This window comes from Myotis lucifugus, unplaced genomic scaffold (assembly GCF_000147115.1).
Source record: "Myotis lucifugus unplaced genomic scaffold, Myoluc2.0 scaffold_80, whole genome shotgun sequence".
Classification (NCBI taxonomy): Eukaryota; Metazoa; Chordata; class Mammalia; order Chiroptera; family Vespertilionidae; genus Myotis; species Myotis lucifugus.
Window position 1 is genome coordinate 1,341,849 of NW_005871128.1, and position 144,179 is coordinate 1,486,027.

General features: G+C 37.3%; 2 protein-coding genes across 4 annotated transcripts in view; one reads left to right on the forward strand and one right to left on the reverse strand.

Annotated features, from left to right (window-relative positions):
* Positions 1 to 14,185: 14,185 nt before the first annotated feature.
* Positions 14,186 to 66,548, forward strand: GFRAL (GDNF family receptor alpha like). The gene is given in 9 exon segments (XM_023755585.1): positions 14,186 to 14,207; positions 18,594 to 18,728; positions 21,224 to 21,382; positions 27,775 to 27,831; positions 28,913 to 29,243; positions 34,394 to 34,644; positions 63,880 to 63,975; positions 64,062 to 64,134; positions 66,476 to 66,548. Coding segments are annotated over 9 exon segments (1,197 nt in total).
* Positions 66,549 to 98,105: 31,557 nt separating this feature from the next.
* Positions 98,106 to 144,179, reverse strand: part of HMGCLL1 (3-hydroxymethyl-3-methylglutaryl-CoA lyase like 1) — a 155,352-nt gene continuing 109,278 nt past the window's right edge. The window contains exons 8-10 of one of the 3 annotated variants that reach the window (XR_002829776.1): positions 101,845 to 101,970; positions 99,161 to 99,451; positions 98,106 to 98,324 (exon numbers count right to left, since the gene is read on the reverse strand). Coding sequence is in view for 2 of the 3 variants with exons in the window: in XM_023755567.1 (XP_023611335.1) it covers positions 99,350 to 99,451; positions 101,845 to 101,970 (228 nt within the window). In the remaining variant the exon portion in view is untranslated. Of the gene's footprint in view, positions 99,452 to 101,844; positions 101,971 to 144,179 lie in introns of all 3 variants that reach the window. The other 2 variants (XM_023755567.1, XM_006090708.3) reach the window with 2 other exon arrangements.

A 144,179-nucleotide genomic window follows, 5' to 3' on the forward strand; every position in this document is an offset into this window, starting at 1 on the left:
TAAAATAGTAATTCTTTTGCCCACAACTCAGGCATTTCACTTTTTTTAACCTTTCCTTATTTTTCTTCTTAGACTTACAGATATCTGGTATAGATGGTATTTATTTTTTATTTTGTTTATGCCTGTATATTTCAAGTAGAATATATGAAAGCAAGAGCTATGTCTCTTTTATTACCTATCTCCAAAACAAGAGCTGTGCCTGGAATATAGTAGGTGCTCAATAAATATCTTTTGAATAAATAAATGAATATTATACTTAATAATGTTTAAAATATCCCCATAATAGAATACAAGGCAGACATAAATATGATAATTTTGATATTGACATATGTACATGGAAACGTGTTTGTGGTACATTGTTAAGGGGACAAATCAAATTATAAAACAGTATGTGGAGTATAATGTTAAAATATATATATAAAATAGGGGCCCGGTGCACGAAGATTCATGCATGGTGGGGGGGGTGTCCCTCAGCCCGACCTGCCCTCTCCAATCTGGGAGCCCTCAGGGGAGCCCTCTCCAATCCAGAAGTTTCTGTCTGTCTTTGCAATCATATGAGCGAATTGTCTGAGACCCCAACCCAGTTTGGTTTGTTACTCACAGAATAATAGAGGCATTTTTTTTTCCTTTGCTTCATTGTGGAGATTTCCTGGAAGTTTTAGGATATCTTCCCTTTAATTTTTCCTAGACACTTATGTCTCTCATCTTTGCTTTCCCTCCATCCCCCACTGCAACAGTAACTTGCTCCAGGCTCACTTTGCTCTAGTGTCTAGGAGATCTGTCTGCCACCAGAACTATGATTCCCAGCATTCCTGGTGCTCCCCGCACTCTGGGCTTCCACTTCCAGTCCTAGGGCTGCCATCAGAACTACTATTCCCAGAATTCCTGGTGCTGGGCTTCCACTTCCAGTCCTAGGGCTGCCATCAGAACTACTATTCCCAGAATTCCTGGTGCTCCCCATGCTGGGAGCAACCAAGGGGGCCATGGCCCCCCAAGGGAGTGACTGAGGGAGCCACGCCCCCCAATCTGCTGGCTCTCCCGCTTCTGCTCTCTGCCTGGCACCTGTGTATGCAAATTAACCCACCATCTTTGTCATGTTAATTTGCATATTCACCCTGATTGGCTGGTGAGAGTAGCAAAGGGATGGTCAATTTACATGTTTCTCTTTTATTATATAGGATATATATATGCCTAGAAACATTTTGAAAGTTGTGCATTGAATCTTAACATCATTTATCTCAGGGAGTAAAATAACGTAGTATTTTTTTTTTAGATTCTTTATTGTTTAAAGTATTACATATAGTATTACATATGTCTCCTTTTCCCCCCATTGACTTCTCCCCGGTCACCCCACCCCCAGCACATGCCCTCACTCCCCCTATTGTCTGTGTCCATTGGTTATGCTTATATGCATGCATACAAGTCCTTTGGTTGACCTCTTACTCTCCCCTGCCTTCCCTCTGAAGTTTGACGATCTGTTCAATAATTCTCTGTCTCTGGATCTATTTTGTTCATCAGTTTATGTTGTTCATTTTATTCCACAAATTGGTGAGATCATGTGATATTTATCTTTCTCCGATTGGCTTATTTAGCTTAGCATAATGCTCTCCATGTCCATTCATGCTGTTGCGAATGTAAGAGTTCTTTCTATTTTACAGCAGTGTAGTATTCCATTGTGTAGATGTACCATCATTTTTTAAAAATATATTTTTATTGATTAAGTGAGGAAGGAAGAAGTAGAGAGAGAGATAAACATCAATGATGAGAGAGAATCCTTGATCGGCTGCCTCCTGCACACCCTCACTGGGAATCGAGCCCCAAACCCAGGCATGTTCCCTTGGCCAGAATCAAACCTGGGACCCTTCAGTCCACAGGCTGATGCTCTATCCATTGAGGCAAACCAGCTAGGGCAATAGATGTACCACCATTCCATTTTTTAATCCACTTACCTGATGACAGGCACTTAGGCTGTTTCCAAATCTTAGCTATTGTAAATTGTGCTGTTATGAGCATAGGGATGCATATGTCCTTTCTGATTAGTGTTTCTGTTTTTTGGGGATGTATTCCTAGAAATGGGATTACTGGGTCAAATGGGAGTTCCAATTTTAATTTTTTGAGGAAAATCCATACTGTTTTCCACAGTGGCTGTACCAGTCTGCATTCCCACCAGCAGTGCACGAGGGTTCCTTTTTCTCCACATCCTGCATATAAAATTTGCATATTATATGCCAGAGCCTTTGCAAACATCACATGTAATCTGCATCAGAATGGCTTACACAAAATGGATGCACTCCCACAGATCAGCAAACATTATCTTCTGATCCAAAGTGGGTAATGAAGTGACAAAGCCTGATAGGGAGGAACAGCAGGGCTGGGCTTGTGACAGGGCTTCTGGGCCTGTCAGTGGTTAGAGAAGGTTCACAGGCAGTTGAGGCACATACACGATCACAGGGAAAGGCACACTCTAGGGGCCGCCCTGTGCTGGCTCTAAGACCAGGGAACTAGAAGCTTAAGGAAGAGAACACATCACAGGGGGCTACTTCTTACCTTTCACCTTCGTCCCTGTCCCGACTACCTCTGCATTGTAGCTAGAAGGGAAGGAAACTATTGACTTGCACTTGGCTAAATTTCCTCTAAGTGGAGGACTTTGTAGTTGCTCCAAGTAAACTTCTTCCCAAAGAGCCTTTCCTGTCGGTGTTGTATGGCAAGAGAAGGCCCATGACCGTTTGTTATGAAGGAGACCTGGCATTTCTGCAGGGACATAACCAACCCGAATCGCCTAACTTCACTCCCCTAAAGAAGCTGTGGGAGCAGGAGAGGCAGGCAGACACCCTGGTTCTCAGTGGCTCTTATCCTCGCCACAGTTGGTCACCAAGGAAGACCCCAAGGCCCTGGCTGTTGCTTTGCACTGGGACATAAAGAAGATGGAAACTGTTCAACAGGCCTGTGGTCAGGAGCTGAGCCTGCGCCTCCAGCAGATACAGAGTTTGCACTTCCTCAGGAACATTTCAGCAAGGAGGGGCTCACTGCCCGGAGAACTGCAGAATCTCAAAGAAGCCAAGCAAGACCCCACATAGCTGTAGCTGCAGATACGCCAAAGAAAGCCCCATGACCTTGGTTTTGTTAATCAGTAAATCCCTTCAGCCTTTTCAGCTACCTGTGTACTACTCTGCCCCTGCCTTGGAGCACGATCTCCCGGGAGAGGCTGGAAGACAGCTCCAGATCTCAGCATCTGCCCTTCTGCCATTTTGAATGCTGTAGCTGCACCAATATACCCAGCTCCTCTACGTGTTCTTACTTCCTGTTTTCAGTTGCGAAGGGCAGTGAAAAGATATTGTCATACTTCAGACTGACCATCCTGTTCTAAAGATAGAAATGCAGAATTTAAACAAGTAATGGTAAAGAAGGTGGCACAATAGTGTTGATTATGGCCACACACTTGTTTCTCAAATCAATGAACTTTTTTTGTTTATCTGTTCAAAGGCACATCTTAAGTTTGCAGACCTTAGGGACATACGGAGAGTCTCATGATTTCTAATATCCAATTCGGTATTGTGAAATTGTATCTGAAACTCTTTTCAGTTTTCTAATATGTTTTATCAGCAGGGGTATAAGAGGTCATTAAATCGATTTCCATGTGATATGACTGAGTCTCTCTGGGTGCAAAGCAGAGACTTCTGGTTTACATGCCTTCTGTTTCTGTGCAAACTTACTCTTCAGGTTTTGTAATCTACAGTACCTCTCCTTGCAGGGAAAAGGTAATGGGTTATCATTGACTGATTTTTTTTTAGAAGGAAGTAGAGTGCTATTGAGATACATTGGCTAATTATTATTTTAAGTGAATTATTAAGTGAAAAAATATAACAGTGTGTCCTGGGGCTGGGTAACACACAGAATAGGAAAACTGTTTCCTTCTGTGATCTTTAAGGAGGGCTCAGCTGTATTCAGCATCCTTTCACTAATGCCTTACACCCTTGGTTCTCACTTATTAGCCGTTTCCTTTTTGATAGCATACTTTGTTATGCCTCCTTAATTATCCTTAAATGAAAGCCAGGACTGATAACCTGCCTACATATGTATTTTCGAAAGCACTGAAATAATACCCCAAATGTAATATTTCAGAAGAAACAAAAGGAAAATTTCCAATAAAATGGCATGTATATCTAAAAAGAAAAAGAAAAAAGATATTGCTACAACATATGGCTGATATTTTGCTGCCTGTGGATTCCTCTAAGATTTTTATGCTTTCCCATCTTACATATAAGTCCTTTATCCATTTTGAGTTTATTTTTGTGTATGGTGTAAGTTGGTGGTCTAGTTTTATTTTTGCATGTATCTGCCCAATTTTCCCTTCACCATTTATTGAAGCGACTGTCTTGACTCCATTGTACGCTCTTGCCTCTTTTGTCAAATATTAATTGAGCACAATGGCTTGGATCGATTTCTGGGTTCTCTGTTCTGTTCCATTGGGCTATATGTCTGTTCTTGTGCCAGTACATTGAGAACAGTGGCTTTGTAATACAGCTTGATATCTGGTATTGTGGTCCTTCCAACTTTGTTCCTCTTTCTCAGGATTGCTGCAGCTATTCAGGGTCTTTTTTTTTTTTTTATCCCATATGAATATTTGGAGAGTTTGTTCTAGGTCTGTGAAATATGCCATTGGTATTTTAATGGGGAGTGCATTGAATCTATAGATTGCTTTGGGTAGTATGGGCATTTTAATGATGTTGATCCTACCAACCCATGAACACGGTATGTTCTTCCATCTGTTTATGTCTTCCTCTATCTCTTTTTTCCATGTCCCGTAGTTTTCCGAGTACAGGTCTCTTACCTCCTTAGTTAAGTTTATTCCTAGGTAGCTTAATTTTCTTGATGCAATGGTAAATGGGATTATTATTTTTTTTATTTCTCTTCCTGTGAGTTTATTATTGGTGTATAAAAAAGCCATAGATTTCTGGGTGTTAATTTTGTATCCTGTTATATTGCCAAATTCATTTATTAAGTCTAGTAGGTTATTTTTGAGAGTCTTTAGGGTTTTCTATGTACAATATCATGTCATCTGCAAATAATGACAGTTTTACTTCTTCTTTTCCAATTTGGATGCCTTTTATTTGTTCTTATTGTCTGATTGCTATGGCTAGCACTTCCAGTACAATGTCGTACAGGAATGGTGAAAGTGGGCATCCCTGTCTTTTCCTGAATAAATAGTATCTTTATTTTCTGATTTATAATTTTCTGAATTTTCCAAAATTTTAACAATATTGTAAGTTTACTGGTACATTTACAAAATGCATATGAGTAATTTTCACATCAGGAAAAAAAAGACGCTGTCTGGACAAATGTTATTTTATGAAATTTGCATTTCTATTTTAACATTTAGGATTAGAAAACCTGGTTTAAAAAATTAATATCTTAAATCCAAGAGTTAAATGTAGAATTTTAATGGAAATATCTGAAAAGTCAGTATATATACTAACTTTCAACCCTTTTTTCACATTATTTTAATCTACAATTTGAGTAATACTGTGCTATCTATGCTTTGAAAAATGGTGTATAGAGTACATATCTATGTAGATATGTAACAAGAACTAGAAGAAAACCAAACAAACATGTACATTAGTTGCCCATAAGTCATAGGATTATTGTGATTTTTCCTTCACATTTGTAATCAGAAGAAAAGATGGTTTTATCATTTAAAAAAAATATTTTTATTGATTTCAGAGAGGAAGGGAGAAGAAGAGAGAGATAGACACATCAATGATGAGAGAGAATCATTGATGGGCTGCCTCCTGTATGCCCCACACTGGGGATCGAGCCTGCAACCCAGGTATGTGCTCAGACTGGGAATTGAACCGTGACCTCTGGTTCCTAGGTCGATGCTCAACCACTGAGCCATGACGGCTGGGCGGTTTTATCATTTTAATGAACAAATGTGTATATGAATATGATAATGATCTTTTAAAAGTAATAAAAAATATAAGTAAAACAATTTAAAGAAAATAAATCAAAAGGTAAATTGCCGGGGCTGACCAGCAGACCCTGAGCAATGGATGAATGATTACTCTTAACACACATTTCTGTGAAAGAGAGGGCTAAGGGACTACTTGGCTATCATTGTCAAGTAGTCCTGTTCGCCTGCCTCCTTTGGCTTTTAATGTCATAACAGCTTGAACTAAAATTAACTATTAGATACTCTTAGCAGGGTAAGCATCCTTGAGTAAGTATATGCTTCTACAAGGTCGGGTCTAAATGACTAAACATAGAGATTCAGGCAAAACACCCCAGGGGATCGGACTTGTTTGGAAAAGTCAAGGGCGGGGCTGCCGCCTTCGGCAAGGTCCCCTCAGAGGCCCCTGACCTTTCAGACATTCCAACCAAGTCCTGTGCTTCCCCACAGTAAATCTGGGATATCTCTTATAATCTAAATGTAAATATTTTCATTTGTTGTTTTTTCCAATGCTATACTTAAGTACCAAATATTTTACAAGGGAAACAAAATTTACTTTGAAAAGAATAAGAAGGTAATTTAAACAGTATAATCTGCTTCCAGTAGCTTTGACAACATATTAATAATAGCACGTTCCTGTATGTTATTGTCAGACATCTCTTCCATGGGATGTACAAATCCTTTCTCCAATACTCCCTTGGGAGAATTGATCTTATAAAAACAGTTCAGTCTGTAATTCAGCAGCAAACTTTCCCTACCGCTAATCATTTATTTCTCTGGAGGACAATGCACCATGCGTGGATGGCCTCATTTCAAAGGCTGCTATATCTTATAATAAAGGGAAGAAAGTATGTTAAAATTAAAAATAAATATATGATACTTTGAGGTTATCTGGTAATAAGTGGCCCCGCCTCCATTTATTAATAAATTTACCAAAACAGCAGACACATAAAATCTTCCTGCCATGATGATTAGAATGTCCACTAGACCTTAGCATTAACATGAAATGAGAAGCAGAGAGCACAACAGAGTAAGGAAAGCACAATTTAAAGGAATTAAACATTTTTCAAAAGTTGGTTTTGATTCTGTTTTTAGAGATGTCACAAATTCCTAAAAATTAGACCCAACTAATAGAAATTCCGAAGAAAGTCAAAGCCAGTATATAGAACTGCTGTTTCAGATATGAATATTAGCTATTTTATAGACAAAACTTTCTGTCATACATTTGACTCTTACAATTAGCCCAATTGTAAATGATGTTCTACTATATAAATATTTCAATTATGTGTCAACACAAAGGACATGAGCACATTAGAGTTGCAATATTTCTCAAGAGCTTGGAAGAAAATTTACCAAAATTTAAACTATAAAATCAATAAACCACAATATGGAGAGAGATGTCTAATTTTAGCTGAAATATTGTCTTGGGCTGCTCTGATTGAGTACATTAATTTACCCAAAGAAAGCAACAGTGAGTCCTATACCCATTGTCACAAAGAGTGATATCTGGGGACTATTCTAACCTGAAGCCAAAAAGTATTCAGGACTAATCCTCCTTAATGTAAATCTTTCAGCTATCTCCCCTGTTGGCATGCTTACATGAAGTAAATATACTAGCTAGGAATTAGATTTCTTCTTATGAATAAATAAATTGGCAATATCATTAATATTTCCATTTCCATGATCTTTCTTAATGTTAGCGAGGTCCTTAAGGACAAATCCATTCTTGATCCTATTAGATAGCAAGCAGTCCTTGTACAACAATAATCACCCACAGCAGTGCTATCTCCTGGAGCTGTTTGATCCTCTTGGAGATAGCCAACCTGTCTTCCCCAGTGACAGATGGCCCATAGAAACTGCTGTTTCATTCTAATTTTTAAGTTCTTCAATGGATAATATTATATTGTATATAGAGCATTGGACTGTGAGCCAAGTGACTCAATAAGTAACAGCAATCAACACCACATTACACAAACCACAAGTAAGGATGCATCCTGGACTCCTCCTTCTCCCCATCCTGTCTGTATCTCAAATGGTCACCAGATCCTGTATACATCTTGGATCTACCAACCTCTCCATTGTCACTACTTCTTAGTTCAGCCATTGCCACGTCTCTCCTCAACTACTGAAATAGACTCAGAACTGGTAATTATCTTTGTTTCCAAACCATCTTCCACAGCATTGCTCAAGCAGTTTCTCAGAACACCAATCTGATTATTTTCTCTTAAAACTCACTAATATCCTCCTTTTTCTCTATGGATAAACACTAGTCTCCTTGGTGAGGTATAAAATGCTTCCCATAGTATGGTTATTTATCTTTTTTCCCACCCACCATGAGTTTCAGTGATATTAGTCCTTCTGAAGTCCCCAGAACATGCCGCAGGGTCATGTCTCTATGCTGTTTCTTGTTTCCTTCCAATCCTGGCTGCCCTGTCTCTCACTCAAAGCCATCTCCCATCAGTTTGTTAGTGAGGAGACCAGTAGGCAACTCATGATGAGGTGATTACATGCACCATCACATTGGCCTAATTTTTTTTTCTAGTGCAGCCCTCCAGTGAAAGACAGTGAGAAGCTCTTATTTCCCTCCAAAATACTGCATGTATTCCTTTACTACTGTCCTAGAACTTTTAGAGACCTCATAGTCAAGGTATATAAATATATATCTATATATAATTATCCTATATAATAAAGAGGTAATATGTAAATTAACCCTCATGCCCTCACAAGATGGCTGCCTATGACTAGGCCGGCAGGGGGTTTAGTAACGGAAGACCAAACGATTGAACAAGCAGGCTGTGTGGGGCGACCAGGCCAGCAAGGGGGTTAGTGAGGGACAACCAAACGACTGAACAGCAGGCTGCGTGGGCCAACCAGATTGGCAGGGGGGTTAGTGAGGGACAACCAAATGACTGAACAGCAGGCTGTGTGGAGCAACCAGGTCAGCAGGGGGGTTAGTGAGGGATGACCAAATGACTGAACAGCAGGCTGTGTGGAGCAACCAGGTCGGCAGGGGGGTTAGTGAGGGATGACCAAATGACTGAACAGCAGGCTGTGTGGAGCAACCAGGTCGGCAGGGGGGCCGTGAGGGGAGACCAAGTCACAGGAAGTCAGTTGGGGGCGACCAGGCTGGCAGGGGGGCAGTTGGGGACAACCAGGCAGGCAGGGGGGGCAATAAGAGGCCACCAGGCACGGCAGGGGGGGGACAGTAAGGGGAGACTAGGCTGGTGGGGGGGGGGAGGAGTTGGGGGCTACCAGGTCAGTGGGGGGGGCAGTTAGGGGCAATCAGGCAGGCAGGCAGGTGAGCGATTAGGAGCCAGTGGTCCAGGATTGTGAGAGGGATGTCTGACTGCCTGTTTAGGCCCGATCCCGGACATACCCCGAGGGGTCCCAGATTGGAGAGGGTGCAGGCTGGGCTGCACAGGCCCTCTAGTATATATATTTTTTCTTCTTAGAGCTGTCAATTTTAGTTTGACTCTAAATTTGAGGCTGATTATATTTTATTTCTCTCCTCCAGATGAGTGAGTGTCTTATCCATAAGTAGTTGGATACAGAATATAGTATCAATGCAGGGATAGTTGGAGAGGAATTGCTGTTGTTGTCACCAAAGTAGTTTCCTTGTGTTCATTCCAAAAGAAAATGTCTTCTAGGAATAGGTGTTTTACTGATTGGCTATTGCTTTCATTTTTCAACAATTTTTTTTCTTTCTTATGTGTAGTTTCATCTGATCTGTGAAACAAGGGACCATTCCTCATTTTTACACAGAGGCTTGGGTATAGCAGGCTTTTAGTAAACATTTGTTGAATAAAAACCCTAGTGTCTTTTGCCCAGTGACAAGGTATAAGGTCTTGTGCATTTCACTTATCTGCTATGAGAATGGATTCTTTATGTGAAAAAATTAGATCAAATGAGATCAGTGAATTTTGAATAGGAGTTCTGGAAACCGTGGATGCCTCAGAGGTATCTGTGGATGATGATGGCAAAGCCAATGAACAGAGGTTGGGCTTCTCACATAGATTTCAGCCAAATCAACTCTGTTTTTCTCTTTTATTCATTAATTAGTTGCATGCTATTCAAAACATAGATATATTTTAAAAATCTTACACTGATGATCATTGTAAACTATTGGAACACAAGATTTTATCATTTCCTCTCACCTCTAAAATGTTCTATTTCAATGGCTGGTTTTCATTTGAGTAAGTAATCGAGTTGAAATTGCTTTTTTGTTAATATTAGAATAAGGTTTATTAATTTGGGGTTTCTGTACATTTGCCTGGAGAAAAATTGTATTCTATTTTTACTAAATTCCAATTGAAATTCAGTATATCTTGTGCTGTCATTGTCACCAATAGAAATTACAGATATTTTTATGACACTGAATTTGTGGAAATTATCCCAAATTAGCATTTATGGTCATCAATCACTACAGTGAAATTACAGTATTATTTAGTCCCACCTGGATCTTGATATTTACTCCTGTGATAAAGTACCATATATATTTCTTTCCTGGAAATTTATTTGATAAATATATTTTAATATGGTTAATCTTTTTCATAATCCTCTTAAAAATTGTATGTTAAAAATAGTCATAAAAATATAGAGAAAGGATTTAGAGAGCATTATGCTAAGAGAAATAGGCCAGTTAGAGAAAGATAGTATCACATGATCTCACTCATTTGTGGAATCTAATGAACAAAATAAACTGATGAACAAAAATAGATCCAGAGACATGGAAGCAACAAACAGTGTTGAACCTCAGTGGGAAAGCAGGGGAGGGTTTGTGGGTGGAGAGAGATCAACCAATGAACTTATGTGCATATATACATAACCCATGGATACAGACAATATGGTGGTGAAGGCCTGGGATGGGGAGGTGGAAGTGGGCTGGACAAGGTCAATGGGGTAAAAGAGGGGACATATGTAACACTTTCAGCAATAAAGAAAAAAATTAAAAGTTAAAACAAAAATGAAATTTAAGGAAAAACATGTTCTGGAATATGTATATGGATAATTTGAATAAAATAAAAAGGATACTAGCAAAAATATAGAGAGAGAAAGGGTGCAGATGGCACACTGAAATGCTAAAAATTTCCTGATTTAGATGGTGACACAGCTAATAATTATTGTTTTGGGATAAGCAGCTATAAGAGCACAGATACTTTCTACATCTGTCAGTGATAGACCTCAGCAGCTGTACCTATTTGAAATGATTAGCCTCTTTCACCCAGTGTCATAAGTTCAGGTTCTGCGTATCACTGTACTCAAGAAAGTCATAACTATATCACCTCCTTGAACAGGAAACTGTGTTTTAATATTCTTTTCTTTTGTTCATCAGCTTATTTTGCTTGTGGTAGCCCTACATGAATTCACCCTTTTTTAGATGCTTTACTGAATATGTTTTTTTCTCCTCCCAGGATCCGTTGACATGCTTCTTTGAATACAATAATTTTCCTTGGTGATGCACTGTTCTCCCACCATGGGCACCTGTGGATTGAGCAGGGTCAAACTCTACCTAAGTCTGTGATGCTGGGCACCAACTGGGGTCAGTTTCAATGGATGGGCATGGGGCACATTCTGGAATTTTAATAGGAAAAGAGTCACGTTTCTTACTCTGGCTTCCAAGAGAGAAAGGTGCATACCCAGTGCTTGACAACTACCTTCCAAAGGAAGAAAAGAAACTGCCTGAGAATGAAGCTGACACAGAAGAAAGTGCTCAGAGACAGGAGGGGGAAAACCCTCAGGCCCAAAAGACAAGGTTTAAAACATGCCTGAAGTCCATTCTACACCTGGACTCTTCAGCTATGGAGCCTGTTGGAGGAGGTCAAGAAGAGGACGTGACTGCCTGTTGACCCTCAAGCTGGACTCAGCAATTGGAGGCTCCTCACCCCCTTCCCTGTCCTTGGAGTGTTCATTCTGTTCACAGTTCCCACAGTGGAAGCTGTTTTAAGGACACAACCATGAAAGAATAATGTATTGTTGAGCCCATGTGGGCTGAATATGTGACTGAACCCAGTAAGGCTTCTATATAAACTTTGAAGAATCTGGCAGATGGGTGCAGAGATCTACTAATCTTTCCATCACCTAAGACAACCCACATCACAGGTCAGTTTCCTTGCATAGTAACCCTGTCACCTACCAGTCTGGAGTGGCCTGCTTCTTTTGGGTCTCTCCTTGCCCCCATGTATGGGAGCCACCAAAGCCCTCTCTAGCTTAAGGCATTTTTAGTTGGCTTCTATATAAAAGAACAATTATCTTGGTAAAATGATAATACAAGCTTAGTGACTCGGTACCTTTACAAAGGAAACATTTGATTAATTTTATGACAGTATAATTATTGTATTAAATAATGATTAAATCCGTGGGTGAAATATAACTGGCATTTGTTGATCTCTGTGGTATACAGTAAATCTGATCTATATACTTAATATTTATAGCACCATGAATACAATTAGCCCATTATTACAGAGGAATAAATATATATAACTTCCTACATTTATAGAGGAAAAGCAGTGTTACTATTTTGTTTTTTTTGACTCCAGAGACTTGTTTTTTCATTATGCATTCTTAAAACAAAATATAGCTTCTTCTCTCTTAGTATAAAATAAACATGGACAATTGCAATCAACAACTCTCTCATTTTATAACTGTGTACACACAAATGCTTCTTTCCTATATCAATAGTTGATTATCTAAACCTATCTTTTTCTAATTCAAAGTGACATTTATATTTCTAAGCATCCATTACAGAAAGGTCTTGGGGTGTGTGTGTGGGGGGAGGGTTAAAAGTGGAAGCCCCATGATGCCCCAAGGGAGATGATGTGTTCTGGGTTCCTGTGAGGAAGAACACAAAGTACAATGAGCCTGACAGACATGGCTCAGTGATTGAGTGTCAACCTATGAACCAAGAGGTCATGGTTTGATTCCCAATCAGAGCACATGGCCAGGTTTTGGGCTTGATTCTCAGTATGGGGCTTGCAGGAGGCGGCCAATCAATGATTCTCTCTCATTATTGATGTTTCTAGCTCTCTCTCTCCCTCTCCCTTCCTCTCTGAAATCAATTTTTTAAAAATACAATGAGGTAAATAATGCTTTCTAGTCCAGACCTTGCATTTTTGCTATAACAAAATATTACAAACTAGGAGGCTTATAAAACAATGGAAATTTATTTCTCACGGTTCTGGAAACTGAAGTCCAATGTCAAGGCACCTCCGTAGTCACATTCTCATGAGGGTGTTCTTCCTGGTTCATAGCTGGCACTTCTTGCTATGTCCCCACAAGGTGGAAGGAACAAGGGATCTCTCTTGAGCCTCCTTCTTAAGGCAATAATTCAATTCACGGGGGTTTCGCACTCACAAGCATCTGCAACCTCTCTGCCTCCTCACCCCTCCTCACCTTTGGGGTTTAGGATTTCAACATATGAAATTTAGGGGGGGCACGTATTTATTTAGACAATAGCAATGCCTCCCATTGATGCCAGGAGGAAAATAGTTGTCAAGTGATGAGCACATGTGGAGGAATAGCACATAGAATAGCACATATCTATTTCCATTTCCATTGAAGGAGGATTTCTGCACTGTGGTGAGAAGTCGTTTCTTACTCTGTCACTGCATTGGAGGCTTTGAGGAACTGTAGCTGAAGCACACTGAACCTTTAAGCATACGGGGGTTGTGGCACATGGAGAGAGCATTTCCTATTTGGGAGGATGAAGTACACCAGTTTGATACTAGTGGATCTTGAATTCCCCAGGCATTTTTTCTGAGCTGCTTTGAAGCCTTTTTTCCTTTTAATCTTCTCAAATAACATAAAATTGCCTTAATGAGACTAATTAAGCAAGTGGAAACTGAGCATGCTCAAGTGTTTAGGAAAATGTTGGGTTATAGTTGGCAGTCTTTTACACAATTTCATATTCTAGTTGTAGGAAAAAAACACACACTTTCCATGAATGTGCAGAGTATGTATCATTTCTTAGTATCTGGCTTGTGGGCTTTCTTGGAAGAGTAATATCTGAGATCAGTACACTCAAAACAAAATAATTGAATTTGGACGTAATAAGGAAAGTTCACAGCTCAGAAAAGATCGGTGAGGAAGTGGTGACCTAGGTACATGACTTGTCTGAATCTGTAATGCTTTTAGGAAGCAAGAGCAGGGGCTGAGGGCTTATTCTGGACAGTTGTTGTTAAGAAGATGGTTGGAGAAGGTACATCTGCCTTTCTTCCAGGTGAACAGCCCAAGTCGTCCAGCATGCTAGTCTTCATTTTCCTGGGTAAGTGAATTATGCTCTGGTTTATCTGACTTCACAACACCAATTCTTTGGGCACCAAATGCTTTCCTATGTAATTTAACTATTGATTAAGCTAATAGGGGCTTATAATATAAAGTACAAATTATAAATTTTTATTGTAGCATGGTTTATGACTTTTGCAAAAATTTACACTTCCTTTTGCTCATTTATAATTACAGAAGATACATAATGTGAGAATTGCATTAATTACTCGGGTTGCTTCTGTTTTAGTGTATAGGATAATCCAGTTACTTTGAGTTATTTATTAGGACTTATGGAACTCACATATATACTAGAACCTTTTAGAAATAAAACCTTCCAGTATCTATTTACAAGTTATAAGATGACAAATTTCAAATTATTATCTATTTTTCTTTAAAATTAAATAAAAATGAAATTAATTTAAACCATACAGTTCTCCTACTTTTAAGGTGTCTATATTTAAAAGGTGGGAGTCATTTATAGTATAAAATAACACTGAAGCAAATGCTTAGTCTTTCAGTCAGTTTCTGGGGATGAGAGATAAAGTATGGCTATATCGCTCTTATATTGGCTAGTGTAGATCTATTGTAAGATGTTGGTGAGAAAAGAATTCTACTTAAAGTAGAATTCATGAACTCTATTTGACATATGTGTTATTGAAGAAGTTATGTTTATATCATTTAGTAGAATATATAAAATGAATTTAGAATAAAAGGGATATTTAAGATTATAGCTGAATAGTAATAGTCCACTCATTAAACCAAAGCCAGTATATTTTCCGCTTATTCTACACTAATAAATTTTGATAAATAAAGACATAATTGTGGGCAAGAAAACAGAAAAGTCTATTTCAAATTATGTTAAGCACAAAAAGATAGTTAAAATAAACCAAGTCAAAGAAATTAAGGCAAGAAGGGAAAGCATTTTTAACGTTTTTAGTTTTTCTTTGGTTTAAGTAATAGTTATTCAGTGTTCCAAAAATTTGCTTCTTGTATTTATTTCTAACAATAGTAATTTCTTATTTCTATCCTTTATTATAAAGATAATCTAGGAGAGTTTAACTTTTGTAGATCAGGTAGCCATATAACAAAACACAAAACATATTACAACCTCATTATGGCCCCAGTTGAGAAGGCAATGGTGGTCTCCTATTTTCAACTTTTACTCCTAGATAACCTTGACACTAGGTTGCATGAAGGAGAGAAATAATTTCTAATACTCACAGGGTTAAAATAGTACTATTTGATAGTTTTTGTTTGTTTGTTTGTTTTTAAATATACTTTTATTGATTTTCAGAGAGGAAGGGAAAGGAAGAGAGAGATAGAAACATCAATGATGAGAGAGAATCATTGATCGGCTGCCTCCTGCACACCCCCTACTTGGGGACAGAACCTGCAACCTGGGCATGTGCCCTTGACTGGAATCGAACCTGGGACCCTTGAGTCTGCAGGCCAATGCTCTATCCATTAAGCCAAACCGGCCAGGGCAATAGTTTTAACCAGTATTTACCACAGTTCATTCTTCAAAATGCTTGTTTAACATTATCTAAATAGGTCTTGTGATGTGGGAAAGTCCAAAGACATGTGGGACATAGTGAATTATTAAAAGAGTATTTAATATCCTCATGAGCCTTTTACATCTTTAAAGGGTAAATATAATCTTCAACATTCTTCATCATATTAATTTTAAAATATACCTTGTTTAGGTTGAATATACCTTGTTTTTCACTGAGCACTTCAAGAGAACCCTTGAAAACTGGGTTAAATACACAGTCACAAACAAATCCCAGTTAGAAATGAATAAGATTTTGGAAAGTTGAAGATATTTGGTGTTGTGTGGGCCAAATCATTGAGATGGCTTTTCTAGTTGATTAAAAAGCATGTAAAATAACCAATCAGTGAATTGTTCAACCTAAACATTTAAATATGAAAGAAAATGAAAGGGTTTATGGAAAGACCATAAATAGAATTCATTAATGATTATTGCATTGAGATACTGGTGAGGTTTCAATGATATATCCAGGAGGCCATCACCTATTATAAGTTGGTGGAGGGAGATAATTATAAGATATAATGACCAATGGAAAATAAAATTCCATTGTTTTGTAAATAGAATTTCTGACATAAAATCCCTACTTCAGGCTGTTCGGCAAACTGGATTTAAACAAGTAACCTTGGGCCAGAATCCAAGGAGCTCACTTTATCTTTCTCTCAGTTTGCAAACCTAGGGCTGGGGCTTGGCTAAATGAGGTTATCCATGAGCACATAAACAACAAACAAACAAACGAAACTGAAAACGGTTACGTTAATTTTTTCTCCAGTCATCAATTAAAAAAAATGTGACCAAATTACAGCCATGGCCCTAACCTTCAAACGTGGTGGCCCAGAAAGCAGCACATACGATCTCATCAGTTGTCTTGGATTCTCCTTATGAGAAGAGATTGGAAAAGATGTAAGATAAATATGTTAAGCCTATAATTTTATATTGTCACAGATGATTAATAATTAACATCACCCTTTTAAAAATTCAAGTGATTTGGCTCTGGTTAAGATATAGCTAAATGTCTCTTGATTCTAGTTAATATTCTATCTCTGTAATTCATCTGCAATTTTCATATTTTTCTATGGATTGATTAAGCAAGTTTCAGTTTGCATGCTTACAGAATCAATTTGAGTAATTTGTACAATATGCTAAATTAACATTGCTCCTTTCTTGATGTTTTTAGAAAACTTGCTGGAACCTTTACTCTTCTATTCAAAATAACTTTTAAATATCTGGAAAGTATTATTGTTATAGAATATTATAAGTTTTTTATATGTAACTCATCTATAAACAACTATTCAGGTTGATGTAAGTTAACACTCATTTATTAGATATCTATAATGCATCATTGTGTTTGATGAGGAGGATACAATTATGAATCACCTCTAATGCCAGTAAAGCCCTAAAATCCAATTGTGAAGACAAGCACAAAAATACACACTTTTATTACAGAGTAATAAATGCTTTAGATGAGGAATTCCCAAAATTGTAGTGAAACAAATGAAGGGTATTAAATTCAATTTGGATGTAGGAAAAGGGGGTATTGAATTAAGGGACAATTTCTATAAAATAGGCAATTATCACGTTGAGCCTTAAAGGACAAAAAAAAATTATTTCAGAAGAAAAAGAAAACGAGTGCCTACTAGTGACTTTACAGCAAATGCTCAGAGGTATAAGACGTTATGGAACATTTGGGAAACCATAAAGATGAAGAATATAAGTCATGCTATGAGGGACCATTCAAAGGATAAAGCAGAGAAATGACAGCACTAGAATATTGCATTAGGCAATTTAGGGCATGTAAAGAATCAATGGGGGGAAAAAGGAGACATATGTACTACTATTTGTAATACTGTAAACAATAAAATAAAATTTAAAAAAATAAATAAATATTTAAAAAATCTATCTGAATAGATGAAACTGGAGTCAGACTGATTAACTAATGAACTGGTGAAATATCCTAAATGATAGTCAATGAATTATACATGAATGGATATGGGAGAGTGAAGATCAGGATAGAAAAGGAATCTATGACAAATTCAAGGTTTCTAGTTGGGTGCCTATGTGAATGGTGGAATTGCTGATGAAGTAGGGTAGTCCATCAGGAAATGTAACTATGAGGTCAATATTAAAGATACTATAGTCTGGAGATGTGTTTGGAACATTAGGTCGGATTAACAGCATCTATAACTGGAATTCTAGAAAATGATGGGATTTAATTGTACATTTGAGAATCCCGTCTGGAGATGTTAGTTAAAATGATGAGAGTACATGGAGTTATCCACAGAGAATGTATAAAATGAGAATGGAAAACCTGTGAGGAAAGAACATAAACTAAAACTATATGTTAACAGAAGAGTAAGAGGATCCTGGGAAGAATTCTGAGTGATCCGAAAATATCAAATGAGTAAGTATCAAGAGAACTAGAAGAGAAGGAAGGGAGAGTTTGAAGAACAAAATGACAACAAAATGCCCAATGATAAAAGTAGGCAAGGTAAAGTCTTAAAACTATTAAAATTTGATGTTATAAAAATGATTAGGACATGTTAAATACCAGTGTCAATAGAGTAATAGTCATAACAATAAATTATAAGTTGAGAAATAAATAGGCAGTAAGAAAGAGAGAGAGAGCAAATGCAGATTATTCATTGAAGAATCTTATGTAGGAGAAATATAGACCTAAAGCTAGAGGGGAGGTAAAGATCCATTCCAATCTTGAATGATCTCATCACATTTCCACAATTATGCTCTTTATCATTAATGACGTAGATTTGAGGTAAATTACTGTCATACTGTAATATCTCAAACTTGTTTTGTTTTGTCCTGTGATTGTTGTTATTCAAGCCATGGGGCTGTGCTCAGAAAATGAATCCACTTCCCAAACCACTGACTGCACATATTTGAGAGACCAATGCCTAAGTGATGTGAATGGATGCAAACATGCCTGGAGAATAATGGAAGATGCCTGCAGTGTTTCAGGTAAAACAAATTGTTTGAAATACATTCAAATGATTTTCTTGTACTGACATAAGACTGGGATTTGATATTTTCTTTCACTATCTGATGAACTAAGTTAGTCTTGCTCTAAATACTTTACTCAAATGTGGTATTCAAGTGATTCACCTGCAATTGCTTATTAGTGAATTATAACTATAAAATTATATTCTTAAATTACTCAAGGGTTCTAAATGTATTGACACCATGGGCAGCATTATGCAGTATTTCAGCCTATCTTTTTTTTTTTTACTTATCTCATTATGTATAATGTCACAATTATATGAATGCTTCTCAGAAGCGTAACAACTAATTTTCAAATCAAATTTCTTCTGCTTTATATGTTAATATATCAATGACAAAATAGGGAAATAATAATATTGGTAATAATCAAAGGCATTATTATTTATTTGTAAGTGTATAACATGCATTCTATAGTCTCACAACATATACACTATTTTGCATTCCAACTGTATCAAGAGCGTGCTAAAATGTATTATTTATAACTTGTTCTACATTCCAAATATCTGAGGACAGGCCCAAAGGGTAGAGCATGTAAAGATTAGAGGATCACTGTTACTTATTTAAAACAAAAACAAAAAACCACGTTTTAAATATATCAAGTACTGAATAAATATTGAGTGAGAGCATTATAGGAAGACTCAATTTTTAGATAATCTGGTTATATAGTAGGACATTGCCCTAATAGTATTATGACAAAACTTTTCAAAATATCATATTCTAACATAATGATAATTGTATCATCCTGTATAGCGAATATGTAATACAATAAAACCTGTTCAGCTTTCTGGAATATTCAATAAAAGAAATCTGAAAGGGAAAATAAAAATATATCCTCCCTGACTCACTTTATTTCTCCATCTATTTCAGAAAGAGTAAATTCTGTAAAGCTCATAACTCCTGCCTATTGGCATCTACTTCTTCTACCTCCCAAAAGATGTCAGGTGGAGTGTGTTGGGTTAAGAGGCAGCGACCTGTAGCTCTGACAAAGTCAAAGTGTTCCATCCCCACCAGCAGAGCTGCAGGAATTACATGGCATGCAGCAGAAGGGAGAGAGATTTCCTTCTCTTCCTTGCACTTGAAGGGAGGTCATGGGCTATTCATACTCCAAAGAAAGATATAGCTCTCTAATCCAAACATTCTTATTACTATTTAGGAAAAGATTTTCAAAGGCATAATTTGCTCAAAGTGACACAATATTTTTAAGTGAGAATAGAGGATGATGACAAAAAACCATCTGTTATTTGTTTTGATGATGAAGCTCCTTGTTACATTTTATATGGCAATTTAAAATATCACATTCAGTGTGGTACGTATTTCAGTGTACAAATAGCAGCAAATTGCAATGTTTGCATAATTATCCCATGCATGAAGCTGAAATAGAAATATTCTCAAATCCACAAATGAAATGATATCAAGATGTTAATTCAGAAAGATGAAAAAAAGAGAAAATGGTTGGGTATATGAATATGGCTTTTTAAATTAAAGCAGAAAATGAATTATTGGTCATTATGAAGGACTCATTATTTAATGATATTTATTGAGTGCTTTCTAAGTGTCAGGACCACTTCATTTCCCATGATAACTTTAGAGCCACCTACACATTTCTTGTTATAATCTTAGAATGATGTAAAATAAAATTGCAGATTAATACTAATTAACTCCTGAAATAGCTAAACTGACAAAAGAGCATTCTGGTCACCTCATACAAGGGCAGTTGTGATTATTATTGGAGCAAAAATTGGCATTCTAAGTGGAGAAAAGCTATTTAAAAATGTGGAAAATTTTAAGCTATTTAAAAATGTGGAAAATTTTAATTTACAAAAACAGTAATATATATATTTTTTGCTTAAAAAGTAACTTATGAACATTATGTAGCAAACTCAGAAAATCTTAATATAATAATGAATTATTCAGCCCTGGACAGGTGGCTCAGTTTGTTGGAGCATTGTTCCACGCACCAAAGGATTTCAGGTTGGATTCCTGGTTAGAGCACATATCTGGGTTATGGGTTTGATCCCCGGTCAAGGTATATATGGAAAGCAACTTGTCAATGTCTCTCTCTCTTTCTCTTCCTCTCTAAAATCAATAAAACATATCCATGGGTGAGAACTATCTACATATATAATAGAGAATATGCTAATTAACCAGGATGCTGTAATGGGTCGACTGGGTAGGAGGAGGTTGCACGGGCAGCATCGGGGGTGGGGCAGCAGGGGCCTCTGCTCACCTGCTCTGGGGGAGGGCCTGATTAGCAGCGGCCCCAGCTGCTTCAAGGGCTGGAGAGGGAGGCAGGGCTGGACCAGAGGGTGGGCGGCTCTGTGCAATTTCGAATCGTGCACTGGGCTCCTAGTATAAAATAATAATAACAATAATAATAAATTATTCAGATTAATGTTAAAAGCACTTTGGATAAAATTATATTCAAAATAATATCTGGAGTGCTATATGTTTGTGAAATCCAGGTGACCCCTGCAGGATGAAGAATTCATTGAGCTGTAACCTGGGCATCCAATCCTTAGTGGAAACCAGTTTACAATTTAAAGATTGTCTCTGTACTGATGACTTCTATTGCACTGTTAACAAACTGCTTGGAAAAAAATGCATCAATGAATCAGGTAATATATTGTTATATGGAATATCTAAAGTCATGAAAAAGAAAAGTACAATTTTAAAATCAATTGTATATAATACATTTTATGAACTTTTAAATAATTGTCTTCAAGCAACTTAAGAGTCTATGAGTTGTACATCTCAATATCTACATAACATATTTCTGTAATTACACTAAAGTCCTCACCCCTTCTTTCACAAGCAACCTTCTCCCACCCTATAAACAATAGGCTTTCTTCTCCTCTATCTTGAATGGTCCCACTGTCCAACTCCTCCAATCATGCATGGTGACCTCACTCAACACTTTTCTTATCTATAATTTGCTTTTTCCAGAATTTCATATGAAGGGAATTATATAACATGCAACCTTTTCAGCCCGATTTCTTCTACTTAACATGATGCATTTGAGATTCATCATTATTTCATGTATAAGTTTGTTCCCTTTTTTGAGGAGTAGTATTCCAGTCTATGTTAGACCACAGATTGGTTCACCATTAAGAGTCACTTGCATTTTTAGGGATATAAATAAAGCTGCTATACATATTCACAGATAAGATTTGTACAAATGTAAGTTTTTATTTCTCTTGGGTAAGAAATTATTGGGTCATATGATAAAGTTTATGTTTAACTTTTATAAAAAGTTTCCAAACAACATTTCAAATTTGGTTTAACCATCAATATATAAAGTTCTAGTTGCTCCACATTCTCAGATCATTTCACATTTTCCCATCTCAATACATATTTAGTGGTCCCACACTATGGATTTGATTTGCATTTAAAAAATAATGACATTGAGCATATTTTCAAGTGCTTATATGCCTCTCTATATATAATTTGTAAGTATCTCTTCAAAATTTTGCCCATTAAAATTTATTATGCTTAAAGTATATCTATATATATAAAAGCCCAATGACCGTTATGGCAGAAAAACCAGAACAACTGGTCACTATGATGTGCACTGACCACCAGGGAGCAGACACTCAATGCAGGAGCTGCCCCCTGGTGGTCAGTGCACTCCCACAGCAGGAGCACCACTCAGCCAGAAGCCGGGCTCATGGCTGGCAAGTGCAGCAGTGGTGGCGGGACCCTCTTCTGCCTCTGCGGCAGCGCTAAGGAGTGGCGAGCCAAGTGGTAAGAAGTGAGCAGGTGGTCTGTTAGGAGCAAGCAGGTGAGCAGTTAGGAGTGAGGGGTTCCAGACTGCAAGAGGGATGTCAGCCTGCAGGTGGACATCCCCCGAGGGCTCCTGGACTGCAAGAGGGTGCAGGCTGGACTGAGGGAGCCCCCTCCACCAGTGCAAGAATTTTGTGCACTGAGCCTCTAATATATATATTTCCCCCCCTAAACAGATATGTAGTATATCTATGGAATTAAATTTTCAAGAGAAAGTAGAGGAATTATTTTAAAAAAAACTCTCTAAAAAGGCTTAAGGGGGAAATAATGAAAAAGTTTGAGAAACACTTTAGTATAGGTACCAATTATTGTCAAAATATAATGAAAAGACAAAAGTATATGAGGAGGACAAATATTTTAAAAATCCCCATTATTTGGTTACAGAAACTAGTGTTTCATATCTCAATTTTTAACAGTTCAAGATTATTTGTCATAGCACTGTGGAAATAACTTTAATTATTTTTCAAAGACTGTAGATAATGAAATATTTATTAAGGATATGTCTATATTCCTGTTAGAAAACATTAAAATGTCATAGGCTAATTAATTTTTTTTCAATTTTACTTTATACATAGAAGAATCAGCACTACCCTCAGATTTGGCATCACAATTAAATATCACAAAATGGTTCCATCAGAAAGATACATTGTTAATGGTTGAAAAAATGAGTGACTGTGCCATAGCAGCAAAAATCTGCCAGGAATCTGAGCATTGCACTTTTTTGTATGAGAATTTTAAGAAAATCTGTGGGAGGGAATCAGAACAATGTAAGACCCTTGATGGAAGCCACCTGTGTGCAGCATTAACAGAAAGCCTGAAAGAAACAATCTTATGGACTTGTCAATGTAATGACCCTTCAAGAGTAGAGTGCATTGAAATTTGGAAGAGTTTGTTTGAAGACAAATGTATGCAGGATGCTCAAATTAATCAAGTTCCAGCCTCCAGTGAAGACGATGAAGATGGATTCAGCCAGGCCACTGTTTCCGGTTGGTATTCAAAAGAATTTAGAAACATTAAGTAAAATCACAAATATGAGTGAGCTAAAGAATATTTAATTTCTGATTCCAGCTCTGTCATTTCTGCCTGTGTTTCTCCTAGGAAATTATTCTAAGATGGGATACAACAGCAAACAAAACAAAAATCCCTAGAATCAGACTCTGATACAGAGGTTTGCACACAGATAATGGGCTTCGAGCCCAGTAACAAAAGCAATAATGAAGAGAGGAAAACAGGATTAGGTAGAGGAAGAAGTTGAAATGCAACACAATGGCCATAGACAATTTAGTTGATTCCACAAGAAACATGGGTCTGGAATAGCTTTTCAGAGATATCATACCCATTGAGGCAAGGGAGCCTCCTTATCCCTGATCCTTGAACCCATCAAATGGACTAGTCCTGAGATATGAGCTGTAATCTGAGTAAGTTGTAACCTTGGGTGTGGCAGCTTTCTTTAGACCAGGGCAATGTCAGGAAAAGGACTATTGTGACCCAGCACCCAAAATACTCCCAGCAGCTGGGGAAACTTGTACCTGGATCATCAAAGAGGAGATCTAAGTAGTGATCCACACCATCCGGTATGGGAACAAAGAGGAAATTAACAAGATAAATGACTTTAATATATATATATACACACATTTTATTTATTTATTTTTTGTTTTCAGAGAGGAAGGGAGAGGGAGAGAGATAGAAACATCAATGATGAGAGAGAATCATCAATTAGCTGCTTCCTGCATGCCCCACACTGGGGATTGAGCCTGCAACCTGGCATGTGCTCTGACCCCAGGAATTGAACCATGACCTCCTGGTTCATAGGTTGATGCTCAACCACTGAGCCACGCCAGCCAGGCTTGAGATATATATTTCAAACACTATAAGTGTTAAAGAGAAAACTAATACAGGTAGAAGAAATAAACTGGTCTGAGTAAGTGGTTTGTATTTTTTATAGAATGGCCAGAAAGTTGTTGTGAAAAAAAAGCAAATGTTTGAGTAAAGATTGGAAGTGGCAAGGGACTGAGTCCTGTGGATATCTTGGGAAAGGGCATTTAAGGCAGAAGAAAGAGCTAGTTAAAGGTCCTGAGCTGGAAATATTGTAACAGTGGGAAATTGTAACCCACCCCACCATTCTTTTGACATTGTTTCTGTAAATGCTGACTCTGTCAAATATGTAGCTTATATGTTTGTATAAAAAAGTCCTAGGAACTTACTTCAGAATCTATAGACCCTGACCTTTAGTCATCCTAGTTCCAGGAGATTTGCTGACCTTTAACCATAGAACCAAAATGACAAAGACCAGGATGATGCACACCAGACCATCACTTGAAAGGTTTTGAGGTACTTATCAGAATGGACTGTGATGGCCTTTACATGGAGAACTTTTTGTTTATTTCTTTGTTCTGCTTTGCCTCTCCCTCCTTATAAAAACCTTGCCTACAATGAGATGTTGAGATGGGCTTTGGACAAGAGTTCCTCATCTTCTTGAGATGCAAGTACTTGAATAAATCTCTTTCCTTTTTAACCAACATCTGTCTTCACAAATTTGGCTTTTGTGGTGTCAGGAAGTTGAACCTTGGTTTCATTATGCCTGGAGATTTGAAGAAAAGCAAAGAGAACATGAGCTAGAGCTGAGAGAACAAGCGCAAAAGGTGTAGGAGATGAGATCTGATATAAAAACAGGGGACAAGATCATGAAGGGCATTTTAGGTCATTTCAAAATGGTTGGCTCTACTCTAAGTGATATAGAAAACCACTGAAGGATTTTGATCAAGGGAGTGACAGGGTCTGATTTATATCCTTAGCAGAATAATCCTCTTTATTTTATTTTATTTTTTATGTTGACAACTCACTGAAGAGAAGGAAAGGCCCAAGTGGGAAGACCATGTAAGAGCTTTTATAATGATGCAGGGAAAAAAAGATGATGGATTCATGTAGGAACTTGTCAGATTCTGAATATGTTTTGATAGTAGTGAGTCATGTGGGAATGCAAGGGGGAAAAACGGATTAAAGTTGACCCCAAAGTTTTTGTGCTGAGTAATTAGAAGGACGTGGTCACCATTAATTTTTTAACTACAGGAAAAAGAGTCTTCGGTGGGGAGCAGAGGAAAGGTGAGAAGTGAGTTTTGGATGTGTTAAGTGTGAAATGTTTATTAGGTATTCAAGTGAAGATATGAATAGGCAGTTTTATATATAGAATTGATATCTAAATTCTATGCATGATATAAGAAGTGAGATCTATTCAGTACATATGAATTGGAGGGTCATTTACTTACAGATAATAAGACCATAGGACTAGATGAGGTCAATCGAAAAAATGCTTGGTGTCTTAAACCAGAGTGAGAAGATATCTAATTCTGGATATATTTTACTGTTAGTGGATCAATAAGAAAAAACTGTGTGTATTTTTTATATATATGATCTTGTAACTGATTTAACCTAGCTGTTTCATGATTCTATTTATTTCCATGTAGCCCACATTTTCCTATTTCATATTGACCTTCAGCTCCTCTGCAGTAATTAAGCTAGAGTTTAAAATGTCCTCTGGGGAAAAATGTGTATGTATCATATGAAATTAGAATTTAATGTACTGATAATTTACATAATATATTCCTCATAGCATATAAAATTGTATACATCCAAGATAGATTTATTTCCCCATGCTAAAATAACTGTTCTGCTGTATTTGTAATAATTATACATATAGTGAATATGTTACTCTGCTAGGGTTGCCATAACAAAATACCATCGGCTGGTGGCTTAAACAACAAAAATTTATTTTCTCAAAGTTCTGAAGGCTGAAAGTTTCTGATCAAGGTCCATCAGGGTTGGTTTCTGGTGAGAGCTTTCTTGCCGACTTATAAACTTCCTGGTTTCTTGTTATGTCCTAATATGAAATCGCATGTTGTGTGTGCATGGATGGGGAAAAGGGAATTTTACTTAATTACTTCCTTAGCGATATCATCTCCAAAGGCAGCCACACTAGGTGTTAGGACTTCAACACATGACATTTGGAGGGCCACAGACATTCAGTCCATAACAGTCAGTAAATTCAATATTTACTTATGTTTCAATGATAGTTTCCTGAGTATGTTTTAGTCAGTGGCAATAAATTCCAAAGCAGATGTATTAATCTATAATAGAAGGATTTGTCTAGGCTTTTGTGTCTTTACAAAAGCTCTATGACTCTCTGAGGTTTGCTTTTCGGGATTTATTCAATATGGGATGCTAGCAGAGAAGAAGAAACATTCCAGGCTTCCTCGGAGACACAGGAGAGTGGAGTCTAGAAGAGATTAAGTCTCAGCTCAGTGGTCCTCAAGCTTCAACTTAATCAGTGGAAAAATGAAAAACTGTGTAGTGAGAACAGACAGAGTAAAACAAGGAATCTGGAAAGGCTGTGACACATGGGGGTAAAAATTTTCTCGTGACTATACCATCATGTATATGCAATAGATGGGCAGGCAGAAAGTTTGGACAGACAACTCAAGTAGGGACAAAACAGCATCATGAAATGACATTTATGCCATAACAGAAGTCAATATATCAGCAACCAATGGGAAAATTGAACTTTTATTTTATATAAAAATCAAATCATACTATTTCCCTGTCACTTTGTTTTTTTGTCATTTTGTGTTTATATGTCTGTGTTTCCTCCCAGGCTGGGGAGGCCTGGGACAGGGACTGCAGAAGTGTGTCTTTGATGTGGCACCTGATACATCGTAGGAACCCAACCAATGCTTCTTGAAGATTTTAGAATTAAAGGCTACTCAGTTTATTTCCATCAATAAGATCCTCCGATTCTATAATTTTAATTCCTAAGAACTCTATGAAACTAAAATAATGAGAGGTGGAAATAGTCTTCAAATTGCATTTCAATCTAATTAAGACCCTACTGGGAAGAAGTTTTGTTTTTTTTTTTTGTTCAGACAATATTCCCTCTGTTTTTTCTCCCCAGACAGATTCTTTGTTTACTTCAGTGCACATGGCCTAGTCGTTAGCATTTGTTTAAACCTTCAAGTAACTGAATCCTCACAGCAGAGCTGTTTAACTCACTTGAATTATATTTCTGGGGTTTATTTTTCTTCATCTGTTCCTCACTAATTTTGAGTATTAAGGGTTAAGCAAGTGTTACATGAGCTTGCATGTATTTTTGTTTAATTACTCATAAATGTAGCCCACATCTTCCTATTAAATTTAGAAAATTGTTCACGAATAAAAGTCTTTGTTTTCCTTCTAGATAACATGAAAGAGGGTAATAAATTCGAGTAGAATCTAACCACTCTTTTCTATCATGGTAATGTTTATAATTTGTAATTTTGATTAGCATTCTAAAATCAGGACAATATAATTTAAAAAGTAGTTACAAGGCTCCTTAAAGATATTTCAATACAAAATAAATGGTGCTGCTCTTTGATAGTTTAAATATTACAAAATTCTCAAAATCATTGCATTTCTTACACTAATGTATCAAAGCAACTGCTTTGCCTATTTATCACCTATTTCCGGTTATGCTGAGGAATATTTTACAATTAAAACCAAAGACTAGATCTTGGTTACATTTTATGGATATTTTTATCACCTACATTAAATTGTTTTAGGCCAACCATTTATGTGTATGTTCGTTTGTGTTTGGAGCGAGAGTTTACATGTTCCTGTGTTTTCTAGAATGTGAGCATCTTTATATGTTGGGATAACTACGTGGAGCCTTAGTCAAGATTTCCCTCCAGAATAAAAAGTGTGACAGAATAAGAATCATTTTCACTTGAGCCAATGAATTCATCATAAGCTATACAGCTCAAATGAAATTTCTGATTTATTGTTTACATTCGAGAAACTTGGACTCAAGGGTTTTTCCTTCAGCTCAGTCTTGGCCCTACACACTCCCCATCTCTTCTGGATCACAATACGTATCCAGTGGAGATGAAAGATGATTCAAACAGTCCACTACTCAGGTCTCAGTAAATTCAGATGACCTCTATAAAGAAATGAAATGTTTGCTCAAAGTAGAACATTGGTACAAAGTTGTATTTTGCTCCTAGACGTCTCACAGTGTTTTGCAGATTCTGTAAAGACAGCGGTCAAGGGCATGTGCCTGGGTTGCGGGCACATCCCCGGTAGGAGATGTGCAGGAGGCGGCTGATCAATGTTTCTCTCTCATCGATGTTTCTGACTCTCTATCTCTCTCCCTTCCTCTCTGTGGGAAAATAAAATATATTAAAAAAAAAAACAACAACAAAAAAACTTACATTCAAAGTAGAACATTGGTACAAAGTTGTATTTTGCTCCTAGACGTCTCACAGTGTTTTGCAGATTCTGTAAAGACAGCTTGATGTTTACATTTTCGCGACCTGACTTGGGTATGTCATTGCTTTCAGGAACGAAAGGGATCCGGTCCTGTTTGGAAGTGGCAGAGATGTGTGTAGGGGATGCGGTCTGTAATGCACAGTTGGCCCTGTACCTTAAAGCTTGCTCAGCAAATGGAAATCTGTGTGATGTGAAACACTGCCAAGCAGCCATACGGTTCTTCTATCAAAATATGCCTTTTAATATTGCCCAGATGTTGGCTTTCTGTGACTGTGCTCCATCTGATATACCTTGTCAGCAGTCCAAAGAAGCTCTTCACAGCAAGCCATGTGCAGTGAACATAGTTCCACCCCCTACTTGCCTCAATGTAATTCGCAGCTGCCGAAATGATGAATTATGCAGGTGAGTAAAAACACGCATACCTTACTTTCTTATTTCGGCACCTTATTTGTTACAGTCCAGTCCTAACACTTGATCTCATTACATTAGCTAGAGTTCCCACCATTACCCAACATGATGTAAACAAAGCCAGACAATTCATATTTCTGAATCTGTAGTACATGTGTAGTATCCTCTTTGAAATTCAAATGTGGAACATGTTTGGAATAAAAAAAATCAATTTAAGTCAGGTTTTGATCGCCATGAAATAGCATTATTGAAATTATATATTCAAATTAGACTAATGGATAATGAACCTATCTTGTATGTCAGTTTTTAATTTTCTTTTTGGCATAATCATAGAGGGCTGTTAAATGTCATACAATTTTGACAAACTGACTCATCAAACTTCAAAATAAATCCTTTCTGTCTTAGTCTGAAGATCAGAGAGGAGAAGTAGCTATATCCCCAGCACATATCCATGCCACGATGTCAGAAACACCTATTCTCTTCCCAACTTTATACCTTTGAGTCTAAAGGGGATAATGTTAGTCATTTATTTGTCTATTCAAACAAGTCATGTCAAGCACCTTGGCATCAGTGTACAAGAGACAAAAATGCCTGCCTTGTGGAGTTTATATTCTAGTGGGGGAGACAGATAATGCACAAGAAAAATGTATATTATATTGTAAGATAATGAGTGCTCTGGATATTAACAACAGCATCACAACAAAATAAGAGGGGTTCTGTATGGATGGAAAGAGTAGCAACGTAAATGGGGTGGTCCCAGGAGAGAGCATTTACCAGAGAAAAAGTGACGGAGGTAATGAGCCTCTCTCAGTAAATAACCGAAGAAGAGATACTAAACAGACCAGCCAGTGCTGAGAAAGAAATGTGTGTGGCCTGTTACAAAGGTAATGAGGGCAGAGAGTTCAGGGGGAGAGCAATGGAGAAATGGTTAGAGCTTTAACTGCAGAGGAAGTGGGGTTAGATCACATAGGGCCTGGAGGGATACAGCAACTTGGGTTTTTACAACAAGTCAAATGGAGAAGTACTGGAGGATTTTGAATGGAGGTATGAATGATCTGGCTCACTTGTTAAAACTTCAACTCTTGCTATTAGTTGAGACTAGATTATACTTTTACAGATAACTGCTCCTGGGAACCACAACTCTAATCCAACACCGTGACTATTTATTTTCCTTACTATAGTCATTAACACATTTCCTTGTATATTCAAGATGAATTTTATCTTTTGTGTGGTTAAAAATCAAAAGTCAAATTGGCCTCTTTAGACAAGAGTAAGAAGATGGAGGGAAATATGAAAATACTAAATAAATTTGATGGGTCAAAACAAATAGTTTGCAACAACCAGCACTAAACTATATAATTTTTGAATTCTACTTTTGCTTCTCTTTTGAGTAAGACTTTATATTACTTTGTTTGCCTGGGGCATTTATCAGGGGCTATTATAATTAATTTTATTCAAATGGATAAAACTTCATATATAGCAAACTCGTTTAAATGTCAAGATAAATATTTAGTATGGAGGATTAGCTCAGAGCAAGATCTATCCCATTTGTCACCTTGCTTCAACCACTGGCAAATGAACTAAAAGATTTAATGATAACTTTCTCAAGGGCTTGGTTCTTGGTAAACTGTTTTCTTTTGGCCTTGTCAAACGATAACTGTCAACTATCTTAATTCCTTTTCTCTCAGTCATTCTAACTTGAAAAAGTAGCTCCAGATCTTGTAAACATTTGTCAAAAAAGACAACTGCTTCCCTATAATACACATTCAGTAAGATAAAGGGTAAAGATCTAAACAGAATGCTAGGACATTCACATATTTTTTGCTTCAACTTGTATAGAATGCCAAAGTTCTTCAGAAAATTTTATTTAAGAATTTTGTCATGTAATTGTTTTATCAGTTATTTTAAGGTATATTAATAACTTCTCTTGGGTTACAAATAATATTAATGATAAAAATATTTTATAATGCAATTTAGATCTTTCAAATTCATTTATATCTCCCAAATTCTTTTTTAGTAACATATTGTATTTTATTGATTCTAAGATGTAAATTTTTTAAAAATATATTTCTTTATTTATTTCAGAGAGGAAGGGAGAGTGAGCGAGAGATAGAAACATCAATGATGAGAGAGAATCATTGATTGGCTGCCTCCTGCATGCCCTCCACTGGGGATCAAGCCTGCAACCCAGGCATGTGCCCTTGCCTGGGACCTTTCAGTCCACAGGCCGATGCTCTATCCACGGAGCCAAACCAGCTAAGATGATGTAAATTTTTTATGCATTTTCATATCCTTAACCTTTTGGGATGAGTCTTAAGCTCAATGACCAGAAAACATTTATTAAGTTATAACAAGAATTTAATTGCCAACAAGTGATTTCAGTTATAATAAAACAATGATATCTCCTCCATTCAATGAAATATGATTAAAATGTTTGATTATACTATGTTTCTCATATTTTACAAATAGAATATTACCATCTATCTATCAATTATCTGTCATCCATGTACACTAAAAATGAAACCTAATAACATTTTAAGCAGCCAGGGGATATGTTATTATCATGTTTTAATCAATCCCTATAAGAGTACCAGATGTCTGCATGGATGGGCACCCAGTTTTACCTGATACCACTGCAAGGGCTCTAGATATGCTACCTCATTATCCTAAAATACTTGCATTCAACCTTCAAAGAATGATATATCTAAGCTTCCCTATCAAATTAAATATTTTAGCCCTGACTGGTTTGGCTCAGTGGATGAAACCTAATAACATTTTAAGCAGCCAGGGGATATGTTATTATCATGTTTTAATCAATCCCTATAAGAGTACCAGATGTCTGCATGGATGGGCACCCAGTTTTACCTGATACCACTGCAAGGGCTCTAGATATGCTACCTCATTATCCTAAAATACTTGCATTCAACCTTCAAAGAATGATATATCTAAGTTTCCCTATCAAATTAAATATTTTAATGGCAAGTGATGGGGTCTGCTGTTATAGTCCTTGAGAAGTCCCGTGATGGATTCTGAGGCACACACTGTTGAAATAAACTCACCTTGGCATCAGATTGACTGGCACATTTTTTGTGAAATTTCCTCCACAAATAATCCTGGGTTTCACCACCTCTCCAAAGTGCTTGGTTCAGGGTCCAGGACACAAAAGACACAGAAGTTGTCATATGTTTTCCTCTATTTTTTAATATCTTGCACTTTATTTTTATAATTTATTGATATGCATGTCTCCTTTTATGTAATTTCTATCTTTCATAGATTAGTTTAGAGTAAGGCTGTGTGTTATCAATGTCTTTTCACCATGTGGAATAATCCCTTAATGAATACTTTATAGAAGTGATGGAAATATTACACAATATTAGTAGTCAAGGTGAAAAGACAAATCTTGTCATTTTCTCAAGCAAATTTTGCCTTAGAGAGATTTCTAGCATTTATATTAAATTTGTGTTAATGTAATTCAGATGGAAAAAATCTCCAAGAGATAAACTATTTCTTCAGTGAAGATATTAGCCCTTTATCACTTCCTTCATTGGCTGAAGAGGCTGTATATGGGGCAAAGGAGAGCACTTGGGTTTGAAAATAGTACTTCTGTCCTTGTTCCAGATTCTTCAATACATAAAAGATTTGAAACTCCTTTATTTATTTAAATGAGCCAAAGGAGTCAATATAAAGACTATTTTTCAATTAATTTTGTCCAACACAAATATATACTGGGAGTTGAGATTATGTTTTGCCAATTATATACATTTGGGAACATACAGAAAATTATAATGCATTACAGATTTGTATTTATGAACTCAATAAAATAGTAGGGAAAAAGGAATTTGCTTAGAAAAAATAACAACTTTTTAAACAAATTTTTAAAAATATATTTTTATTGATTTCAGAGAGGAAAGGAGAGTGAGAGAGAGAGATAGAAACATCAATGATGAAAGAGAACCATTGATTGGCTGCCTCCTGCACGCACCCTACTGGGGATCAAGCCCGCAACCCGGGGATGTGCCCTTGACTGGAATCAAACCTGGGACCCTTCAGTCCGCAGGCCAACACTCTATCCACTGAGCCAAACCAGCCAGGGCAATACTTACATTTAGATAACATCTTATGAATAACCCATAATTGCATTAAAGGAATATATTTGTTCTTCTGGCATCAAAATTATATACTCAAACTTTCTATTGTATTTATTTGTGTATAAATTAATTTTGCCAATGTATTGAAAAGCTGATTCTTTTAAGATGACTTAAAATATGAGATTATTGAAAATAATGTGGCTTATGGTTTTAGCAGAGTAGGACCATGTGGACAAATAAGCTCATGACAAGTATGTATTCAGAGGGTTTTCATGGAGATTTAATGGTGACCTATTCAATAAAGGGTAAAAAGTAATTTTAGGTGATAAATATTAAGTAGGAAGATTAATATCCTTGGTTCCACTGAGAGGAATATCCTGTTACTGTGAAAATTTCAAATATGAAATTATTGTACATTAGTGAGATTTTTATTCACTGCTAGTACAGCACGAATGCATGGTCAGGAAAGTTATGAATGGATGTGGTTCTAATGGATTATGTTGGCAATTAAATAAACTCATAAATTTTTTGCTTTAAATTAGCTTTTGCAGCCAGAGAAGCTCAAAGCATTTTAAAAATTCTAATTGGTCTGCTTAGAAATGTTAAGAAAGAATATATTACCTCCCATCCTGTGGGAAAACAGGCTGGAAAGGTGAAGAGCCTTATCTAAAACCACTTGGTGTGAAACAGTGGCCAACTGCTAGTCAACCAAAACCACATTCTGCTTCAAAAAACACTGCTAATAAATCTCCCATGTAGTTCAGACTGCAAATCATCAGCCATTGAAAGAAAATTAGTAATGAAGGAAAATTCATCCAGGGAATCGTAAACTCAGCCTCTGTCTTTCATCACGCGAGGAAATTCACAAGGTTTCTCCACTTTTTCTTCCACACTCTCTATGGGGATGTTTAAATGTACAAACTTAGTTTTCAGCCATGTACTGGCATCCAGGAGGCATTGTGTTTTATGTCAGTCTTTCATTAGCTGAGGAAGCACCGCATGCTAATGTGAAAGAATATTATTCAGAGATGAAGTCCATTTCTTGACTCTTTATAGGAGGCGCTACAGGACATTTCAGTCAAAATGCTGGCAGCCTGTGACTAGAAAGTGCCACGAAGATGAGGCTTGCATCAGTACCTTGGGCAAGCAGGACCTCACTTGCTCAGGAAGCGATGACTGCAAAGCAGCTTACATGGGCACCCTTGGGACGGTGCTTCAAGTGCAGTGCACCTGTAGGACCATGTCACAAAGTGAAGAATCTCTGTGCAAGATTTTCCAGCATATGCTTCACAGAAGATCATGTTTCAGTAAGTTATACATATTCAGTGAATTACATATAATATATATTTCTTGAACAGCACAAAGTAGTAATCCAGCACAGAAAATCTGTTCACAAAGACAACTTAGTCTGCTATTCCATTTTTTAAAATCTATTTTCTGATTATGCTTTGTGCATTTGGAAGTTTTACTCATTTGTCTACATGTGTTATTTGTTTTTAACTTACATGATTGGTCATTCCTAGATATTATTTATTGATTTCAATATTAACTGCATAAAATAGTTATCCTACCAGATAGCTGAATGTATTAGGTATTTATTGTGAGTAGCAAACCACCCCAAAATGTAGGGACTAGAAATAACCATATATTTACTCACAATTCTGCACACTGGGCTTGGCTCAGTTGGATGGTTCTTCTGATGATCTAGGGTCACTCATATAACTATGGTCATCCGGTGGCTCAACTGAGGCTGGGCAATGCAAGATGGTATTTAGCAAGCATCTTTGGCATGGCTCTTCTCCCTGGGACCTCTTCAGCAGTAGATCCTGGGATTCTGACAGTGAAGATAGCATTCCCAGCAGCTAAGCCCTAATGGGCAAGAACTTATCAAGCCTTTACTTCTTTCACATTTGCTCATGTCTCATTGGATAAGCAAGTCACATGGCCAAGTTCAGCGTCACTATGAGAGGAGGCTTTACAAGGATGTATATATCAAGGTTGGATTCATTAGGGGACCATTAGTTTTTTAATCTACTTTCTGGTTGCCAAACTATGTAAAACATACTGACTCTTGGATTTGTTTTGTCTCCCCTTGTTTTTATTTTATTTATTTATATATTTTTATTGATTTTAGAGAGGAGGGGAGAGAGAGAGAGAGAGAGAGAGAGAGAGAGAGAGAGAGAGAGAGAATCATCAATGGTGAGAGAAAATTACACTGGAGACTGAGCTGCAACCCAGGCATGTGTCCTGAATGGGAATCACCCCGTGACCTCCTAGTTCATAGGTCGATGCTCAACCACTGAGCAATACCAGCCAGGCTCCCCTTGGTTTTAATATGTCTGTTGACCTGGCTGTAATGATGAGATGGAAAACATATTTTCTAAAGTTATTATTTATTCAATTTTGGAAAGAAGAAAACTGATATTTAGGAATTTAAATAATTTTCCCAGCATCTTAAAGTAAGCAAGTGGTTGAGAGGGATTTGTCTATGAGTCTTATAGAAAGAACCGCAGGAAATGATCATATACTAATTCAAGGCCTCTCCACTGTCCATATTCAGGGTTAGTCCATGCAACCATCCAAATTTCAAAACACCCCTAAAACCTCTAGGCCTCTAGTTGAAACCACCAAACCTGCAAACAGCATTCATGGGAGGAAATAACAGATGTTTCATGGCAAACCAAACTTTTATATTTATGAAAAATATTTGAGAGAAACAACCACATATGTATCATTATCTGTACCTATACATTGACATGGTTAACTATATACAGGTACACACACACATTTTAAATTTTTCTATATTTCTTTACAGATACTAATGTGATTACAATTATGATTTGTTGTGTATTAGGTAATAGACATACAATTCAGTGTATGGTTTTGATTCCAATAGAGTCCTCTGTGGAATTTCTACAATTTTTATAATTATTACTAGAGACATATTTCAATTGAAACATGATACAAAGAGGAAAATGCATCATGGTATATGTTGAATCTTAGTTTCTAACTAATCATGCTCTTTGATTAATATTAGGTGGCTAATTCTGTTGGAAGTAAATGTATTTATAATGAATGGCTCATAACATTACAGAAGGAAATAGCAAGTAAAATAATTGAGACTGATAATATATAGTTACATTATCATGGTTATTTTTACTTGGTTTCTCCATATTAAATGATAGTCAGGAAAAAAAGGTAGGTTCTACAGGTTAGAGATAACTCTATTCCTGGGCATAAGTTCCCTCAAAATGTCAGTCCAGCAACCTAATTCTAGTTCTAAGCCTGGTTTCCTTCCATGTATTTTTAATGATTGTCATATTTTACTTCCATGTGTTTAGCTACTATAACCTGTACAGAGCAAAAATTATTTTTAGAGCAACAGTAGAAATAGAATTTAAAAATCCATCAACATTGAAGTAGTAGTAACAATGAAAAAAATCTAAAACTACTTCACTTTCTTCACTCACTAAACTTTATGAGCTTTGCTCCTCAAACATTACCTACTAAAAGCAGGAATTTTAAGTGACAGGTTTATAGACTTAAAAGAACCTTGCAGGCCTTCCGTCACAGTCTCCATACTTGAATTAAGAGGAAAAGTTTCAAACAAAAACAAGAACCAAATCCTGAGGCCTGGCTAGTTCTAAACGTCTTTATCCCTGCCCCATATGCTTGGGAAGTAGCAACAGCACATGTTTGAATGAACTGGCTCTCTCACCATCACCTCCTGATTTCTCACATCACCCCAGCATGCTCCTGCATTATCAAAAAGATCTATCACTACAGCATGTTTCCAAAGCCTCGAGCTTTTGCTCACTTTACTTGAAAGAGGCAGAAATGAGTAGAGTTGAGAAGACAATTGGGGAAGAGTTTCTGTTTTGCACATTTGTTTGGCTTAAAGCATTGTTTTTCAAACTCACTTAACCTGAGACCACAGTAAGCAATGAATTTTCCATTAGCTTTTTATATGCAATGTCTTCTGTGTGTGTGTTTTTGATTATTGTTTTTCTATTCCATTAATTATTTTCAATGTTGACTACTACCCACTAAATGGATTTTATAACTCACTAATGTGTTTCTCTCTGAAGTTTGAAGAATACTTGCTTGGAGCCTGAATTCAGCTGGAAGTAATCTACATGAATGTGACCAAGTCCATCTTTTAATATTATAATTATAAAGTTTATCGAGTGCTTAATTCTGGTCACATTTTTTTTTTACTTAATCCTAATAATTTCGTGAGCTAGAAGCTCTTATTTTCTTCGTTTCACACACAAGATAAAGGAAGCTATGAGATTAAATGTCTTGCTCAGGGTTCTATACCCAGAGTGCAGTAGACTCGGGATCCTAACTGGCAGCCTCCTGTGTCCTCCTGTCTGTGAAAAGGTAGACAGCAAGCTGTGTCCCTTCAGTGTGCCACAAAGCCCTCGCAGGCAGAACCTCTTAGTTCTGGTCACAGAATTAAGCTTGGAAAATGTGCCAGAGAGCCCACCTCCCCTGCAGGACCAGACTTAGGCAAAGGAGCATCCTGAACAAAGTGTATGTATTCAGCCACCAACTTCCCCTTAACCATTAACCGCTGGATCCGCACAGACTGACTTCCTCCTGAGGTCTTGAGCACAGAGCAAGTCTGTGGCAGGTAGAGCTGATAGAAAGATGAAAGAAATGGAACAGAGGCACATTGGTTAGTACAGAGAGGACCACAGAGATAGAAAAGTTAAAGGATGACTATTGTGTAGCTCGGCTACACTGAGGGATTCGGTCACTGACAGGAACGTGCTCTTGTCACATTACTTAAATTGTCTTTTTTCTTGCCAACTCTAAAAGAAATTTGGGAATATCCCCACTCTGCCCATAAAGATTCAGTTCCTTTTTTTGAGGAATTATTTTTAAAAATGAAAAGAGACTACCTACTTATTAAATCCTACAGAGAATGGAAGGCATAGCAATACATGTATGATAAATATAAGCTGAGACTTAATTTAAAGGAGTACAGAAATAAAAATAAATCTCCCCCCTGTTCCATTCTCTAGAAAGTCAACGTTCAAAAGCTTGATGTACATTCTTTCAACCCCCCCTTTTTTTTACTTTGAACCTTTTAAATACATATAAAGCTTGAATACCTTGTATCCATCCAAATAGGAGCCTTCCTCATCCTGACACACACATACACACATATTTTTAATGTAATAATACTATACATTCTGCATTAGAGCTTGCTTCTTAACTTAAAAATATGTGATAGACACATTTGCAAGTATATACATATGTGATGGCTTAATTCTTTGTAAAGTTTGCATAGTATTCTATAGTATTTGTGTGTATATATGTATATACATACATACATACATACCATTACTCTATGAATAGAATATGATTGTTTATCAATATAGACAATTTTAGCTGGCATTTCAATAGAATAGGTTTTGAACAGTGTTGAACAGTGAGATTACTAGACCACAGGATTTTTGCATTTTTAAATTTGGTAGAAACTAGAAAAACGTTTGTTTCAATTATATTCTTAGTAAAAAAAAGTATTGTTTTAATTTTCATTTTAAATATATTGAAGCAGTAGTAACAATGAAAAAAAATTTTTACTTAGTCATATGCCTTGCCTAAAATATCTTCTTCTTTGAGTACCAGTAATGTCACTTTTGTAGCCTACATCAGATGTCTGTACTGATATATGTGACAACTCACTGACCTGCATGTCTCTTACAATGATCCTGAATCTATGGTCCCTTACAGCAAAGTGATGACCTGGTATAGCCTTGGGCTCATATTCTGACCCTGCATGTGTTTTCTGGGCTATGTAAAGGGGAAATTTTTTTCACTGCTTCTTGAATAGCCCACCATTCTTCCTCAATTAGATACTTTCCGTTGACATTTAAAAATATATTTTACATGATTTACCAAAGAAAATATTTAATATAAAAAAACTATGAAGAATAATGGTATCTACCATTCAGTTTAAGATACAGAACATTGCCTTTGTTTTTTTATTTGTTAAGTGCCCCGTCATTTTACATCTTTTTCTCCCCCCACTTCAGAAGTAACCATCATATACTGAAACCCACACACATGATACATAAGTGATACACATATGCATGATATTGTCTAGGGTAGTGGTTCTCAACCACTACTGAAGAATCACTGAGAGAATAAAAACTCTGATGTACAATAAGCTAACACAATTATGTAATAGAGAGGCAGGACCTAGGCATCAGAGGGGCCAATTTCATGGCCATGTGGCCAGTGCAGTCACACAGGTACTCAGAAGGGCCTGCACTTGGGGCTTCATATTCTGCAGCCATCATCTCTGACTTCTTAATGATTTTCTCTTTCCATTTGTGTGTTGGAAATGAAGCCCAGTGGGGCATATGTGAGGAGCCTGGAGCCTTAGTCCTATATTCCTGCCTCTTGCCACCTTCCTGGGACAGGCAGGTTCTCAGCTGCCTACCCTGCTTTTTGGTACCCAGGCCCCATTCAGGACCCTTCCATTCCCTTGCCCTTCATCTGCCACCAGACATTTGCCTTTTTAAAAAAATGATATTGAGCTTTATGATACATGGCTGTAATTTTTTTAGTCTTTTAATTGGTCTTCATTTTATTAATAAAAATTATGATAACAATTTTCTTAAATAGCTTTGACTATAATTATTTGTAGATGTTGTTACATATTACAGTTGTTACTATAAGTCATCATTTTAAGATTATATTTTAGACTCTTTGTAGTTGACCTCTATATATTTAATTGATTTTTATACATTATTTTATATACAGTAAGATTGTCCTTAGGTTGATTTACAGTCTTTACGGAAGACCTCTTTTCTATGCTTCTGAAAATTATCTGCCTACTTATTTTTTTTTTAAATTTAAGATTGGAGTAGATCTTGGATGATGTGCAATCCAGATTTTATGGTGTGTTGTAGGAGACAGGCAACCTATAAACTATAGAGATTAGTTATTATTCCCTGCAATCTCCCCCAATACAAACACCAACACTTCCTCCCCCAACACACACATACATTATATACTGTAACAGAGACCTCATAACTTCAATAAAAACTCTCATTCAAAATAAGGAAATGTGGGAAAGTTAGTAATGGGATCCTTCTTGACAGGCCTTAGGAAGCTTCCCTGGCATTGTGGATATTTTTGGCCACCTGGGAAGGACCACTTTTTGTGGCTGTGATTTTTGCCCTCTGGGAGTTCTTCCCTGTCCATCTTCCTTTATAGCCATATTCAAATTAGGTCTGGGGGAGTGTGCCCTCCCTAGGAATATGGTGCTCTCATAGACCATATCCTGGTCATACAGTTTGAGGGACTGAAAGCTATTTTGGAGTCACACACTTTTTACAAGCAGACTGGTGGTTTGTTTGGCAATATAATCTCTTTAAAATGTGTTAGAGTTCTCATCTATTTGCTTTTAGTCAGTTACATTGGCCAGTGCCCATAATAAAAAAAGAGTTTTCTTGACTTAGTTCCCAAATCTGCCTTATTTCCCAAGTCTGCCTTATTTCCTTGCTTCCTTACTCCAACTTAATAATTTAAATTAATTTAATGATTTAAACTAATCTAAACAATGGACTTGGGTGAAAATGTAAGACCCTTAATCTGTTTTTTGCTGCCTAGTTGAATCAATTTGTTTAACTCAGAAATAACTGGAAATCTTTTTCAGTCTTGGGCCTTTTATAATTGGAAATCTTTTTCAGTCTTTTCTCTTGCTATTTGGGTTGTAGAAGCAGTCAGCTTTCAATGTTATAGAATCCTCATTTTAATCTCTCTGATTTCTACTTGAAAACCAGCCAGTTTCTACCCGAGCTCACATCCTTATTGTAAAACTCTACACAATGAAGTCAAGAATAATCAACTCAAACTATCACTTTAACTCTTTTTGGGTTGTCTTGCTCTTTTAGGTCCTTCCAAAGTGCTTTGAGAAATGCATTGTAGAACTGTCTTCATGCCAGAAAAAAAGGGGCAAGCATTTATCCTTTGGAACCTGTCCCACACCTCTCATGAGCCTTGATTCTCTAGAAATTGAATATACTATATTTATGACTGCTGAGTGGAGCCACAGTGGCAGAAAGGCACTGGATAGGAAAGAAGGAGGTATGGCCTAAGGGGAAGGACTGTCATGTTGCACTTGCACAAAGATTAGGCATTTGAGGAAGCATTTTGATGATAACGAACAAAGGCATATTCATATCCAGAGTAGGGATAAATTCCAGTAGGGATGCATCACTGCCTTCTTCAGGGTGGAAGGATTATGAAATCATCAATCTGCCACCAAACTGCCAAATTGAGGGTTTAGTATTGGTCTCTGCTACTGCTGGGAGGTGTGTCATTCGGGATTGCTAAAACTTTGATGGATTAGCTCTAGGCCCAGACACTGCACCATCCTTTCACCATAGTTACACTCTTCATGCTCACTGCACAGGCCTGGTTGGCCTCCACGGGGTAGGTCACAAATTTACCTAATTGCTAAGGGCCTACTCTTTGGTGAGTACTCTCAGCGAGACATTAACTTGAATATAAAGATGACTTGAATATAAAGATGTGCCTAGTTTGTGCCACTATTATGGGTCCTTCCACATGCCTCTACAGTCTTTTAAGTTTGCTCTTTTCATTTCTCTAATCAAGCAATTTACCGCTGTCCATCAGTCTTAACTTCTGCCCACTTCTTTCTCTACAAAGTGACAATTAAGAGCAGTACTTAACCCTGGCTGGGCTGCTCACTTAGTTGGAGTGTCATCCCGTACACCAAAAGTTTTCAGGTTCAATTATTAGTTAAGGCACCTAGGTTGTGGGTTCCATCCCTTCAATATTTCTCTCTCAAAAGTAATTTAAAAATATCCTTAGGTGAGGATTAAAAAAGAGAAGGAGTACTGTTCAAGCACTGCCTCTGGGGAGGATTTCCCTTCACCACTGTCCTCTAAAGCCACCTCTCATGGGTTTGTGCTGTGGCAGCTGCCCTTGTACAGTTAGCACTGATAGTCTCTATTCACCTTTCTGGGAACCAATGACTTAATGGATCTGATGATACCCAGTTAGGAGCATGTTAGGAGCTATATTTCAAATGGCAAATAGTCCTCCACTGCAGGTGGCATAGCCTTGCTCCAGAACTCGGGGGTGGGGGGTCTCTGCTATAACTCTCCTATAAGGGCATGACAGAGGCTCCACATTCATCAGAGACTGTGAATGAGATTGTTTATAAAGTGCCTGTTACATAGCAAATGTTCTATACATTTTACTTGCTTGTCACGCTAAGCAATTGTTTGGGGTTCTGGGTTGAGAACTGGACCATTGGGTGTCTTTTTCTAATGTTTCACTAAAGCCAACTGGTTCCATAACTCTATTAGGAAAAATCTTTCCATTATTAGTTAAGAACCTGATGATCACAGAGACAACCACAAAGTATTGAGAAAGATGGACATTAAATTTTTGATTCTCAAACCTGTTAACACTCTGAAATATCCAGATGATGATTAGTTTAAAATATAGATAGCTCAGAACTCATTATTAAGACACACACAGACACAGACACACACACACACACACACACACACACACACACCCCAGGTGGTTCTGATTTTCAATCAAGTGTGGGAAGTTTGGGAACCATTGCTCTAATCCACATGTGGGAAACACCCAGTCACCGGCCATAGGTCCCAGAGCCTCTTTTCACTCACACCTCCCAGGGAATGAGAAACGTCTGTGCACAGAAAGGCAAGGCTAATACTGTGCAGCGCTCAAGGTGGCCTGCTTCACCCCATTGCCTAAAAACAGTTGGTACACATTAGCCACTCAATACATAGTGAATGAATGAATGAACAAAATGAACCAATGTCTACTATATCTCTATAGCAGAACTGTCTTCTGAACACCATTGTTTTTCTTTCTTTTATTGGAACTCTCCTAATAATTCAGCTTCCCTATTAAGAGCCTCCACTCATTTGTGTTTCTACTTACACTGGAATTTTCAATTCAAATATTTGAGCAAAGGAATCAGGAATTAACAAGACCAAGCTGCTGCTGCCCACTTTAATAAAAACATTTCAAGTTCCTTATAATTTCTAACAATTTTCCTCTTTATAGATCAACTTTCAAAAAATTTGAGTAGTAGGCAACTATTTTACAGTTGATCCTTGGAAGGTATCAACACATAAATAAGTAATTGACCCGAACATATATTTGCTCTTAAATGATTTTATATCCTTAACAAACTATAAAATATGGGTCGCTCTGTCTGTTAATAATAAGGGCGAAAAAAGAGTATCCCCCAAAGATTTGCAAAACGAATTGGCTTTTGTGAAATTTTAATATAAAAATTCCTAAAAATGTATATAGTCCTTTAAGAAGCTTAAGAAAAGAGCCCTTGGTATTAGTACCTGTTTCTATCATTAATTTCTTTTTTTTTGTAGTCCTATTTCTTCCCCATCTGTTTATTAAAGCCTCATCTTAGAAATCAAGATTGCTAGTAAGACTGTTTTATTTATCTTACTTGTCTGCATTCAATGGATAGATTATTGGCTGCATTTCATATTGCCTTTCAACATTTCATCTGTCTATTCCCTGTGAAGGTCTTGATCTAAAAATAACATTCCATTAGTGAACATTTTTATATAAAGTTCTTTAAACATGCCCATATATATGGAGGTGCATAATGCATACTTTTATACATTTTTTTCTAACCTACATAAAATTTTACACTTATTTTTAGTACAATACTTTAAAGATTGCACAGAAAATGATTAATGAAAGCTCAAACTCATTTTGTAAATTATTGTTTGAATTTTTATTGTCGGCTGATCACTAGCTGTCTGAGAAGGAAGATTATAGACTACAAATAAAACAGCTAAGTGAATTGTGAAAGACATTTCCATTGCAAAAATTTCTCTCTCTCCCTCTCCCTCTCCCTCTCCCTCTCTCTCTCCTGAACACACACACACATGCCACCTTCCCTTATAGCCAATTCATATAGGTTAGTATTCCAGGAGTTTGTGTTAAATTCTGGCTTTAAATAAATCACTTCATCTAGCCAAAACCACTGACCTTTTCTTGGTTTCTACACAAAACTTTAATTCAATTCCAGTATCCTTCAAATTCAGTCCAGGTGCTAAAAAAAGTCTCTTGGTTTTCCAAGGAACAGTCAACAGAATTTCCCTGCTCTGTATTCATATTTATAACATAGCCTGTAAATAGCCCAGTATTTTGTATTTTCTGAATTAAAGTGGCTCCATGGTGAATTTGTAGTTCATCAAATTCATAGACACTCACTTATAAATGTATGTTTTTCCTCTTAGAAATTAGTGATTATTCCTTTAGGATCTTGTTTTTTATTATATGAAAACTCTTCAGATTCTTTAAAGAATAGGCATGTGTGTTATAAGTTACCAATAAAGAGAATAGTAAAAAATAAGCCATTTCTTTAGTATGACTTTAGTTACCACCCAATGTAAAAATTCTGATCCATATGATCCATATTTTTTGCTTTTATGCTATTTAATTTATAGACTTAGAGATCAGGACATTTCTTTGGGTTTGGTCCTCATGAATAAATTAATATATTTAACCTTTATTAGCTTTCAAACCTAAAATATAAACAGGGCCCCTTCCTCCTCCCTTCTTCCTCAGCTCAACTCCTGAATTTTGGTAAAAACCATGATCAGTAGCAATTACTCTAGTAATCAGATGCCATGTTTGAAAGTGTTAATAGATTTTATTTGAGATCATAGCCCTAGGAATGCAATATGGCACTAGCATGTCTGGATTCAAATGTTTTGCCTTCTATAAGATAAATAACTGTAAACAAGAGACTCATTCTCTTTGCCTCAATTTTGTGTCTGTGAAGTGAAAAATATAATATCAATCCTAAACCAGAATGCTGGTACAAAGGTTATAGCAGTTAATTTATGTAAAGAAATAGCTAGAACATAGTAAAATTCAGTAAAAGAAATTCTTACTACAGATTTTGAGGAAATGGAAAATCATGCAAATAAATAATTTTTGCATAGTATTATGATGTCATACAGATGGTGCTGGAAACAGACTAATTTCTGGAAGATCTAAGGCAGTGGTTCTCAACCTGTGGGTCGTGACCCCTTTGGGGTCAAACGACCCTTTCACAGGGGTCGCCTAAGACCATCCTGCATATCAGATATTTACATTACGATTCATAAGAGTAGCAAAATTACAGATATGAAGTAGCAATGAAAATAATTTTATGGTTGGGGGTCACAACATGAGGAACTGTATTAAAGGGCCAGAAGGTTGAGAACCACTGATCTAAGGTGTCATATTTTCTCAGGATGAGTGACTTCTTAAATATATCTTTGAGTGATGTTAGGTAGATGATGAACTTGGACAACTGGCCTTAGACTTTAATGTGTTTAAGAATAAAGTGGTTTTCAGTAAGAATGCAGATTCTGATATAGTAGTTATGGAATGGAGACTGAGATTTGCATTTCTAATGAGCTCCCAGGTGATGCTGTTGGTCCAGGAATCACCCTTTGAATAGTGTGGACCTAGATTACCTCTTAAGGACCATTTAAGATACATTAAATAATTTATATATCTGTCTACTGCTGAGAAATTGATTAACTAATCAACTGGATACATGGTGTTAATCTAATAATCCATTTTTATGGACACCAGGTGTCTTGGTGTCCTTGTAATTTCCTATAATAGTGGCTTAGAGCAGGTCTGAGATGAACTTGGGCATTTGCATTTCTAACAAGTTCCCAGGTGTTGCAAATACTGTTTGTCCAGGTACCACACTTTGGGAACTACTGGCTTAGAGAAATTATTGTTTCTTTCCTGGAATCAATTGATTCTTTTCCTGAATTCTTTACTTGAATCATCAATACAAGCACATACTTCTGTGCCTCCATTGAAGAAATTTCAGCACTGGTTGTTTTGAGATATTGTGATCTATACTAAGAAAAAGACATGTGGTTTTCCACTCTATTCCTGGCATAGAGTTCCTATTATTTCTTGTGGTTAGAGCAATAAGGGTGTCTTTTGTTATGTTAATGAGGTGACCTTTGGAATCTCTTAGGTAACGGAAGGATGTAGGTTGGTTGCCAGGGGAACCCACTAAATGATTAGAGGAAACTTTTAGTACCCACCCCTCAACCTCCAGAGAGAAGGAGGGGCTGGTCAATGATTTAATAAACCATCTCTATGTAATAAGCCTCCATAAAAACCCAAAATGAATGGGTTCAGAGAACTTTCTGGTCCATGAACATGTGGAGGTGCTGGGGGAGGGCGTGCCTGGAGAGAGCACAGAAGCTCCTTGCCCTTTATATCTCTTCGGTCTGGCTGTCCCTGAGTTATATCCTTTCATAATAAGCTGGTGATCTGGTAAGTAAAATGTTTCTCTGAGTTCTGTGTGCCATTCTAGCAAATTAATCAAACCTGAGGAGAAGGTCATGAAAACCTCTCATGGATAGCCAGTCAGTCTGAAGTACAGATAACTTGGACAAGCAGTTGGCATCCTGAGTTGGAGGGGTTGTTGGAAACTAATTTATAGCCAGTTGGTCAGAAGTATAAGTAAAAACCTGAAATTGCAACTGGCGTCTTTCGGGGGATGGTGGGGAGGGAACTGTCTTGAAGAACTGTGGGATATGGCGTTACCTCTGGGTAGGTAGTGTCAGAATTGGATTGAATTGTAGGACACAGGTGGTATCTCTAAAATTGCTTGTTGTGGGGGAAACCCCCTTCCACACACACACGTTGGAATTGGTCTCAGAACTCAAAAAGAGACACCATCCCTAGAACCATGATTCTTAAATATGTTTCAATTTGCTTACCAAGTCAGTGGAGCAACAGATCTCATCACCTCCCATTTATCCCAGGCAATAAAACAACCCCAGAGTCAACAGAAAGAGAAGCACTGGTTTTCATTAAAGAATAGTGAGGTGATGTCTGCTTTTTGTTATGTATAAATAAATTATTAATATAGCCCAGATGCATTAGTACCAAGATTGTTATGTTATAAACATGAAAAAGTAAACATGGATCACCGGGAGAACTTTCATTGTCCCCACTATTTTACTGTCCACATGGATAACCAATGATGTGACGGATAAAAGTCATGCGTCAGAAAACAAAACAGTATCCTCACTGGAGCTTCATCATGCAACACAAGGTATTCAGCTAGAAATGCAGAATTTGAGCTCCACACCAAGGCTCCAAGGTAAAGAACAACCAAAGGGTGAGGAGGAAATTCACTTAGATCAAGTTACTTATTTGAACCTCCAAAATGAAACCTAAATGTATTGGGGTAAATCCTATTTTTCATGCTAACTTTTGCAATTTTAAGGAACACTTTGTCTTGGCATCTCATTAGAACTTCACACATAGAAAAATCACAGAACCCTTAAATATCCCCGAGGTTTGCCTAACCTCCCAAGGATAGCAGTCAGATTCAGTAACCAGGCTAGACCATGAGGAATGGTGTAACCTCTATGATGGTGTAGGTGGGGCTGTCTTGGAAGGTGCCAGGCTTTAAAATAGAGAGGTAGAGCCTATAGATCAGGGGTCCTCAAACTTTTTAAACAGGGGGCCAGTTCACTGTCCCTCAGATCGTTGGAGGGCTGGACTATAGTTTAAAAAAAATGAACAAATTTCTATGCACACTGCACATATCTTATTTTGAAGTAAAAAAACAAAACGGGAACAAATACAATATTTGTATTTGCATGTGGCCCACGGGCCATAGTTTGAGGACCCCTGCTATAGATGTTCTTTGGTGCAGTTAGCTTTCCTTTGAAATCACTTCTTTTGGAAAGCAGTGACTATCAGGTGTTGGTACTCTTTGAGCATGTTGTCACCTCAAAGAAACTTCAAATAGATTGAATGACTAATAGCCAGAAACAGCTCTTTAAAACACTGCATTAATATTAATGGTAGCAAGCTCTGGACACATGCTTGAAAATAATCCCACCGTTTGAAAAACGGCAAGGAACATTTTAAAAGATCTTGCAAACTCATCTCAGCATTGCAAAATAACATGGAAGAAACTGAAGCTATATAAGATATAATTCCTTCAAATTAAGGTTTAATAAACATATAAAGATGTTGCTTGCCAGTTTAAAGCTATACCCTGGCTATGAAGGCTAGCTTACTTGTCTTTTGTTGACTCAGAGTCCTGTAACCTACTTGAGTGCTACGTGTATGTGTTTAACACTATTCTATTCATTTTATGTTTTGATTAATTTTCACAAGCAATATATGAAGTAGGTGCTCTTTTTTTTTAATCCAAGAGGAAACTGTAATACTTAGAAGTTAGTAATTTATCTAAGATCACACTGAAGGCAATAGAGGCAGAATTTAAACAAGGCATGTTGGAGCACTGGAAACTGATTTTAACAACAATAATATACTCTTCTCATCTAATGATTTGAAATTAACAATTATCAGTTTATTATAAACTAGAGGCCCAGTGCACGAAATTCATGTACTGGGGGGGGGTGTCCCTCAGTCCAGCCTGCACCCTCTCCAATTTGGGACCCTTCATCGGATTTCCGACTGATCCCTCTCATAATCCAGAATGGTGGCTCCCAACCGCTCGCCTGCCTGCCTGCCTGATTGCCCCTAACCGCTTCTGCCTGCCAGCCTGATCACCCCCTAACCACTCCCCTGCCAGCCTGATCGATGCCTAACTGCTCCCTTGCCAGCCGAACGCCCCTAACTGCCCTCCTCTGCTGGCCTGGTCACCCCTAACTGCCCTCCCCTGCCAGCCTGCTTGCCCTAACTGCCCTCCCCTGCTGGCCTGGTCACCCCTAACTTCTCTCCCTTGCCTGTCTGGTCACCCCTAACTGCCCTCCCCTGCCAGCCTGGTCACCCCTAACTGCCCTCCCCTGCGGGTCTGGTTGCCCCCAACTGCCCTCCCCTGTAGGCCTTGTCCCTCCCAACTGCCCTCCCCTGCAGGCCTGGTCACTCCTAACTGCCCTCCCCTGCTGGCCTGGTCCTCCCCCAAATTCCCTCCCCTGCAGGCCTGATTGCCCACAACTGCCCTCCCCTGCTGGCCATCTTGTGTTCACATGGGGACGGCCATCTTGTGTGTTGGAGTGATGGTCAATTTGCATATCATCTCTCTATTATATAGGATGCTATATCTTCCAGGGAACATGTGTGTGTATAAGAAAAGAATCCTTGAAAATGTGTTTGATGGAAGACAGTATGTTGTAATATAAAGAACAAAACAAAACGAAGAGCCTGCCCTGACCAGGTGGCTCAGTTGGTTGGGGCATCTTCCTGTACAGGAAGGTTTCAGGTTAGATCGCTGGGTGGGGCAAGTATGTGAGGTAAGCAATAGATGTTTATCTCTCACATCGATGGTTTTTCTCTCTCTCTCTTTTCCTCTCTCTCTAAAAAAATAATAATAATAATAAAAAGCATATCCTCAGGTGAAGATTTTTTTAAAAAGCAAGAGTCTAGGAAATATGTTTGATCTCTAAATATACCAGGTGGTACAGAGGAAATCAGCTACCCTTACCCTAGAACACAGGTTTCTTACATGTTAAATTTTAAATTTTAGTAAAAGTTTATCAAAAATAGGTGATCTCTGATGTTAGTCGTGCCCTAATATTCTTGGATTAGGTGGCTGAAGATATATTTGAGGCCAGTACATTTTCAACAAACATCCACACTGCCTGTGTACAGGGCCAGCTCTGGAGTTTTTTGTTTTTGTTTTTGTTTTTTTGTTTTTTATGCCAAAAGACCATTAGTCTGCCAAGAACTTTTCCTTCCTGTGATTATACCAAAAATTTAAGAGAGGCTTTTCAGTTCTTTCTTTGCCCTTGAAAAAATACTCATTCTTTCAGAAATCTAAATTGAGATTTGGAGTAAAAGGTTTTTCCTCTCGCTGTTTTCCAAACTCCAAATAGCTTTATAAATAATGTGTCTGAGGCTCACTAAATAGTCACAGTAGGGCATGTTTCTTTGCTTCTGCTACTTATATGTTTAAATCTATAAAATGGCATATTTCTAAGCAAGGAACATGAAAATTTTCACGTAATTGATACTCAAAATATGGTATGGAACTTCTGCTGTATACAAAACCAATAAGTTGGCCATTATTTGGCACTTTGACCAAGCACTCTTCTGTGTGGGTGTGAAAGAGATTCAGTGAATATGTATGTGTGGGTGTTGGCTTTTGTTTTTATAAGTACATGTATATGAGGAATCATTAGCTGTTTTAACTGGGGTCATTTAAAATCAGATTTCAGGGGGAGACCCAGCTTCCTCTTACCCTCTCTGAAGAGCGGCACCTGATCTGGTTGCACCATCCACCTTCCCTGGCTAATATTCCAATCAGACCCTCTAAGAAATCACCTGGCAGGTTTCTCCAGGACATTTCAAAATGCAACACTCCCTCAAGGGAAGAGACATGGGGGTGGGGGTATCCCCTAAAGACACAGCCCATTCCAATGGAGACAAACGCTGGCTTCAGTTTCACCATGAGGTTTACTTGTGCACAACAGTTCCCAATAAAATCCAGCTGGTTTAAATTTTGTCTGCAGACCTGAAACCCAGCAAATTTGGCTTGGCTTCCTATTTTGCAGAAAATGCTTCACACGACTGTAATCTGGAAATACTGCAGCGTACGAACCCTCAATAGAAACAACAGGAGAACAGCTGTCTCCTACCTTCACTTTCTCCCAACTCCATCTTAAAGGCTTAGGTGTTGTTAAGGGAGGGGAAAGAGTCTGCCACTGAGCATGAAAGATGGTATGAATCATCCGTGACTACCTTTGTTGTTTGTTCTGAGCCAAAAGAAAAAGATTAAAGAGTTGCCATTGATGAGTGAGACAACTCACATTTTGGAATCACTAGAGAAGGAAGGAGCATTTAAGATCATGGAAGGAAATAAAACAACAAAACAATACTGTTACAATCCAAACAATAAAAGGCTTCAGTCTGTGAAAGCATAGTGTTATCTTTTCCATTTTTCCACCCTTATGCTTTCACTGGCTTCATACAATCCCCTTGTTGCCTATAATTGGGGCTGGAGTTGGTGCCAAAGCTGCATAAAACAAGCAGCCTTTCCTTTATACTTTCTGTGCATCATGATTGTGTATGTGAAGTCATAAAATCATTTATTATGAGCATGTGTATTCCTGGCTTAAAGAGCCAAGTATTCTTGTGACAACAATATAATGGCATCAGATGTATTCCCATAAAACACCATATGTGGGCACTTAATAGTTATTGCTCTGGCACCTACATGCTGGGATATCATCTTAAAGGGGGACTCCTTAGAAAAAAAGAACATTTGGTACTTAGACAAATAAAATGAGATAGGTGAGCAAGGAGTCCAGATTTATTAAGAACCCGTTGATAATGACAGTTACCTTCCATAAGTATCAGATTGTCTCAAAGCATCTTCTAGAGTCCTTTGCATGGGTTCAAGGAAACCCTTTACAGCAGGGATCCTCAAACTTTTTAAACAGGGGGCCCAACTTATAAGAATGCTCTCACATCATGTTGATATCTAGTAAACTGTAAGTGTGGGAACAAAATAATTTTTATTCTTCTTATCTATTATTTTGAAGTAAAAAAACAAAACGGGAACAAATACAATATTTGTATTTGCATGTGGCCCGCGGGCCGTAGTTTGAGGACCCCTGCTTTACATTACAGCATTGCAAACATCAGTAAATAGTCTCTCAAACTCCAAGTTATAAGAATGCTCTCACATCATGTTGATATCTAGTAAACTGTAAGTGTGGGAACAAAATAATTTTTATTCTTCTTATCTATTACTCTTTGGAAAGCATTTATTTGGCTCCTGTGGTACCAATTACAGTAAACAAGTTGGTTTTCAAACTAGATAAAAGAATGCAGAGTGAATGCTGTGTGAGGTAGAGGGAGTGCCTGATGATGTTCTGAGAGTATGTCTCTGAGACAGACACGATTCCTCATTGTCTCCTTCTCGTCTGCCAGCTTCCAGTTTAGGGTGGAATGGCTTCCTTTGTTTGCCAGTGAGGCTGGAGTCTGAGAATTCCCAATTCCTAATATGCTTTGAGTTTGCCAGAACTATGGGACTGATCTGTCATTATGATGTTAGCCCCTGCATTGGGTGGCCAGACACTCATTGTCAGTATAAGAGGGGATTTCAAAACAATCCAACGGCAAGAAGAGGCCAGAGCTCACTGGTTCCTGGTTGAATGTCCATTTCAGTTGGGGGTCAAGGCAATCTGAAAAGTGGGAAACCATATACATCAGATTTTAGGGCTGTTTTCAAAGGGCAGGTTAATGACATACTGCTGTGTGCCACCGGGGTCTGTGTAGGAAGATGCTGCTGCTGATGTTTTAAGTTTCCATGCCAGCCATGAGTCACTACCTGCATCTCTATTCACTCACTCTTCCTCGGGTAACAGACAGGCTGCAACATACAATGGCATTTTGTTTAAAGTACATATGGTAGTTATTACATTGAAAATGTACACTGAGCATATGTCTACAACCCTAATTGTGCCTTCCAACACTTCTACACGGCTGCTCCGACCCAGTCCACTTCTCTCACTGTTCTTTGGCCCTAACTTCCATTCCAGCACCACTCCTCTACAATGGAAATATTGTTGCTTTTAATTGTTTTTGTTCTTTTAATACTGCCAGGTAGCTGAAAGGGGAATTTTGAGGTGGAAAGATCTCTTCCTGAACCAAATAAATTTTTCTCTAATTGGTAAAACTGGCTTAAGAGTTACTATCCCTACATCTGGTTATTCTCTACCAGTTGCTGATTTTTTTCAAAAGCCTTTATCTATTAAACAGAAATCCCTGACCTTTTCTTCTCTCTCTCATTAAGAACTTGTATGCCATTATCCTACCACAATGTGGTTGGAAATCTGGTTTCTCTCTCTTTCACCTCCAACATCATGAATTTTCCATTCTCTACCAATGGTTCTCTATCCCAACCATGCATCGAAAGGGTATAGGCAACTTTTTGAAATTATGAATGTCCAGAACTTTATTCCCACTTATCCTTTGACCTATTAAATTAAAAATTATAGTGATAAGTCCTAGGAATCTTTCATTTTTAATGCCGCATAGTTAATACTGATATGCAGCCATGATGAAATATACCTTTCTACCTTAAGTAATAACTTCATTGTATGTCTATCATCTACAAGACATTTTATGTTTGTGTCATTTAATCCTTACAATGAGCTAATAAATATTATTTTCTTCATTTAATTTAACAGGAAACTAGGGCACAGAAAGTCATTTTAAAAAATATACTTTTCGCCCTAACCGGTTTGGCTAGTGGATAGAGCGTCAGCCTGCGGACTCAAGGGTCCCAGGTTCGATTCCGGTCAAGGGCATGTACCTTGGTTGTGGGCACATCCCCAGTAGGAGGTGTGCAGGAGGCGGCTGATCGATGTTTCTCTCTCATCGATGTTTCTAACTCTCTATCCCTCTCCCTTCCTCTCTGTAAGAAATCAATAAAATATATTTAAAAAAAAAATATATATATATACTTTTATGATCTCAGAGAGTGAAGGGGAAAGGGGAGAGAGAGATAGAAACATCAATGATGAGAGAGAGTCATTGATCGGCTTCCCTCCCTACCATCCCCCCTCCTGGGGATGGAGGGGCACAACCCTGGAATGTTTCCCTTGACCAGAATCAAACACAGGACCCTTTAGTCTTTAGGCCAAGGCCAACGCTCTATCCACTGAGCCAAACCAACTAGGATCAGAGAGTCTTTTGTTGAGGGTTTTTGGTTGCTGTTGTTTTTTTGTTTGTTTTTAAATACTTCAGGTAATATAGTTAGCAAATTTTAGAGTGAGGACTTGAATCTGTGGCTTGAAGCCAAAGTTTGGCCTCTCTTGACTATACTTACTATATTCACTCATTCATGCTATTTACTAGAAAATTCTTTTGTTTCTAATTCTCATTATGCCTTTGGGGATTTACTTAAAGTGACAAAACACCTGGAAAATTCATATTTACAATGGCCTATTATTTTGTATTGCAACCTAAAGGTGTGTATGAGTAAAAATCATGTGGCCCTAGTTGATTAGGCTGCTGTTGCTGGGTTATGCAGTTCCATACACTCCCCAAACTTCAGCAGCTTGATTTCTAGGTCATGGTACCTGCAGGCAGCTGTGGGTTGACAGCTGAGGTTCTGTGACCCATTTCTAGACTCAGGCAAAAGGTGTCACCACTATTTGGAATATGCCATTTTTATGGCAGAGTTTAAAAAATGGCAAGCAATAGAATTGTTCTTAAGCTTCTGCTTGAACATAACATACATCATTGCTGATCACATTTTTTTAATGATTCAAGTCAAGTTCAAGCCCAATGTCAGTGAGGGCAGTAAATGTACTCCTCCCACAAAAATTGATGCTTTAAGTCATGTGGCATCAGGCAGTGGGTATGTAATCCATTACAGTGAAAGAGGAGTGAATCCTTGTGCAAAATAATATAATCAATCTCAATTCCCTTTCCACATATGAGAAGCATGAGACTCAGAGGTTGAATTAGCTTGTCCAAGGCTAATGAATGACACAACTAAGAGAATGATGGAGTCTTTCTGACTCTAAAAGTCAGTGTTCTCTCTGAGCAGTCAGTTTGAAAAATGGGGAGAAGGACATTGTAGCTCTCTCCTCTATTATTCTTTCATCTTCATGCCAAAGCTATTCTAAAACATCATGTCCCTCCAAGAACCTGAGTCATCTTTGATTTTCCTCTGCATATTCAATATCAAATAAAAGTCAATATAATATTTATTAATGATATTTATTGAGCAGGTATTTTGTTCCAAACACAGGTCCAGAATCTCTTTATATATTGTCATATTTGACTTTTAGCAATACATTTTGTGGTAGGCATTATCCCATTTTAAAGATAGGAGGACAGGGTCTCAATACATGGCTTAAAACGATAGAGCTGGAGTGAGGCAGAGCTGGTTTTAATCCATCTCTACTCACATGCTTGTGCTACGATGTTCTGTTACGCTTTCCAACAAAAAATTCTCTGTTTTAAATGTACACTTACATTTGTTTTGTTCTCTGCTCTGGCTTCCACCACCTATTTTTAGTTTTCATTTTCTTATATCTAAACTGCTACTGTAGCTTCCTAGTTAGATCTCCCCACCAAACCAGTCTGTCTACCCTGAGCAGACTCATTCTCAAATGGTGCCTTGACCAAGTTATGTCTGTGTGCAAAAAGACAGCTCTTGCTCTCCTTGGATCCTTTTTTCACATCTAAACTCCCTCATCTGATTTCCAAGGACACCCAGAACACACACCAGTCTTACTTCCCCGCCATATCTCAAATGTGTACCAAATGTGACTAGGTATAAATGATCCATGAAAAGGTACACATTTGAGGAATGGTAGGAAATAAGGCTGGTATGTGTTCTGGTGTACTTAGTTGCCCCTCATTTATTCCCACCTCACTTTATTCATATTAGTCCCTTTACCTGAAACTAAATCGAGAACTTCATGAGGGCAGGGTCTTGTATTACCCTACAAATGTGCCCCATATTGATTACCATAGTGCTACCTTTGAAGTGGGAAGTGATTACTTAACTGGAACATCTGTACTTGGGTACAAATAGGGTGGTTTCTGCCACATAGTCCTATAGACATTTATAGGTGACTAGGAATAAATGATCCATGAATTCCTTCTAGTTCGGCTGGAATAGGTCACCAAAGTAGAGGGAAAATGCTAAATTTGCCATATCCCCTGAGGACAAGTTAAGACATTGAAGAATGAAAGATTAACTGTCAGCAAGCATGGAATTAATGTTGCATCACACCAGCCTCTCCAAGGGGCAATAGGAGTAGCATTTGGGAAGTCAGGAATCTCCCAAACCACAGGGTAAAAAATTTGTTTAACTCCTAGGAATGGAGAATAAGAAAAATTGTGGTGTCAGGTCCTTGTGAATGTGTGTGCTTAGTAAAGTATTATACCTACATGTATTGTGTTTTCTGACTTTCTGTGATTAAGATAAAAATCCTCAAAAAATTCCTTATGCCCACCCAAAATATATAAATATCTGTCTATCAACCACATATACCCATGTTTTCCAAGATTTTTTAGTAGATTCCAAGATATATCCCACGGGGAAAATAAATTTAGGTAAAGTATGCCCATATACCATAGTAAAAAAAACACATAAAAACTAGAAACACTTGCAGCAAGTAAATGTTTGCAATTTATTGTGTTTAATCTAGAATTTTCAAAATCATTTACTTATGTTTACTCATGGCATCTTTTATTTGTCTAATGCATAAAAGTATAAAGGTATTCTACAGAACCAACTAGTATTTTACAGTATACAGTTTATTTTGCCTCTTCTAACAAATTTTGAATTTACTGTGTCCACTTAGACATCTAATCCAATGAAGAAGATGCTTACTCTTTGGTCATTAGTAAAGTTTGTTTACTAATGGGCAAAGAGTAAACAAACTATATTCTTAGAATCAATGCCCAGGAAAAAATAGTTTAGCACATTTTAATGGTTAGGAAACCCTATGCATTGCAGTTGGGACATTGGATTCATATTTTAAGAAATGGTAATAATATGTGAAAAGTATTGGGAATTAAATGTGATGACTCTTGGCTGATGGCATTTAAGTTGAGAAAGACTGGTATGTAATAATATACTACACAGTGTATGTCACCATACAGTGACAGATGTGCTATTCCAAATGTGAAAGTTGCTAATATATACTTTTCTGGCCATTAGATAATCACATGGGAATGGCATTGCAGTAGCCATATTATACTGTAAATTAGGTAGATGTGGTGTCAATTCTCAAGAAGGTTGTTGTCTAAGGAGAATTAACAACATATATCATACTTTCAGCTTTTTTCCTAAAAATTTGCAAATTTATGTACAGGAAAGAGAGTTTCTGAGTTATTTTATCATTCCAAATGACTATAAAGGCTTTCCGAAATGTTTCCCTTTTATTTATTTTATTTCTCTCTCTTTTCTCTGGTGTTTTTAATCAACCTTGAAAAAATTTCATAAGTCAATCAGGTAAAGTCTTATACATTTCCAAAAGGGTACACTTTAGTAAATGATTCAATTCCAAATGGAGACATCAGAAAACTATCTAGACAATTAATGTTATTGTCATATATACTTTTTTCATAAAAATTTTATGTTACAAAACCTCCACATATAAAAACATAAACTTAGCCGAAACCGGTTTGGCTCAGTGGATAGAGCGTCAGCCTGCGGACTGAAAGGTCCCAGGTTCGATTCCGGTCAAGGGCATGTACCTGGGTTGTGGGCACATCCCCAGTGGGAGATGTGCAGGAGGCAGCTGGTCGATGTTTCTCTCTCATCGATGTTTCTAACTCTCTATCTCTCTCCCTTCCTCTCTGTAAAAAAAAATCAATAAAATATATTTTAAAAAAAACAAAAACAAAAACAAAAAAAAACACATAAACTTATTAAATCATTAAAATATAGTGTAAAATAGTCCAATTTTTATCTTACATTTGTCTTATTCCAAGCTCTCCTAGTGCTTACATAATATAATTTAAAGTAAAAATGACTTCAGTTTTGGGAATACATTTTTTTTCTATTAAACTTATTCTAAACATAGATAGTTTTAAACAGGGGAGTTATTTTTATGTAATACTCAAGTTGTATCAATGTAGACATAGATTATAGTAAGCAAAGATATAGCCAAGTCTGTTTTTAAGCAGTTACACTGATCTTTTGTGAATTATTCTTTGTATGTCCTTTGTCTGATGAATACTCTGGAAAGATTTATCTGGTCCTAACTCTACATCTGTAAAAAGAGAAAATGCTCATTTTGAAATCAGTCTTTTTTCTGCCAAGAGCCATTTGGATATTTATAACATCATTCATGGGCCATACAAAATTATCAACTTAAAAATTATCCTGCTATATTTCATCAGTCATTTAATTAACTCACCCTAATGCCAGACCAAATGATTTCACAGGCCTTATATGGCCCGCAAGCTGAACATTCCCCACCCCGGTCTAAGATAACCCATGTTAAGAATTGCAGCATTAATTTTTACATTTCTGTTAAATCCTAAAATCAAAGTGTTTGAGTTGTCTGCTTACATTGAAAATGATGTAATGTCAGGGATGTGCGCAGGTTAAAATGTACTACAGGTGTATGTGAGGCATTTCAGATGCTTTAGTTATATTTGTAATGTTACTTCTTCTATTGTGAATTTCAGCAACAGAAACATATATAATCATGAACATTTGTAATCAGATAGTACTATTAAGTGCTGTTTATTATACAACACTATCAAATACAACTTGTCCCTATTATTTTTTCAAGTGTATTTCCTAATCCAATTGTCTGCCATGTTGAAAAAGCTAAAAGTATTTTACTTTTTTCTGGTTTCTAGGATGTATATTATATATCATTGGTAGGAGATTTTGCTGTAAGTCACATCTCCCCTACTTACCAAGTTTGTGATCTTGAACAAGACAACTATTCTGAGTCTGAAATTCTTTTTTAAGTTGAACTAATAATTCCTCTTATATGACTAGCTCTAAAATTATACAGTGTTTGTCAAAGTGCCTTGTAAAGCATTAAGTACCATATGTATAGAAGTAAAGCATTGTGTGTTGTGTGTGTATATACATGCATTTTTCTCTTCCATTGTATGGATATATATACAAATATATAATTATAAAAATCTACATATATACTGGGGGGAGCAGGCCTAAGCCACAGTCTGGCCTCCCTCTGCAGGAGGTGACCAGCGGGCTGATTGCCACACCACCAGTGGCCTCCCTCTGCAGGAGGTGACCTGTGGGCCGATCAGGGGGATGGCACTGGCAGGTGAGCAGTCAGCACCACCCCCCATCACCCTGCCCACCCTCCCCCCCATCGCCATCCCCTCCCTCTGCCCTCTGGTACCTCCCTTAGCTGGCCTGGCCCTCACCAGCCCACCCCCTGCCCACTGGTTGTTCCACTGTTCAGTCGATTAGCATATTAGGCTTTTATTATATAGGATGCTCTAACCAGAAATCTTCTATTACTACTTTCTATCAATATTTCTTTTTAAAAAAATATATGTTTTTAGTTATTTCACAGAGAGGAAGGGAGAGGGAGAGAGAGATAGAAACATCAATGATGAGAGAAAATCATCAATCAGCTGCCTCCTGCAAGCTCCCTACTGGGGATCAAGTCTGCAACTGGGGCATTGCCTGGAGTCAAACTGTGACCTCCTTATTCATAGGTCAGTGCTCAACTACAGAGCCACATTGGCTAGGCTCTATCAGTATCTTTAGGTCTGTTTTGTATGAGCCCAAAGCTATAGGTGACAGGTGTGGGGTTTTTTAATTCTAAGATGTAAAATTATTTCCTTCTAAAACCATAATACTTTATTGATCTAATCTAGTGTTAGTTATTAGAAATACCATAATTTGCATTCCCATTGCTACTTCAGCAACTATTTCATTATTTGCAGCAACTATTAAGAAGAATGCAGAACATTTGGGAGATCTTATTATATGTATATTATATACTATATTCTATTATATGTTATATTGTTACATGTTACCTGTTACATGTTATATATTTTATATATATAATCTAATCAACAGACAAATCTACAAGACGTGTGAACAAAACTGTCATTCAACCAAGGATCAAAGAGCCAGGCTTGTCAATAGATGCGCCTAGACTTAGGATGGGGTTATGTCCTGACAAACCCATCATAAATTGAAAATATAAGTTGAACATACATTTAATATACCACAGCCTAGTCTACCTTAGGTGTGATCAGAATACTTATTAACCTACAATTGGGCAAATTCATCTTGCTACCACTGCCCAGTTCATGAGAGTATCATACCACAAATCACTAGCCCAGGATATTGAAAGCAGAGTTTCTACTAAACGTGTATCACTTTTGCACATTCACAAAGTCAAAAAAGCTTAAGTCAAACCTTCAGAAGTCAGGACCATCAGGATAGTCATTTACTAACTCTGAGCTTTTTGGCTCAGGTCAAAACGCAAGACCAATGTTCTGGAGTGCATACTTACTCATTTATGTGGGTTTTGTTTTGTTTTTGTTGATATATGAAAAGCTGTCCATATTTGATGTATGCAGCTTGATGAGTTTGAAGATAAGTACACACAATGAAACCATCACTAAAATCTATACCATAAACATATTTATCAGCTCCAAAGTTTCCTTCCATTCCCTGTATTTATTATTTTTGTATGTGTATGATAAGGATACTTAAAATGAGGTCTAACCTTCCTGCTAATTTTTAAGTGTACAATTCAGTATTGCTAACAACAGGCACTACAGTGTACAGTACATCTTTAGGATTTATTCATCTTGCATAAATAAAACTTTGTACCCTTTGACTAATACCTCCAAGTTTCCCCTTCCTGCAGCCCCTGATTGGTAACCACCATGTGTTTAGCCATAGTGTAGAAAATAAACCTAAGACACGGTTTTGTCTCCTTTGAAGTTTGTGAACTAAATGAATGAGCATGTCTTATTGATGCAGATCATGATTGTTTAGGCACGCATATTATCTTGTTGGTTTAGTTTTACAACATAAGTTTTAGCAGCAGTGGTATTGAATCCTCATTATCTGTGTTTATACTTTGGTTTATCATATTACTAATGTATTATATTTTTCAAATTTAAAGATGCTTATGTATTTTCCTTTTGTCCCAATACCAATGCTTCTGGGGCATATTTTAGAAGGGGGCTTTCAGACAACAATGATCAAAATAGTCCATTATATATGAAATTTCATTCCTGATCATTAGATGAAATAATTCAAAACTCATTTTCTATTTGGGAACTTATATGCCTTCAGATAAGACAATCTTGACCAAATTAGAAATTTAATATATTAACACTAATAAAGGGCACCAACCTTTGGATATACAAGAAGGTAATCCTTGAATTACAAAATATATTTTTAAATTATGCTATGAAAATTTTCATTTTATCAAATAGTTCTTCCAAGCAGACCCTTCTAGGTTATATTTTAATTAAAATTTTAATTGAAAATTTACACATTTGCAGTTTATATGTTTAATTTTTATTTCAAGTATTCTGACATTTATTTTTAAGTGATTATTTCATATGTGATCCACCACATTGTTTACACTGCATTTACCATTTTATATAAGTAGAGTTTTGGTCTCCATCAGCCATTTCTGCACAAGGATTTTGGAAGAAAAGAATAGAAATAATGACAACTCTGTGGCTCATTTGGGAAGAATACTATTTAAATTTGTTCTTAATGTTCAGCTGAAATTAATCTTGATTTCCCATCAAATGTACAGGGATTTTACAATATAGTTCATAACAGTGTTTAATTCCTCTAGGGAGCAAGTTAAGATAAACAAGTCACTGACAGTGTTTATCTATAAATATAGCAGATGGTGTGGGACTGAGGTTGGTTATTAAGTCTGACGACTTTAATTTCATGGTTATAAAACACTGTAAACCTCACTGTTTATAAAAGGCTGGGGAAGAATCTCCAATGGGCTTCAGTAGCCAAGAAACCCTCTGTAACATTAATCTCTCTAACTGATATTTGGTATCCTCCTAGGGTGCAATATTAAAGATTGTGGAGTGATTGCTAGACACTTTAAAATTTTCACTGGGATCATTAGCTAGCATTTCTGTCATTGATCTATTAGAACCTTGTTAATGAGTTCCATGTGAGTGAAATTTAGTGAATGAGATGATTCTTTCTAAACTTTGCTAGGTGAACGTTTAATGGTTACTTTAGGCAGTCATATACATAAAAGATAGTCTAATTTTTCAAAATAATACCTTTTATCTTATGCAAAGGTAAATCATGATACCTAACTAGACAAAATGTACTTAGAGATAGAATTTCATAAAAGAAAACTATAGCACCATTTGAATAATCAATATACATTATATACATTTACATTTAGGCCATGGATCTGTCTAAAAGGTCACAAAATGCCACTGAATTTTTAAAAAGCAAAATAATTTATCCTTCATATTCATAATTAATTTAAATATAATTTTATTATAATAATTTATTTAACTAAAAATCTGTATGCTTAATTTAAATGAAACTAATTCTTCCAAAAAGGACTGCTATTATAAAAATGCTATTATTTGAAATAGCTCAAATTTTCCATTTCAACTTTATAGTGAATGACAAAATTTATTTTATAACCATAAAAGTGAACATTTTTCACAAGCCTTATCTAATTCTATCACTTTCACATTCAGTAGTTGATATTTTAGTTTCTAAGAAGGTCAGATTTCTATGAACATTACATGATAACCCAATATGTGAGTTGGGGATTTAAAAATCTTGAGCTAAAAATACCTTAACTGGATTAAAGTTTAGACTCATTGGGAATGGGTTTTCTAATGACAAAATCCTAGGTTACTTCTCTAGCTCTTACCCTGAGAGTTTGGTAACTGATATAAAACATGAAGCAGTCTGTGTCCTGTGCTTTCTACCAATTATCCATAACATAGACCTCAAACCTTGGTTTCCAAAGAGCTGGCCTCTGAACAGCAGCATCCCTGGGTAGAGAATGGACTAAATGGAACTGATGGTAATGTATCTTCTCATCTCCCTTCCCGCTCAGAGCCTACCATCACTAGTTGTCATGGGACATATTATCCTGCTACTTGATACACTCATTTCTGCAAAAAACTATCTACTCATACTTGGACTTCCAGGTCTCAAAATGCACAAAGCATGGATAACAGATGATAGCAAAACCTCCTGCAAGTGAAGGCTTTATCTAATTTTTTTATGCATCAAAACTCATCTGGATCAACATCATCATCAAAGAAATTGGATTATTGGGTTATTGGTATGTTTGGCAATATTTGTGTTGAACTGGCTCAAGACTAGGGGTGATTTCACTTCAAAATTATTAATAAAAGTCATCTAAAATAGCTTTATAAATTAATTTTAAGGATTGCATCTTTTCATCTTGTGTTTTGTGAAGTGAGGTAAACATGTGTTTTGCAAAACATGGCCATGAAGACTAGGGTCACAGAGTGGCCAAGAGTGCACTTAAGTGAGTAGAAAATAGGTAATAATAGAAACTGAAGGGGTTAAAAAAGGGAAACAGAATAATGGGAATAAGTAGAGCTGGATATCGAGATATCAGAGTAGAGAAGTGAACAGAGTGATTGGTTTAAAGACTCTCCTTTATAAATACACTGGATCTTAGGGAAATAAGATATCATTAAAAGCACATTACAACAATCACTCATGTAAAGAAGGAATTTTTTCAATATCCCAATGGCAGCCTGAAGTTACTGTCTTTCTTTCCCCCAGTTTACCTATATAACTATCTTATAAACTGTGATTTTTTTTCTAATTATGCTTTGAAAAGAGGTTTTTTTTATAAGGAAATTATCTGATTCAAAGATGAAAAAAGCTGTTAAAATTTAAGAAACACCCTAATCTATTATATTTTATTAAATATTAACATAGAAATAAGTTGCTGCCTTATAAAGCAAATTACAACCCATGGGGTAAAAATAATGCTTTTCCTTTATGCTTTAATCTCATTTTCATTATTTTCTTTCAGATTATTCAGCTCCGGCTAATGTCAAAGGCATTGGGTTGCAAAAAAGAAAACAACCAAAGGAAAAAACTCTAAATGGATTTCATTCCCCCTTCAACGGTCAGTTAAACATCCGACCTCTGTGCTATTTTTTATTATTTATTCTCTGTAGAAATCCAGTAATTTTCCTTTAATCTTGTTTCTAGGAGAAGTGATTTATGCCGTCATGTGCATGACAGTCACCTGTGGAATCCTTCTCGTGGTTTTGTTCAAGCTGAGGTAACAGAATACAACCCAGAAGGGAAGGGCTGGAAGTGAATCAGCCCTGTTAAAACACACTGCACCATGGCAGAGCTCACACAGGGCCTGAGAATGAAAGTTTCTCCATTAAGACCTACTAAATCAACATTTAATGTGGGCTGGGTCCATGGAAACGTTACTCTCAGTCATCGTATGTAAGGGAAATGTGATCATAAGGGAATTTTTTACCGTGTATTTTACAAACGCATATGTATTGTTCCCCCAATTAAAGTGTTATCAATCTTTTCCCTGGTTTTCTTATGAAATCCAAATTGAACTTTGCTGCCTTCCTGCTTCCAATCACTTGCAGGATTAATCAGCTTACATAATGGACCTGCTGTGTACTTCACACAGTTTATATTTACCTAGAGGGGTGCTCTTCAGTCACATTTCTTACATGCTAATGTATTTTATTCATGTTTCAATATGCAAGCATCCAGGCCTGTATAATTGGATGCCTCACAGGGTACCATTAGGAAGACATTACTTCAGCCTGACATTTTAATTCACTCTTTCCAAATCCTTTTTCTTGGCTGCCTTTGTTGCTCAAATGCAGTAATGATTCAGGAGGTATGTGAGATTGAAGATTAGAGTCACAGCTGTCTCTGGATTTCTAAATGTCTACGGTTTAAAAATCTTCCATTTATTGACCACTCACAAATAGATATAAAGTGGTGTGCAGTTGCTTACTTTAATTAAAAAATAACCTCATATTTAAATATTATTGATGTCGATTTGCTATTTCATATACCTATGTATATCATTGTATATAATTTGAGTATCATAAATGTTAATGAAGAAATTATATGTGTGTGTGTGTGTGTGTGTGTGTAAACAAACATAAAATACATGTATCAGTAAAATTAGGGCTAGCACATAGCGAGACAATGGGCATCTCTCATCTCATGACACCCAGAGGGGGAGACCGAGTGAACTATGTCATGCGTGTACATATATTGCTCCTCCAGAAACCTCAGACTTCTAGTGCTTGACATAATGGCAGATAAAATGAAAGTGGGAAGAAATGTGGCAATACCAAGGCACAGGCACATGTAGAGTGTATGCTTTGCCGATGGACATTCAATGATATTTATTTTTAACAGCAATGCCAGCTAAATATATCCACCTAATTAATCCATCTTCTCTAAATATTTAATTTGATGCTTATCAATACCAGTACCAAAACAAACTGCTTTCCTCCAATGCCTTAGAAGTCATATTTGTATGAGAATATATTTCTTGGGTTCCAAGGTAAGTTTAAAGGCCAAATAATTAGAGTCAGTTTCAAGGGGAAAATAGAATTTGGAATTTATTCAACTTTTCTTTATGTGGTTTAAAATGTTTGAGAACACTGTTCAGACACTGGGCCTGCCTAGATAGTCCATCACAGACATATTGTTGCAGAGAAGCAGAAATGGTTCTCTAGCAAAAGTCTTACTTTAATGGTTCCCAATCTTTATTTTTTAGCCTCACATATAATGTATCAAGTTCACATCTGCCACACAGGCCCATGGGTTTTCACAGATTACTGTTGTACTGTTGTGCCACAGATAAATAAGGTGACGGCCATTTAAAATTCCCTGTGTATCAGCTGTAACTTTACCTCTTTTCTTGCCTACGTACATAGGCATATCCCTTTACTGCATGACAATGGCCGTAAAGTGTTACAGACAAAAATCTTAATGTACTCCAATATGTATTTTAAAGCAAATCATTCATACAATTTAAAATTGTATGAATTATTTTCCATACAGTTTAAAATTGATTCTGACCTGTAATCTGAAAGGTCCACACTCTGGGTTAAGGAAATGATAAAAGTAAAAGCCATCATAGAAAGAAAGAATAAAGTAGAACAAAAGCATCATTAACAACCAAACCTGTGTTACCGCACATCTGCAGATAAATAAGGCTTTCTCAATGAAGGAAGGCTGAGTGCCACTCACCTGGTAGTCACATCGCATCCATGTGAACACCTTTCCACAGCAAAGATGAACATTTTTGCATTTGTGTCATGTTATGCTAAATTAAAACAGCCTAAGTCTTCAAAGAAATTTGCAGAGTACCCAATAATTTAAAACACAAATATTTGAGAAAATAAATGACTCTTTTTCTTTTTGCAAATGATTACTTGGAAATCATAGTTCAATGCATGAGACCTCTTAGAAAGACCATAGAACCTTCTACTATTGGGTCTTTACATTCAGGAAGTTGATTCATTTTTCCCTTCAGGCATAGAATCCACCAAAAAATATAAGCACACATACATTTTTAAAATCCTTAAATTGGCTAATTGTTAACTTTTGCTTTTACTTTTATGTAGAACCTTCAGAATATCAACTCAAACCAGAGATCGATCACCAAGCCAAATACCTGGAGGACTCATGGTTCATTAAGAATCTTGGATCATTAACAATCACTTCCTTTCAAGCAGGTCTTTCTAGCCAGTCAACAGAATATCCTGTTCATCATCAATAAAGAAAATGTTAAGAAGGGTTTAATGATATTGTATCATTAAGGATAATAATGTAAGGTATAATAATATGACAAGTGTTCGATTTATTTTTTCTTTATAAGTTATTAACTATAAATAAACAGTGATATCTTTTATGAGACCAATACAGAATTACAGAAATGCCCTTGAAGGCAAAAAGTGTTATCTTAAATTACAGTCTACATGATTTATTGCATGATAAAATTTGAATCTATAAAATGGTAATTAGCTACGTCATAATATGACATGGTTAGCAGGGTTTTTTTCTGATCAATTTAAAAAATTCCCATTAACTTGCCTAAAGAAAAATGTAATAAAATACCTAGTTTGGCCCTGACCAGTTTGGCTTAGTGGATAGAGCGTCGGCCTGCAGATTCCGGTCAGGGGCATGTACCTTGGTTGCGGGCACATCTCTAGTAGGGAATGTGCAGGAGGCAGCTGATCGATGTTTCTCTCTCATTGATGTTTCTAACTCTCTATCACTCTCCTTCTCCCTTACTCTCTGTAAAAAATCAATAAAATATATTTAAAAAATACCTAGTATGTTTTTACTTGTATATCTTATATACAAATTAGATAAATTATTAGCATTGACTTTAACTTCCTAAGCATATTCATTTAGATGACTAGTCTTAAAAATTGCAAGTGGTATCTTTGGTTTTTTAAAATTTAATACTGTTGAACTTTACTTTTTAACTTGATGTCTGTATTTTTTATTCATAAAGCTGTAAAGCAACTAATTGGTTGAAACATCTGTGCATCTTAACAATAATATCTTTTATTTATTTATAAATTTAATTTTTCCTATGCTAATTATGAACTTCTGCAATAACAAGGTAACATGATACTTGTTACTTTATTGTTTCCAAATTGTGACTTTTGGCTTGGTTTGATATCAGAGTATAATTGTGATAAAAAATTATGGAAAAATTGTTTATTAAGTTTTTGATGCATATATGTTTTCAAAGTGCAATCATATTTGGATCCATTGATAAGAATAAATGAGGTATTATGTTTTTTTTATCAACAGAGGCACAGATATTCAATAACCCATGCATACAAATAATTAGTAACATTCTGTATTTACAATTAAAGGTCAAACATTTTCTGTCTGTTTGATGTCATCTATTGCTGTTCACTACACTTCAGATCAAATTATCTACATTAAATTACATTTGAAGTTAACATTTGGCTATGCGTACTCAGAGTAATTAAAAAAGCCTTCCTTTATCTTTTAAAACAGGAAGGAATAACTTGGTGAGTTATAAATCTCCCTCAAGGAGTTCTCCACATTCCAGTGGCTGTTAACACTCTAAGTTAACGTGAAGAGAACGTGGGCATTTCCATCTCCAAAACTGACATTTAATTTGGTTTTCTAACGCCTGGGAGAACGTGAACTCTTCTCTGGAAAGCTGAGGGAAGAAATCAAGTTGCCTTTAGAAATATGTTTGTGTTGAGCAGAGAAGGAAAGGACAGAGCATAAAGGAGAAGGACTCCCTTAAAAACAATCTTGTCTCCTAGGCAAGCAAGAGTGAGCAAGCCATTCTGGGCAGAACTGCAGAAACAGGAATCAGCATGAAGTATTTAGAGAATTCTAAATAGGCAGCTGTCTCTGGAGCAAGAAGTGCAAATTAAAATAATATGGGAAAGCCCAGGCCGGTGTTGCCCAGTGGTTAGAGTGTCGGCCTGCTAACCAAAGGGTCATGGGTTTGATTCCTGATCAAGGGCACATACCTGGGAAGAAGGTTTGATCCTAGGCCCAGGTCGGGGTGAGTGCAAGAGGCAACCAATCGATGTATCGATGTGTTTTTCTCACATCGATGTCTCTCTCCTCCTCCTTCCTTTCTTCCACTCTCTCTAAAAATCAGTGGAAAAGAATTACAATAATATGGGACATAAAACATAAAATAGAAGACATGCATTAGTACTGAGACAGTAAAGGTTCTTAAACATGATGCTAAGGAGTTGGGACATTCTAAATCTGGTTTGTGAATTCTTCAGGACTTGGCTTGCACCTTTTACTGTTCTGTCCTCTGGGAGCCCTTTTCTAACAGTCTTTCCCACCCAGAGGTCAGGTATCCTTGCTCAGCACTGTCTGTACCTTATATTACTACACCTCGCTGCAATTGGTAAGCACTCTGAATCTGTTGGCTCATCTCTGATTTCCATTCATACCACATAGGGTATGTTCAATAAAAATTGCTCAGTGAATGGATTGCTTCACTTGTATGCCAAAAAACATTTTAAACAAGGAGGTGACATCATCAGATTTATGAATGAGAAAAGGCAGGCTGGCAGACGTGTAAGCGATGGACCAAAGATGACAAAACGGATGGTGAGGAGACTGCCTACAAATGTACTGTAATGTTTAGCCAATGAGTAGTGAAAGCCTGTAGTAATTCATTTGTTCGACACATTTCTTTAGCCACTGTATGTGCCAGCCACTGTACTAGGTGCTGGAGATAGAGTACTGAACAGAGTCCTCTTGGAGATTCAAAAAACAAAGAAGTAAAAAATAATTTCTGAAAATGATAGAGGCTGCTAAGAAAAGGTAGGAGGAGTGACAGTAGAGTCTTGTGAAGAGAACCAGTGGTGATATGAGTATGGAATGAACATAAATGTGTCGTAAACAGAAGGGACGGGGATTTGGGATTACATGTTTGCAGAGAAATTGTGTTGTAAAGACCATGGCAGCAGCAGAGATGAAGAGTAGGCTTCTGATTTATGGCACGAGGTGACCCATGGTGCTATTTAGACAACTGGCCCAGACAGGAGGGGGATGAACTTGGAATGCAAAAGGGCAGCATGCCACTTATCTTCAGATCCGTTCCCACCTGTATCTACTTCTCACACATCCCAGGAGGATGACCCAATCTGAAATATAGGCTTGTCCTCTGGCTTCCAGTGGGTTCTGCCAATGGTGAGAAGTGGCAGGAGATGGGGGTGTATATTCCCTTCAGTCCCTCCAGGAGGGCCCACCTTGGGCTGGTGTTTCCCTGCACAGAGTGGCACTGTTTCTGTGAGTGGCCTTCCCCAGTGAAACTCTCCTGGATCGCAGTAAACATCTCCCCGCCTTTCCTTCAGGGCTGGTTGTCCTAATGGCTCAGCTGTTACCAGCCTCCATTTGTGGATTACCTCTTGTTGTTTTCCTACAACTACCCACACCTGTATAAAGACTCCCTCAGTCCAGCATTCTTAGAGTCAACCCATTTTGGATAACTCGGAGTTTATTTTTTAAAATATATTTTTATTGATTTCAGAGAGGATGGGAGAGGGAGAGGAGAGCGAGAGAGAGAGAGACAGAAACAGCAATGATGAGAGAGAATCATTGATCTGCTGCCTACTGCATGCTCCCCACTGGGGATCGTGCTCGCAACCTGGGCATGTGCCCTGATCAGGAATCTAACCCTAACCTCCTGGTTCATAGGTTGATGCTCAACAGCTGAGCCACACTGGCAGGCCTGGATAACTCGTAGTTTATCCTAATTTGCATAAACTGATCATTGTTTCAGGTTTGGACTGACACCAGTGGGATATCCGTGTGGAGTTGCTATTAGTCCAGTGGAAAATATGGTGTGGTACTGCTAAGTGAGATCTGTGCTACAACACCGCATTTAGAGTTGTCCAGTGTCTTCCAGCTCTTTCTCCCCAGATGAGAAAGTGAGTTTACCACCTGAGGGTCGTCTGGGCGAAAACCACTGAGGAAGGGTGGCCAGATCATAGACATTCCTCAGAAAAATCCAACCACCGATCCAATTCCTTCCAGAGCAGCCTGGCTATTCCTGTAATAAATATTTGTGCTGCTAGCTGCTTCTGCCTATTTACCCACTGCCTTTTCCCCAGGATTCTGTCCGTGACCTCCCGCAGGTGTTCCTGGGCACCAGGAGTCAGCAGAGTGGTACCAGGTGGAACTCAGTGAGGTGAATAAAAAGGTCTCCTGGGAAGGGCTTTGCGGCAGAAAGAAGATAGTCTTTGTGGTTCCTCTGGAGCTGGGTGTGAGTCTGCTCCTCCTTTTAAATTCCCCTGGAGCGTTCTGAAATGTGCATCCCTTTCATGGCCACGTGGGGTGAGACGAATACAAACAACTAAAAGAGTAAGTGAAATGTTTCTTCTTTTTATTTTGTGAGAACAGTCAAAATTGTGAGCTCTAGCCCTGACCTGTTTGGCTCAGTGGATAGAGTGTCAGCCTGAGGACTCAAGGGTCCCAGGTTCAATTCCGGTCAAGGGCATGTACCTTGGTTGCGGGCATATCCCCAGTGGGGGTTGTGCAGGAGGCAGCTGATCGATGTTTCTCTCTCATCAATGTTTCTGACTCTCTATCCCTCTCCCTTCCGCTCTGTAAAAAATCAATAAAATATATTTTTAAAAAATTGTGAGCTGTACAACCAAAGAATAAGATCTAAGGGATTGATGGTCAAAATGATGGCATTGCTGTTTAAGAGGCAGGGTGAGTGAGCATGCGTGCTCAATGCACTACAACCTCTAAGTGTCCTTGTCTGCCATGGCGGCTTGTCTCACACTCGGCTTCTTTTTGAATTCTGAGATGAAACCATCTGGGCTGCGGCGGTTTATTCCACTTGAGTTCCTCGGGTTGTCCCCTAAGTGCCTCTTTGAGGTTTAGTGTCTGTTCAGGTCATACTGGTTGCACCCCCAAGCTGAGGATGGTACCAAGAATGTTTCTAAAACCTTCTCCACAGACAAACCAGGGGCAATAAATGTGTTCTTAATCAGGGCTTTATAACACAGGTGTGTGTTATCTTGGTTCTACAAAGAGAAGGAAAGCATACCTTTTAAATGCAGCAGTTTAAAGTTTTTGTTAGGCAAATTATCATTTAATATAGTCAAGTCATAAAACTTCATAAAATGGAATTTTTCATTTGGTGCATATAATTATGTTAATCTGTCTACGAAAAAAAAAGTATAACTACATTTTGAGTGTGATGGGTCATTTGATGTTATCATATAATAAAAAATATATACCTGAGGCAATTGGGACATAATTAGGTAAAATCGTTTTCTGAATATTTTATGCCTAGGTAAAAACACAACAATAAATATTTATAAAACAGCAGTCTTTCAAGTAAAACCTTCATTTGTAAGCCTAAAGTTTGCTTTGGATGCATGGTTTAATACTCTTTAACATAAATATTCTATTTTGTTTTCTATGGATAGATTTTTTTAAATGGGGTTAAAGAGGATTTGATCCTGAATCACCTGGGAGAAGAGTAGATTCCCAAATAAAACCAGATTTTCTATTACATGCAAAAACAGGAGAGGGCTCTTGGGTCTCTTTTGTAGCCGCCAACAGTTTCTGCTATGAAAGTCTAGATTGTTTTCTTCATCAATTAAATGATGGATAGGCCTAGCTAGAACAAGTAAAGATCAAATTGAGTTTAAGTTCTACTTTTCATTTGGCTATTTGGAGCTAAGTAGCCCAAACCTAAAAAAATGTTTCTCAGCCTGTCCAGGTGCTTGAGCTCTAACAATTCAAGGTCACCATTATCTATTTAATGATGAACAAAATCTGTCTAGGAGAGAACAATATCGGTTGCTTTGTGTCAGCAAGAACATTTACCTCCCAGTGAAACTTTTCCCAGGAACATGGAGATCATCCGTTCATGGGCAGAGGAAAAGACAAGGTTACCTATTAATAGTCAAGTTGTAGGATGCAGTGAGTGGTAGAGGAATCACTGCCTGCATTTCTCCTCTTGTCTGGGAACTGCAATCCATGTAGAGGTGCTCTTAGGGAACTCATCTATTGCTTAGGTGCCTCTGCCTTAGTAGCTCTAGAAAGATTGAAGGAATAGATGTTTCTTAGACAGCAATGAAAAAACATATCAGAGGTCTCTGATGCCAAATCAGTGTACTATCCAGGACAAGAGGGTAATGCTTAGAAGCTAAAGGCGAGATACAATGCATACAAGGAAACAATTCCCATAAAGAGGGAATTCAGAAGTAGTAGATGTCAGTTAAGAGCAAGCTTCAGAAACACTCTATTCTCTTTGAATTATTTAATCAAAATTAGTCTGTAAATAATGAGACGTTGAGCTAAAATATTACACTTTACTAGTAACAATATATAACAGGAAAGCAAAATCTGTTAATGCCTCTAATATTTCAATAAGAGAGGAAGAGCTTATAGATATGTTTTAAGGGGTTTCACAGCATGAAATAGTTGACTGGAACATAAAGATGTATTTTGCACTTGCATGTTTGTATTGAACCTCCATGGAAGGGAGGTGGGCAGCAAATGATGACAGGGAGTGAGTAAAACCAGAAATCCTGAGCATTATTGGTGGCAATCCTGAAACATACAAGGATTGTTTACTCTACAAATCATATGTCTTATTCTACCCATTGCATTACTTCTTATTTCCAACACACAACCGGGCAATAAAAAAAAAATCTATCTCTTTACACATTCATCTGATTGTCTTACAAATACTGAAACTGTCATTATAGGTATTAATCATTTTAAAAAATCTTTTCTTCCTTCTTTCCTCCCACCTTTTTAATCCATTAAATTGTTTTCTGGTTTCATGAAGGACAGGATAGAAACAAACTCAAGAAACATGAAATCAGTAAGCAACAGGCAAAAAAAAAAAGAAAGAAAGAAAGAAAAGAAAAAGAAAAAAGAGTACTACCAAGGTATAAAGGGGCACCACCCCCATGGAAACATTTAGATCAACCACTTTATAGTCATTCCATTTCTCATTCTCTTTCACAAATGCATTTCAAGGGAAATACCTCATAAAATAAAATTTGTATATTCCTCATCTCATAAGGTGTCAGCATGATGACAATGAAACATCAAAGTAAAATTTAGTTCTATTTATACTAATGCCTTCTCTTAGTTCATCAGTCAACAAATGTTTTTTGATAAGGTCATGAAAATTCTCTAATTGATAAGTGGGTAGTACTACCGCAGGCCCTTGAATAACCTAGGTTTTAGTTCAATGTTGCTTTGTTATAATGTTAATGAGAAGGAAAAAAAATAGATTCCTGGCTGGGGCCGCTGTCTGTGGAATTTGCATGTTCTCCCCATGACTGCCTAGGTTTTCTCTGGGATTCCAGTTTCCTCCCTCATCTCAAAGATATGCATGTGAGGTGAATTAAACTGGTTACATTGTCACAGTCTGAGTGAGTGTGGGGTGTGTGTGAGCGGCCCTGCCATGGAAGGGTGTCCTTTCCAGGGTAGGTCTAGCCTTGTGCCCTGAGCTGCTGGGACAGGCACTGGTGCCCTGTGACCCTGAACTGAAATAAGCATGTTGGAAAAGAATGATCTTACCCGTTCTTAAATGTATGTATAGTTCACATGGTTTTCAGTATTTAATATTAGAAGTTTTTTGGGTCTTTATTTAGAAGTTTGGTGATGCTTTTGTGACCAGAAATATACTGTAGGAACTTAACACTTGTTTATATCAATTAGCCTATGGGAAAACCAGTTTTGTTGTATGTCATTTTCCTTCAAGTCCCAGTTTCCAAGAGTCTATAGCAGATATTAAGTGAGAACTAATTGAGAACTAAAAGAGTTGAGAACTAAAAGTTGAGATGGGGTAGATTTTTCCATGTGGTGGAAAGCTGTTATCTGCAGAAGGAAGAAAAATAACAAGTGTAAAGTCTTTGAGATGAGACTGAGCTTTATATGTTCACATAACAGGAATTTAAGGATTTGGAATAAAATGAAGAGAAAGAATAAGAGTAGCAGAAGGTGAGGTCAAAGAAGGAAGCAGGAGGGCACAGTGTAAGGAGTTGCCTTTTATTCTGATTGCAATGGGCATCCTTCAGATGCTTTCAAAGAGAGAATGATATAACAAGTTCTAGAAGAATCTGGCTGCTGTTTGGAAAAAAAGATTGAAAGTGGGCAAAAATTGAGGCAGGAAAACCATTAAGAGACTGACTCTGTATGGAGGGGGGGATGACTGTAGATAAGGTAAGGATTGATTTAGGGGGGATGTGAAACAGCATCTTATTTGGAATATAAAACTGAAGATAAAGCCAAGGAGGCTTATTGCTACAAAAGATACGGGAGATAAGAACATTCAGGAGTCAATGTAGATACACAGGATTTTTTCTTCTTTTTTTTTCTTAATGTAAATTAAGAATATACTTGGTGATTAGGAGCAAAGGAAAATGTATGTCTGTGGGTGTTTTTTTTGTTTTTTGTTTTTTTTTGTTCAATTCTGAAATAAAGATTTTAATCAGCAGTTGTTGTATGAAGGGAGAGTCCCAAAATAAAGTCTAGTTTGAATCATTAGTGTATGAATGTTATTTAAAATCATGAAAATGCAAAGAAATGTGGCCAAAAAAAAACAAAACAAATAAACAACAAAAAAAAACCTGAGAAAAATGCCATTGGCCATTCCAATACTTAGTGGTCTGGAAGAGGATGATGAGAAAGCAAGGCTACCGTGAAGGGATAACTAGTAAGTAATGAAGGATACAAGGAGAAGCCAAGAGGATGGAGGTTTTTAAAATGGAAGAGAGTATGCTCAGTGGTATGCGATATTGCCAAGAGATGGATGTGATGGAGGTGTTAACTGACTTACATTTCTCAATGTATCAAATCATTACATTGTTTATCAAACTTGCACAATGTCATATGTCAGTTATATCTCAATATCGTTGGGGGAAGGGGAAGAATTAATCTTGCTTTCCAGTTATATCCTAAGATAGATATGTATTTGAGTCTTTGAATCATTCAGGAGGAAAAGAGAGAATTACTAGAAAATAAGTTATATATTTGTGTACAAATATTCAGAAAATTGGTAAAGATCAAAGCAACTTAAATAGTAAAGGATCAAACCATTAGACTCTTTTCCTTATAATATAGTACATATGCAAAGATAATAAATATGCATCTGTTTGTTTATTCATGGTCTGATCTCTGAAACCTCTATTCCCCAAGTGATGTTGAGAAACATATCATAAAATTGCCAACAAATGTAATCCAAATGCTTATTTAGATGAACTCAGTCTTTTAGGAAAACTAATCAGCTGTTTTAACTTTGAATTTCCAATTGGAGGCTACTCACCTCTTATTCTCTTCTCCTTCCCCAAGAAGGCGTATCTGTGAATATGTGTAAGTGTACTTGCTGCCCTCTGCATCTTTGCTGGTCTCTGCTGTGGAGTGACCGGTCTCTGGTCATATTGCAGCAGAGTGCTGAACAGGGCTTGGTCCACCCTGATACTTTGGGTACCATGGCTCTTTGCCATGGTTTCTAGTGTTGAGGCTTCAGTATGTGGTGGCTTTTTTATTCTAAGGCTGGGCCTTTTCTGTCCCTCTAGAGCAGTGATGGTGAACCTATGACACGTGTGTCAGAGGTGACACGCTAACTCATTTTTTTGGTTGATTTTTCTTTGTTAAATGGCATCTAAATATATAAAATAAATATAAAAAATATAAGTCTTTGTTTTACTATGGTTGCAAATATCAGAAAATTTCTATATGTGACACGGCACCAGAGTTAAGTTAGGGTTTTTCAAAATGCTGACACGCCGAGCTCAAAAGGTTCGCTATCACTGCTCTAGAGAGGGTCTCGGCCTACCTGCAGGAAGTAGTCGGCTACTTCCTCTGCTGTTGGGAAGCACGGGAGACTTGTCTGGAAAGTTTGTAAGAGGACATGCCAAAAAGGGAAGTGCTGAAGGCAGCACACCCTGTTTATCAGAATTCCGACTTGGGGGAGTGCCAAAGGCGGAGCCCCCTAATTATTCCTTTCCAAACAAGTCTGTGCACGTGCAGACCCCCGGGTGTTTACTGGAATCCTTATGCTTAATCTTTGGATGTCCTTGCTTAAAGGCTACTACAGACACATGTGTCCTCCCAAGATTACTTACCCTACTGATTGTATCTAAGAGATAAGCTTTATCTCAAACTGCTGTTACAATAAAAGCCTAAGGAGGCAGGCGATTGAGGCTGTCTGGCTCCTTTAGCTAAGCAGTCCCTTAGCCCTCTCTTTCACAGCAAACATTGTGTCAGAGTAATCATTGATCTGTTGCTCGGGGTCTGCTGGTCAGGCCCGGCACTCTGCATTGCTATGTTATGCAGTATTTTGTTGAAGCTAATTTCAAATCCTTCCTTCAGTCATGCTTCCTTCCTGCCAGAGTTCCACTGGCATGCTGATTTGGCAGTCTGAGCAATGCCCAGTTATGCTGAGAGTAAAGAAGTAAAGCCATGTGTACTGGGATTTTTTTGCAAACTTCTATGGGTGTGTTATCCCTCATTTCTGCCCTGGTCCCAAAACCCCAGGACCAGGGTGTGTATGATTGGGAAGGCATTGGGACAGGATGCCAGAGTTAAACTTCCTGCCTCTGCCTTTGTCTTCCGTCCATCTCTCCAAGGTTGGAAGCTCCTATCCAATGTGGACTTTTTTTGCTGCAAATCATCCGTATTTTTTACTCTGTAACTTTTAGTACAGCTTTACGATTTGAGTTCACCAGAGCTGGATCATGATAAGTACAAGAAAGTCTTTTTAGAATTTAGAAACACTGCTGTCTCTACACAGAACCTGGCTTTTGGTGCTGTTATTTCTTTATGGGCTTGAAAACGCTACATTTTAAGCTTAGATTCAACAATGACTTCTTTGTTCTAAGACTGGACACAGTCATGCTCAGGAGTAATGAATACCATTGCTTCACTGGTTTGGGAGCTATGGAGAATCATGATTCAAGAAAAACAAAACAAAACAAAAATTTTGTTGGCTTAAAATTTTCCACTATGTTCCTATTGCATACACACAATGGTTCAACTAAGAGCTGGAGTTAATAAAGAGGAAAGAGGAAATAAGGGCAAGGGAAATAAGAAAAAAAGAAATAAGGAGATGAGAAAAAGTGAGAAAGGGGGGAAAGAACATGGTGCTATAGACAGTATCACAAACCCTTCTTTCCTGTCTTTCCATTTCCTATATTTTCTGCCTTCTACTGCAATTAAGAGGCAAGAGAGCCTAATATAGTAGGAAGTGCTCTAAATATAAGAATGCTTTTGTAGGCCTGTTGAATTTGGCCTTTGGATCAGTCTCATTGCTGTTTTTGTCTCATTGTTATTTTGCAAATTATCATTGGAACAGGCCAATCAAGAGACGAAAACCCCAAATCAGTTTCCCCCTAGTGGATTCCAGGTGCTGGTCAAATACAATCCCTTTTGTTAAGGTTCATGAGACACAGTTAAGATTTCTGAACTAGAAGTAGTTTTATTCCTCTTAGTCATGGATTTATTTTTACATAATAGACTCTGAATCTAGTTCCTAACCATGTTCACCTTTATGATGTGGCTACTAGAAGGCTCGGAGTTTTATTTGCATCTAACCTTTAGAAAGTATCCTTGATCTTACACTCCTGTAATATTTATTTTTCCAATATCTATCTACCTTATTTATAATACTACTAGTAGCCCAGTGCACGAAATTCATGCACATTAAAAGGGAATTAATTGCCCTAACCGGTTTGGCTCAGTGGATAGAGCATTGGCCTGCGGACTCAAGGGTCCCAGGATCGATTCCGGTCAAGGGCATGTACCTTGGTTGCGGGCACGTCCCCAGTGGGGAGTGTGCAGGAGGCAGCTGGTCATTGTTTCTCTCTCATCGATGTTTAAACTCTCTATCCCTCTCCCTTCCTCTCTGTAAGAAATCAATAAAATATATTTTTTAAAAAGGAATTAATTAGCAGAGATATTTTAATATTGCTATTTGCCCTTTCTCTATAATAGAAGTGTGAGAGATGAAAGGAAATTAGTAAAATGTATATGAAAATAATATATACATTTCTTAATAAATAAACAGTAACAAAAGGATATAACAACAGAGGCATGATATAAAAATGACAAAAACATGATATAAAAACATGATATGAAAATAACAGTGATGCAAACAATGACTGATGAAGTGATTAAACTTATTCTAATATCTCCCTGTACACCACATTAAGACTGAAAATACTTTCAGAGTGCTTGACTAATTTCCTTTGTGATGAAACTTAGAACTTTAACTGGTAACATCACATGCTCTTCAAACTTGAGAGAAAGCAACATATAACTGCCCATGTCCGAAAACGGGTTCAGGTAGGAATATGCCTACTTTGTCTAGAGTTTGTCCTTGTGATTTATTAATAGTCATCACAAATGCTGGCATCACGGGAAACCGTTGTCAAATCAATTTAAATGGGAGGCCAGTGTCAGATGGGGACAAATTAATTCTTGGAATCAGAACAGCCTCTCCCTCTGCAGATCCTGTTAATACTTCAGCTTTGATAATGTTAGGTTGTAATCTTTTGATAATAAATCTGGTACCATTACAAAGACCCCATTTACTATTGAGATTTCTCAATAGCATGATGATAGCACCCACTTTCAATTTTAATTTATGACATGGCATTCCCAAAGGAGTTTTTATATAAGTAGATTATTATAGGCACATTAAAAGGGAATTAAATATAGAAAATATTTGAACATTGCTATTTGCCCTTTCTCTATAATAGAAGTGTCAGAGATGAAAGAAAATTAGTAAAATGTATATGAAAATCTCCCTCCTGTCAGAGTCTGAGGCACGCTGCGGGACCCAGAGTCAAGTCCCCGCCCACCCGTGTGGGCCTCGAAATCATGTGAGACCCAGACCTGGCCGGCCCCACCCCTGTCAAGCCCTGCAGGGCGGGGGGCACAGCCTCAGGTCCCCCGCCCAGCGCCAGGGTGGGGAGGCATGGCCTTGGGTCCCCCCAGCCCTGGTGCAAGGGTGTGACAACCATTTGCATATTAGCTCTTCATTATATAGGACTAGTATTGTATCAAACAGGACAGGATGAGCTATTCTGTAGTAAGGAGCAATCGCAAAATGTCAGTGGATTATAGTAACTAAAGTCTTTTGTTGCTCACACCACAAGTTCATTACAGGTAAGCTCTGACCCTGCTCTGTTGCCTTCCCAAGAATGCCCAGGCAGACAAAGCAGCTTTTCTCTGGAATATTAGCAGAGGGGAATTAAAGATTCAGACAAAGTACATGTTGGGTCTTAAAACTTCCACTTAGGAGCAACATAAGTCATTTCTAATTATATTTCATTGGCCAAAACAAGTCATATGGCTGCCTAGTCAGTGAGGCAGGGAAGTATGCTTTTCCTCCAAAGAGGTCCAGGGCATATTTGGGGATAGCAATACAGTCTATCAAAACAGACAGCATTTGTTTAAGTAATCACTCAGAGCACAGCATTCCTCTAAGGCACATATTTAATACTCACCAGAGTCTTATTTGGTATGTGCTAGGTTTTTAATCTCATAGAAGAACAATAATGAGTTTAGAGAGATTAAGAAATTCTTACTAAGTTACACAGTTGATAAGGGACTGAGTTGGGATGGGAATTTTTCTGCCTGCAATCCAGTAGTCTTTAATCCTGTTTATTGTACTGTTTATGTACTGGGTAAGGAGAGAGGATGAAAGCTTAGATACAAGAATCCAATTAGAAACTGGAATATCTTCATTACCACTCCAGTGTTAAGAAAAAAATCCACTTTGATATTGAGTTTTCCTCTAACTTTGAGGAACCAACTGCCAATGGCCAACGTAGCTGCAAATGACCTAGTGATATGCTTTCACTAGGAGCTCATTAGCCTGAAGACCAGGGGCAAGTATCAGTAGGTGTGCAGAAAACCAGTAAAATAAGGGGTCAAACCAGACTCTGAAATACAAAAATTATATGCACGTAGCTAAGTTATATGTGTGAGAGAGAAGAACCAAAGGAAGAAATAAAGTCAAACCCATTAAACGCCTTTGTATTTTTTAAGATGCCATACTTTTATTTATGAACATAGAACTTGGTGATTAAGTCATGGGCCCCCTAATTAAGGTATCACTGACCACAGTGGTTTTCTACCTTACAGTCATTCTTGGTTATTAAATAGGCAGGTTTACACTTTTCTGGTTTCCATTTATCTTGGCATCCACAACTGCTCTTGCTTTCCCATTGTTATTCTCCAGTGTGATTTCTTTAAGGAGGGAAAGATCATTAATGTAATAAATGTTGATTCATTATAATGTTCGTTGTGGTGGCCCCAAAATGTGACGGACGAAGGACCTGCCCTCCTGGAGCTAGAAGTCAAGTGGGAATGACTTAAATATATAATTACACAAATACCTGTGCAAATTAATATCAATTATGACAGCATTAAAGCATTTTGGTGGCACATCCTATTTGCACTTTTTTTATTTGGTATCCTGCATTTTAATAGAAAAGCAGTAGGCAATTATTACTTCAACTTTAATATTACATTATAGGCTGAATGGTTGTAACCGCCCCAAAATTCATCTGTATGTTGACATCCTAGCCCCCGATGAAGTTAGGAGGTGAGAAGTGAATTAATGTCTTTAGTGTGGAGCCCTCATGAATGGGATTAGTGCCCTTATAAAGAGAACTCTAGGTTTCTTTTTACCTGTGAGGATACCACAAGAAGCCAGCAGTCTGCAATCCGGGAGAGGGTCTCGCCTGATTCCAACCATGCTGGCACTCTGATTGGGCACTTTCAGTCTCCAGAACTGTGAGAAATAAATTTCTGTTGTTTACAAGCCATCCAGTGTATGGTACTTTGTGTAGCAGCCCAAGCTGACTAAGACATATTATGATTAATTCACACTATGTAATAATTATCATCATTAATCTTGGTGATAACAATTAATGCCTGGACAATTATACAGAATGGATTTAGGAATATCTTTACAAGAATTAAAAACTCACCCAGCTGGTGTGGCTCAGTGGTTGAGCATCAACCTACCAACCAGGAGGTCAGGATTTGATTCCTTGTCAGGACGTATGCCCGGGTTGCAGGCTCAATCCCCAGTAGGGGGCATGCAAGAGGCGGCCAATAGATAATTCTTTCTCATCATTAATGTTTCTAGCTCTCTTCCTCTCTCCCTTCCTCTCTGAAATCAATAAAAATATATTTAAAAAATAAAAATAAAGAATTGAAAAAATATTTTGAAGCTTATAATTTTGAAGGCTTAAAATGTTTTAATTTCCTCATGAAATTTAAAAATTATATTTAATAATAAATTATATATCATTTCAAACATACTTATAGGTCTTAATGTAGAAAATGCCTTTTGTTAATTAATATTTCTTTCATTACTTAAATTATGTTACTAATAGACTTCTTTTAAAGCCTATCTATAAAAGTAAATAGTACTATACATTTAACTTTATTGTAATAAAAAGCCTTATATTTTCTGGTTTCTAAAATACATGACCATATATTATGTTCATCCTTGAATATCTTGAAGCACACTGTAAAACTTTGCATAAAAGTAACAGGCACTCAGACAGGTGGAGAACATAATTTTCATTTTCTTTGTATATACTGGAATCTAAATTGCATGTTGCCTTCATTTGAAACCCAACCACTCAGTTATAGTAAACTGACGTGATGGGAAGTTTATCTCAAGACTTATGTAATCTTCGCCCCTTGTGTATCATGATATTTGAGGAATATATTTTCTAGGGATAACATATGGTAGAACAATCTTTCAGGTTACCTGTTGTGACCTTGAGTTTGCATTATAGGGGTAAAATATGCTTCCAATTAAAATTGTCCTGTGGGAATGCTATTCTTTATGAATTCAGGGTGAAGAATAGCTAAGGAGTCTGGTCTGTGTCTGACAGCTGGGGCAAAGCACCTTGAGTCAATAAAACTCATATTTATTCTATCCTAAGTACTTACCATTGGTTCACATTGACATGATTCCACAAAGAACTGTAGATTTGTAAATCTCTAATACAGGTTATTGTCCAGAACAATGCCCGTATTCCTGAAAAAGGCTTATATACTGACAAAAAATAACATCAAATAAATAAATAAGTACACATCAGTAGTTTGTGGGCTTTGTTTCATGTGCTTTGAGGCTCACAAAGAACTTTGAAGACATAATTTGTTTCCCTAAAAGATGTTTCTAGTAAACAAGACATAAAATTCTAACTTGAGGCTCTGTAGATCAGGCCTTACATAAGTTCTTCTCGATACATGAATTTACTTTCTTTTGAAAATGATCCAGCCATTCCAACCATTCCCAAACTCTCTCCTAGGTTGACCCTGAAATAATGCTAGTAAGCCTATTAAATATTTCTCAGTCAAGTCAAATCTAATTATAGGATGATTATTTTTCTTTTCTCTACGCATCGTTTTTCAGATTCTTCCATTTCAGTTTATCACCAGTGTTAAGCAGACAGCACAAAGTCATGTGTAATGAAGGCTAAGTAGTAAATAACTAACATCCCTAGTTTTTACTATATCCTCTTTTTTTTCTGGAACATATTTTATGACGTTTACCCTCTGATTTACATCTGAGTAGCCAAATCCAAAGAGACAGTTTTCTCTTGCTATAGTTACTACAACCCCTCACCAACACTAGAATATCAAATTTATGGCCAATAATGAGGAGGAAGTTGACCATTACCAGAACCTCCAGATAATTGAAAAAGTTTTTAAAAAGCTATGTTTCTCATTCTAAATGTTCCTTAATAGCCAGTCAATAGGAAGAAAGATAAATCACTCTCTTCTTTATATTTGTTTTGTCTTAAGGAATTGGGTGTTGTTTGAGAAACATTTAAATAATAACATATCATGACATAACAAAATTCATTCCTGTTGAAATAAAAATAATTAAATCATTTTTTTAATTTCTACCTTTTTTATTGAACAAATATACAGATGGGGAGAGTGAATTCTGTGTCTCAAGACTGAGCATGTGGTTGTAGAAGAGGATTGGATTTAAGCTCTAAAATCATAACTCCCAAGCACTTGCCCATCTGAATTCCTTGCATATATAATTAATAAGTTCCTAATTAATTGACTGGTGTACACATATCCATATTCCCCTGTTTTCTCACTATACTTCAGCCACACTAGCTTTTTATGAGTTTCCCAAATGCATTATGCCCCTAGCTTCCAACAGATGTTTATACATGGTATTTCCTGCATATGAAGTGGTCTTTTTCCTCCTTTTCTACTGTTAGCACCTTAGTTCTTCATACACTATTCCATATACTGTTAGAGATAGATAAGCTTCTCCTTCAGAGCACTTATTACATGTAAAATTGTCGCTTGATAACTTTTGTGAGTCCCTCATTAGATAGTTATATGAAGACCCATTGGTGATTTTACTCATTGTTATACAGTGGGGCCTTGACTTACGAGTGTCCCAACTAACGAGTTTTTTGAGATACCAGCTGTCTCTAGGCCGATTTTTTGCATTAAGTTGATAGAGTAATTTGAGTTAACGAGCTCCTTAATGAGCTCCTTAATGAGTTCGGTCTCGGAACGAATTAAACTCGTAAGTCAAGGCCCCACTGTATATCTAGCACATAGAACAACCTGACCCCCTATTTGGCCTGACTGACAGGGATAGTTGCTTATCCAGGATCCAGTCTTACCTACTTCTATATATAGAATTATGACTTTCAGGTGTCAATATGCTCACATAAAATCTCGAGTTCCCTGACTCTTTAGCAACTAAGTATAGTGATATGACACAGTTCTAACAAATGGCAATGGGAAAGCAATAATTTTCTTTCTAAAAAGAGACATACGCAGCAAGATTGCTATTACCCTTTCTTCTGGCCTTGAATGTGAAGGTAAAGGCTGGAGCTAAGAAGCTATCTTGGGACCACGAGGAAGCAAGTATAAAGATGAAAGATAACATGCTTTCATTGTGGTGAAGCAGATAAGTAGAATTATAGAGTTTTTGGATAACCCACATAGGTGGGATGATCCTCCACCCAAGTTAGTTCAGATGTTGAGACTGCTGAGGCCACATACCAAAAGAATATGAGGATAAGTATTATTCACATAATGAATCTTTCTGAGAAGATCAGGGAAGTGTCCAAGCAGATCTGAAAATGGCTTGTGAGAAGAAAGGGGTAAATGCCTCCGGGTGTAATTGTGTGGGTACAGCCAAGGTTGGGGCTCCTGCTCTGGTAGAACATCCTTGCTGATGATAGCATGGCTTGAACTTCCCCACCAGCACCAATGGAGGGAGAACCTGGGCTTTCTTATCAGCTCTCCCAGATGGGGCAGAGAAGGGCATGGCTGCGTGGGGGGGACTTAAAAGCTATCGGTGGTCACATATCAAAAATGGAGTCAGACATTTTATTACGTAGAGTATTAATTAGGACAATAACTGCAATCATGTACCTCTGTATTCTTGTTACCTGCAGGCAAACATAATCATAAGTGAACAATAGGTACTTTAAAAAAACTTGTTATTTTTGCAGTGATATATAATTGCCATATAACATTATATTAAGTTCAGGTGTAAAATATGATTCACTATTTGTATATATTGCAAAATGATCACTGTGATTAGTCTAGTTAACATCTGTTTCCATACAGAGTTTTGATTTCTTGTGATGAGGACTTTTAAGGTCTCCTGTCTTAGCAACTTTCATATATGCAGTACAGTATTATCAACTATATTCATTATGCAGTTCATTACATACCATGACTTCTTTATTTTATAACTATGACTTCTTTATTTTATAACTGGACTGTATGAGCCCTTTCGAACATTTTCAAATGTAAATGAGATCAAATGATATTTGTCTTTTTCTGACTTATTTCATTTAGCATAATGTACTCAAGGTTGATCATGTTGTTGCAAATGGCAAGATTCCATTATTTTTATGGTGGAATAGTATTATGTGTGGTGTGTGTATACCTTCGTTATTGTAAATAATGCTGCAATAAACATGGGGGTGCATATGTCTTTTTGATTTACTGTTCTTGTTCCTTCAGATAAATACCCAGAAATAGAATTGCTGGATCATATGATAGTTCTATTTTTTAAATTTTTGAGGAATTTCCATACTGTTTTCCATAATGATTGTACAATTTACATTCCCACCAACAGTATACAAGGATTCTCTTTTCTCCAAGTCCTTACCAACACTTATTCTATCTTGTGTTTTTGATAATAGCCATTCTACCAGGTATGAGGTGATATTTTTTTGTGGTTTTTATTTGCATTTCCTTGATGATTAGTGATGTTGAGGAACTTCTCATGTGTCTGTTGTCCAACAATATGTCTTTTTTGGAAAAATGTCTGTTCAGCTCTATGCCCATTATTTAATTGCTTTGCTATTGATTTATATGAGTTCTTTATATATTTTGGATATTAACTCCTTATAAAATATATTTTGAAAATATTTTCTCTCATTCAGTAGGACATCTTTATTTTGTTGATGGTTTCCTTTGCTGTGCAGAACCTTTTTAGTTTGATGTAGTTCTACTTGTTTATATTTGGTTTTGTTTCCTTTGCTTATTTCTAAATCATCATCTCAAAGACTAATGTCAAAGAGCTAACTACTTATGTTTTATTCTATAAGTTTGTGGTTTAAAGTGTTACAGTTAAGTCTTTAAATTCATTTTGAGTTAATTTTTGTGAATGGTGTAAGATAGTGATCCAGTTCATTCTTTTGAATGTGTCTATCCATTTTTCCCAACACTATTTATTGAAGCAATTGTCATTTCCCCATTGTACATTATTGGTTCCTCCACCATGAATTGATTTATCATATATGTGTGAGTTTATTTCTGGACTCAGCATTGTTACATTGATCTATATGTCTGTTTTTATTCTGATACCATACTGTTCTGATTACTATAGCTTTGTAATGCAGTTTGAAATCAGGGAGCATGATACCCTTCGGCTTTTTTTTTCTTTCTCAAGATTGCTTTGATTATTAAAGGTTTTTGGTGCCATACAAATTTTAGAATTATTTGTTCTACTTTTGTATGAAAAGTGCCATTGGAATTATGATAGGGATTGGATTGAATATGTAAATTTATTTGAGTAGTATAGACATTTTTACACTATCAATTCTCTTAATTCACAGACATAGACCATCTTTCTATTTATTTGTCTCTTCTTCAGTTTTTCTCATCAATGTCTTATAGTTTTCTTTGTACAGATCTTTCACCTCCTTGGTTAAATTTATTTCTATGTATTTTATTCTTGATGCAGTGGTAAATGTGACTTTTTAAAACTTCTGTTTTTGATCATTTGTTTTAGTATATAGAAATGAAAAAAATTATATATTGATTTTGTATTCTGCAAGTTAATTAATTTTTTATTAATTCTAAGAGTGTTTGTGGAATCTTTAGAATGTTCTATATATACTATCATGTCATCTGCAAGTGGTGAGTTATACTTCTCCCTTTACTATTTTAATGTGTTTTTATCTTTTTTTAAAATTTATTTTTGTGACTAGATTGTTCAACTCTATGTTGAAGAAACATGACAGGAGTGGGAGTCCTTCTTTGTTTCTGACCTTAGAGGAAAAGCTTTCAGCTTTTTACCATTGAGTATGATGTTAGCTATGGGCTTGTCATATGTGACCTTTATTATATTGAAGTTTGATTCTCTCTTACCCACCATTTGAGAATTTTTATCATAAATATATTTTGAATTTTGTCAAATTATTTTTTGGCATCTATTGAAATGATCATATGAATTTATCTTTTTTTTTCATTAATGTGGTGTATATATTGGTTTGAAAATGTTGAAACATTCTTGTATTCCTGGAATATATCCAAAATTTATCATGGTATATAATCCTTTTAAATATTATTGAATTCAGTTTACTAACATTTTGTTGCAGATTATTTCATCTATGTTCATCCAGGGGTATTGACCTATAATTTTCTTTCCTTGGAGTGTCCTTGTCTGTTTTTGGTGTCAGGGTAATGATGGCCTTGTAAACTAAGTTTCAAAGTGTTCTCTCTTCTTGCATTTTTTTGAGAAAAAAAAAAGAATGATTAGTATTCTTCTTTGAATTTATGGTAGAATTTACCATTAGAACCATCTTGTCTTGGACTTGTGTTTGTTGGGAAGTTTTTGGTTGATTCAATTTCCTGACTAAAAATATTGGTCTCAAAACTTTCTATTTCTTTCATATTTAATGTTGGAAAGTTGTATTTTTTTAAGGAATTTATTTTTTTCTAGGTTGTCCAATTTCTGGTGTATAATTTGTTCATAGTATTTTTTTTTGTCTTTTCTATTTCTGTGGTATCGGTTGTAATTTCTCTTTCATTTCTGATTTTATTTATTTGGGCCCTCTCTCTGTTTAGGGTAAGTTGAGCTAAAAGGTTTGCAGATTTTGTTTATCTTTTCAAAGAACCAGTTCTTAGTTTCACTGATATTTTCTATTATCTTTTTAGCTTCTATTTCTTTAATACTTATTAAATGATGATGAAATCAATGGGAATTTGTTATCCACAGGTGTAGACTTTCAAGCTATCAAATGGCCTGCCCTTCCTCATGCTCATTTTTTCCTTTGCATACTATGCCATTTAACTTGAGTATTGTGACAAAGAACTGATGACAGAGGTAATAAATAAACTCCTGAAATGGTACATGATTGTCCATACATGCTAAAGTTTGAGGTTAATAGTCAACCCCAAGGTAAGTAGTGTGCAGCCATTGTGATTGAAAAAGATTGTCATAAAAATAGACAAATACACAAAAGTACATAGTGCCAGAAAGATGTAAAATGAGATTAGCACCATTCATCTAGAAACTCCTTCATACTTTTCCACTTACACACTATCTAGTTATTGGTTCCCAATAGTATTAGCTGGTCTGTATATTGGGGTTCATGCAGATCCTTACCTGAAAGTCCCTGTCAAGCACATCAGGTACACTTTAGAGTAGTGGTTCCCAACCTTCCTATGCTGTGACCCTTTAATACAGTTCCTCATGTTGTGGTGACCCCCAACCATAAAATTATTTTCGTTGCTACTTCATAACTGTAATTTTGCTACTGTTAGGAATTGTAATGTAAATATCTGATATGCAGGATGTATTTTCATTGTTACAAATTGAACAGAATTAAAGCATAGTGATTAATCACAAAAACAATATGTAATTATATATGTGTTTTCCGATGGTCTTAGGCGACCCCTGTGAAAGGGTTGTTCAACCTCCCAAAGGGGTCGCGACCCACAGGTTGAGAACCGCTCGCTGCTTTAGAGCTACTAAATTGCAGCTGTACTTGTTATCCCGTAGTGCAACTATCAAACTTGCACTGAACTACCTTCTCAGAATTAGTGAAGCCAGGGACTGCTACTACCTTGTTCAGTATTGAAACCTCCGAATTTGGCAGTGTTTATCTTGCATATCTGCTAAAAAAATACTTGTTAAATGGATGAATAAAGTTTACTATTTTGAAACCTGTAGGCAAATAAGAACCTTTATTTGTACTTGTGCTTTTTCAATTCATTTACGGGAGAACCTACAAGTTTCCTTAACAGCTTGTTGACTTGTATGTGAGGCAGTTCTAGCAAAAGTGGCTCAAATATCAACTATGTCTTAGTTGTTTACTGACAGTCTGTTGGGCATCCAAATCTTCAGGGATTTAACATAGTAAGAAAAATGGAAAATACCAAGAGGTTACTTAAGAGTAGGAGCTCCTCTAAATTAGGAAAATGAAGGTACACTTTTCCAAAACATCAAATTCTTAAGCCATTGAGGGCAGGGCTTATATTTGGCTCAGCACACTTCAATAGCAACTGACTGTTATGAAATGAAGTTTATCATAAATCCCTCAAATTTTTAAGGTTACTAGTTATGTCAATTCATTCACTATATACTGATGAGATGCTACAATATGTTAGATAACATGTGAGACCCAGGGATGCACAGGTATACTAGTATATGATGCAGCCTTGTGATTTCCAGCAGCTCACCATCTATCAGAAAGACTGGCACATAGTAAATCACACTGAAGAGTGATCAAGTATAAACAAATTGCTGTGAAGACTTGCTGGATGAGTAGCTGCTACCTGAGGGAGGTTATCAGAGGCCGAGAAATGAGCATAAGGAAGGGCAGGCCATTGAGGAGTTGTGATTCCTTTTGAGGGAGTTTGACAGAGACTGTGGAGGGCAGGGTAGTAGAAGATAATGGGAAATGTTATTAGAATGGTACATTAAATCCATATTTAAAACTAGGGTGCAAGTGAATCCTGACCATAACAGTACTTCCTACAGACATGCTTTTTCTTTAAACAGTTGGTGTAAAGTGGAAACCTTCACTCATCTTGGAAAACCATGAATCATTAAAGCCCAGCTCCAATTCATGTAGATATACTAAATGGTGCTACATGTAAGTTATGAGAAATAAAAAATAACATGATTTTTTGGAAAAAAATAAAGATAGAAGTAAGTGATAATCCTGCAAAGTCACTGTCTTGCACCTGGACACTCATTCAAACATTCTGTGCATGAAATTAATATGTTTATTGATAGGTCACTGAAGTTGTTTTAGAAAAAATAGACACATTCTTTTGATTTCTTGGACAGTTGGAAACTTCTCTTGTCAGTCTGGATTTGAGTCTCAGAAACAATTGAGTTTCATCAGAATACAAATCTAGGAATATTGTGGATAATTGAATCGGTTCATATGATTGTTAACACTATAAACAAAACAAAAATAAAATATTGTTAATACTTTGTTAACAATATCAGCATAATATAAAAATAGAGTGTGACTATATATTAGTGAAATTCAGTTTTTTATATGGAAGGGACTCAATGAAATTCTAATTTTAAAAGATAATGTTATTGACATGAATGGCAATAACTTCCCAAATGACAGCTTTGGAGCATAACCTTGCCTGCCTGTGCACATTAAATCCTAGTGATGGTGGAGTGCTGCTACAGAAGCCCAATGGGTCCAGGAAATGGCCTCTAGTCACCCAAGTAGTAAAAGCAGGACTAAGAGCTTCCCGATGCCCATGTTGGACACCATCCTTTACGTGTGTCTACAAACCCCTTACAGAAACACACACTTACACCCACTAATGCTCTTAACAAATCATCACATATTTCTCTTTTCTTCCTCATTGCCCATAATTCTAACCTGAACTCCTCTGATCTTCAACATCGATGAAGAATCTGAGAGCCAACAAAGCCAAGGACATACTCTTTTATTTAAAAGCAGGCCATTACATATGTTTTTCTTTATACACGTGTAATAGATATCCTAGTGTTAAGGCTGCTGTGAGAAAGATCCAGATATTCAATCCCCAGAACTTATTCATCTTCCAACTGGAAGCTTGTGCTATTTGACCAAAGTTTTCCTACTCCTCAGACCCTGGTAACAAACATTTTCCTATGGTGATTATAATAGACTAGTGGCCCAGTGCACGAAATTCATGCACATTAAGAGGGAATTAATTAGAGGAAATATTTTAATATTGCTATTTGACCTTTCTCTATAATAGAAGTGTCAGAGATGAAAGAAAATTAGTAAAATGTATATGAAAATCTTCCTCCTGTCAGAGTCTGGGGTGCGCCCCGGGACCTAGAGTCAAGTCCCCGCCCACTACCTACATACGCTTCGAAAACGCAGGATACCCAGACCTGGCCGGCCCCACCCCCATCAAGCCTCTCCAGGCATGGGGCACAACCTCAGGTTCCCTGGCCCAGTGCCAGGTGGGGGGCGCAGCCAGGGGGGGGGGTGAAGCCTCAGGTCTCCCAGCCCGGTGCCAGGGGTGTGGCCTGAGGTCCGCTATCAAGCCCCACTGGGTGGGAGGCACAGCCTGAGGTCCCCTGGCCCGGCACTGGGGTAGGGGGGGGCACAGCCTGAGGTCCCCCATCAAGCCCTGCCAGGCGGGGAGGCAGGGGGGGTGTGGACTGTGGTCCCCTATCAAGCCCCGTGGGGCAGGGGGCACGGCCTGAGGTCCACCATGCAGCTGTGGATGGGAGGAAGATACAGTGGGGCCTTGACTTACGAGTGTCCCGACTAACGAGTTCTTTGAGATACGAGCCGTCTCTCGACCGATTTTTTGCTTTGAGTTGCGAGCTAAAACTCGGGTTACGAGCCAGCTTCAGATACCCCATCGCTAGTTGGCGCAGCGAACGTCACAGTGAACGCCACAACATCAGCCCAGCATCACATGTCTCACTCGTTTACTTTAAGATTTGACATACAAGTAATTTGAGTTACGAGCTCCGTCACGGAACGAATTAAACTCGTAAGTCAAGGCCCCACTGTATACAGATATATGGATCTAAATAGAAGTGCATTTGGGGTTATATTTACAAACTATGACCAAGGTTTTAAATCCCATCTACCAATTTCATAAAAACAAGATTTGAAGTTTACAAATATATTGCAGCTTTCCTAATGTCTGTCAGTGGTTCTTGCAAACTTATCAGAAGAGATTAGTTTTTATATTTTTAACAAATACATTTTAAAATTGAGACTTTTAAGACAAAGTAAAATGGTCTTTTTCCAATGTTGTATGAAAGAGTACATAGGAAATTTTTATGTGGGAGGATACACTTTTTAGCAACACAGTTTAACAATGGTACTATATCTAAATTAACTACTTTGTCTACTCTGTCAATGACAGGGGCCTTAAAGAACAAGCTGGAGAAAGGGATGTTCAGATGAAACAGTTACCAGGAGTTTTGAGGTATTTTCTTTAGAGTCTTAGAAGGGTTCAAGCAACATAAACCTGACACTATGACTCAGGCCAGAGGAGACATGATTTCCATGGAAGCAAGAATAGTTCTCTTCAACTGAGCACGCAACTTTATAATGGAGGCATATAGAATGATATTCTGCAGAACAAGAATAAATTAGAAGCCTGCCCAGCAAGATGGCCCATCAAATAAATACTGACAACTCGTGTGGCAATGGATCTCCCTGCTGACTTTCCAGCTGCCAAAAGAATGGGGCAAATTCCTAATGTTCATGAAAGTTCTGACTTTAAATGATGCAGAATATGGAGATGGAGCATGCTATGACATTCTTCAAACAGGCTTATTCAGTAAAAATCTGATAGTAAGTCCCTCCCTGTAACTGCAGTGATAAGAAATACAGAGAATAATTAGTCCAGAGAATAATTAGTTCAGGATGCACAGCCTAGTGATTCGGCATAGTAAGTAAAGCATGGGACTTTGGTGTCAGTTTAAGATGGTGTGTTTCTGGGGTTTGATGGTAAGCTGTCTATTTGGGATCATGGCAGGCTCTTCAAGATAATGCCCTCTTTACATGGAAGGGGATAAAGAAAGATCTTTTACAAGAGCTTCCCTGAGGGTTAGACAGTTCCTAATGGAGGAAGAATTCCAGTCCAAGGCAGCGCCATAGAAGGGGATAATAAAAATGATGATAGTTAACATTTATTGACCACTTACTAAGTCAGGCACTTTGCCAAACACTTGTAAGCATTATTTCACGAATCCTTCTAACAGCTGTAAAAATAAGGGCTATTATAGTCCACGTTTTATTGGTGAAGGAAGTGAGGTTCAAAATGAAGTACAAAGGTATTAGGTAAATTGACCAACATTGAGTAATAGATCAGATGGTGCCAGAAAAGACTCAAGACTAATGGGTCTGCAGTAAGTCCATTAAACCTCCTCTCACTGGGACAATGAATGGAGTTTGGTGATAACGTCTCTTTCCATCAATTAATTGATGCTTTATTTTTAATCTTCTTTTATGGCTATCCCAAGTGTTCCATTGCATTCACTTTAGTTTTCTTTTACACTTTTATGAGCTTGAAGGATGTCATATATAGAAAATTGGTAGAATTTATCTTAGATGCAAGCAGTCTAGAGAAATTCTGATGCCCAGTCTGGTCATATGGGTCTTCATCACATGGAGCTGGAACACAGAGTCCCCGGAAGAATGTGGCAGGGATGCTGGCATTTGTTCATACTCCTTTTATTCTCTGTAAACCCTGTGAAATGATATGTGAGTGTAGGTCTGAAATGATGCTTTGCTGTGTGAATGCCGAGCATGCAATAAATAGACTCTTGTTCTTTTTTTCTCCTTACTCGCAAGGGTGGTGAGTCACTGTTTGGAAAGGCGATTCACTCTAGAATAGTATTCTCAAACTTGAGGGTCCCTGAGAATCACCTGGAGGGCCTGCAAAAACACAGGTTGCTGGGCCTCAACCTATGGCTTCTAATTCAGTAGATCTGAGTTGGAGCCCAAGAATGTGTACTTCTAGTGAATTCTAATTGTGTTCTAGTGAGTTGGTATTCCATTGCTTACCCTCATCTCTGGAGTATACATTCATTAATGATATGTATTTTGTGAGCTGACTCTCAGATGATCCAAGTTCATCTGGTTCAAACTTCTGGAAAAAGCAGACCACAGACCACATTGCTGATGCTGCTGGTCCTAGGACCACACCTTAAAAACCACTGTGCTAGAGTGGAGATTTTTGAACTCTGGCTTCATAGGAGACTGCTTTGCATACACTTTTTTTTAAATGTTGATGCTTGAAGTCCTTCTCCAGACCAATTAAGTCAGAACCTCTGTAGGTGAAGTTCAGGCATCTGTGTTGCTAAGCTCCCCCTCCCATCCTCCACTGATCAAATGTGCAGCCTGAATTGAGACAGCAGAGAACAAGTTTGCTGTTGTGTGTTAGGCATAGAGAATTGAGGGTCATATCTATCTGAAGACTTGATTCTGAAAAAAGTATAAGCGATAATTACCTAAGGAATATCAAATTAATTAGGCCTTGATATCAAAGCATTATGAAATTGTTATGCCACTTAATCACACCGATGACAGCTGATGTAACAGGCTTGCTTTCTTTGACTAGACAGTGCAGTGTCCACTCCTTGGACAGGAGAAGAGACAAGTACCATTAAGTTTAGATGAGGAAACGAGGTTTACTGGCCCTCATTGGAATGATATGTTACACATATGTGTGCCTGTGAGTCTGAGAATGTGTCTGTGGTTATAAGAGATTCAAAGAGATAGGAAGGAATTATAAGCACTTCCTATTGTAGTTAATGCCTATTTTCCATCTTAGGAAGGCTTTGTTATTATTGATATTGTTAACCTTTTGTACCAGTTCTAAGGGTTACATTCCTGCTTAAAAGATTATTTATTTTTTCTGACAATTTTGATTTTTAACATTTCTTATCCTTTTTGGTGTATATATGTATCTGCCCCTTAATTCAATCATTCAACATTGACTGAAACTCTGTTTCTGTGGTCAACAGACCCAAGGCTTTGTTCCTAAGATTATTTGATGCTGATTAGAACCTGGTTGTCCTGAGGCAGGCATGTGATCCAAGATGCTGGATGAGGCCAGTTTGAATCAAGAGGAAAGAAAGGAGAAAATGACATATTAAAGAAAAGAAATTTTTATGTTTATAGTTCCATTTTGTGTAGTTAGTTTCAGGAGCAGAGAAAAGACAGTGGGCTGGAGCACAATGCATGAGGGGAAGTGAGACAAGGTATTTTGAATAAACAAAGCTTCTGACACCCAAGGGGAGATGTGTCCAACAGACAAGCGCTTTTCAAACTTTAATGAGCTTATGAGCCCTGCCAGGATCTTGTTAAAAATGCACATTGTGATGTAGTCAGTCTGGGGTGGAGCCCAAGAGTCTACATTTCTCACAGTGTTCCAAGTGCTGACAACCCTGCTGGCCATGGAACACATTTTGACTAGTGAGATATAGGAATTTTTTATTTGTGAATCCATAGTTAAACATAAAGGAGTGAAGGAGGGAACCAAGTGATTAAAGAGGTGGCAGGACATGAGAGAGAGCAGTGCCCTTGAAATCAAAGGTGCTTCCAATAGGTGGGAATGCACAGGTTGGTAACTATAGCCTGAGGACAGAGAAGTAGATTTGGGTTTAGCATTTAATAGCCCCTGGAAACCTTTCTTTCATAGAGTAAGTTAACTTCTAATACTGCTCTGGGTGGGTTTCAAGCTTTACCATTCTTCTCAAGCCCCCAACTCTAAAACCTGAAGACCTCACTTCCCAATAAAATAGAGACCAATTAACAAAATCAACTAATTTCCCCTTAAAAACCTATACCCCTCAAATGTAAAACTTTCTACTTCTTTCTTTTCCTCCTATCTCAAAGACATTGGCTATAGGTCCTTTCTTAGTGTTGGTAACTCACCTACCTTCAATTTTGCTATTGTCTCACCATAAAATGTGTTCACGTTTTTTTTTTTTCCCTTACCACTTCACTGATCTGTTCAAAGTCACAGATGACATTAGTTGGTCTATCCTAATGGTCTATTTCCCACATAAGTCATAGTTTGAAGAAGGAGCATGTGATGATATTCTTCCCAAGGAAACATGAGAGCAAGTTTGCAATGGGGTGAAGAAACACTCTTCAATGATTTTAAAAAAAAAAAGACATTCACAGACAATAGTGGGATGAAGGCCTGGGATGGGGAGGGGATTGGGTGGAGGGGGGAAAAGGTGGGGGAAATGGGGACATCTGTAATACTGTCAACAAAAAAAAAAAGGAGCACTGTGTAGAACGTGAGGCCTGGCAGTGGTACTACAATCTTGCAACTCTGAGGAGCCAGGAACCTGAGGGTGAGCCAACACTCCGAGACAGGAAAAGCAGGAAAATGGGGAGAAAATTTTTTCTTGTAATATAAATGAACCACCAGGTCCGATGAGGGTGGAAACACAATCTTTCTGAAATATTTGAGATAATTTTTGTTGTTCCTTCCAACCCTACCAGACCGCAGACCGCTGTACCGATTTTTAGGTAATTTCCACACAAAGGTGGAATATTGGCGCTAGATGAAAGGTAGACCTATTTTCTACAATGTCTCCAAGTTCCATCTTATTCTAACCATTTGTTTGCATGTAACTAACATTTTTCTATATCATGTTTTTTTCTCTTTAATGCTCAGGAGCCCAGGTATAGGGGACAGTTAGGTTCAGGGCCTCAGGTCTGGTAGACATCTAGCCTATCAAGTTAAGGTTTTCTATTACATATGTGCAATTCAGAGCATTCAACTGATACATTCTACCATAGCGGAATGTGTCTTTTTATCAGAGCTGCTCAAAGACAGAATATAGCCCCCCCCCCATGCCCTATCCCTCCTCCCTATCTCTCTATCTCCAAAACTATCCTTTTAACTTTTTGGTCTGCCCCACACAAGTACAAAACTTATATCTTCTTGTACACAAAGCAATTTGCAGATGATTATTGATATTCACAGCAATTCTTCACTTGCCTATTACTTCAGTTCAGATTTCTGCCTGGTACCCAGGCCTTAGTATTTACCTCTTCTATGCAATTGAGATAGGGATGATATTTGTGGCTTAATTACTGAATGCTAAATCACCTGTGACTCATATCTGGCGTTCATCATTTTGAACGTCCAGGAGGCACACATATAGAAATGAATAGTCATAGAAGTGCAGCTGAAAGAGTATTTATTAAATGTTACAGTGATCAGAATACATAATATAAAAGGGCATTCAGAATCTTCTCAGAAAGTCATAGCCAGTTTCCATAAAAAAATTCAAAACAAAAGTTCATATTTGGCTTATGAATTTCATGAATCCAGAATTTAGAAAATTTCTATTTCAGTGACTTAGCCTTAAAGACATAGTCTATAATAGGTCATCAACACATCCATGTGATAAAATATATCACATATTCTAGAAAGGATATTTTCCTTGGCTTAAGGGCACATCCCATAAAAGATGACTTTGACATGTATGTTAATAAAGGTCATAATTACTTTGCTGTTTCTCAGCCTTTCCCCAAGGCTAACCCTTGCATGGGTTTATGTGTGGGTGGGTTACTTGGGTGGGTTTTGCAATGATTCCAAGTTTCCCTGGTTAGTTGAAATGTAGCTTTACGTGGGATTCTGCCTATGGACTTTAGGCAGCTATATGTGATTATGTAATTTCTCTCTCCCCCAAAACCAGAAAAGAAACTTTCTTTCAGCTAGCAGAGGGCTTTAGGTGGTTTGGGTGGAGGAAAGATAACAAATACCTAAAATGAACTTTTCTCATGGTGAGTGTGATTAGAAGTATCAAAATATTTTCAGAAATGATCCATCGGTAGACTCGTGTGTGTGCTGTGTGTGTGCTAGGCTGCACCTCGGGTTTCTCACTATTTGCTCTGCCTTTTAAAGAGTCCGTGCTTTTTATTTCAAAACAGCAAAGTTTTGCCCTTAGCTGCTTCTATAAGCAGTTTCCATCGACAGATGCTTTTCCAAATATCTCAAAACGGAAACCATCACAGTTCTGCGAGAGAGAGGAAAAGTCCATCTCAGAAGATGAGGAGGTGTATATTCTGCTATGCACCATCAGGATAGGTGTCCCATCACTGCCCCAGTGCACAGGGCCGTGTTCTTTGTGAAGGGAGACGCACAGGGGGTATGAAATAAGCAGATCCATAAAGAGCTGCAATTTTGTTTGCTTCTAGCCCTGCTCCCACCTCCAAACACTAACCCAAATGCAAAGAATTGCGGATCAAAAGCTCCAGCTCTCCCAGCCATCACAACCCAGATGAGTCAGCCTCTTTCATGGAAATACAGTTTGGTTTTGTCAATTATCAATATGTTTCCCTCCTGATTCGTTTCTTATTATATATCTTTAAAGTTAAATTAGTTATAATAAGTACTTCTCTTATTTTATTGAATTCCATTTCAATGTTTTAATGAATATTTAGTAGAAAGTCCACAATGCTCACATTCATATTTCAAGTTATATTCAAATTTATTCAAAGATAAGATCGCCCAATATTATTGGAGAAGTCTACATAAATAATAGAACTGATGTTTTAGACACATATGTAATAATACTGTCTCCACATTATTTGCATAAGTTACAGAAATGTTTTTCTTAACATAGTCCTCCTGTTCCTCTTCTCAACTTGATATATTACTTTTTGCTATTTCTGGCAATTCTTTCTAGTACAAAAGATAAAATTTCAGCCACTTCAACTTTAAAAATAACCATAAAAAAGTCAACAAGAAGATGTGATTTAATCAAAGTGCCCTAAATCGATGAAAAACAGTTTATTTCACGAATTAAAAACTGGCTTAATAACACATTCTTAGGATTACAATGACATTTCCTCCAGCAATTTGGACGTGATCTGACAATTACGAATGTGAATTATGCTACATGTATCAATCTATTCTCATCACTGCAGTTTAGACAGCAAGATGAAAGTCATGCCTTCTGTTTCTCCACAGTTGAGTAACACCATGCTGGTTTTTACTATAACTGATGAAAGAAAAAGCATGGTAAACTGGAAGCATGTAACAAATACGGGAGGTCGTAATATGTTTCCAGGATATGGCGTCTTGCCATTGACCACAGCCTCTTGGAACAAGATAAAGTCATTGAAATAGTTAACAGATGTTAGCCATACTTGAAATGTAGAAGTTCTATTGCTAACAAGTATGTGGGGTCGGCTGGAGATCTGGCGCTTGGTCCATTATTTAACTGACTTGGCAAATGGGAAGCTGAGATCCAAAGGCATAACGCATATCAAGGCCACACACTTTGCACACTAAGCAGGGCTCATAAACTACTGACGGTACGTACATGGTGGTAAGCCTGCTTGATTAAGTATTTCACACAGTATTTGGTATTTAGGGAAATCTTAGGGAAAGCTGAACTCAATTTTCACATCTACTAAATTAACAAGTGAGTTCTCTAAGAACAAAAGGGTAGACTTTTCTCCATGTTCAAAAGCATATCTACAAATTTTATTATTTAGCTTCAGCTTGTGATTTACCTGATGACTGGTCTCACTTTGTGTTGACTTCAAAATGGGTCCACTTGTACTCTTCTGAAAGGCATCTCTTTCCCCCCCAACTTGTGTCTATTCCTTCACATTTCAGAACAAGTTGACAGGAATGATCTTTAGGTGCATATCTGTAGCTGAAATGGATCTCCTCAGCCTTGAGTCACAAATTCATTCATGTCAAGCATTGTAGGAGGCTTGTGCTACCTTCGAGTTTGTGGTTTTATTCACCGCTTTGCAAATAAAGTCACCAGCTTCCATTACTTTGTGAAGATTCACATCCTGGTAAAAGAAAGCCGGGGTACCAGAGGGGAAGAGGCATTTGGGAGAAAGAGGACAAAACAGATTCCTTTTAATTTTATTAACAGTTACTTAACCATTTAAAATTACTAAAAAACATAATGCTCATTATTGATTTGGGGGCAAGCTTTGTTTTCATGAACCATGTAGTCAACATTTTAGACTTTTCTTCATTAAAATCTATCTTGAAGTTGACCCTGTATTCAGGCTGGCCACACCTGAATAAATAAGTTTAATTCAGGTTGGTACCTGGATTCTAGGAAGGACAATACTGAAACTAGAAACAATCTATATAAAATATCAGTGAAGGGCAATTAAAATAATAATGAAGTTTAGGAAAAAGGCAGGAAAAAATACCTCTTTACAAAGAAACTTGGTAAAGCTATAAGAAATACAGGGCAGTTGAATGTATAATATTTTTAAACCATATTCAGAAAAATCATTAATTGTGTGCTACTGGAGGAGGTACCTGTAGGTCAAATGAAATGAAGAATATTTAGGGAATATCTGGAACTTGTTTGCCTGGGTTGTACTCTGAAAGTTTAGGTAAATCCACGTATGACAGATAGGCCATTGAGTATGAAGACCAAATTCAAGGCATGTTCCTCAGCTCTAGGACTTAGCATAACAAAAGGTCACCCTCCAGGTGTCCACCCAGCGTCTTTATTGTCACTGCGGGAGGCAGAGCATTAGGTGGATTAAGCAGAGATTTGTGCTCACGCAGCATTTCATAAGCTCCTATGTTCTCCCTCAATATGAACTAGAAACAACATGGACTTAAAATTGAACAGATTCAGACTTCCTTGCTATTAAGGAGTAGTTTTAAAAAAAAATATGTGAGTCTGAAATTTTCTTAAAATAAGTATAAAAAAGTCGGGGGCTTTTTATAACAATGATCATAAAGAGATCATCATTCTAATATACCCAATTAAAAGCTAGTCAAGAAAAAATAAATACCCAATTACTTCTCTCTTTTAATTGATTTGAGAGAGGAAGGGAGAGGGAGAAAGTTATAAAACATGACCTGACACATATTCTGCATCAGCTAAGTTCAATGCAGTCATTGAATCTCTGAGAAAAGATCTATTTTTCTTCTGTTTCTGTCACAACTATACATTTCTGATAGAAATGATTAAGCTACTTTGTAAGTGAAATAATATTATTTCCTAATCATAGAAAATAGCCAGTGACTTTTGGTGTTTACAAGAAATAGCTTTTGGTGTTTAGTGCCACATGATATAAATGAATGTTGTTGAGCATCTCTATGTAACGGGCATAGTAAGCTATAATAATTGCTCTCTGGTTGCACAGGGAGCTAGACGCAGAAATAAAATAATTCATTCTACAACTTCACTGAAAGTGGGTTCAGAGGTAGAGGCATGGAGGGTAGCATGGGAGCACTAAGGGGAAGAACCCAACAGTATGGGCCTGTGAATAGGCAAGAAGATGCCAGAAGAAGAATTTTTGAGGATAGTGGTGCTTCACTCTCAGGTGAAATCAAGTATGGGGAGTAAGGCCATTCCAAGTGGTTGTGAAACCATGAGTGGTGAGAAATAGAATGGTGTAGAAATGAAGACTGCAGGCAATTTTGGTGTTGCAGAAGCATCAATATGAGTAGAGGAAAGAGAAGAGGAGAGAGGAGAGAGGGAGAAGGACAGAGAACATTCCATTTTGTAATCCAGATGATGCTTTTATATCTCAGAAAACATTATGAAGTTCTAATCATCTGTGAGCTGTTTTTCTTGCCTTTCGTATTTTTTCTCTAAAAAAATCTGCCTTATAGACGGAATAAGTCACGCTAACAAGCATGTGGCCAAACAAGGTGCTTATTTGGGTGAAGTATGTGCTTTTCAGGCACCACTTGTAAAGAGACTATTCTTCTTGTCCAGTGTCTCACATGCTAAGTATTAACGGAGCTCTACTCCTCCACTGACCATTTTAAATGTGCCCTGGGCTCTTTGCCAGCAGCCCTAGTTGTCACTGGGAGAAAAATCAAGATCTCCCTTTTCTCCAAGGAAAACATCCATAAAAAAAATCCCCAAACTGTGAAAACAATAATCATAACAGGAAAGACACAGGCTCTAATTCACAAGGCATGTAAAACCAAATCAGATAAAACATTAAAAAAATACTTGGGAGGTCATGAAGCACTATAAAAATGTGAAATGGTAGCATTATTGGTGATTGAACTAGAGCAATAAGTTACTTTATAAGGCTCCCCAAAGAATGGTTATTATATTTTCCCACTGTGCATTTTAGCAAATAGCAAAAGTATAGTAAAACTTTGACCTCAAAATTGCTTCCCAATCTGAGATGCATTCCAAGCTGGATCTGCAAGGAATACATGAATATTAAAATATGTAAAACTAACTTACTGTATTGAGCCCCAGGCCATTAAGCATATATATCAAATCCTCAGTGGCTACATTTCCAGAAGCACCTTTTGCATAAGGGCAGCCACCTAATCCTGAGACTGCAGAGTCCACCACGTTGATCCCCATCTGAAAAACAAACCAAAACACCCAGGGCTTGTATATTTCTGGCATCTAAATTGTTGCATTTCTATTTAACCTGTTCCAAAGAGCAAATAAGCAAAATCTGAACCCCTTGTCCAAACATTCACTTACCCACCTGCTGCTAGAACAGTCCTTGGGGTGCTGCTTTCTTTTCTGACTAATCTCATTTTTTTAAGGCTAACAAAGTCTTCTAAGGATCTTGGGAACTAGAATAATCGTAGATCAACATTAGGATGGTGTTTTCATTGCTAGCAACACATTTTTCTTTTGTAGGGGGTGAAGCCTGAAGTAAGATGAATTCACATCTAGGTTGTATATATTCATCAACCTCAAATCTCAAGTTTTATCCTAAAAGCATTATATAAACAACATGAAATATTTCTAAAATACCAACTCAAAATCAAGGTGCCTTAAAACTTTCTGGTGATGGTAGTGGCAGCATCACTGCATTTGAAATATGATTTTTGTGGGGTCAATTCACCCAGTCTTTTCTGAGCCATTATTTTATACACAACACCCTGCTGCTTTGGGAGTAGTAAAGAAATATTTAAGAGGCAAAGCATCCACAACTAATAATAGCATCAGCTCACATTTACTAGGTCCTCACAAAGTACTGCTTATTATTCTTAACACCTTATGAGTATGAACTCACAATCCGCACAAAAATCCATGAGGTGGGTGCTCTTCTATGTCCCCGAGTCAAAGATGAAGAAACTCAAGTACAGAAGGATCACACATTTTGCCCAAGGTCACCTCTGTCTCTAGAGAATTCCCATTCTGCGGTGATCTGTGGCCTCTGAAAACATTTGGGTTGGTACATGTTATGTGTCTGGGGATGTCGGAGGTGGAGGGGCTCTGTGCGTGCTGGAAGACATGAGCACAACAGGCTCTGAAAAGGGCCCTGGAGATGAGATTTGAATAACAGGAGAAGAGAGGCAGACGTATCATGCCTCCGTGAAAGATGATAACTGGGTAATCGAAAGCTACCAGGAGGCCCTATCTGATTCACTCCTGGGCATTAAAGGAAAAGTAACATGACCTCATATAAAATGAGAAGCACCTGAAAGCAAGAGCTCTTGGCCAACCTGCTAGATCAGCAGTTCTCAATCACAGTCAGAATCCCCGTGCCCAGAACACTAGATCCCCTGAGTTTCTGATTCAGGAGGTCTTGGCTGAAACTTGAGAATTTGAATTTTTAACAAGATCCCAGATGCTGCTCTCACTGCTGCTCTGGGGATGACTGTTTCCTTTTTCTTTTCTTTATTAATAACCTTTTTATTTTAGAATCATTTTCGATTTTCAGAAAAAAAAATTTAGTACTGAACATTCCCATATATTCTGCACCCAGTTTCCCTCATTGTTAACATTTTCATAATTACAGTCTCGTTGTCATGGCTCATGAGCAAGTATCAAAAGTTATTATTAACTAAAGTCCATACGTTGTTCAGACTTTTAGTTTTTAACCTAATGTCCTTCTGTTTCAGGAACTTCAGGTCACCACACTGCATTTAGTGCTCTTGTCTCCTTAGGCTCCTCTGGCCTGGGGTCGTTTCCCAGACTTGCTTCCTCTTTGTTGACTGATGATTTTGAGTAGTACTTGTCATGTGTTTTGTACAATGTTCTTCAGTATGGGTTTTATGACTGATTTATTTTTCCTCATGTTTAGAATGGAGTTCTGGGGTAAGGTGAGGAAGATGACACAGGTGGTTCTTAATTCCTCACATCCAGGGTACTGTGATATTATGACTGATAAAAATGCACATATTTGGTCATTCAGATGGCCAAAGAATATCGGTATTTCTCATATTTGGTCTTCCCTGGTTCCTGGCTAGAGTGCCTGAATCCTTGGAATTTCCTAAGCGATGAGAGTTATAAAGGAGTCTTCTGTTGTTAATGAGGTGACACGGGGATCTCACCTAGGGATGGGAGCTGGTTGTTGTCTGTGGTGCCATTATGTGATTGGAGGGTTAGAATTTTCAGTCCCACCCCTGACCTCGAGGCAGAAGAAAGGCTGGAGGTTGACTTAATTTCCTAAGGTCAGGGAGTTTGGAGAGCTCTGGGTTGGTGAACCTGTGCAGGTGCTGGGAGAGTAACGTGCTTGCAGAGGGCATGGAAGCTCTGTGACCTTCCCTGTACCTTATCCTATGTGTCTCTTCCATCCGGCTGTGTCTGAGTTATATCCTTAGATAATAAACTGGTGGTCTAGTATGTAAAACATTTCTCTGAATTCTATAAGTCATCTAGCAAATTAGTTGAACCCAAGGAACAGGTTGTGGGAACCTATGATTTATGGACAGTCTGTCAAAAGTACAGGGAACAGTCTGGACCTGTGACTGGCATCGGAAGTTCAAGGAGGGGGTTGTGGGAAATGCTAATCTGTATCCCGTTGGTTAGAGTCACAGATGAGAACTTGGGCTTGTAACTGGTATCGGAAGGTGGGGAATGCAGGCTTGTAGGACTGAGCATTGAACTTGTGGAATCTGATTCTACCAGCATCAGAATTAAGTTGAATGGTCTAGAACTGTCAGTTTGGAGGGAGAAACCTCCTTCACCTCCCCCACATTAGAATTGAGTTCAGAAACCCAAAGAGAGCATACTGTGAAAGTCCTTTGACTGATGGTATTAGCCTTTACCACCTGGCTGAGGTAGTATTTCCCAGGTTTCTGCACTGTGAAGTCCCACTTCCCATACTGCACTCTGGAAAAAAACTCATGTGCAGCTCATACATAAGGAGTGGACAATATCTACATAAACTATTTGGAATTCTCCTATAAGGGAGATTTGTCTATTCTCCCATATTCGTTTTTAAACATTTGTTTATATCAGTAGGGACTCATAGGTATTTTTCACTTTGGGTTATAATCTAGTGTTATACATTCTGTTGTTCAAGTTGTTTGAGATTTGGTTATTGGGAGCTCTTTGTTAGCTCCTGTATTCCTTTAATAAGGCAAGGGGACCATGCTTTTTAAATCACTCTTCTAGATTCTTCCTTGTGAGACTTAAGATATGTTTCCTTAGGCTCATCAGGACAGAACCATAGTCCAAAGCCCTGGATGTCTTTGGGGCCCAAAAGAAGTTTGCAAATATAATCTGTTTGCTTCTGCATCTTAATTTCTCCTGATTATACTTCTCAACATGGGAAGGTCTCAATAGCTCTCCCTCCATTACCACAACCTCTCTCAAACGGTGATCCTACAAGGTCAATCCTATTCAGGTGTTAACAAGTGACCAGATAAAGTGCTTGTCCATTTAAAACAGGGGTGGGGAACCTTTTATTCTGCCAAGAGGCATTTGGATATTTATGACATCGTTTGCAGACCATACAAAATTATCAACTTAAACATTAGCCTGCTATATTTGGTCAAACATTTAATTAACTCACCCCTAATACCTTGGCAGGATCAGACCAAATGATTCAAGGCCCGCAGGCCGGACGTTCCCCACCGCTGATTTGGAACAATTTATCTAAGTTGCTGTGAATCAAAATACTAAGTATAAGAACTATGTGCTAGGAGTGAAATTTGTGGTATTGTCCGGTGGTTGGGAAAGACAAATGTCAGGATGCTGGCTCATCTCTGGGAGTCTGCCATTACATCCAGTGGGCAGAGGGATTCTTGATTTACAGAAGTCTATCAGTTCAGTAGAATTTAACCCTCACCAAGACAGTTTTACTGGTTCTCAGTCCTGGCTACCCATTGTAATCACCTTGGGACCTTTCAAAACTAACACCCACTTCTCCCCAAACCAATTATATCACAATTTCTTTCTGAGAATGAGATCAGGTATTGATACCCTGTGATTCTTTTGTGTATCTAGGTGTGGGAATCCCTGAGGCAGAGGTTCCCATCCATCTTTCCTTATTAGTCCTGGGTCTGAGTCAGCTTTAATTTGAGAAAAGCTCTGTACCCTGGGGGCAACAGTTAATTAAGCATGACTGGTGGACTTTTCAAGGACATCAGCTTCTGAAAGAAGACCCAAAAAAGTATGAGGTAGCAAAAGCCAGCAGTACTAGCAAGGTAGGTGAAAGGTGGTGTCAGCCCACCATGAGGGCTGGAATTCACATATTATGTTCCTTTCCCCACTACTGCGGATGAAAGCCCTGCAGCCACAGGGCCACACAGTCTTAATTGGCCTTTTGAGAAATAGTGAAAAAACAAGTCGCTCTTACCTTGTAACTAAAGCCCTACTGAGTGTAACTAATGTACCTTATTGGGTGACTAACATGAAACGATTATTCATAATAAAATAACCAGAGCCACAAGAGAGGAACAATAATTAACCAATGTCAAAATTGAGCAAACATAAATAAAGATAGAAAAACAATCTCACATTAAGTCAAAGACTGAGAGCAAACTAAAACACTGTGATATTTTACACTTTCAGCTCAAAAAGATTATTTACAATGAAATAGCATAGAGCAACAGGATGTGGGAAAAAACTTCAACAATATGGACAAATCTCACAAAGAAAAAGTTGTATGAAAGAAGTCAGGAGCAAAAGAGGGCATCCATTACGATTCCATTAGTTAAGTTTTCAAATAGATAACAATTAATGCTGTAAGAAGTTAGGATAATAGTTAACCTTTGAAAGGTAACTAAAAATGGGCACAGTTAGAGCTTCCCAGGGTGCTGACAACATTCCATTTCTTGAACTGGGCTGGTAACACCAATGTCAGTTTGTGAAAGTTCTCAGAAGTTTGTGTTTATAAATTGGTCAATTTTCTGTGTGTGCATTAGACTTTGATAAATATCAATGACAAAAAAAAGCAGTGTTGTTGAAAATTCAGGTAAACAGAAAATTTAAACTGGTAGGGAAATAAATTGTAATTTTTTTTCCTGAGGGGCAATTAATCAGCAATTAGTCTTAGTTGCCCATATCTGCCATCCTAGTAATTCTTATAAAAAAAAAAAAAGTGTTTCCCAAGGAATAGTACAAAAATCCTAAGTAAATACATGGTGGGAAAAAATAGGTTTATAGCTGTGAGTATGCAAAACAGAGTTTATTCTTATATTATTATTCATTAATTATTGTATTATTTTCTATGTGAATAACTGTAAACCTACTTTGCGCACCCCTATAATTAGATTAACATATCTTATATATATTTAATGTATATGTGTTGTATCTGAAACACACCACTAACACACATCTATATATAGATTCATCACAGTAAAATTTATAAGAATAAAAATCTGAAAGCAATTCATATACCTCTAATGGGAAATAATTTAAATTAATTATGATGTAGCTATAAAATGGAATGATAAATGCCATGTAAATGAATAGTTAAGGAAAAGAAACAGGTTAGAGAATGTTATAACAGTACATAGAATCATGATCACATTTTAACCCCCCCGCCCCAAATAGGATTTGGATGGTATGCCAAATGCTAACAGTGGTGATCAGTGGGTGGTATGATTATAAGTGATTTTTTTTAATTCTGTGAGCCCTTGTTTTCCAATGCATGTGCGGACTATTAATTACCATACATATAAGTAGAAAAAGTAAGATTCCTGCAAATTTTAGCCTGCTGTAGAATGATAGTAGATAAATGAGAATGAGCACAAATGAATCCAAGACTGAATTTCTCAGTATCATTATTTTGCATCTAATTGATCTTCCCAGGGTCCAGGACTGTAGAGCTGCTCTGCATGTCTGGCAAAGGCAGATGTGATCTGGGTAAAAGCTACCTGGAAAATGGTCTTTTCTCTTTCCTGGTATCAGACTAGATCTAGACATGGATTCTCTTTCAGTAAGCTCTTCACACATTAATGGAATCAACTCTAAAAGCAATTATGTGGATTTAACGTTTAAAGAACCAAACTTAAAAAGAGCTTATTAAAGTATACATTATCTGTGAAGAAGAATATTAAGATATTAGTTCCTTTTAAATTCCCTAAAAAAACTAAAAAACAAAAAACCCACATACACAGTATTTTTAAAATATTTCTTTTTATGGAATATCTCCTACATTCTGTCCTCTATTAAATGTGAAACTCTATTCCTCAGAAATAAAGATCTCCTCAATGGCTAATGTTACCCATATATTAAGTAAGAAAATTTTATTTTTATTATGCACATTTTTTTCTGCATCTACTTCTCTATCCCATTAGAAATGACAGGTAATGCTATGTAAACAAGTTCTTAACAGGATGAGAATAAAACCATTATTTCTTCTCTTCATGAATTCTGTATGGCAAACAAGGGACTGTATTTTGTGATCTTTATTATTAAAATTTATTATTGAAATTGTGGTATTAAAGTAAATGCCATTGTATGTACTATATAATACATTTGGAAATAATTGATAGGCCACCTGATACAAGAGATTATCTGCATTGAAAGATCATTCTTAGAAAGACACTCCTTTTCCCACTTCTCCAAATGTAAAGCATTACTTTTACACTTTCAGGCTCCTGTGTGTGTGTATGTGTGCGTACACCTGTGTGTGTGTGATCACACAAGCACAAGTGTTTTGCACCCTATAATGCAAAAACAAAACCTTTGTGTTTTGCTTTGAAGGAAAGTACATCTTTAGATGAGTAACCACATGGTGGCAATGTAGCTCCAAAATCCACCCAAAGTCAAGCAAGAATAACTCCACGGTGTTCCAGCGCAAGAAAATGGCAAACACGTAAATAAATAGCTTTATGTAATTCAAATAAATATTTTTCCTTTAAAATAAGAAAACATTTACAAATGGTGTATAACACAAACTGTAAGTCAATTTATTCAGTCTATATTTTTTATTCTTCTTTTGACTTGAACGTGTTTATTAACCCTGTTCTATGTGCCGGGGTCTTAGAATACATACAAAGTCATGTACCCCATGAAGCATGAGAAATGAAACTCACTATATATTTTGTCTGTCACTGAGAAGCAGCTTATTATCCAATGAGAAATAATTATCTTTAGAGCTCAAGGAATGAATTCTCCCTAAAACAAAATAAATTCAGAACTCAAAGGATTGAGCTGTCCTTGGCCCTCACGTTTCTCAAAGCTCATGATTAAAGCTATTAACCCAGTAAGCCAGGCTATGGTAAACTTGGTGAGTGCATTTAGAATACTCCACCTGCTTGAGCTCTCCAGATACCAGTGTGTGCTTGGATCTAAATGCTGAGGAAAACAGATAAAATACTAGTGGCTGCTTTTGCTGGGAAATGAAAAATTGGTGTAGCTAGATCATGAACATATTGCTCTGTACTACAACTTTGGGTGAGCTCTGAGGAGTACTGATTCTCTATGGTGTTTAGATGCCCAGACTAGACTGACATGTGAACTAAAAGAAAAGTACCGTCTTGACTTTTTCTTGGTGCTGTCAGATCTTACTATTTCCCAAACAAAACTGAGAAATGCAATAAGAGGAGCAAAAAATTCATTTTGCAAAATATTTAATGAAATCTAAATTTTAGGTATTGAGGATACATAATACTAAAGTCTCAAGGAACAGATACAATGTTGGTAATGCTATTTTTGAAATGGCAGCTACTTTGTTTACCTATGAAGATAGAATTTTATTTAAAAATCTTTAATAATATTAGATTCAAATAAATTTTCTGATAATGCAAAGTACTTATTTTTGGATTTAACTTACTTGGGGGGAAAAGGCACATATTCATGGAGGGTAAAATATTTTGAAAATATAGATGAACCCAACTGGTGTGGCTCAGTAGTTGAGCAACGACCTATTAACCAGAAGGTCGTGGTTTGATTTCTGGTCTGGGCATGTGTTTCAGTTGTGGGATCCATCCCTGATGGGGAGTGTGCAGGATGTGGCTGATTAATGATTCTCTCTCATCATTGATGTTTCTATCTCTCTCTCCCTTTCCCTTCCTCTCTGAAGTCAATAAAACTACATTAAAAAATATATATAAAGTACTTTTCTCTTCCAGTGGCCAGGCCAGATGTTGCTAATGGGTCACAGCATTCTTTCTAACAAGCTCAGATCTTGCCTTGAGATGCTTCTCAACCAGCACTCGACAGTTACTATATATTGAGTACCAGCTGAGAAAGGATCCTATTTGCTATTAATATGTTGTGAACATAATATCGTGCTATATAAGCCACAGATAATGAACAGTTAGCATATAAGAATAAAGCACAGTGTTTTAAAAAACTGAAGTACATACCAAAATTGGTATGTAAATAATGATAGGCATACAGATTGCTGTTAGGGGATGACTAAGCTAATGGTGATTGATTACTAATGTCTTCTATAACATCTTTCACCTGAGAAAGGTTTTCCTACGTGCTCCGTTTCTCCTCACCTTAACACATCCAGTGAGATAGTCTTACCTTCATTTAGAATATTTCAAATTGAAATAGAGATGGGGGTGTGTACATAGAAGGGGTATTGAGAAAGTAGAAGGAAAAACTGATAAGGGGAGTTTCAATTGTAGTGACACTGAGAAGATAATAAATACTATTAGTTAGTGAACATTTATTAAATGTTTATTTTGTTGTAAGTATTGCACCATATGCTTCCCATATGATAAAACCCCACAAAATCAATGTGAAGTGAATAGTAATAGTAGTACATGCCTAGATTACTGATGCGGAAACTGAGGCTCAGAGAAGGCAAGTGCTTCATAGAGGAAGAACACAAACTCAGTCTAACAACTGTGGGCTACTGCTCAATAGTCAATATAAACTGATCACATGCCAGACACATTACTAAACACAGATTATTTCATTTGATTGTGAATTAGAGAGCATTGACAAATGAAAATACTTCATTTTCTTATCTTTCTTAAACTTCCTGAAAAGTTTCTATGACAATTTAGCAACATTATCAAGACACTTGAGAAAGTAAATGATTGTTGTCCCAGTCATAGTATTTTTAGGAAGCTAACCTGAGAAAATAGCCAGAAATGCTAATACATTTATGTTCAAGGGCGGATGCTCTTTGTAGCATTATTTATAGCAGTGGGAAAAGCTCGTAAGTGACATGTCCAACAAGAGAGAAACGGTTAACAAATACTTCAACAAAGATAAACTATTATGAAACAATTATGCATTTTTAAAGAATATTTAATGGTATGAAAAAATGATTATAAGAAAATTGACAATTCTTATCCTGCCCTCTATGTTTAGCAGGATTCATTAGTGTTTCTAGATTTTTAAAAATCTACTTTATTATGTATATTTGTATATATAAATCTCTTTTATATATAAACCGCTTCTATATATAAATTTATTATACACACTCATAGTCATGTAATTAGGACAAATGAACCTTATTTTTACTCTTCTTTCACAATCATTCCCTTCTTCTACCGCTAAAATACCGCCACCCCCACCCCTAAAGTAGACAGGCCTTGCTCTATTTTCTAATTTCTTAGATTTAATTCAAATTCTACAGATGATCCCTCTCAGGGTCATCTCCTTTTGTCCATTCTTGAGTGGATATTGCCCCTACTTCTTTAATAGCCATCCATTCTCTCTAATCTATTAGCACAAAATATTTGGATCAGTTGTGATAATAGGAAGACCATATATATATTTTTTAAATGTTAAAGCAGCAAGCAATATTTATTAGCTTCACGAGGTTAGGAATTTTATCTCATTCATATATGCTCAGTATATAGCATTAGTACCCAGAACATAAGTTACTATTAAAATACTTTTTAAAAAATAATCAAGTAAATGATATGCATAGAAAAATAATACATGTAATATCAAGAGCTTGGTGCAAGTATGTCTACACAGGGTAATAAATTAACTTGATAAAATTCAATTAGAGACACAGAACTACATAATAAGGATAACCAAATAAATAAAACATGTCAATAGATCACTATTTTGTTTGCTCCCTAAACCTTCTTTTAGAAGTGCCTCATCATAAAGATGGGCTTTTTTTGTTTGCTCACTCACTGACTTTTTATTAATCCTGGCTGCAGCTGATTGGCCCCACATGAGGTCAATCACAGTGCCCTCCCCCAGAATTTGGAGCAAAGACAAAGACAGAATCCATTCTTCTCAGAAGTGAGATGTACAGCATATGGCTTTAGCAGCATTTTTTTTTCCAATGGGGAGCAAAGAAAATTGGTCTGTAGTAAAAGGTAAAATGAAGCATAGTCAAATCAGAGAAATGCCACCTGAATTCCAGACAGCCTTTCAGTGCTTCCTGCGGTCCAACTTTAATTTCCTCCCTACCTTTGTTTTTAAAATAACATTTAATGAGAGCTGTGCCAAATGCATTTACCCACAAAATAATCCCAGGAAGTAAGTGCTATTATTATCCTCATTTCATAAATGAGAAAACTGAGCCACAAAATGTTTAATAATCATACAGAATGTCACATATTTGGTAAGTGGTGAAAGCTGAGAGTCAGAATAGGTGTAAAGGCTTCCAAATCTCTGCTCTTGACTTGCCTGTATACTTTCTCTACGAGGTTTCTATGAGACACCATGGTATCCACATAATAGTCCCTTTCTGCTTAAGGAGCTCCAGTTGGCTACTGTCACCTGGAAGCAAAGAGTAGTACCTAACACATCATTAAGTTAATGACCTGGCAGAGAAGATATTCATAAATACAATGAGCTATAATATAAGGAAGAATGTGGTAGCTATTATAATAATGATAAACAAAGCTATTCAGAAGCACCAGTGATATAGGTTCTATATTTTGTAGTGGAGCAAGGAAGGAGAGGTAGGGGGGAAAGTTTGATGAATGGTTTGGCTCTGAATTGGGCCTTGAAAAATGTGGAAAAGTGGGGAATGAATACTCTACAGAGAGGAAACACTGAGAAAGACACATGATGAACAGGCCAAGGACAAACTGAGTTTAATGAGACTTATTGTAAGGAGTGTTGGGGTGTGGATGGAATACAGATCCTCATCATGGCAGGCCCTGAATGTCTTTCTATAGGGTATGAGCTTTATTGTCTAGGACATAAAGACCTACTTAGAGTTTATGAGTAATCATGCCTTCATCAGCATTTTGTTTTACTCAGATTTCATTACCAAGGGAGCAATAATTGTGATGGATAGAAGGTTGAAAAATATGTAAATAGAAATACTAGCTAGAAAATAAGTACAATTAGTCAAATCAGTGGTGACGAGTATTTAAAATGAAACAGAAGGAATAAAAATATTTTTAAGGAATAAAGTTGAAATAAGTTTGTGAGGTAAAATATTGTCTAGAACAATGAGGAATAATGGAAGAAAAAAGTGTAATTAACAAGCATGTGATTTCTAGTTTAACAACTAAATGGAGGATGATCTAGTAACTGGAATGATATATAGAATCAACTCTAGTGAAAGGTAGAAATTGCTTTCTTAAAAATCATTATAAATGTAGAAAACTGGATAGATAACACATGATGTTTCTTAAAGCAACCCTGATGTTTCAAAACTAACATTGATTCTTTTTGATCTCTCATTACATACCCATTTCCCCTTGCTCATCTGCATCTGGGGTGATTTCATGGCTTCTGTTATGCTCTAATTCATAGTTAAGCATTCTTATAACCCAAGGAATTAGTCTCCATTGGGCAGTAAAATTATTTTAGAAGATAATGATAACATGTTTCCTGGGTCTCTAAGAAGAGTCCAAGGCTCCTCCTTTCTGCTGAGTAATAGGGGTGTGGTTGGTGATAATGGGTGATAGACATTCTAGGTAAGTTTAGGGGAGCCCTAGAACCGAGGGTTTGTACACAAGACTCAGAAATTCCCATCCTTCTGGCTGAGATGACAGAGCATCAAAGGCAAAGTGAGTTGTGTGGCAAGTAGGACTCAAGGCAGCCTCAAAGACAATAGGGCACGTAAACCTGTCATAGAAAGCATACAAGAGTTTCCCAAGAGGGCACTGGTGGGCATAATGGCACTAGAATCATGACTAGGAAGTGCAGAGTGTGGGCTAATAACCAGAGATCATGGTTAGGGTACCATCACAAGGACCAAGGCTGAACAGCCTGGAACGCTCCATCTCAGGGGTGACAAGGGACTGAGGATGCCATTAGACCAGGTAACCCTTGACTAATGGCAGGATGGTACTTAAACTTCCTTCAAACTTAGCTCACTCTTAAGGAACAGGAGAAAAAGAGGGGCAGGAGAAACTTGAGACATTTATTTTTAAATGAGAAATGACTTAAGATGATTAACACACATATTCAGCCATTTATTAGGAGATATTTAGGGGCATTTAAATGGGAAGATTCATTAAACTGGACATTGTTATATATTTGCATAGATATGGAGTGTAAAATATAATATTACATCACTGTGTGAGTATTACCACTCACATTCTTATTGTTCATTTCAAATAACTCAAGTTCAACCTGATTTCTAAATAACTTACCAAGGACCTTGCTTACTCTAGTGCCACCATTGATCAGAATATCTCACAAGATATTTATGGTAACAAGATATTAATTTTTCTAAGCAGTGAGTACAATTTGAAAGAAGAAAGCTTAACATACATGAAATCAGAATGGGCTTTTCTCCAGTGGAAGCCAATTATTCAAAGAAGGTAGGAAAATAAGAGTAGGTGTAATTACAGTTAAATATATAGGAGATTAAGCAGGTTCAGAAAAAAACAACATATCTGGAAAACATGATATAATCAATGGTTGCGACAGTTGTGGGCATTTATCTTGGGATAAAACTCAGAGTTAGAAAACAGTGGTAGTTACATAATTCAAGATGATTTTGTGGTCCAGAAAGTAGACACATTCTGTATGGTTCCAGAGCAAAACAACAGAAGGAGATTGTGCTTGATTATGAGGGATAATTTTCTAGCCATTCAATGCCGCCTAAACTGAATGGGTTAACTCTCAAAATAACCATCTTCTTGCCACTGAAAGTATAAAAAGACAATCAAAATCTACAATTGTAGAAAAAAAATCCCTTCTACAGTGAGTGAAAGCCATGGTCTTTTTGATGGCCTCTAGGATGTTGTCCAGTCCTAAGTCAGGCTTTCTATAAATGCATGTTAAATTTAGTTTGCTCAATAACATGCAATTGCGTCATAAAGTTATAAACATAGACAAATATAATTAAAATATTAAGAGCTTCTGCTCCTGTAGTTTGAAGCAACGCATTAATGAGGTCAGATCACTCTGGTATCTGAACTAAGACAGGGAAATTTTTAGCAAAGATGCAGTGATTTCTTAAGAAGGCAAAAATGCAATAAGCCTCCAGATGGTATGTAGCTGTGATGTCCAGTGCTAGTAGCCAAGAAAAAGTAATATAAAACATAGTTTTTTAAAACAAATAAACAGACAAACACTGTTGAAGATTCTCCTGAAGGGTGCCAAACCCACACATATCTGGTATTTGTGGCAAGGCTGCCCAGTACCACTAGACTTATGAAAGCTGCCATATAACTTGTAACATACTTATTTGTTTTTACTTAAATACTTCCAATTATTCCAAATTTGATGCCACCCTTAGTTAAAAATAAAAATAGATAAGCAGATAGCAATCTTTAGATCTAGTTCAATTCAAATGCTATTTCCCACACTGGCTAGATAACATTTAGGGGAGAAAAGTTACATTATCCTATATAATAAAAGGCAAATACGTAAATTGTCCCCTCACCCAGCAGTTCGACCGGGAGTTCAACCAGGGGCTGGCCCCTTCTCTGGCTGGACCCCACCCATGCATGAATTCATGCACCAGGCCTCTAGTAGGATATATAAGAAAATACACAAAATATAAATCATGGTTAAAAACAAATAAACAAACAAAAAAACACCAACAGATTGATATGGGCGAGAATGCAGGTTAGTCTCCACAACTCTCACAAGAGAACAAGATAGGTGCCATCTGATTTTCAAAGAACATTCCTCCGTGATAGTCAAGTGAGTGAGGGTTCTAAGAGGTCTTGCATGTCCATCCTTTTACTGTTCCTTATCACAGAGGACTGCTCCCTGCATGGGGAGGGGCTGCATTCCCCAAATTCCCTTATCAGCTAGACTCCTGCAGGGTCAGCCAATAGAAGGCTCTGATGGAGGGAGGAGCCAGAGTACTTCCCTCTCTCTATCTCCAGCAGAGCCTATTTCCTCTGTGGCTCTATATGCCCTCTCTTGACCATGGGCAGGCCCACCATGGTTCTGGCCTCCTCCTAGTGAATGGGGGCTGGGCTCCAATATCCCTGTCTGTGGCTCATACAGTTTAGGGGCCTCACTGATGTTGCAGTGGTCGTTTCCTGTGGTTGGTAATCTTAAAAGTGGGGCACCCAGGGCACAAAATTTAAGGAGGCATCCACTCTTAGGATTGGCCAGTACAGAGTAAGCACCTGGCAGTGAGTGAACCCTATATTTTGTACCCATGCACCTGGTTTACCACACCCTAATCCACACTATTGTTCATCTCTGGGTTGCCTCATTCATTGTCTATTTAGTTTTACAGTTCTCCCATAACCAGTTAAACAATTCCCCATATTCAGTTGCTTATATGGCTCCTGCTTTCTGGCTGGACCCTGACAAATCCTAGCATCCTTTTCATGGAGTTCAATCTTGAATTTGCTTCTACCTAGCACTTGTCAAAGGCAGATCCAGAAAAAATTTAAAGGAAGACACTTTAAGGAATATCCTGTCAATTCTCTTCTAAAAAGTTGAGTTCTATCCTTATATCAACTTATTTCATCAGAAAGACATATAACTCCATCTCATTAGCTTAGACTCTTCAAAGATAACTTCCCTGAATTCCATTTTAAAGTGATTCCCTTGCATTTATTGATAGTCATTACAAAATATTTTTTTAAAAGATGTCTCTTACTGGGGGATCCCCCCAACACACACACATGTATCCTAAAGACTCCTGCTGGAGAGATTGTCCATTCATTTTACTACATTGCATACTGTATTAATCAGGATCATTCGATTGAATTATTTAATAAAAAATAGAAATTTATTGGTTCAATTGAGTAAAATGTGGAAGAATTTAGTAGAGCTGATCCCTTGCTTCTTCTTTTCCTCATTTGTTTTCCTTCTCCTTCCCCTTCCCCTTCCCCTCCCTCTCCCCCTTCTCCTCCTTCTTCTTTCTCTCTCTCTCTCTTTCTCTCTCTCTCTCTGTTGCCCTCTCCTTCTTTCTCCCTCCCCTTTATACATCCTTCCTCCTCTTTTCTCTTTCTTTTCTTAGTTTTTGTAATTTCTTTCCTCCCCTCTTTGTTTGTTTTTTTGTGTGTTGGTTTTATTTTTTGATGTCTGCAATGACAAAGGTCACCGATGTTTATATAAGAAAAGCAAACACTTTTTCATGAGCTCCAACCAGAAAATTCTTGGGCAAATAATCTTTATTGACCCACCTTGAGTCACATGTTTATCTCTGGACCAATTATTGAAGTCAAATGCATTAGAGTGCAAAGATTGCTGGCACTCATACACGTAGGAGGAGTGTGTGTGTGTGTTGGGGTTGGGGGTTAGGGAAGTGCTATAATTTCCAAGCCCTCACAAAGGGTAGGTATTACTTTTGAGCAGACCAAACAACAAATATTCACTAACTTCCTACTACAGAAGCCACTCAGTATATTCCATTTAAAATTAAATATCATAAAAAATGATTGATTAGTGTTGAGCATTAATGTAACTATATCTTTGCTTAGGAAACTTAAAACATTTAATGCTCAGTAGTGGCAACTGTCCATCCAATCACTGAACAGATATTTGTTGAGTTCCTACATGGCTCTGGGTGCAAAGTATACAATTGTGTAAAATAATACATATAAAATTGTGTCCTCAGGGACCAAAATTTCTGAGAAAAACAATGGTTAAATAAGATAAGAATAATGCAGGAAATGAGGGACAGGAGAGAAATGTCAATTTACACCATTCTTTCGAGGAACATTGCCCTGATAAAGGAGTACTATTTAAGATGAGACCTAGATGAGGTAGGAGAGTGAACTAGGAACTTATCTGAAATAATAGTGTTTAATGCAAAAGTGAACAAGGTCAGAACAAACCTTTGAAAAGAAAGAATGCATATTATATTTAGAGAGCAGTAAAGAGAATACTGTTACTGGTGTAGAGGAGCCATAGAGACAATTTTAGAAAATAACATCAGACTGTGTAGGACCAGATCTTGTGGACAAGTATGTTTTAATCATGTCAGTGTCATTAGTGTAGCACAGCAATTTTCAACCTTTTTTATCTCATGACACACATACACTAATTACTAAAATTCTGTGGCACACCAAAATATATAGTATTTTTGGCCAATCTGACAAAAAAAAGGGTATAATTTTGAGTCATTCACACAGGAAGGCTATTATTGTGTTGGCTGTGGTCAATTTTTTATTTGACAAGTTAAGGGAAAAGAGGTCAGTGCCTCTAAGTAAACAGGTGGGGATTTCATGTTTTATAAGTACCACGCGCTAACTGATTGCACAACTGGAGCTCCAGGGATTTCATGTTTTAAAAATTCTTATGGCATACCAGTTGAAAATCATTGGTGTAGCAGATTGGAGTCTCAATCAGTATTTTGCAATAAAATACCTTTGGGCATTGCACTTCCTTCCATATCTCAAAACATTTTGCTGTTTAATAGGCCACGATATCTTGGGTTAGTAAACCACAGTGGACTAGGAAGCATGTTATGAGCCAAAGCTCATACGGAGTATGAACAAATTAATTGGGGTCATATCTATGCTTTTCTGTCAAATAAAATGTTTACTTGAACAAAAGTCTCCTGTAACTTATTACAGGAGATTTTAGTATCTTACTGGACAATGCAATGTAAATTTCATAAATGTTTATTAGTTGAACAAGTTCTCACTTCACAGGGACACCTCCTCTTCTGTCAAAACTACTACAGAATGATAGCTCTGGGTAGCACTTTCAGTTTTATGTAAGCTCAAGAATAGATCAGGTATTTAGCCAGTATTTTCTAACTATTCACTTACAAAAGACTTAAGATACCAATATATTTAAAATACAATCCTTGACTGAAAAAAACTTAAAATGTAGTAGAAAAGATCTGATGTATATGTGGATACTTAAAATAAAAGGGAAACTGTGAGAAGTACCAATTCAGGTAAATTAGGAAAAGATTATGAGTGCAAAGGGGAAGGAAATTATTTCAGGCTGAGATAATCAGAGCAAGTTTCATGGAGGAAATGACATCTGAATTTGACCTTGAAGAGTAGGAAGATTCTATAGATAGAGAATGTGGGTTGGGGAGTAGTCCTTAAGAGAAAAGTAAAAACAACACCAATGACTGAACTTGTTAATAACAATTTCCTTGTTATTTACTGACATTTCACATTAGCCTTCACATAATGCTGAATTCCTCCTACTGAGTAGTACCATTTGGTAGACATATCTCAAGTAGTACTAATTTTCTATTTATTAAAAAAAATATTAAGTGGTTTCTTTGGACAGCTCACTGGGGGGACATAGATAAGGTAAGATGCAATCCTATATAATAAAAGCCTAATATGTAAATTGACTGAATGGTGGAACAAGCAGTGGAACTACCAGTTGCTATGACGCACACTGACCACCAGGGGGCAGATGCTCAATGCAGGAGCTTCCCCCAGCCTGCAGGCCCTAGGCCAGCCAAGGTGGGTGCCAGCGGGGGACCCCTACTCTGATCGCCCTACTGGTTGCCCCACAGATAGACCCTGATCGCCGACCAGGCCTAGGGACCCTACCCATGCAGAAATTTTGTGCACTGGGCCTCTAGTATTATAAATAACTCTAGATGCTTAATAGAATAGATTTTTAAGATAGCATATGCACACATATATAATACATTGTAAATTTCAGTTAACTGCTACATTAGTCAATGTGTTTAAGATAGCTAAACATAAATGCATAGATAATTGTGTAGTTGTAGCTGTGGGTGTGTGTGCATATATTTCAGCTGTATCACATAATAACTTTAATTTCGAATTTACATTTTCATTACAGCTAATGTCTACAGAACATTCATAAGTACTACTGCATTTCTTAATAGAAGTACGTCTGTTCTTGCTCAGTATTTCAGGCCAGTTCCTAATCTTGTATCAATTACTCACATCATCTCACACGTCCAGGAGAAATTTACATCTAACAAATGTATGCATGTTTCCATAATATACAGCTGTATTAGAAACTGGACAGAGCTGGAGCTCTTCCAGGCACCATATCTCAATAAGGATTAGAGAAATCCAAAACCTTAGACAAAGCAAAGGACAACACAGTATAGTTGTCTATGCAAGAAAGTGCTAGTTATCCGTTTCAATATACTGATACCAAACGTAGTATTTTCAAGTGGATTTTTAGCTCTAAACGAAATCATTTTGGTATACAAGTAACTCATTTTCACTTCACCAGAGACAAATGACAGGCCACTGAAATTCACAGAAAGCACTTAAGCTTACTTTTACCCAAGTTTTTGTCCCTTTCGCCAAATAGTAAATCCTCACTTAATGTCACCAATACGTTCTGTGATGTTAAGAGAAAGGACATATACAAAACCAATTTTATCATAGGTTACTTGAAGTAAACAAGAGTTAAGTTCCTAAGAAGTGACATTGAACAAAATGATGTTATTTAAGGATATACTGTATTTGTAAAAATTATTTAAAACCATACAAGGATTGGGGGAACACAACACAAAAACCTTTGGTTTTGTTTTCAGTTCTTTAATACCTGGATATTTGATTTTAGAAAAGTCAATTTACTTCTTTTGTCTCCACTTTCCACATTCAAAAAGTGAGCTGTTGAAGTAGTGCCCTTTGAACTACTATTATGGAATATAAAAACCATATCCTTAGAGAGGAAGAATAGAGTTCATGGGTGCTCTCCTAATTATAAAGGAAATGAGAGATGCTTAGGAGATCCTTATAAAATAGTTTTATTAAGGTGGCATTCAAGGTGCTAATATATATACCTGTCACACAGGGTAGGCAGGCAGTCTATACAGGTTTGTTTATTACATGAACATATTTTTTTGCTTCTGATGTATTAGTCGCCTGATAAAATATGACAGTTAAAAATACATGTTTAACATAAAGAGAACAGCATGTTTACATGATTAACATTACAAGAAAAAAAAGCCTCTTCTAAGTTACAGTTCTAAATATCTTATGTCATAGATTTCTTTAGGAATCTGAAGAAAACATTATATCCATTTGCTAGAAAAGAAATCCCTAAAAAGACACACTCAAAATCATACACATAAATCTGATCCAAGGGCAGAACACTTACTTAAAAGGAATATATTGAATTCACTTGTCATCCTTATTCAAGGGAGGAAAAACACTCTACTGATACTTGTGAGCTCTGTAGCCTATGTATGTAAACATTTTTGTGTCAGTTAGTGTTTTTTAACGGAGCAATTTCTGAAATTTAGTATAAAGATAAGTTTTAATGTCAACATACCTTATTTATTGGTACAGCACTGGTAACGTTTATCTGACTGAGTAAAGTAGGAAATCTCTATGCGACTTATATAAGATGTAATATCTTCTCATGAGAAACAACTTAATGTGTTTTATTAAGACTTTTGCCCTTATAGTGCTGCTACAGGATTTGAAACCAAAGTCATTTAACAATGTATGATGCATATGAAAAAAATAAATCCAATATATGCAATCTATTCTGTGGTGTTTTTTTGGCCTGCAGTGTAAATACCCTAAAGAATAATAACCCACTATATCATCTAGACATTCTTTAAGTCAGTAAAGTTGCGTGGGGTTTTTTTATTTTTTATTTTGAGTAAATGGTCTTTTAGACAGTCTAAGAAAGACACATGTGGAACACATTCCTCAGCTTTCTGAAATCTCCAACTGTGAGTGGTACATGTATAGTCTTTGGAAACTTTCAAAAAATAAAAGGCAAATCACATTGTAATTCTCCAAGTAAATAATACTATATCTACCAAATACTGCTATCAAAAAGATTTAGGTAGTATTTTAATGCCTACTAATCATGGGGGTGGGGATAAAAGCAAATGCTCAAAAGATTTTCAAATTTTGTACTTCTTGATCCCTTTACCTTTTCCACTCAACCCCCCAACCTCCCTCATGTCTAGCAACCATCAATTTTTCTCTGTATCTATGATTCTGTCTGTTTTGTTTGTTCACTTATTTTGTACTTTAGATTTTACATATAACTGAAAGCATATGGTATTTATATTTCCCTGTCTGACTTATTTAAGTTAACATAAGACTCTCTAGGCCCATCTATGTTGTCACAAATGGCAAGATTTCATTCCGTTTTATGTCTGAGTAATATTCCATTGTATTTATACACGGTTTTATATCCATTTGTCTATCAATGAATACTTAGGTTGGTTGTTTCCATATCTTAGCTATTGTAATAATACTGCAATGAACAAAGGGACGCATATATTTTTTCAAGTAAATGTTTTGCATTTCTTTGGATAGATACTTCCCAGAAGTAGAGTTGCTGGGTCATAGGCAGTTTAATTTTAATTTTTTAAGAACGTCCATCTGTTTTCTATAATGGCTACACCAATATACAATCCCACCAATAGTGTACTAGGGTTCCCTTTTCTCCACATCCTTGCCAACACTTGTTACTTATTGACTTATTGATGATAGCCATTCTGATAGGTGTGAGGTGATATCTCATTGAGGCTTTTATTTGCATTTCCCTGATGATTAGTGGTGTTGAGCATCTTTTCAAATAAATGGCTGTTGGCCATGTGTATGTCCTCTTTGGGAAAATGTTTATTCAGGTCTTCTGCCCCTTTAAAAATCAGATTGTTTTTCTTTCTGGTGTTAAGTTGTATGACTTCCTTATATATTTTGGATATTACTCTCTTGGGAATTATCATTGGCAAACATCTTCTCCCATTCAGTAGTCGCCTTTTTGTTTTGTTGATGGTTTCCTTCACTGTTCAAAACCTTTTTGCTTTGATGTAGTCCCATTTGTGTTTTTTGTTTGTTTGTATCATTTCATTTGCCTGAGGAGACATATCAAAAAGAATATTACTAAGAGCAATGCCAAAGAGTTTACTGCCTGTTTTCTTCAAGGGATTTTATGGTTTCAAGTCTTACATTTAAGTCTTGACTCTATTTTAAGTTTATTCTTGTATATGGTACAATAAAGTGATCCAGTTTCATTCTTTTGATAACACTATATATTGAAGATACTCTCTTTACCTCATTGTATATTTTTACCTGCTTTGTCATAGATTAATTGTCCATGTAGGTGTGGGTTTATTTCTGGGCTCTCTATTCTGTTCTAATGTTGCAGTGTCTGTTTTTATGTCAGTACCATGCTGTTTTGACTACTATGGCCTTATCGTATAGTTTGATATCATGTAGCATAATAGCTCCAATTTTGTTCCTCTTTCTCAAGATTGCATTGGCTATTCTGGGTCCTTTGTGGTTCCATATAAATTTTAAAATGATTTGTTTTAGTTCTGGGAAAAATGCCATTGGTGTTTTAATACTGATTGCACTTAATCTGTATACCGCTTTGGGTAGTATGTACATTTTGACACTTTAATGTCCATACTTCCTATCCATAAGCATGGTATATGCTTCCATTAATTTGTATCTTCTTCAATTTCTTTCTTCAATGTCTTATAGTTTTTCAAGTACAGATCTTTTACCTCCTTGGTTAAATTAATTATTTTTGATGCAATTGTAAATGTGATTGTTTTCTTAATTTCTCTTTCTGATAATTTTTATTGGTGTATAAAAATGCAACTAATTTCTGAATATTAATTTTGTATTCTGGTACTTTATTGAATTCATTTCTTAGTTGTAATATTTTTTGGTTGAATCTTTAGGGTTCTCTATATACAGTATCATGTCATTTCCAAATAATATCAGTTTTACTTCTTCCTTTCCCATTTGTATGATTGCTGTGGCTAGAACTTCTAATACTATGTTGAATAAAAGTGGTTAAAGTGAATATTTTCATCTTATTCCTGATTTTAAAAAAGAAATCTTTCAGCTTTTCACCATTGAGTATATTAGCTATGGGTTATCACACATGGCCTTTATTATGTTTAGTATGTTCCTTCTATCCCCAGTTTGCTGAGAGTTTTCATCATAAATGGATGTTGGATTTTGTCAAATGCTTTTTCTGCATCTATTAATGTGATCATTTGATTTTTACCCTTTGTTTTGTTTATGTGGTATACCAAATTTTCAGTTATTAGACCAAACTTGCCTCCCAGGAATAAATACCATGTGATCATGGTGTATGTTGTTTTTACTGTATTGCTCAAATTAGTTTGCTAATATTTTCTTGAGGATTTTTGCACACATGTTCATCAGTGATAAAGGCATGCACATATAGGAGTGTCTTAGTCTGGTTTTGGATAAGGGTAATGCTGGCCTTATGAAATGGTTTTGGGAGCCCTCCCTCTTTCTCAAATTTTTGGAATAGTTTGAGAAAAAATAGGTATGAATTATTCTTTGAATATTTGGTTAAAAAAACAAACATTTACCCATTATGCCATTTGGTCTGGTGCTTTTGTCTGTTACGAGTTTTGATTACCGATTTTATTTATTATTTACTGGTTATTGGTCTGTTCAGATTTTCTCTTTCTTCCTGATTCAGAAGATTGTATGTTTCTAGGAGATTATCTATGTCTTCCAGGTTGTCCACTTTGTTAACATATTGTTCATAGTATTTCCTTATATTCCTTTGTATTTATGTGGTGTCAGTTATCACTTTTATTTAAATTCTGATTTTATTTATTTGGGCCCTTTTTCCTTTTTTCTTGCTGAGTCTGGCTACAGGTTTGTCAGTTTTATCTTTTCAAAGAACCAGCTCTTGGTTTCACTGACCATTTCTATTTTTTTATTTAGACTTTTTTTCCTGCTCTGATCTTTATTATTTCCTTTACTCACTTTGGGCTTTTTCTTCTTTTACAAGTTCCTTTAGGTGTAATGTTAGGTTGCGTACTTGAGATTTTATTTCCTGAGGGAGGCCTGTATTGCTATAAATTTCCCTTTATCTTTGTTGAAGTTCTCACTGAGACCATCTGTTCTTCTCCTGTTTATTGAGCATCTTTATAACCAGTGTTTTGCACTTCCTATCTGATTGCTTTTCTCCATTTTGTGTATTTCTTTTCCTGGAGTTTTGTCCTATTCTTTCATTTGGAATGTATTTGTCTCCTCATTTTTGCTGACTCCCTGGATTTGTTTTATGTATTATGTGGATTTCCTGTCTCCCAGTTTTGGCAGAATGGCTATATGTTGTATAGGGTGTCCCAAAATTCACGCAAGATTTGCAATTCAATTCAATTGCAAATCTTGCGTGAATTTTGGGACACCCGATAGATGACCTGTGTGGCCCAGCGGTGTAATCTCTACGTTCACCTGAGCTGGGCCCTTCAGTGATGTCTCTTGTGTGTGCCTCCCTGTTGTTGTTGAGCCTGGATTGCTGTAGACATGTCAGTGTGAGGGACTGTCCCCTCAGGCTGACTAGCTGTGAGGACTAAAACCATGACGACTGTGGGCTGACCCCAGATGGCCAGGGTTATTTTACCAGGAGTCTGGTGCCAGCTGAGTCTGCCCGTGGGTTTGTCATTTTTACAGTTGGTTGAGTTGTTCTCTGGTGTGGTCGAAAGCCAGCCACCAACTATGTTGGTTCTGGAGCCTTTTGGGAGGGGAGGCCAAGTTCAGCCTCCATTTGTGCCTGGCTTGGGGCTGCCTGGTGGGAGCTGTAAAGTTCTGTGCAATTGGTGGCTGCTGTGCTGGGTTAGAAATGCTTGGGAACACTATGCTGTGAATGAAGGCCAGCTGCCACCAGGGCCAAGCTTGGACCCTTTCGTAGGCACCACTATGTGAGCTGAGGCCAGCCGCCAGTTGTGCCGGATTTGTGGCTGCTCAGTTGAAGTTATGTCCAAGACAACACTGGCTGCGCTTATGCCAGACTTGTGGCCACTTAATGGGAGCTACAATACAAGTTGCCACTTGTGCCAGGCCTGGGGCCACTTGGCAGGAGATATGGGAGAGGGTAGGCCAGCACTGCTGTTTTGGGGTTTGAAGACCTTTGCAGGGCTTTAGGAAAGTCATCAGAGTGAACTGAGCCAGGATGCCTCTGTGGAAAGCTGCAAAACTGGCTTGGGCCGGGCACTTGAGTTGAGTGGTTGGCAGTCTCAGGGGTCACCATGGTAGGGCTAACGGTGTTAGCAGGTGAATGGAGAGCACAGATCTGGCACCGGGCTGCACCTGCCTCCTGGGTGGAAGGAGAGTTCAACTAAGGAACAATGGCACCTACCAGCACTTCCCAGAAAGCTGCTCTGCCCCTGCCCTTCTATCCCTTGTCCTGAAGCTAATCAATTCAGTTCCTCCCACAGGTCCCTGGCACTTTAGAACTGCTGCCCCTGCACTGGATCCCAGAGTGAGTTTGTGAGAGAGCAAATCCATGCACCAGCCCTTCAATGGGAATGCCTGGACTCCAGCAGCCCTTTGTTTCACGTGGATATAATCCCTGCTGGTTTCAGGGCCAGATTTTAGGGGGACTCCTCCTTCCAGCACTGTTGCTCTGGCGTGGGCACTATCTTTGCATTCTCTTAGGCTGGACCTTTAGTACCATTTTCTCCCAGAGGGGAGATTTGGTGTGGAGCCAGGTGTTGGGGGGACCCATCACTCCTCAGGGGGAACCTCTGCAGCTGAGATATCTCTCCTGATTCTTAATTGCCAAACCATAGGTTTGGGGCCTGCCTGTTCAATGTCTCTGCCCCTTCTACCGACTCTGTTGTGTCTTCTTTATATCCTTGGTTATAGAACTTTGGTTCAGCTAGTCTTCAGGTGGTTCTCAGTGAGAGTTCTATAATTCAGTTGTAATTTTGATGTGGCCATGGGAGGAGGCGAACACAGCCATCCTGTGTTCCTACTCTGCCATCTTGACCGGAAGTCAAGATTTGCTAATTCCGAAATCCAATAAGGGTTGGATAGAATACTAGTATATGGCACATGGTAAGAATAAGAATATAACTAATTCTTTTCCTTCATGTTACTTTGACTATTAAGTTCACTTATTAAAAACTGACTTGTTTTGGTATTTCATTTAAAATTACAACCATACTTCAAATAAGAGAAAGTAATCATAATTTTATCATAACTTAAAAAAATAGCACCATATAATTAGAACAACATATCCACAAAGTAATGACATTTACTTTAAATGTAGGTACACTTGATTGGAATGTTTGGACTTACACTGAAGACGTACTCAAGATATTCAATACAATTTGACCACTCTGGGTGCTCCAAATGCTTAGCTGTACCAAAACCTAAAGCATATTAATAATGAAATAATGTTTCTAACTTTAGAGAGGGAAGTTAATTAGTGGAAAAATTAAATAAAAATATGATTCAGCCGTAACCGGTTTGGCTCAGTGGATAGAGCGTCGGCCTGCTGACTCAAGGGTCCCGGGTTCGATTCCGGTCAAGGGCATGTACCTTGGTTGCGGGCACATCCCCAGTGGGGAGTGTGCAGGAGGCACCTGATCGATGTTTCTCTCTCATCGATGTTTCTAACTCTATCCCTCTCCCTTCCTCTCTAAAAAAATCAATAAAATATATATTAAAAAAATATATATATATATGATTCAGGCTGGCTGTTTACCAACATGGCAGAAGGTTTGTATGATTCATTATGATCTATATAGATGACAAATGTAGCAAATCAAGATACTCTTTTGATCCCATCAGATATGCCAGATACAGCGTGTCCCCCCCAAAATGTATACACACTTTAACAGCTGATACATTCCATTTTCAAAATTGAGCTATTTTAATAAACACTGCCTTTATAGTTATTCAAAGTGTATGTACACATTTTGGGGGGGGACACCCTATGTACATACAGTAACGGAGCCTTTGGTGCATCCTAAGAGAAACTTCTGTCAAAATTAGAGTGGACAAATAAGGAAGATTATATGAAAATACCTTATAATCAAAAAAAATGTGAAAAGAAAGACTGCTTTGGTTCTCTTTGCTTACTTTTCTAAAAGATGGGTTACTTTTGGTATCAAACGCTGCAATCTGCTCTCTTGGACCCTGCCTTCCTCAAAACTCTCACCTTTATCTGTTGTAACCGCATACAGCATCATTTCCTCTCTTCCTATGCTGACCATTAATGCTCAGCTCTCAAATCTCGTTGATTTGCTCCTTTTATCAATTATACCACAGCACAGCTTTCCCTCTCCCCGTGAGTTCCAGAGCTCTCCTGCACATGTCTGCCTTCAACCTCTATATCTGAAATAAACATTATATGATTTTAACTTGCTGAGAGATTTAAGTTTCAAAACATAGTCCACAGTATTATGCCGATAGGCCCTATGAATTCTTTAAATTGATCTAGAGTCCAAAAATGATCATTAAAAATGTCAGTCTTTTTGACCTGTGCTTGGATAAGCTGCTGCTAACTGTTCTGAGGACTATTTTGAAACCACCCACGATCAAACTGAGCAGGCAAACGTCCTATGTTGCAGGGGTTTCTCAGAGGCATCAGTCTCCTAGATCTCCTATTGCTGAGGTGCATTTCAGCCACCAGGCTTCTCGGGAGTAGCCCACTGCAGAATATACAGACACGACACTGACTCCTCCACATTTAAAAACACAGTTTCTGAAGGAAAATCGTGCATGGAAGATACAAAGAATCTCTTCCCCATGAAGCAATGTGTGTGGTCAGAATTCATAAATAAATTATACTAAGACGTGGGAAAAGTGGCCCTTGCAATGTGAAAAATTGTGTAGCTGTTTTAAAGCAAAGTAAAAGGGGAGTTAAAATTCATTACTTTTATGCCGTTGTTTCCTTTATTTAGAGCTCTCTAATGAAGAGTAAATTTCAGAGAAGTTATGCTAGTATATACAAATTTGCAAAGCCCTTCTGTAGGACAATAAAATACATTCTGATGCAAAATCTAACAGAAACATAAAAATGTTGGTCAGAAACACTGGTGCAACTGCAGATTTTTAAAAGGTCTCAAACACAGTATTTACGTTTTCCCCCTGAATGTAGAAACCCCTAGGCTCCTCTCCAGATGCAGTCACCACTGAAAGAGATCGAGGCTCTGTCTTTGTTCTGTGTCTGATTGAGCTGTTCATTTCTTACTTCTGCTTTCCTGGGAGAACACATGGGATATACCTTCAGGATAAAATATTTACAAGCTCTTTTGAATGTCTTGCGTTTCACCTTCAGGGCAATACTCTCTATGCGCAGGATCATTTAAAAAATATGAGAATACAAAACAGGTGCAAATCAGGAAACACACAAGGCCTTAGACTAAAATGTCTTATTGTATTTTGGTTTTAGCTTGCTGCATTCCTTGCTTTTTTACATACTTTAAATATTAAATGTAAAACTGGTAGTGAGGTTTTTGTACAATTTCCTAGAATCATTTTTTATTTTCCCTAGCCAGTTTGGCTCATTGGATAGAGCTTTGGCCCTGTGGACTGAAGGATTCTGGGTTCGATTCTGGTCAAGGGCATGTACCTCAGTTGCAGGCTGAATCCCGGCCCTGGTAGGGGTGTGTGTGGGAGGCAACCAATTGATGTGTCGCTCTCACATCGATGTTTCTCTCTATGTCTCTCCCCTCCCTTCCACTCTGTAAAAATCAAGGAAAATATATCCTTGGTTAAGGATGGAGATATATATATATTAAAGACACACATTTCTAGAGACTGTGAACAATATTAACATTAAATTCCAAGAGAAATTCTCTTAATTTACTCGTGTGCTATCAACTGAACACAAAAATAAATCTGTCTCATTAGATTTCCATAGGATGATTTACTGGTTAAAAAAAAATCTCACAAGATTATTATAAAAAATTAGACTTTTAGGTTCAAGTAGAAATCCAGAAAGGACAAAGTAAAAGGTGTATAAAGCCTATTCTGCTGCCATTACCCTGACAAATGTGTCTTTTAGTGATGTAATTACTTTTTGGACTTTAAGAAAACATTTCTACTGCCAATCCTCCAGGTACCTACATGGATAACCACCTAAAGAATATTTTAAATAATTATAAACTAAAACTTCTCCAAACACAAACAATTCAGTTCTGATTATGACTCAAATTCATTCAGATTAAAAACCCAGTCAGGATTAACATGAAAACAAAGTTTCCTCTGTGTGGATCTCCACAGGTAAAACCAAATTTCTAGTGGAGTGAGATCTAGGTCATTCAGAGCCTAGGCCATCCTCTCCTACTTCCGATGGTTTTAGAGTTAAGTGTAGATCATCCTGTCAGGCACTGTGAACCTGCCTAGCATTCCAGATAGAATCAGTCCTGGAGGCTGTTTATCATAATGATGTCTTTCTTGATAAGAACTTGATAAGGCAGGTTCTCCTAATTAATTTCCTTTCAATGTGCACGATTTCATGCACTGGGTCTCTAGTATTGTATAAGTTTAAAGTATTCAACAAATGGTTTGAAATGTTTATGTACTGTAAAATGATTGCTACCGTAGCTTTAGCTAATAACAACATCCTATAATTACCATTTCTTTTTTGAAGTGAGAAGATTTAAGATTTATTCAATTAGAAACTTTCATGTACCTAATACAGTATTATTAACTGTAATCACCATGCTGTGGTGATCAGATTCCAGAACTTAATCTTATCACTAGACACATATACCCTTTGATCAATAGCTCCCCATTTCCCCCACCACCCAAGTCCCTGATAAACATTACTCTACTGTTTCTCTGAGTTCTGTTTTTTGGATCCACATAAAAGCGATATTATGTAATATTTGTTTTCCTTGTCTGATTTATCTCAGCATAATACCCTCAAGGGTCATCCAAATTGTCTCAGAAAGACAGAACTGTCTTCTTTCTCATGCCTGAAATGTTCCATTGTGTGTGTGTAGGGGGGGGGGGGGCTATCTATAATATATATTGTAGATTATATATACCTATATAATGTATATTACATGTTATATATATAGATATATATATATATATAGATAGATATAGATGTATATATTATATGGCACACATTGCCTCCACACATTTATACTTACATGTACATACTAGACATACACATACATAAATATATACACACACATATATACTATATATCTTCTTTATCCATTCCTCTGTTGATAGACCCTGAGGATGTTTTCATATCTTGGCTATTGTGATTAATGCAACAATGAAGATGGGGTGCAGATATCCTTTCAAATTAGTGCTTGTGTTTTCTTTAAATATTCGGAAGTAAAATAACTGGATCAAATAGTAGTATAGTAGTTCTATATTTTTTCTGGGGGGGGTGTGGAGGGGCTGCCATTACCATTTTCCATGGCGGCTGCAGTAATTTATGTTCCCATTAATAGTGCATGAGGGTTCCCTTTTCTCCACATCCTCACCAACACTTCTTATTTCTTGTCTTTTTTATAATAGCCATTCTAACAGGTGTGATGTGATATTTCATTGTTGTTTTGATTTCCATTTCCATGATAATTAGTGATATTAAACACCTTTTCATGTACCTGTTGGCCATTTGTATGTTGTCTTTGGAAAAATGTCTATTCAGATTCTCTTCCCATTTTTAAATCAGTTGGTTTTTAGTGTGTGTGTGTGTGTGTGTTTCCTATTGGGTTATATGAGTTCTTTATATATATAGGCTAGTAACCCTTGTCAGGTATATGATTTGCAAGTATTTTCTTCCCTAGGGTAGGTTGTCATTTTATTTTACTGATCGTATCCTTTTGCTGTGCAGAAGCTATTTAGTTTATGTAATGCCACTTGTTTTATTTTTGTTGATTTTTTTTTTTTTTGCTTTTGTTGTCTTTGCCCTAGCAGACAGATCCAAAAAAATTTTGAAAACCAATATCCAGTGTATTTTGGAATCTATTGAAATGATCATATAATTTTATCTTTCATTTTGTTAATATGTTATAACAAAACTGATTTGTGGATGTTGAATAATCCTTGTATTACAGGAATAAATCCCACTTAATCATGGTGTATAATTTTTAATGTGTTGCTGAAATCGGTTTACTAATATTTTGTTGAGGATTTCTGCACCTATATTGCTCAGGAATATTGGCCTGTGATTTTCTTTTTTTTGTGGAGTACTTCTCTGGTTTTGATTTCAGGGTAATGTTGGCCTCATAAATTTAATTTGGAAGGATTTTCTTCCTTTCAACTTTTTGGAAGAGTTTGAGAAGAATAGATATTCAAGTATCTTTAAATGTTTGGTAGAATTCACCAATGACGTTGTCTAGTCCTGAACAATTATTTGTTGGGAGGGTTTTGACTACTGATTCATTTTCCTTAGTGATGATCAGTGTATTCAGATTTAAAAAAACAACAACTTTATTTCTATTGTTGACATTATCACAGAACCTCCATTCAGCCCCACACCACCACTTTGTCCACCTATATCCAGCCCCTACCCCCCTTCCTGTTGGCCATCGCCCCACTGTTGTCTGTGTCTATAGCAGTGGTTCTCAACCTTCTGGCCCTTTAAATACAGTTCCTCATGTTGTGACCCAACCAAAAAATTATTTTCGTTGCTACTTCATAACTGTAATGTTGCTACTGTTATGAATCATAATGTAAATATCTGATATGCAGGATGGTCTTAGGCGACCCCTGTGAAAGGGTCGTTCGACCGCCAAAGGGGTCGCAACCCACAGGTTAAGAATCGCTGGTCCATGGGTTATGTATATATATATTCTCTCAGATTTTCTATTTTCTCATAATTCAGTTTTGTCTGTCAAACCTTTGCAATTGTCCAAGCAGCCTATTTTACTGGTAATGGCTACTAGGAGCTGAGGGTGTTCTCCAATCAAAGTCCTAATGGAGTATCTCAGTACCTAGATTCAGGCTGATTAAACGCCAGACTCTTAGGCAGCAATTTTTAAAAGTGTCCAAATATATACAGTCCTCTGGGACTGAAAGCGGCAGCCTTACTGGCCACCACAGTCAGGTGGTCTGGAGGTGTCCCCTGGCTGCAGGAGCAAAATCCAAGGCTCTGAGTATATGGTTTTCTGGGAGATACCAGTGAGCTGCAGTGAAGTGCAGGACGGCATCCCTGGCCAAGTTCCCTGAGATCAGTTCACAGGCCTCTAGATGTTGCTGAACATGAGATCTACCCCTTAGGCCTAAGCTTCAGGACAAGCAAATAGGTCTTTTTCATAGAAAGACTGTGGATATGTTTCAGGCTGCTCTGTTAGTGCCATAGGAGGCGCAGCCCGCCAAGAACTGCCTCTCTGATAATCCCATGGGACCCAAGAACACAAACCTCCTTGGCCACTAGAGACCAGAAATTAACAGGCATCCCCTGGTCAGCAGCCGCAAAAACGGGGCATGGGATGCTTGCTCAAACTCTCCTCTGGGAGATGACGGCCCTCCGGAGCTCAGCCTGGGATTGTGCAAAGATAGTAGCTGCCCTTGGAGGTCCCTGAAAGGATTACTGTCGCCCTTAGATGTGTGTTTAATTAGAATCCTGCACCTACACTGCAGTTGCGATAATAGGCCATCTTCACAGAAAGGCTGAACTCCTGGGTCTGTTGCCTCTTACTGTGCCTTGCGGGTAGGGTGGGGAGGGGGGCTTGTCATTTAAAAACTCTTTCTTTTTTGGTTAAAGTCCTGTGGAATCCACAGGCATAAAATCCAAAGCCAATCACCAAAGCCAGATCATGTAGAAATGTCTCCAGGTGGCAGCCACAAAAATTGGGTGTCAGACTGGGGTATAAGCTCCTTTCTGGGACATACTGGAGGGCTGGGGCAAGGGAGAGGGACTGTGCAAAGAAGAGTGCCTCCATAGGCCCATGCTTGTGGGGAAACCACAGGTCAGACTGAAGCTCCTAGACAACTAAGATTTTTTCTTAGATGGAGGGTGTGTTTCAGTCTGCTATCTGTGATGTCCTGAGTGGTAGTCTGCCAAGAACTGTCTGATTGTAACAGCCCCACAGGAACTGGGATTGCAAGCCCCCTGACCTCCAGAACAAGGTGATTCAGGGGTGCTGTCCCCTTGGTGGCAGCCACAAAACACAGGACACCAGACATGTAAGGACTCCCCTCTGGGACATACTGGTGCACTAGAGCATGGCAGAGGGAGAGCTGAAGATGGCACCCACCCTGAGAAAGAAAAAAAGAAAGAAACCTGCCTGCTGGAACAGGCAGAAGGGGAGCATACAGACAGCACCCACAGGAGAAAAGGGAAACAAAGGAAAAAAAGATGGTGTCCACCGGCTCAAGTGAGGCTTAGGGAAAGCATGAAGGTGGCGGCCACCAGCCAGCAGGCCCCTAGATATGTGATAAATTAGATGCCTGTCCCTCAGGCTGACACTGTAACATTAGCAAATGAGCGTCATTCACATAAATTCTGGGCACCTCTCAAATCAGTTGCTTCTGTGCTGAGCCCTTGGGTGGAGGAGTTCAAGTATGCAAGCCCTTTAAGGGCTGTTTCTCCAATTGTTATAGCTTTGAAGGTCTTGTGAACTTGAGCCCTGTGGTTTTCAAAGGTGTTCTGAGTATTTATCTCTCAGGCACAGATCTTAACAGTTGGGATGCCTCATGTGGGGTTCAAACCCTTGGCTCCTCAGGGAGAAACTCCGGGTTCTGAGTTCCTTTCCGATTTTGAGTTGCTGAGCCAAGGATGGGGTTTATGGTGAGACTGTCTCAGCCTCGCCTACTTGTGTCCATGTGGGCCTCTCTAGTTCCCCCGAAGCATAAGAGTTGCTAAGACCAGTTTCAGTGTTTTTCAGAGGTATGCTTGTAGCTGCAGATCTGGTGTGACTTTGGGAGGAGATGCGCCCAGGATCCTCCTACATTGTCATCTTGAACCAGCACACCGCAAAGTCTTTTAATAAATTAATTTATGTATTTATTTATATATCTAGATATTTGTTTAGACTAGGGGCCACACAGGATGTTTGAGGGTAGGGAAAGCAAACCTCTTGCTAGCATTGGATTTAAAGGGGAATTACATAGACCTAGATTAATTGTGCATATTTCCTTTATTTTCTAATTAGTTTCATGTCTTTCAATCCAGGACTTTTAGAAGAGTATTGAAAATTGGGATAAAAATATTAAGGCTAAAAATAAGAATGTAGTGGGGGAAAAAAGACAAAAGGCTATTTAAAACACCAAGGAAAAACCACACCCTTGAACAGCAGCTTGAAGCAAGGGAACAAGCTACATGAAGGAGGAGCAATAGGCAGACTGAGTCACCAAGCAAGGTGGAGTGAGCGATCAATCGTGGCTCTATTTTACTACAAGGTAGAGGCAGCTTCTACAATCCCCTGATCTTGAAACCAGATATTTATACACTTATTGATATCATGAAAATAATATAAGCGAAAACAGTTGCATTCTTGTTTCATTTTCTAGGTTATTTGAAATAGTGAATGCAAGGGGAGGGAGGATAAGAAGGAGTATTTGAGCAAGCACTCCAGTTAGCAGAAGGAGAGGGGCAGACAGAAGAGAAGAGAGAGAGGAGGGGAGGGAGAGGAAGAGGAGAAGAAATTACTTGCTACTGTTTGCTAATTTGTACTGGCCAAACAGAACCAGTGTGAAGGGGACAAATTACAAAACCCGAGTCTGAACAAAGAATCCGGGGGGCTTCAGTGTCATGCGGTTGATGCAGGTGCGTATTCATCATCTGGGAAATGAAAATTATTCTTTATTCAAATGCCATTAAGTTATGTTCAACTCGATCTGGAAGGTTTCATATTTATCATCATGAAGTATAAAGCCAAATGTCCCTTTTTCAGGAGCACCAAAGATTAACAGATTAGAATGTTTTCCACATGTCCATTTTTACTGTCAGGAGAATTTTAAAGAAGTTTTCCAGCTTCCGCAGCTGAGCCAGATGTCAGTGGGTCCCACAGTGAAATGAAATTGGCAGAGTAGCCTTCTCATGACCTCTGCTTGTTTTATCAGGGATCAGTTTAATGTCTAAAAGCCATTCCCTGCTGAAGACCATAAAGTTTTGGGGTCTAATATGCCACAATTACAGATTTCTGCTGACTTGGTTGAACCACTGAAACCCAGCAATATTTCTTACAACTTTTCTCACATAGCTCTTTAATTGTTGTTTGTGTTGGCACAAGAAAAGTAAAGGGTCTCATTTCCACTGTAAGTTTCCGGTCTCTGGTTTCAGAAACATCAGTGGAGAATATTTCACCAGTCACATTTTTTGTTGTGTAAACAAGTCCTGGTGATTTACCCCATAGGTCCCTCCGCTGTGTACTCAAATGACCATGGACTCAAAGATATCAGATGGACACTTTCTAAAATAACAGGAGCTAACACCATAATGTTTTTTATTTTTATTTTAATTAATAGCTTTGTTTTAGGATCACAGCCAAAATTCCAAATGTGGTCATACTGACATATTTCATTCTTTTTTTCTTGAACTTTTAATTTGTATTTTTTAAAATGTAGAACAGCATATTTTTAAGTATTCATACAGTTTAAAATAGAGGTTTATGGGGGGGGGGAGGACCCACGTAATACTTTCAATAATAAAGATATAAAAATAATAAAATAAACATCTACTTTCCACACAGTTTAAGCGCATCACCAATATCGGTGAATTCCCTTATAAATTCTCCTTAAATGCAGGGGCCCACAACCCCTGCAGAAAATCCTGCAAACCATTCTTTTTTCTCTTCATAGTCTTACAGTATAATCTGATTACTAATTTTGTCTGCTTTTGAACTTTATGTAAGGAAAATATTACTGTATGTATTCTTTAATAATTTGCTTTTCTCCACCCATTATTAGGTTTTTGAGATCTACCATGTGTTTACACACAGCTCTAGATGTTCCTTATCATGGAATATTTCATTGTGTGAATATGTCTTACTTTATTCCACTAGTTTGAGATGGAAGTTGAAATGAATTCAGCTTTTATTATGAACAAAGTTACTACAAACGCTTTCGCCATGACTCCTGCTGTCCAGGTACAAGAGGTTTTCTAAGTTTATACCAAGGAATTGATTGCTGGGTCATGGAATTTGCAAATGCTCAAAATTACTAGAGTCAACATTGTTCAAAAGTAGGTATGTCACCACATTCTCATCAGCAGTATATGAGATTTTCTGTAAATCTACATCATTATCAACAGTGGATACTGACTTTAAAATTTTTGCCAGTATACCAGGTATAAATTGAAATTGCTTATTTTGCATTTTTCTAATAACAAGGTTGAATATGTTTATGTGGCATTTGTATTCTGTGGAGAGCGGCTACAGTATTTGGACAGGTTCAAGCCTTGGACTAATGAGAGGGCACAGTCCTCTCATGGCCACGTGCAAGTCCCAGCTTGGAGGGCAGAGCCCTCCCAGTACAATTATAGCCAACAGCTATAGTTGTAAGCTCGAACCTATGGTCCGAACACCTACCCCCATGTGCCTGAGTGATGTGGGCTTGATAGAGTTCAGGTGCACATAACTGAGTAGATTCGAAACCCACGAGAACGCTGTAACCACGCCCTTACTTTGCCTCGTGGAATCTGGTTATAAAATAAAGAGACGGCTTACAGGCCGTGGCACTGTCTCTCTCCATCAGAGAGGGCAGCGTCCCACCCAGACCAGCTTTCTTCTCTTGTTTGTCTTTTCTAAATCCTTCCCTACCCCCACTCAGGTTCACCCTTGGCCGTGCTAGCTCAGCACAGTATTCCTTTTTGTGTGTAATACCTAACAAAGTCCTTTGACCTTTTCCTACTGGTTTCTTTTTTTCATTTTTTTAAAAAGGAAACTCTTTAAGAATAACATATATGTAGAGAAGAGTACAAATCATAGGTGTACGGGTCAAGGAGTGTTCACAATATAAAAACACTACCCACGCATGAGAGGGGGGTATGGGGGGTAATGCGGGGATAAGGACACATATGTAATAACTTAATAAAGAAATTAAAAACAAAAACAAAAAAACACTACCCACACCAGAAAATAGAATATTACCAGTACAGGACACTCTTCCCTCATTATCCAAGTCCTAGCTTAACATCTGTCACTATAGTTTTGCATGTTTTTGAATGTTGTATAAATGTAATCCTATATGTACTTTATCAGGTCTGGTTTCTCTCGTTCAACATGGTTTTAAAAATAATTCAACCATGTTGTGTTACAGCAATGTCCTGTTAATTCTCATAAATGATAAACGTAGAAACCAAAATCTATGTATGAATTCTACTAATGTACATTTGGGGCTATTACAAATAATATTAGTGTAAACATTCTTGAAAATATCCTTTGAGTATGTGTGGACATTTCAGTGTAAATTTAGGAATGGAACTGCTGTGTTCTAAAGTATGCCTGTGTTATAAAGTGATGGTACCAATTTAAACACCTAGCAGCACTCTGTGAGAGTGCCATCTGTTCCAGTCTGAACAGTACTTATTAGACTGCATAATTTTAGTGATTCTTGTGGCTGTGTAGTGGTATCTTGTGGCTTTAAATTACAGATCTCTGATGACTCATGAAGTTGAGTGCTTTTTCACAGATCAATGGTCATTAATATACCTTCTTTTGTGAAATGTCTCTTTGAGGCACTTTTCCATACTATTGGATTACTAATCTTTATTTTTTCATAGATTTGTAAGAGTTCTATATGCATTCAGTATACTATTACTTTGTCAGAGATGTAAAAGGCAAATATTTTCCCCTATATTGTGGCTTATTTATTCTCATAATGTATCTGTTTTTGTTTAAGTAAGTTTTTTATATTAGGGAAGTTTTAGATTTGCTGAAAAAAATGTGTAGTACAGAGAGTTACCATATTAAACATACCCTATTACAATATCCAACTTCTTCTATTATTAACATTTTTCATTATGTGTATTCTGTCATGGGATGAAGTATTCCACAAATGTCAATTAAAACAAATTGATAGTGCTCTGCAGATCAACTATATACTTACTTTCTGTCTGCCTGTCTCCACAAGCTATCAATTACTGGAAAAAGTATTTGAAGTCTCCAATTATAATAGTGAATTTGTCTGTTTCTTGTTTTAGTTCTATCAGTTTTGCCTCATGAATTTTGATGCTGTGCTGCTTGGGTGCATACACATTCACATTGTTATTTATTCTTGGGCAATTGTCCTTTTACCATTATGCAATGTACTTACTTATCCCTGATAACTGTCCCTGTCATTAAGTCCCTTTTGTCTGAAATGAATATAGGCACTCCAGCTTTCATATGATTGGTGTTAGCAGGATTATATATATATATATATATATATATATATATATATATATATATATATATATATATATATCTTCCTTTATTTTTAACACACCTGGGTGGATTTTTTTGTAGGCAAAAATTGTTAGGTCTTGCTTTTTATCCACTTTGACAATCTGTCTTCAGATCAGATATTTATACTTAAGATGATCATGGTTGAATAAGTGAATTAATATCCATCATGTTTGTGAATGTATTCTATCATTGTATTTCCCCCTATTTTTCAGCCTTCTCCAGTTTTAAATGAGAATTTTATATGATCTTATTGTATTTCTTCACTTAGCATATCAATTACCTCTTTTAAAAAATCTTAGTGATTTGGTTAGAATTTCCAGTACACAATTTTAACTAGTCGAAGTTCACCTTCAAATACTATTTACTATTTCACGTGTAGTGTTGATACCTTATAACAGTATTTCCAATTTCTTCCTCCCATCTCTTATAACATTGATATCATTCATTCACTTATCCACAGGATAAAAATTACTCTATACTTTGTAAATATAATTTTAAATAAACAGTTATCTATTAGATGAATTAAATATTTTATTTTGCCTTCATTTATTATATCTCTGATACTCTTCCTTTCTTGTGTAGGTGTCATTAAAGCCCTTAACATATTATTCAGTTACTTTAAATTCCCTGTCAGATTTTATACCTAACCTTAATATATATTTTACACACATACTAGTATAATTTTCCTTCTCTATGAAGAGTATCTTTTAACATTTCTAGTAGGGCAAATGCATTAACAATTAAGTAACTTAGTGTTTGATGGAGAAAGCATTTGTTTCTGTGACACTTGTATAGAGTAATTTTGTTGAATACAGAATTTGAAGTTTGTGGGATTTTGCTTTTACACTTTTAAATACTTCAAACTTCTGTTGCTTGCATGGTTTATGATGACAAACGCAATGTCATTCTTATCTATGTTTCTCTATTTTTATTTTCCTCTGGCTTCTCTCAAGATTTTCTCTTTTTCCTTGTTTACCTGCAATTTGAATAGAATAAGCATATGTGTTAATATTTTTATATTCATCCTACTTGTTGTTTTCTGAGCTTCCTGTATCTGTGGTTTTGAGGAACCTCCACACTGTTTTCCTTAGTGGCTGTTCCAGTTTAATCCCAGCAGCAGGGCACAAGGGTTTCCTTTCCTGTACATCCTTGTCAGCATTTATCTCTTCTCTTTTGGATTGGCCATTCTAACAGGCCTGAGGTGATCTCTCACTGCAGTTTTGATTTACATTTGCCAAATGACTAATAGTATCAAGCCTTTTATATATCTCCTTTGGGAAAATGTCTGTTTAGGACTCTTGGCAATTTTTAAATTAGATTATTTGTGAGGATTTTAAAAAAAATAATCGAGTTGTATAACTTATTTAATCAACCTCGTATACATGTTATAATTCCAAAGGTTGACATTTCACTTTTTTTCTTTTGCTGTGCAGAAGCTTTTTTAGTTTAATGCAGTCCCACTTGCTTATGTTTAATTTTGTGGTTTGTATTTTAGTTATGTCATTGCCAAGACCCATGACAACGAGCTTTTTTCCTATTTTAGAAGTTTCATGGTTTCAGGTCTTGTGTTTAAATGTTTAATCCATTTGTATTAATTTTTGTGAGGGATGTAAGATGGGGGTCTAGTTTCATTCTTTTACATGTGAATACCTAGTTTTTCCAGCACAATTGATTAAAGAGACTGTCCTTTTTCCATTGAGTATTTTTGACTCCCTTTTCAAAGATTAGTTGATCATATATTCTTTGATTTATTTCTGGGCTCTTGATTCTGTTCCACTGATCTAAGTGTTTTATGTGACCACCATACTCTTTTGATTACTATAGCTTGAAATCAGTACTTCATTCTTCCTTCTCCTGATTGTTTTGGCTATTTGGAGTCTTTTGTTGTTTTATATTAAACTTTAGGGTTGTTTGTTTTTTCTACTTCTGTAAAAACTGTCATTGGAATCCTGAGAGTGACTGCACTGAATCTATAGATGTCTTTGGAAGTATAAACATTTTAATAACATTAATTGTTCCAATCTATGTATACAGAATACCTTTCTATTTACTTATGTCTTTCACTAGTATGTTATAATTTTCTTATTTTTGGTCCTATTATAAGTGGGATCATTTTATTTATTTAACTTTTAGATAATTCTTGTTTGTATAAAAACGCTACTGATTTTTGAATGTTTAGTAAACTTGTAGGGTTACAAAATTAATCTGTTGAGTGGGGTAAAGTGACTCACAAAGGCAGGTGGGGGTGCTGTGCCAGCCTGGAGGGCAATATACTCAGTGTGTAACCATTCTTCTTATCCTTGTGATACAGTCTATCTTAGATCCTAAGGTACAGAGGGGTGCTTCTGCCTCACTCCCATGTTCCAGGATTCTCTCTATTTACTATTCTTGTCCATGAATAGTTGTTACTTGTTGTTCTTATGAGGGGGATCATAGGGTCAACCTATGTCAGCATCTTGGTGATGCTATTCCCCTAAGCCCATGGTCGGCAAACCGTGGCTCGCGAGCCACATGCGGCTCTTTGGCCCCTTGAGTGTGGCTCTTCCACAAAATACCACGTGCGGGCGCGCACGTACAGTGTGATTGAACTTTCATGGCCCATGCACAGAAGTCCGTCTTTTGTGGAAAAGCCACACTCAAGGGGCCAAAGAGCCGCATGTGGCTCGCGAGCCGCGGTTTGCCGAGCCACAGTTTGCCAACAATTGCCTAAGCTAATCTTTTTAGGCTATTCTCACATGGGACTATAATTGGGGCAAAATACCCCTTCAGTGATTTCTTTCCATGATAAAATAGATCATGTAAAGAAAAGATTATCTATAAATGTATAAGTAAATTTAAAAATTGGGAGGCCATGGATCTGAAATGTCCCATCTCATAATTTGTCTCTTTTCCCCCTTTGTCTTCTAACTGAACTACACACAGCTTTATGTGTCTTTGACATTAACACAGGTCAAAACTGAAAGGGAGCTCAGAGTTCACCCAGTCAACGCTCGTATTTTACAGCTGAAGACACTGAGTTGATGGATGTAGGGGCCATCTCCCCAGGTGTGGACTTTACTGATGGATCATTTACTCTGCAGCACAAAAGCTCTCTACCAGCCTTTCTGCGTTCTCTGTGGGAGCCTTCGCTGTCAGTTCAGCACCTGCTGAGAACAATCTTGCCAATCCTCTTTTTCTTAGTCTAAACATATGAGACACAGAAAGGGCACACTTTTCCTTACATTATGTTTGTATTTTGATGCTGCATGGGTGTAGTCTATCTGAAATATGAAGTCCCAGTAACATCTGAGCAGGTTTAATAACTTTCCTGAACTACTTTCATGGAACATCAAATTACAAATCCCTTGCCACTCTCTTCCTAACGTTTGCATTTATGTAACCACATGTGATCCTCACATAATCTTAGATCCTTTCTATCTTTTTATTAGTGCAGCAGGTCAGTTCGATGTAGAAACTCATATGTAGACATTTAATAATTTCCTTTTTTAATTGAAAAGACAACAGTGCTTTAGTCTGAGGAAGCCTAATGTAAAAAATATATATACAGAAAGATAATTACAAATGTACGGAACTATTACTTTTACTCACTGTAGCTGACTGTAGTTCAAAGAGATTCATTGTAACCTCCAATTCTTACTAATCTAATCCAGAATTCCTCCACTTACTAACTAAAGACCAGAGTCTCTATTTGGACCCAGAATTACTAAGTGGTCCAAAATTCTGTTTACCAATTTACCATTTTCTAACCCCACTTACCACTGTCTCTTCTTTAAAATTTTAGATCATAGGTTTCTCAAATGCTTGCAGGAATAAAACATGTAGGGGGATACAAGATGCAAACCAGATCTTAGAGCATGCTCTGTCAGTGTGAGGGCTACTTATAAATTAGTTCCAGCATATTTTTGTGATGCAAGAATATGAACTCACTTTGAGAAACAAGCTAGAACTTCATTAAAATCCACAGCGAAATAGGATTTTCATGTGAAATCTCACAATTTAAGATGAGGAGGCCATCAATGCCTCTATATCTAAACGTTTATCCATCTCTTTGTGCACCAAGAATGAAGGGAAAATACACATACTTGCCATAAAAGGCTCCCTGTTTATCTGCCTACTCTTACTGCTTTTTGCTTAATGTACGAATATAATTTCCTTAAAGGAATAGTGGTTTTATTTTCACTTCTTTGTAATTTGGTTACCTCTTCCCATCAATACCACCCCTGAGCTCACTCACCTGGAATTTCAGACAGGGACACAGTTAATGTTTCCTGTTCCTACAGTAGGATAACATGATTTTAAATAAACAAACACCATAACCACATTGGCAAACATATGCACATTTCTAAATCACAACTGCTTTGCATTAACACAGTTTCCTCATTTACTTAAAATTCAGAAAGTTGCTTTTACCTCTTTATTGAAGTTATGGCTTATCAATAAAAAGAGTTCCTTTTAAATATTTCATTTTTTAAAAAATGTAACTTTGGTGGCATTCTTACAATTGATGTGGTTACTACTACTGTTCACTCTAAGGTCTGGTATCCATAAAGCCTTGTGTATTTTCAAGAGGAAGTACTCTAAAATGTCTACCAGTAGGTAGAAAAATAAATAAGGTTTTCTCTTTTTATAGAAGAGAAACCGTATTCTTTGGACCTCAATGAAAACAGTAGGTGTTGGTTACTAAAGCAAATGCTTTCTTTAAAAATGTGAACTTTATTTAGTTATCTGTAGTTATCATGAGATCAGAGTAAAAGGAATCCAATTCTCAACTTTTTATCTCAGGAAATTGATATTGTAAACATATTTTCCATGGTCTACAGGGAAAGTTTTTCACCAGCAAATTGGTCAAGGTATTCATACACTTTAAATTTGTATCTGTAGCATAGATTTCTCACCCCAAACCAGTTCTTACATATCCAACTGTCTACGCGACATCTATCTGGATGAGTGATTTTCAACTGGTGTGCTGTAAGAATTTTTAAAGCATGCAATACCTGACTTCTTCCTGTAGACTGTCAAAAAAATGACAACCAACACAATAAGAACCATCTGGTGAGAAAGAATCAAAATTAAACCTATTTTTTTGGTGTGCCATGAGAGG